General features: G+C 43.1%; 5 protein-coding genes and 3 pseudogenes across 7 annotated transcripts; 7 read left to right on the top strand and 1 right to left on the bottom strand.

Moving 5' to 3' along the window:
• Positions 1–13,096: 13,096 nt before the first annotated feature.
• LOC134132961 (uncharacterized) lies at positions 13,097–21,074 on the bottom strand. 3 transcript variants are annotated; one of them, XM_062566001.1, is made up of 3 exons: positions 17,717–19,595; positions 16,314–16,412; positions 13,097–13,492 (listed from the first exon to the last, which is right to left on the bottom strand). In XM_062566001.1, exons 1-2 carry the CDS (start codon positions 19,302–19,304, stop codon positions 16,354–16,356), a joined length of 1,647 nt encoding a protein of 548 aa, XP_062421985.1. In that variant the 5' UTR covers positions 19,305–19,595; the 3' UTR covers positions 13,097–13,492; positions 16,314–16,353. The 3 variants fall into 3 exon arrangements, 2 of the variants coding, with proteins under 2 accessions (XP_062421985.1, XP_062421984.1); XR_009957124.1 differs by lacking the exons at positions 13,097–13,492; positions 17,717–19,595 and adding an exon at positions 20,437–21,074 and having other exon boundaries at positions 15,278–16,412; XM_062566000.1 differs by lacking the exon at positions 13,097–13,492 and having other exon boundaries at positions 15,278–16,412.
• Positions 21,075–26,981: 5,907 nt separating this feature from the next.
• On the top strand, positions 26,982–36,359 carry LOC134132989 (cytochrome P450 2K1-like; annotated as a pseudogene).
• Positions 36,360–43,221: 6,862 nt separating this feature from the next.
• On the top strand, positions 43,222–48,566 carry LOC119219943 (cytochrome P450 2K1-like; annotated as a pseudogene).
• A 675-nt stretch (positions 48,567–49,241) lies between these two features.
• Positions 49,242–57,975, top strand: LOC134132964 (cytochrome P450 2K1-like; annotated as a pseudogene).
• A 1,778-nt stretch (positions 57,976–59,753) lies between these two features.
• On the top strand, positions 59,754–64,521 carry LOC134132965 (cytochrome P450 2K1-like). The gene is made up of 9 exons (XM_062566013.1): positions 59,754–60,103; positions 60,696–60,858; positions 61,282–61,437; positions 61,523–61,683; positions 61,854–62,033; positions 62,140–62,281; positions 63,419–63,603; positions 63,839–63,980; positions 64,058–64,521. The coding sequence occupies exons 1-9, from the start codon at positions 59,912–59,914 to the stop codon at positions 64,258–64,260; spliced, it is 1,524 nt and encodes a 507-aa protein (XP_062421997.1). The 5' UTR covers positions 59,754–59,911; the 3' UTR covers positions 64,261–64,521.
• Positions 64,522–74,663: 10,142 nt separating this feature from the next.
• LOC134132967 (cytochrome P450 2K1-like) lies at positions 74,664–83,977 on the top strand. Its single transcript, XM_062566015.1, has 9 exons — positions 74,664–74,979; positions 75,227–75,388; positions 75,526–75,675; positions 75,984–76,144; positions 76,774–76,953; positions 82,343–82,484; positions 82,740–82,924; positions 83,184–83,325; positions 83,412–83,977. The coding sequence occupies exons 1-9, from the start codon at positions 74,784–74,786 to the stop codon at positions 83,594–83,596; spliced, it is 1,503 nt and encodes a 500-aa protein (XP_062421999.1). The 5' UTR covers positions 74,664–74,783; the 3' UTR covers positions 83,597–83,977.
• A 1,227-nt stretch (positions 83,978–85,204) lies between these two features.
• Positions 85,205–89,153, top strand: LOC134132962 (cytochrome P450 2K1-like). Its single transcript, XM_062566004.1, has 9 exons — positions 85,205–85,488; positions 85,844–86,006; positions 86,711–86,866; positions 86,953–87,113; positions 87,277–87,456; positions 87,524–87,665; positions 88,367–88,551; positions 88,664–88,805; positions 88,882–89,153. The coding sequence occupies exons 1-9, from the start codon at positions 85,297–85,299 to the stop codon at positions 89,082–89,084; spliced, it is 1,524 nt and encodes a 507-aa protein (XP_062421988.1). The 5' UTR covers positions 85,205–85,296; the 3' UTR covers positions 89,085–89,153.
• A 12,007-nt stretch (positions 89,154–101,160) lies between these two features.
• On the top strand, positions 101,161–104,415 carry LOC119219934 (cytochrome P450 2K1-like). Its single transcript, XM_062566016.1, has 9 exons — positions 101,161–101,502; positions 102,095–102,248; positions 102,472–102,597; positions 102,674–102,834; positions 103,110–103,289; positions 103,398–103,539; positions 103,659–103,843; positions 103,913–104,054; positions 104,133–104,415. The coding sequence occupies exons 1-9, from the start codon at positions 101,206–101,208 to the stop codon at positions 104,348–104,350; spliced, it is 1,605 nt and encodes a 534-aa protein (XP_062422000.1). The 5' UTR covers positions 101,161–101,205; the 3' UTR covers positions 104,351–104,415.
• Positions 104,416–124,480: the final 20,065 nt, after the last annotated feature.

Here is a 124,480-nt window from a genome sequence, read left to right as displayed (position 1 = left end):
CCGCAGATATATCTGGAGACAATGAAATACATCGAAATGCATCGCAAGCAAATCCCTTCCAAAGTCCGCCTGCCTTCTGGCACTGACCTGTTTTAATCCCTCTGGTGCCCTTGAACGTTGGTTCAACCCAGTTCATCCTTCTGTAACAAACGCCTTCCCCGAACAATGAGTGTCTGGTACTCTCTCCTGCAGCCTTCGGCCTTGCCCTGAAAATGGGTTCAAACTGGCTCTCCCTTCGGTCGCAGGTGTTTTATCTCAGATAATATTTTATCTTCATTTTTCCTGTGCTCTCTTTTCCACCATTCACATTGTCTGCCTTATAAGGACCGATCCGGTCACGCCATCTGTCCTACAAGCGGACATCTATTCTACAAGCTAAAAAGTAAATACAAGAAGACACACACAGAGAACCCCACATCTCACAATTTCCCCCTTTTGATCTCTTACAGAGATCACCCTAACTAATGGAGTAAGTCTGCCGGGTCGACCTCCTCCTCTAAGTCCTCCATGCCCTTCAAGGCCAACAATGGCATCATGTTCCCCCCCTCAGGTTGAATCGCTGTGGAGATAAGGCGTAAACAGAGCGCTCTGGCACAGGGAATAAAACAACAACCGCACGTGACGAGTATGCCCACAAAGGTCGCTAGAGACAACAGGACAGTCATCATGAGAGATTTCCATTTTCCGAACGTCTTAGTCATCCACTCCTCCATGGAATTGTCTACTCCGGAGTGCTCATGCATTTTGGCCGACAGGGTCTTTAGTTCACTTAAAGCGCGGGCGACAGAACCATCTGGAGCCGTGTTATTCGGAATGAACGTGCAGCATACATCTCCGAACATGGCGCATACTCCCCCCTTTTCAGCCAATAACATGTCCAGGGCCATCCGGTTTTGTACGGCCATTAAGGACGTGGGGGCCAGCTGTTCAGAAAGACCCTCCACGGCATCCCTGGTGAGATTGGAGAGTCGTAGCACATTGTAATGAACATAGTTAATGCGGTCCACATTTTTGTTGGGCGTTACCGGAAAGTATGCAGACAAAAGCGGAATGTTTTCAAACCCCGCTGCGATTTGATTAGCCAGCTTGTATTCATTCGGAACTCCCCTGGGGACCCCCAAGGCATCAATGTAAGTGGGACTTTGATAGGTGGGGTCAAATAACCGTGTCGGATCAACAGCTGCGCGCTTCAGGACGTGCCGCCGTCGTCGTTTAGTGAGCGCAGTGTTTCCTTTTTCTGTGCTTTTGACCAATTTGTTTCTGATCATGGTTAGTGGTACGGCCAGTCGGATCATTGCACATCTCCCAATTGTTTTGGTTTGGATTCTGGACAAAAGCCTCTGTCCCCCGCAATAATAATATAACCCCGCCCGGGCCCATACCCCGATCAATGTCCCTCTGGTTGTGATGTTGCACCAGTCGGCCGGGACCTGTCCTACGTTGATTGTGGGGGAAGTATGAGTGAAGTTGAAACACTGATAACGACGCGGTTCGCCTCTGTACGGAGTGAACGGGCCAGGCTTTGTCTTGTTATGTATCGGTGGGAAGAGAGACGCCAGGGTGGTACACTTTGGAGGGGTTGCCTGCCGAGTTAGCCCCAGCATACAATTATAACCCCAGGCATCTTCCGGATGCAGAGGGGCCGGCTCCGTGGTAAGTTGTGGTCGACCCGAGGCGCATGCTATACAGTTACCCTGCCCATGTTCTACCGCGTTTTGGGACAGCCATCGAAGCCACAGATTGTCGTCTTTATAGCCGGTGGCCTGTTCGAGTATATTGTTAGGGATTTAAGTAGAAGTGCACACCTAGTGGTGGGAAGTAGATTACGTGTAACAATGTTAGTATAGAATAGTAGTTTGTGTGATGTCAGATAGTATATATTACATTTGTATGTTAAATGAAGTGAATGTATTATAGACAATAACAATTTAAAGTCATATAAATCATATAAATACTGTACACATTAACATCCTGTCATGATGTAATGTTAAAACCTGGGGACGGAAGCTAATTGCCGTCCTTTATGGATTTCTCCTACTTTCCCCAGAGAGGGTTTTTGTAGGAGTTTTTTCTCCTGTCAGGTAATAGTTAAGCAAGTGGATGCAAGACAGCCGAATGAGGCAATGTGTTGCACCAGATAAACTGTGATAAACCATTAAGTACTGTGATCTTATATGTTGTGTTGTAATTGAAGTGTACTAGTTACAAGATGAAGACAAACTATGTATATGATGTTATTTTCACTCTTTGAGGCATAAAGCCAGATGTTTACAAGAGAATGCATTGGAATGTGAGGGACAGAAGAGACAGAGAGGGTTTCAGGGTACTGCAGCAGATTCACACCTAGGTGTGAAAAGGCTGGACCAGGAGGAGATACATTGAAGGAGCCAATGACATTCGAATACACCCAGAAGACAACCCCCCCCCGGGAGCTTCAAATCATCGAACCGGGAGAAGAACAGGCAGATTTTTCCTGCAGCCGTCCTGAGGAGTCACTTTTGACTTGGCCGGGGAAATCTCTATTTCGCGAAATATATCACTATTCACAATTGTTTTTCACTTTGTAATTGTAGGCCTTACTCTTTGTTTAGTTATTAAATATTTTTTGATTCTTAAAACCCGAGTTAGTTGACTTTTGATTCACCGTACCCTGCCTGGACGAGAACAAAGGGAAGCTGGTCTCCCCTTCGGCCTTCAGAACCCAACAATTGGCGCCCAACGTGGGGCTCGAAAGGGGGGAATAGACGTTGCTGAGGAGTTCTGGCCGCGAGTACCATTGGGCCCAATGACAAGGTAAACAGAACCTTTTTCATGAAATCTGTGATAGGTAGATTTAGGAAAACTTAGAATGGTGCTGGCGGCGAGGCCTATAAGCTAAAGGTTAAAGCTAGTACTGTAACATTTATGAATGCAATGAGCTTTTTTATTGCATAACTATAGAGGCATACTCTTGCAAAGTGAATGTGAATGGGAGCCGGTTTTGTTTCTTTTAGAAAATCCAAATCGCCATTTGGTGCGTTCAGGTACAGACCTTGAGCGTTAGGAAATCCGGTTTTAAAACTGGTCTGCGAGATCGTAGAGACTCACGGTACAAATTAATAGTAATAGACCCGTATGAGATTGAGAGGGTGTTCCCGCGACGTGTGACGACACCCGCGTAGTTCCCAGGATATCTCACAATAATTACGGAGTCTGAAATTTAAATGGTTTAAGGCCATAAGTAAGTGGTTTAAGGCCATAAGTAAATGGTTTAAGGCCGCAAATAAGTGGTTTAAGGCCGTAAATGAATGGTTTAAGGCCAGATGATCAATATTTGTTTGCTGGGTTGAGTGGTTGGACAACGAGGTGCAAGTGGTTAATTGATGAATGAATGTTCCGGATTGTGAATTGATGTGTATATGTGGTTGCGTAACATTGTGTTTATAAATAGAATCTGATCAGGAGACGGGCCATCTCCGGCGTCGGTTCATTATATTGTTGGAAATTAAAGTGTTGGTGAAACGGTCTGATCTACAGAGGCCTGCGGGGTGCTGATAGCACGGCTGGGGATTAGCTTTGCAACAACGTGGGATAGCATTTAGCTTGTTCCATGTGCTCGGCGTTTTACGATCCATGTGCTTTGGTGTCGAGGAACTTCCTCTTTGGTGGTTCTTTGTTCGATCGTCAGCTATTGTGTTGACAGCGCTTTGTGTGGTTTGGAGTAGTAAGTGCACGTTGAGGGGAATACCCCTGAGTGTGCCATCTGGTGGGTGAAAGAGGGGAGTTCAATATTTTATCAATATCTTGCTGTGATCGAATGCTGACATTGATGTACACTTGACTTTGTTTACTGGGGTAGTGTAAAGATTAATAAGACAACTTGACTGATATCTGGATTGGTGTTGGAATTTATTTCAACATTGTGTGTTGTAGTGTGGCGTTGAAATTGGTTTATACTCTGGGTTGGAATTGATTTTAAATTGGATCTGAGGGTTCACTTAATTTTGATGGTGTAATTTGAGAAGCCGTGGTGAACGTGTTTGGTTTTGATTTGAATGTTGAACTGATTCCAGATTGACTGTCATTGCATTGTCTGTGGGTTGGGGGTTGCATCATTGTTCATGTTGCAGGGTTTGTTTTGTTTCAGCATTTGAGGCGATGACTCCACTCTACAACTGATTAACATCACCAGTAGTTTGACTGTATCATCATAACTTTGATTAATTTTGTGATTCAATTATTGATTTGGATTGAATAATTTTTAGACAGAAAATTTGTTTTCGGTTGACTTTGGTCTTTGGACTTTGAAACTCAATTTGAATTTTGATGTTGACATTTATGAATTTTTAATTTTCAATTTTTTGACTTTAATGTTTTTTCTCCAGTTTTCTCTCCACTCGTTCCTTTTACTCTGCGCAATCGTAATTATAGTCTTTGAATTGGATTGTTGATTTTGCATTTTCAGTACAGTATTGTTTGATGTTGGTTGTTGAACTTCATTTATTGATTTGATTAGATAGACATTTTTCGGATAGGAATAATTTTAATTTGATTTAGCTTGGCGGTCTAACAGGATAGCTTTTAAAATTGCATTGGGGTAGTTGATTTGATGTTGTTCATTTAGTTTCTTTACAGGTTTAGATGTTTATACTGTATTCATCAAGTTATGGTTATAGTTTGTTTTGACACTTCTTCAGAGAGTTAGACTTAATTCGTTTTGGATTTATTCACAGTTAGAATCAGAGTAACATCTTATACAGAAGGGACTGTTTGTGTTTAGAATACACCAGGTTGTATCATGGTTGTGTTTACGACTCAGGAGTTGCTGGGTAGGGCCAGAGAGCGGATGGAGGAACAGACAGAGGCCAAGGAAAGAGAGAAGGAGTGGAGTATGATGAAGAGTTATTTGAAAAGATGGCAAAAGAATGGGTGGTTTCCAACAGTGTCACCACCAGTGGGTGAAGACAGGCGCAAGGTGTGGAGGGAGACTGTAACAGCGAGAGATCAAGTCACTACGGCTTATGTAGGAGCCACCTGTTCAGATAGATTGAGTAAGAAGAGAGCCCTCAAAAAAGAGGAAAAGAGATGTGTCCGCACAAAGCGGCTGCTTGCCTACTGGAAGTCAGTCGACCCAGCCACTCCCCACTCTGATGATGAACTGGAAGAAGACGAAGCAGGTAGCAGTGAGCCTGGCCGGAAAGCACCAAGTGAAAGCCAGAGGGTCACAGAAGAGCTGCATATCACAACAGGACTCCTGTCTATCAAACTACATGTGCAGAGAACCCATCCACACAACGGCGAAGAAGGAGAGGGTGCTGTTGGAGGACGTCATCCCTACGGACATTCTATCCTGGTGAAGATGGCTCCAAACCGCCACGCAGACTACATTCTCCCTGTAAGAATTGAGCCGCCTGCAGCCTCTTTTGTCACACAGTGCCCACTACAAAGGAAAGCCAACGATCAGACAGAGTTTGTGCCCTGGAGTCATCGAGACATGAAATCACTGGAAGGGGGACTGCCGCCATTGGGTGGAGGAGCTAGCCTATGGATCCTGCTCTTTGAAAGGCACACAGAAGATGATGAGTTGGCTCTTGGAGACATACGAGCCTTAATAGCCCACAAGGAGGGTGCTGACAATCTAAGAGCCTTAGAAGCGAGAGCAGGAACGACCAACCAAGAAGATAAGACTCCATTCAATCAAATCAGAGGAGTCTTTTGGGCCACAATGCGAAACATCTGGCCTACAAAACTAAGGTTGACCATCCTGATGGGGCTGAGTATGAAACCAGACGAAGACATGTCGCAGTATCTGAGGAGAGCAGAAACAGAATGGCATGAGGCCACAGGTGAAGGACACAATAGTAATGAAGCTAGTTGTGTAGTTTGGCGATACACTGTGGAGCAAGGCTTGTCCCTGCCAATTCAAACAGCGCTGGGAGGAGTAGTGGGACTGAACAGTATGGATGACATCACATGGAGAGACTGTCTCACCCACTATCACCAGAGACAGCAGGCAGTGGAGACGAGCGAACAGGAAGAAATTAAGAGACTGACAAAACGGCTCCTAAAGGTTCAACTGGGAAAAGTAGATGCTGAAGCAAAGAGTAAACAGCGAGCCAAAAAACAACTGCCGGTGAGTGATGAACAGACCCAATTCCCCGTTCCTCCACAAGCCCAATATCCAGCTCCAGCAGTCAGAGACCGTTCAATGGGTCACCACCAACCACCACAGTACAGGGGGCAGGGCCGAGGCAGAGGGCGTGAATGCACCGGGAGGAGAGAATTCCACCAAGGAGGTTATGGGGAAGATGAGTGTTACATATGTGGACAGGTGGGACATTGGTCAAAAACATGTCCAGTGAAATATGAAGGAAACAGGTGGTCCAATGCCCCTCCCCAGTGGGCTCCCCATACAACGCCGTCCCAGCAGAACCAGAGGAGGGATCCACCTCACCCCCACCCCACTTATGCCAAACCCCCAAAGCAGACAAAGCCCAACAACTAACTGGTGACACACCGACCCCCGCTCCTTACCAACTGCCCAGATAAGGACCCTAGCCTCCACAGTTTACGACTCACATTCCAGGTAGAAGAGGGAGAATATAGACCACTGAGAGTGTCAGCTGAAAATAGATTTAAAACCCATAGGAAAGATTGATTTAAAACAAGGGAAGGGAAACAGTCATTGAAAACTAGGAGACAAGGTTATGAAAGATTTAAATAAGGAATGAAGGTAATGAGTAAGGAGGAGAATTTTTGTGTATAGTGTCGTGTTTTGGCATTAATGTTTGTTGTTCTAGTCTTTTCCTACACTCAGAGATGAGCTGTAAATTGTTGAGTGCTGCCATTGAGTGTATAGTGCACGATACACTTGATACAGTATCTTGATGATGGAAGCAAATGTCTGATCAAGGAACATTGATAGTAGCGGTACAGGAAATATGGGAACTTTGTTACAGACGGTCGACTTGTAATGGTTCAATGAAGAGTACACGCTACATTTGACTGTGCTAAACATGAGAGATCGGTGATCTATCAGTGTTGAATGAATGAGTGAATGAATGGAATCTAAACTTGGACACGAGCTAAGTTTGAGTTTGCAGGTAACAGACATGCCTCCCTGATCCTCTGCTTTGCTTTTGGGCGGCAGAGCAGTAAAAGTGGAGATTAACACTTAGGACAAAGTAGTGGGGGAGGTCCTGACCAGATGGGTCGGATGCAAATTGATTTCACTATCTCTGGGTACTTTCCAGGATCAAGGGAATCACTATCTTCCCTGTTGTTTTGTGACCCCGTTCTAAAAGTGTTGGAGAACCTTTTGTTATTTCACTGAGGGGGTTGAGACTTACCTTCTGATACATTGTTTAAGCTGTGGGTTTTAATGATACGATGATACATCTGCAGATGCTCATCCACTAGTGACTGTGGTTTATGGGAGACCTCAATGAGGCCATGGGATGGTTCATTTGGAAGAAGGTAAAGGATGTTGAATAGTTTAACAGCAATGAGAGAACTGATTGTATGATGGTGACATGTGAAGCAAGATTTGTGAATCCTAGCGTGAGCAGATCTATTACTTCAAGGTTAGAATGAAGAAAGATGGTTTGGTGGATGAAGTTGATTAAGACATGGAACGGTCATATTACACTTTTGGGATGGGACCTACAAGCGAAAACACAAAGAGAACATCGAATGGGGCATTTAAGACAACAGGGGTGTTAATTTTTCTGAGTTGACCATGGGGGTCAATAATCAGTTATATAGGATATTTGAATTTTTGATAAATGAATTGCTCCTCAATTTGGTCGGAAACAAGGCCGTTAGAAGAGGGCATTTTTACAAGCAATAGGTAAATACACCAGGGTCAGATAGATTTATGCAGAAGCATTGTTTGATTGACATGCATAACATTTTTATACAGCTGATGTTCTAATCCAAAGCAACTTGCAGGGAGTTTGAGCATGAGGGAACAGGACCAGTACAGCAAGAACAAAGAAGAGATTTTCCTTTTAAGAAAGCAAGATTTACAAGTGTCATCTAGGTGCTAATTACTCTAGTTGTGGTGGGTAGAGAAGTATTTTTAGCTGTATAGGCTTTATGTTGTCCTAATATTAGTAGAGAACTCTTTCCATGATTTAGGCGTTAGAGGGACTAGCTATAAGCAGGTATAGAATTAGAAGTAAATTAGGGACAAGTTTGAGAGGCTGCATTTCAGAAGAGATGCAGAGTCTGGAAGGTGATGGCGACATGGGGGAGGTAAGTAAGCAGGACTCCCTGCTGCAACAACAACTGATAAGAGGAGGAATCTGGTGGAGCCATAAAAATCCACAGGTTGTATTTCATCTCTGAGTCACACATGCAGGTTTGAGCATCACACACGGTTTGAAAGGAAGCAATCCTTTTCTATGATTTTGATTTACACATTTTTCCTCAAATATCAGTGCATGACAATTGATAACTCTGTTTTGCTTTTCAATCAGGAACAGGCGACTTCAATGCAAGGAAGTCCAGATCGGCTACGACACCCAGTAGAAACGGCGTTGAGGGGACTTTACGCCTGTGTGAGGCAGAAGGAGGCCTGGTGGTGTTTAGCATTACAAAGGCTGAAGGATGTAACACCTAGAGACTGAGTACAACTAGAGATTCTGCCAATTAGGAAATTATAGTATGCTTTTAGAGAGTAAACCAAAAACATCAGTTTTTAAATAACAGAGTTAGAATGTCTAATCCAACATAGATGTGTAGATTTCATTGATTCAAGGTGTTAAGAAGAAGATATAGTCTTACTTAATAGTTCTCGTAGAAATTACTTCCAAAATGATTAGAATGTTTGTAGCAAAACCCCTGAAGATCCAAAAGGAGTTTAGATACTCGTGTGGCGGTTTTGAGATAACAGCAGACGCTGGAAGCACCAAGCTGACTTTTCTTTCTGGAACGGATGTGTAGTAACATTGCTCTTCTCATTCACAGACGCAAGGACTGATGAGACACACAGATGATACAATTAACTGAGTATTAAGGAAATGATTGGGTAAAATGTTGAGTTCCAGTTATGGTTTAAATATGCACACACTAGATGGGAGAACTGATTTGCTTTAGCAACGGGAGTAGAGCACACGTACATCCACTCTCTCACACACATCTACACGCATGCACACACATAGCTGCACCACTTGTGCTTCTCTATTCAACAGCGGATTGAGGAATCTTGTTCTCAGAGCAGTCAGCTCATAGGAACTGTGGGTGTCCAAGGACCAAGGAGGGAGTGTGAAGCTAAATCACACGTCTAGGATGGCAGCTACGTGTCATTGGACCAACCTGCTGACAACAACAGATGTTCCAGCAGAGGAACATTAAAGAGAAGTATAGACACACTCACACACAACAAAGAAAATCACGAACACTGAGCTGATGTCACACACCATTTGCGGAGTAGAGGAGGGCCAGGAACTGCTGTTACACTTGAATACACTTATGATGGACATGATCAGGAGGCATAGAAACAAATGCTAAGGAGATTAACGCATAACAGAAATTGAGGGGTTTGAATGCATTCAGAGCAGCTATAGGGTCACAATGACCATCATTACCGAGGTTAAATTAAGCAACATTAGACACATCGACATGTGATCTACTGGGCATACGGTGAAAGAGAAGTTCACCATTTCGTAGAATTGTCCTTAAATTAGATAACTGCAGTATTGTCTCAAGTTAAAAGGATTTATCGTTACAGAGACAATTGTTTTAAGATGGCGAGAGGTTCTTGTATGTGCTGTTTCCATTTCACTCCAAACAGGGCTGAGATCATTCTTCAATGCAAATGACTCCACACAACAATAGGTGGAGAGAGTGTGTCCATTGGTGAAGAAGGGTAAAACTATAGAGGACAGGGTCACATCCCTTGACCCGGTGGTTATGTTCTCTTCCTTAATGTGTAATTTTTATTTTAAAGCACTGTGGGGCTGCCATTATAAAACGGATATTCGGTTTGATGATGTCATCCTTCCGGAAACAAACAGGGGGAGCATTTTTTTTGAAAGTCACATCCTGAGCTGCCCCTAGTGGGGGTAAATTATATTCCTTATAATACTTGTTCTTTAGTTTCAGATACTTTGTCTCTTGCAAATTAATGTGTGTTAAACCTTAAACAACTAAGTTACTTCACAGATTGAATTCACAAGGAGATCCAGAGGAACATCTTCAAGATTTTTTGTGATAAGAACTACACTGATTTCTCAGGGGAAGGACTCACGAGTCACCTAAAGAGGGTTAACAATAGACTCAGTTACTGGTAGTTAAGATCACATCACTGGGAATAAATACCACCAGAGAAAGCCTTGAGAAGCATGAATGAACTACATTAGTCTAAAAGTCACATTTGTAAGAGAAAGGATGCTATGAAAGTGCCAAGGAGGGTGCCACAGGAGATTGAATTCTAGAATCAGATCGCAGATGGATTTGTGAACAGTAATAAAATTGTTAATTGGATGAAACTGCATTTGATAACAACAGGTGCTACGAATGAAGACCTGAATGAGTCATTAGATGCATGAGACTCATTGCCTGGAATAATAAAGTGGCTTTAGACATGATGGTAGCTGGAAGCAGTAGCTTCTGCAAAATGTTTGGGTTTGTTTGTTGTGCGATCATCTCCAACAACACAGCTCCTGATGACTCGGTGACCAGAGCACCGGCTTGACTGACGGCACTACCAGCAGCTGACAGACAGCTAAGGCGACAACCCTCCTCTCACCAACGGGTTTGTCAGTATTTTTGCACAATGGAAAAGTGTGTTCTTGTCTACGTAAACCCTTCTTGTGTTACAGTTGTAATTTAGTCCACTGCGGAAGAAGCTACAACTCCTGCATTTTTGGACTCCAGCAGGGATTCGTCAACATGGGTCAACACTTAGGGAGATTAGAGTAGAGGGAAAGCGGTAGCGAATAAATGTTGAAGGACAAGCTTTGCTGATGGATATGACTGTGTGATAATTGTTGTCCCTGAGAGATGCTCACAGTGAACTGTGAGCAAGGAGGGAATTTGTTAGGGATTTAAGTAGAAGTGCACACCTAGTGGTGGGAAGTAGATTACGTGTAACAATGTTAGTATAGAATAGTAGTTTGTGTGATGTCAGATAGTATATATTACATTTGTATGTTAAATGAAGTGAATGTATTATAGACAATAACAATTTAAAGTCATATAAATCATATAAATACTGTACACATTAACATCCTGTCATGATGTAATGTTAAAACCTGGGGACGGAAGCTAATTGCCGTCCTTTATGGATTTCTCCTACTTTCCCCAGAGAGGGTTTTTGTAGGAGTTTTTTCTCCTGTCAGGTAATAGTTAAGCAAGTGGATGCAAGACAGCCGAATGAGGCAATGTGTTGCACCAGATAAACTGTGATAAACCATTAAGTACTGTGATCTTATATGTTGTGTTGTAATTGAAGTGTACTAGTTACAAGATGAAGACAAACTATGTATATGATGTTATTTTCACTCTTTGAGGCATAAAGCCAGATGTTTACAAGAGAATGCATTGGAATGTGAGGGACAGAAGAGACAGAGAGGGTTTCAGGGTACTGCAGCAGATTCACACCTAGGTGTGAAAAGGCTGGACCAGGAGGAGATACATTGAAGGAGCCAATGACATTCGAATACACCCAGAAGACAACCCCCCCCCGGGAGCTTCAAATCATCGAACCGGGAGAAGAACAGGCAGATTTTTCCTGCAGCCGTCCTGAGGAGTCACTTTTGACTTGGCCGGGGAAATCTCTATTTCGCGAAATATATCACTATTCACAATTGTTTTTCACTTTGTAATTGTAGGCCTTACTCTTTGTTTAGTTATTAAATATTTTTTGATTCTTAAAACCCGAGTTAGTTGACTTTTGATTCACCGTACCCTGCCTGGACGAGAACAAAGGGAAGCTGGTCTCCCCTTCGGCCTTCAGAACCCAACAATATCTAAGGGTTTTAGTTGAGAGTAGTCAATAGCCATAGCGAGTGCCCCCTGTCTGTCTGGAGGAGGTGTGGGTCTCCCTGGACGAGAGGCCGGAGGGTCAACAAAAACAAGCTGCAGTATCCCCTGGGCGTCCTCCCCTGTTCGTTCAAGCCCCAAAGTGAAGTAGAAATCCCCATATTTCGGATTTCTGCTGGGGGGTGCACTATAAAATCCTGCTAGTGTGAGACTAACCCGGTTGATCGAGATGGTGCTTTGGGGTTTTCTGGAAAAGGTAACGTTGGACCACCACGAAGGGTCGGAGTAGGGTCCGTATGGGGCCCAGTTAGCGCCAGTATATTTTGCTACGTGTCCCCATGATCCACACCTCTCACTTTCTTTGTGTAGGTACCGCGCCCGTGCACACACACTATGGAAATACGGATCTGCGCACAGGTACAAATTGCACTTTGTCCATGATGCGTGATTCCGATAACAATGTATCACGTCGCATAAATCAAACTCAAAGGTCGTCGTGCTTCCTCTAACGTACCGTAAGATCTTCGCCTTTCTATCGCATGGCCACCCCTTCTTGAAATCGCGGCGTGTGCGGGAGAGGATGGTGGGCGTTGCCATGGGGGTGACGTGTGAGCCTTCAAAAAACCAGAGTATACCCCACACTATGGCAATCGAGATTAGTACCATGAAGCCCATACATTTCCAGCCCCCCAACGCGTGGAGTCCTCCACCCCTGGAGCCGTTGCCCATCATGCCGGTCTGTTGTGATACTGATGGAGGAGGGCCTCCCCTGGACCTTTAAACCTCTTACCTTACACCACACCCTGTCTTTTCGTGTCTGACTTTGAGAAGGGACCCCCAAGTGTTGGTTCTGTCGCTTACTGTGGCTCGCTTCCTTTCCACTAGATTACACAAACAACTCACAGAAAGATATACCCAAAAACAACCCAAGCTATATAGTATCAACACTGTAATAACACTCAAACAAACAAGGTGGAACCTGTGACAGCTAAGTATATAAGAGCTAATGCAATTACAACCGTTACCCCCCCCATAGCAATTATGGAAATATTAAGCGTACTCAACATTCTCTATTTCAACTAAACTAACTGCGGAGAATTGAGAAAGATAGAACAGAGGAGAGGAGAGGATAGCATTGTGCATTTCTTTGTCGCTGGTCTTCTTCTTTCGTTGTAGACAGTCAACACAGAACACCATGCACTGGGTGTCTGTCGGTCACTGCCCGCCGAGAGCACGTCCGGGCACTATCCAGTGCCCAGTTCCGTCTCTTTCTGCTGCGTTGTCAGGATGTCCTGAAGAGTGCGACCCGGTTCGTCCGCGGGGGCGCACTGGCTCCAGTGGTACCAGGTGTCCCCTTTCCCTCTCAGCCTCACAGCGTGTGAGGTTCTCTCCTCCACCTGGTATGGTCCTGTCCACCGTGGCTCCGACCACTTCCTCTTAATGACCCTCAGGAGGACCCAGGCTGTTGTGTGGGGATCAGGGGTGTTCTGCCCTCCGGTTCTGTCTCGCACCTGGACCGCAAAATCTGAAACGAGAGCTCGTAGTTCGTTATATTGACTTGCATACTCACCTGTCGGTGTCTCCGGGTCAGGCTGGAGCTTCAAGCCTGCGCTTGGTCCGGGAAACTGTCTTCCAGTGGTCAGCTCGTATGGGGTGAAACCTGTACCCTGATTGACTGAGCTTCTGATGGCCATTAATGCAAGTGGGAGGGCTTGAACCCAGGTTAAATTTGTCTGTGCACAGATTTTAGCCAATTTTTGTTTTAAGTTTTGGTTCATGCGTTCTACTTTCCCTTGGGATTGGGGGTGATATACTGTACCAAAAGCATGTTTCAGACCCAACATTCTCTCCACTTCTTGTAGGTCATGATTTTTGAAGTGTGTGCCGTTGTCAGACCTGACTTTCTCAGGGAACCCATGTCTTGGTATGTAATGGTTTATCAAACATTTGATAACAGATTTACTGTCCTCTTTTTTTGTGGGCCACGCCTCTGGCCAGCCGGTCAAGGCGTCCACGCATACCAGGAGATACCTTTTACCTTCGCATCGGGTGATCATGTCAGTGTAGTCGATGACTATTTCCCGTCCCGGGACCAATGTCAACGGAAACACCCCCATCTCCGGCTTCACCGTCGGTTTTGGGTTAAACGTGATGCATATTTTACAGGTCTTAACATATTCACGTGTCATGTCTGCCAAAAACGGATGCCACCAGTGACAAAGATTCCTATTCATCTGTTTGTGTCCCACATGTGCCATCCCGTGTGCCTCCTGCAAACACCTGTTTCTGATTTCAGGTGGTAGCACTGGACGACCGTCCGGGGACCTCCAGAGGCCTCCAGCCTCCGTAGCCCCTCTTTGTTTCCACACCGTTTTCTCCTGTGGAGACGCCCCCTTTTGGGCTTCTGCAATTTGCTCCTCATTAAGTTGTGGCCCCAACTGTCCCTCTTCTTCTGCACTTACCATTTGGAGCCCCATTTGGTAACCTGCAGCCTGTTTTGCAGCTTGATCTGCTGCCTGGTTTCCCTTTGCCACCGTGCTGTTGGACTGCTCGTGTCCTTTACACTTTATAATGGCCACTGTGCTTGGTAGAGCCAAGGCTGCCGCCAAGTCTTTCATTTCTGGTTCGTGTTTAATCGGTTTTCCTCCAGCCGTCAGAAAACCTGCTCTTAACCACTGCCCCAGCTCCACGTGAGCTGCTCCTACCGCATAAGCCGAGTCAGTATAGATGTTTACTGCCTTCCCTTCTGCCAGCTGTAGCGCTCTTATCAGCGCGAGTACCTCCGCTCTCTGTGCTGACTGTTGACCCTGAATTCTTCCCGCTTCCAGAACCTCTGTTCCTGCCCCATTACTTCTGACTACCGCGTATCCGGACTGCAACCCATGTTGTGGATGTCTGAAGCAGCTGCCATCAGTGAACAATTGCCAATCAAAGTGTGTCAGTGGTGTGCTTTTTAAGTCGGTTCGTGCTTTTGCTTCCAGCTCCACCTTGTACTCACATTGGTGTGGTTTCCCCTCTCTCATGTGATCAGCCATGTTGATGCCTTCATGTGTGAAGGTGAGGTTTGGAGCTTCTAACAGCTTGCTCAGCCTTCTTTGTCTTAGTGACGTCATCGTGAAAGTTTGTGAGTTTACATAAGCTACTATGCTGTGTGTTGTTAGCACGTGTAGTGGGTGGCCCATGACTATGTGTGCTGTTTTCATTAATAGCTTTGCAACCCCTGCTGCGTGTTGTGTGCATTCATGGTGTCGTTTTTCCATGTTGTCCATCATGGCACTGATATACAGAAGCACCTTCCTTTTATCCTCCCCCTTTTTCTGAAACAAAACCCCATTTACTACCCCTGTTGTTTCAGAAACGTCCAGGTAAAACGGCGCGCTGTAATCTGGAACTGCAAGGTCTGCGGCCTGCGCCAGCTCTGTTTTTAGTGTAATAAATGCCTCCTCCGCCTCTTGGTCCCAATCGAGTTCAGCAGTGAGGTTCCTCATCCCCTTCTCGTTTACCTTTGCACGTAGAATCTGAGTGAGATTTGAATAACGCGGAATGAATTGTCTGCTGAACCCCGTGAGTCCTAGGAAGGAAAGCATTTCCTTTACATTCTGTGGACGCGAATGGTGGAGAATACTGGACCTGTGCGCGGCTGAGAGCCCTGAGCCGCTTCCTGACAGCACTCTCCCCAGAAACGAAACCTGCCGCCTGGCGACCTGCAACTTTGACTTACTGACCTTGAAACCGGTCGTGGCCAACCAGCGTAAGATGGTGTCTGTTGCTTCCACACAGGATTCAGCTGAAGTGGATGCGAGGAGGATATCGTCGACGTATTGGATCAGCGTCGTGCCCTCTGGGAGCGGACAACCTGTCAATGCTTGTTTTAACACTTGATTGAAAATACCAGGTGAAAGAGCAAATCCTTGCGGTAGCCGAGTATAACGTAGTTGCTTGTTCCCATATGTGAATGAGAATACATCCCGCAAGTTTTCCTGTAGGGGTATGCAAAAGAACGCGTTTGCCAAATCAATGCACGTGAACCATTGTTGTTGTGGTGTTAGACTAGTCAACGCAGTGTATGGGTTCGGGACGGGTACCGTTGTCGTTACCAGCATGTCGTTTATCTTTCTGAGATCATGTGCCATGCGATATTTACCAGTTGCTGCCTTTTCTACCGGAAGAATGGGCGTGTTCCAGGCGGACTGAGAGGGCTCCAGTACTCCTGACTTAATGAGTCCCTCTATAGTGTCCCTGATCCCCTCTGCCGCGGCTGGCTTGTGAGGGTATTGGGACTGCCAAATGGGGGGTCGCTTTTGAATTTCAAACGTTACTGGTTTACATGTGTTACAAAAACCTACGTCCGTCGGGCCTTCGGACCAGAGGTAGTCTGGAAGTTTCTCAAGAAGGATAGCTGTGTGGGGATGGTCGGTCTTCTCCCTTCCGTGGTCTCTGGACACCTGTTCGTGCGTTAAAATGACAGTGTTAGTCGCTTTCCCTGAAATTCTGTACATCTTAGCGGAAGGAGAAAAACAAACATCAGGCAGTTGAGTGCACACCCAGTCATCTAGCAGCACTGCTCGTTTAGTCATTGGACCCAAGTCTTTAGCCTGATGTTTGGGATGCAGAGCCAGCGATACATGTGGCACCGCCTCTTGGCTCATTAAATACCATTTCAATTGATCAGGAGAGAGGATAACAGCTGTGGCTACCCCTTCTGGGCCCACATAGAGGTTTTGGGACGTCACCTCCCACTCAGTGCTCTCTAAGTGCCCCATAAATTCATCCCAGTAGCAATCATCCCCTTGTCTATCATAGAACAATGTTACATGAGGCGGGTCAGGAGGAGAAACATACGGATCAAGAAGAGTTATCCAAGGCTTCCACTTTTGGTAAAGAGCCATCACCCCTGGGATGTCAGGACACTCAGGCTTTAGGAGGCCCCAGTAAATGTCTGCGCACTGTTGTTGTTGCAGTGGCTGCATCACCCACTGGCCATTAGTCTGTCCATTGTCATTGCAATGCAACACAGTTCCATCCAGCAATGTGACACTCAGTCCGTCCGGGCCGCACAAGATTGAAGCCCCTGTTTTGATGAGAAGATCCCTTCCCATAAGATTCACTGGAACTTGAGGTGAGACAACAAAAGAGTGAGTCAATGTCTGATTTCCCACTTTCACCGGTAGGGGGACTGTTATAGGCAGTTTCTGTGACACCCCGGAGAATCCCATAACGCTGACACTGTCTTTGGACATAGCAGACGAGCCCGCCGCTTGTATGGTGGAGTATGTGGCCCCAGTGTCAACGAGAAACGGAAGTTGTTGTTGCAGTACCGTGAGTGACAGCATGGGGTCTGCCCTGCCCCTGCTGTCGGAGTCTCCCATCGGGGTGTGTCACTGAGAGGCATCCGCCTCATAGCCCCAGTCCTCCAGTGCAGGGTATTGTCCCCTAGGTGGCGCAGCATGTGGATTGGGGGCCCAAGCCCCCCGAGACGGGACACCCCTGCCCCTCCCCTGTCTCTTCTTTTTGCTAGGACACTCCATGCGCCAGTGCCCCTCCATACCACAGTTGAAACAAGCGTCTCTCCCTTGGTAGCCGCCTCTTTCTCCTCCCCCACCGTATGATCCTCTCCGACCAGCGCCACCCCTGTAATTACTTCTGTAACCTCCCCGATAACCGCCCCCTCGGTTTGGGCCCCACCCCTGGGCTGTCCCATACGACGTCTCCTCCCATGGTGGGAGTGGATACAAATCTGGGGCGTTACCTTCAGCTGGGGCAGCCTGGACTGTCATCTGTCGCTCGTCTTTCCCTTTCTGCTTCTTGTCGCTCACTTCCTGTTTGACCTTAGTGAGCTGAAGCCTAAGAAGCTGAGCCTGTAATTCTTTTAGCTGCTTCTCTTCCCCTGTCGCTTCCTCAGTCGCGTCCTGTAAATGGTGCAGTAAATGTCTTTCCCACACAGCAGATTCACTTCCTGGCAAGTCTGGATTAGTGATCATTTTAGCTTTTACCCCCTCTGGTACTCCCTCCAGCACCGCCTGTCTGAACCATTCTCTCTGTATGCCCTCCGTTCCCGGATGATGGCTAGTGCTTTTTACCCAGGTTTCTTTACATTCGTCCAAATACGCGCGCGGGGTTTTCTTCGCGTCCCATGGTAATTTTGGTATTTTAGTCGACATTAGAAGTGGCCATTTCTCGCGCATTGCGTCCCCGATCTCCGTCGCGAAATACAAAAATCTGTCGTCATCGGCTTGTCGGGTCACCCCCGCTCTGTTTTCCACGTCCGCTAAATCATGTGCGGTCATGCATCTGGCTGCTACAGCCCTAAAGTCGCCGAGCGCCAGCGTGTGTCCGTTAGTAAGCGTATCGAGTTGTTTTAGCCACTTATCTCCCCCTTCAGATGGTGCAGGCATTTGCGCGACAAGAGCAGACACGTCTCCCAGCGACCACGGCTTGTATTTATTAACCCCTCGAGAAGACATGAATAACGGATACATTTTTCCCGGTTCCCCGTGAATCTCTGGGTCGCTGTTATCCCCGCATTCCCCGTTTTGCTCCTCCTGAGCCGAGGCAGAGCCTTTTTTTTCTCTCTCCCCCATGTCTGGTGATTCCCCGTATCTCAATTGTGTTTTCACCCGCTCATTCGCCCCGGCTAAATACTTTCTCTTATCCGCCTTATTTCTCCGCTGCACTTCTGAGCTGTCCCTTCTCCCCGGAGTGCGTGAGTCCGTCCATTCTTTAAACCCCTCCCGATTTTGACGCGCTTCGAAAGGCCGGCTTTCCCCCGTTACCTCGTTGCCCCGACAACCCCGCAGTGGTACACTTTCTTCAACTTCCAACTCTCCCCCCGTTATATTTAATACAGGATACAACCCAGCAGGTGCAGAAGCCGAATTCACACCGTTTATTTCAACATCGTATGCCGGTGGTCTTTCCTCATTACACCGTTCCTGGTTATTTCTCCCCACGGCTTTACTTTTTATCCAATACGAAAACAATGCGGACCTCATGTCCTCCACATCCTCCATCTCTTTACGAAGTTTTCCTTTTTTCAACACACTCGCCTTCTCGCGTTTCGACTCAAGCTCCTTCTTTTCTTCTCTACAATCTCTCTCCTTCTCCCACAAAATCTGCGCCAGTGACAGCCTGTCTGCCAAACTAACGCCTTTCTTTTCTAACAACTTTCTCACCGCGCGTTCCGTGCGCTCCACAGCCTCATGCTTCTTTTTCCCGGTGGTCTCTCCACCCACCGCCACCAACAACAGCCTCAGCTGGTCGTTTATTATTTTCCATCGATACCCCGGCGCTGGCCCCCAGCCGCCGTCAACAGTTTCCTGATCATATTCATCTTCCATTCCAACCACAGTTCCCAGTTATATCGCTTTAACCCGCTCGGACAGCTGGTCACCTCAGTGTGACACAGTAAATGTTCTCCGCAGCTCCAGCAAGCTTCCCCGTTTGTTCTGAGAACTTATGTTATACTTCCAGAATTCTTTTATTGTAACGAAGGTTTATTTTAACCCTTCGAAATCAATGCATTATAACGGAAGTTTATCTTAACCTTCCGAGAATCAATGTATTACAACGAAAGTTTATGTTAACCTCTCGGTCATCAATGTATTACACCGAAAGTTTATGTTAACCTCTCGGACCGTCTATGTTCTCAGTTTCCCCTCTTTTTTTTTTTTTTTTTTTTTTTTTTTTTTTTTTCACTCTCCTGCTTGCTTGCACCCACACACACACACACACACACACGAGCTGCTCAGAGACTGCAGCCCAGGATTTAAGGAGCTTTTACTCCTAGGGACTCCAACCCTGGGATTCGGGGGTCCTCAAATCCCCAGGACTCCAACCTAGCTACTTCAGCCCTCGTCAGGGTCTGATGGGGTTGCCAAACCAAAGACCAGTTTTCGGGGGTCCTCAAATCCCCAGGACACTCACCTAGCGACTTCAGCCCTCGTCAGGGTCTGATGGGGTTGCCAAACCAAAGACCAGTTTTCGGGGGTCCTCAAATCCCCAGGACACTCACCTAGCGACTTCAGCCCTCGTCAGGAACTGATGGGGTTGCCAAACCAAAGACTAGGATTCAAAATCCTTTTATTTGTGTCAGATCATTGATCCCTTGGTACTCGCCGGTACCCACCAAACCCAATAGGATCCCTGATCCTTTAATTTGTGTCGGATAGAAGATCCCTTGGTACTCGCCGGTACCTACTAAACCCAATAGTACTCGCCGGTACCTACTAAACCCAATAGGATCCCTGATCCTTTAATTTGTGTCGGATAGAAGATCCCTTGGTACTCGCCGGTACCTACTAAACCCAATAGTACTCGCCGGTACTATTGTTGTGCACTTTTACCGGTTTCCTTAATATTAACTTTAGTGAATTGCTCATGTATCAATTTGGTTCCTTCACCACCAATCCACAGCGTACTCCTTATTTTAGATTAATCAATATGCAGAATTAGTAACAGGTTTCTGCTTACCTTGTTTTGAGGCCGGCCTGGGAGTACGCAGTGTTCAGCAGATGAAAGCTCTTGGACCGAATTCCCCCCTGCAGGAAAACTCCTATCCCGGACGAGCCCCCAAAATTGTTAGGATATTCCTTATCCACCCGAGTTGGTTGATAGAAGAATCCACTGCAGGAAATTAGTTAAAAAGTTTAACATTTATTTAGAAGAGAAAAAGTTGTACATGAGCAATTCTCCGCAGATATATCTGGAGACAATGAAATACATCGAAATGCATCGCAAGCAAATCCCTTCCAAAGTCCGCCTGCCTTCTGGCACTGACCTGTTTTAATCCCTCTGGTGCCCTTGAACGTTGGTTCAACCCAGTTCATCCTTCTGTAACAAACGCCTTCCCCGAACAATGAGTGTCTGGTACTCTCTCCTGCAGCCTTCGGCCTTGCCCTGAAAATGGGTTCAAACTGGCTCTCCCTTCGGTCGCAGGTGTGTTATCTCAGATAATATTTTATCTTCATTTTTCCTGTGCTCTCTTTTCCACCATTCACATTGTCTGCCTTATAAGGACCGATCCGGTCACGCCATCTGTCCTACAAGCGGACATCTATTCTACAAGCTAAAAAGTAAATACAAGAAGACACACACAGAGAACCCCACATCTCACAAAGTGAATCCGCTAAAAACAGTCACCAAAAAGGTGCCCTGTTTTGCCTTGATTTCATTTTCATGGGAAATGTTAGGGAGGACTTAACATTTCCCATGAAAATTAAATCAGTCTTCGAGTTGCAACTTTTCCCTGTCATCTTTGTGAACATGCCTATCCTGCACAGGCTATAAAATTGAGACATCACAATACATTTGCGCAAAGTAATTACAGGAAGATCTAAAGTCTAATGTAAAGTGTGGGATTAGAGGGAGAATCCTATGGAAGTAAATCTGTGCTATCGGGGGTTGAAATAAAAAGTTGATTGAATTTCTAGCACTGAATATTTATGCATTGAAATTATGTACCTGAATGTTTTTCAACATTAAAAAAAAAAAAAAAAAATGTTGAAATATTCGAAATGGAGGCTACAATATTCAACCCCAAAAAATTCAACCTTGGCACACCAACATCCGGAGGTTACAATATTCAAACCAAAAAATTCAACCTTGGCACACCAACATCCGGGACACTAAGGAAGAGCAATCGATTCTAGATTCAAGATCAAGAGCGTGCGTCAAGTTAAAGGAGCGAGCACCCAAAACACCTTCGGCTTTCGGATTGTAAACATTTCCAATAATAACGGGGCTTTTACTCTTCTTCATGCCATCAGTGTGGCAACGTATGAAGAAATACATAAAAGAACATATAATGTTCACCTTGAACCAAAACGTTTGCTTGCCACTGACGATATACAACTCTATTACAACTATACAAGTCATTAAGAAACCTATAAGCTTGGTTGGCCGAGTGTGTAGCGCAGCTGCTTTGTGGCACAATGTTATTTTGCGCGACACGGTTCGAATCCCGGTTGTGGCGGACTTTTAATAAATGTTCTTTTATGTATTTCTTCATACGTGGCAGTGACGTGGTGCTCACTTATACAATCGTAATCGCTGCAATGGATATGGGATGCATTTTTGAACATTTTCAGCACAATATGTTTGCAAATGTGTGACGACTCAAGTGACGGACAAACACGCACCCTTAGCCAAACCAGTAGTTCAAAAACCAGTAGGCACGTAACACCGTCACTGAAAATGGGTTCTCGTTTCAGACTTTATGAGCAAAACTTTGAGATAAATTCTAAAGCCTCGCATTAAGACGTACATCCCTTTATGTAAGACTCTGCACTACTTGCAGGTCACTGTGTTGTGCCAGATCCTCAATAAAGTTTAACCATGGCCATGAAGACTCATTTAACGTCACGTGGACTTTGAATGCCGCTTAATAGCCAACTGAGATCGGCTTGTGCCGCTCAGAAAAAGGATCCTTCCACCGACCACTTCCGCACTCGGCGGTACTGCGGTTATTCCTGCAGGTCCTGTCGGGTTTATGTCTATTACGAAATCTTACAGACACAAACCACACTGATGGCATGAAGAAGAGTTAAAGCCCCGTTATTAACGGACATGGCTACAATCCGAAGCCGAAGGTGTTTTGGGTGCTCGCTCCTTTAGCTTGACGCATGCTCCTGATCTTGAATCTAGAATCGATTGCTCTTCCTTTGTGTCCCGGATGTTGGTGTGCCAAGGTTGAATTTTTTTGGGTTGAATATTGTAACCTCCGGATGTTGGTGTGCCATGGTTGAATTTTTTGGGGTTGAATATTGTAGCCTCTATTTCGAATATTTCAACATTTCTTTTTTTTAGGTTGAATTTTTTTGCGGTGTTTTAATGTTGAAAAACATTCAGGTACAAAATTTCAATGCATAAATATTCAGTGCTAGAAATTCAATCAACTTTTTATTTCAACCCCCGATGGCACAGATTTACTTCCATAGAATCCAGAGCAAAAGAAAAATGCCCTGCAGGGGTCCTTGACGGTCAGTAAACACGCACAATAACTCGTCACAGGTTAGATTCAATGTCTGGTGGGGTTTGGTGTGATTAAACTCCTGCGGCTGCCAGGTTGGCCCAACTCCCATTGATCCAACCACATGTTGAAGTCCCAACACATCTGTCCTACTACACACTTATGAATTTGTGTCAGAAAATACCGCTTTACCACTTCAAGTTGTCTTTACTTTTTCATAATTTTTTGGAATTGTGTTGATGGATGAGACATCACCTGGTAGACAGGACTTTTGAGAGTTCTGGTTATTTAGAGGTCAAATAGAGTGAACAGCATGTAGTGAGAAATTAACTTGTTCTCCTTTCTGGAAAGGAGCAAGACAATGAGGCCACGTCCCAAGCTTTGGAAGGTGCTGATGTTCTTGACGTTGCGAGAAAGGGTTCATTTGTCAGCTCTCTCAACCGTCAGGCTGAAACTACAGCAAGTCAAACATATTGTGGCGAGCTTGACCAGATGAATGAGACAGGATACTGGTATGACTTTTACCCAAATGGACCTTCTCCCCGTACCCCATACCTTCCCCCACCCCACTGTCTTTTAAATTCCATGCTGTAACCATTACTCACCCGGTTCAATTAAACATTGTTGTCCTCTACCGTCCACCAGGCTCCTTGGGCCACTTTCTGGAAGAACTGGACATCGTCCTGTCAAACTTCCCTGAAAATGGCCCTCAGCTCATCCTCCTAGGTGACTTCAACATCCCGACAGAGAAGTCATCTGACCTCATACTCCTACTTGCTTCATTTGCACTGACACTCAACCCCTCCCCTCCGACTCACAAAGCTGGCAATCACCTTGACTACATCTTCACTAGGAACTGCACTACAACTAACCTCACTGTAACGCCGCTGCATGTCTCTGATCACTACTTTGTCTCATACTCCCTTCCGCTCTCACCAACTAACGACCCCGCCCCATCAATCAACTCTATACCGGTCCGCCGTAACATTCGCTCACTCCCCCCCCCCCTCCCTGGCCTCCTCCGTTATATCAGCTCTCCCCGCAACCGACTCTTTTGCACTTTTGCATCCGAACGTTGCCGCAGAGACTCTCCTAACAACTCTGTCGTCCTCTCTCGACTCGCTGTGTCCGCTTAAGACTCGACGGGCTGGCAGATCCCCTTCAGCGCCGTGGCTGACTGAACCGGTGCGTGCTACGAGAGCCACTCTGCGAGCATCTGAAAGGAAATGGCGAAAATACAAACAACCTGATGACCTGCATGCGTTTCAGTCGCTTCTGTCATCTTTCTCTGCCTCCATCTCCGCTGCAAAAAGTGCTTTCTACCAATCCAGAATTGAGTCCTCATTTTCCAACCCCAAAAAACTATTTTCCATCTTCACTAACCTCCTCGAACCCCCCAGTCCTCCTCCCCCCTCCACCCTTCTCCCAGGAGACTTTGTCACCTACTGGCCCCAGAAAAATAGATGACATACGCTCCTCCTTCTCCAACCCACCTCCTTCCAGTTATATCGCACAGACCTCGCCCCAATCGCCCTCACTACCGTGTTTCACACCCCTGTCCCCTGACAAAGTCCTTACCTTGATAACTTCTGCCAGTCCCACCACCTGCCCCCTTGACCCCATCCCATCCCATATCCTACAGTCGATCGCCCCTGATCTTCTTCCCTTCCTCACATGTCTCATTAACAATGCTTTGTTATCTGGCTGTTTCCCCAACACCTTGAAGGAAGCAAGAGTTAACCCATTTCTGAAGAAACCCACCCTCAACCCTTCGGAAGTAAACAACTACAGACCCGTATCCCTCCTTCCCTTCCTGTCCAAAACAATTGAACGAGCCATCTTTAACCAACTCTCCTCCTACCTCCATAGTAACAACCTCCTAGACCCCCACCAGTCAGGCTTCAAGACGGGCCATTCCACAGAGACTGCTCTCCTCGCTGTCACGGAACAACTCCACGCTGCTAGAGGCGCCTCGCTCTCCTCCGTGCTCATCCTACTGGACCTTTCTGCAGCATTCGACACAGTAAACCACCAGATCCTTATCGCCGCCCTTCAGGAACTTGGTGTCACAGGATCCGCGCTGTCTCTTCTCTCATCCTACCTTGACGGTCGCACCTACCGGGTAACTTGGGGAGGATCAGTGTCGGAACCTTGTCCCCTTACAACTGGAGTTCCTCAGGGCTCCGTCCTGGGTCCCCTCCTCTTCTCAATTTACACCAACTCCCTTGGCTCCGTCATTTGCTCGCACGGTTTTTCCTATCACAGCTATGCCGACGACACCCAACTAATTCTCTCCTTCCCCGATTCGGACACTCAGGTGGCGGCACGGATCTCTGAATGTCTGACTGACATCTCCCAGTGGATGTCCGCTTATCACCTGAAGATCAAACCCGCCAAGACCGAACTACTTTTCTTCCCTGGAAAAACCTCGCCCACCCAGGACCTGACCGTTAACTTCGGCAACTCCGTGTTAACGCCCACTCGGAGTGCCAGGAACCTCGGTGTGACACTTGACTCACAACTCTACCTGACTGCCAACATCGCAGCGACGACCCGACCCTGTAGATACACGCTCTACAACATCAGGAGAATACGTCCCCTTCTCACTCAGAAGGCGGCACAGGTACTGATTCAGGCGCTTGTCATCTCCCGCCTTGACTATTGCAACTCTCTGCTGGTGGGTCTCCCAGGTACCGCCATACGACCACTGCAGCTCATCCAGAATGCAGCAGCTCGACTGGTCTTCAACCTTCCGAAATACTCCCACACCACACTGCTTCTCCGTTCACTTCATTGGTTACCAGTAGCTGCCCGCATCCAGTTCAAAACATTGGTACTGACGTACCATGCTGTGAATGGATCGGGTCCAGTCTACATCCAGGACATGGTGAAACCCTACATCCCACCTCGCACACTTCGATCTGCATCTGCAAAGCGGCTTGTTCCTCCCTCACTGAGAGAAAAGCACTCGACGAGATTGCGACTCTTTGCTGTCCTGGCTCCGAGATGGTGGAATGAGCTCTCCGATGACATCAGGACTGCAGAGAGCCTCTACATCTTCCGTCGAAAACTCAAGACACACCTCTTTAGACTCTACCTTGACTAAAACACTAGCAAACCGTAGCACTAACAAATCATAGCACTTAAATTGTACTTATAATGGCACTTTTCTAAAACATGTTTTGTAACTGCTTATTTGATGAAAAATGTACTTTCTTGTTACTTGTTTTCTGAGTTTGTATCTATGTGGAAATGCACTTATTGTACGTCGCTTTGGATAAAAGCGTCAGCAAAATGACATGTAATGTAATGTAATGTACTGCCCTTCCTGTGTTTCATACACCGCAAAACCCCAGGAAATAGACACTTTATTAAGGCGTTGAACAAAGAACTTCACCCACAGCCATACTAAGTTGGGTCATGCGGCCCACACTCCTACACATCAAACTAACAGTAACATTTGAGCAGAACATAACAGAACCTAGAAAAACACACATAAACTTAAACACTAGAACATTAACATAACAGATAGAGATTTAAATGCATCTAAAGATTGTCCCATCATGCAATGCACCAGCGCCGCCTAACTCAATCTGCTGCTCCGATCGCTACAATATGATACATTTGTTTGATAGCGAGTTCTGCTTCTGCAGTGTCTACATGCGCACAATACCTAGAGTTAAGCAGTACAATATCTGAAAAGAACGACATTGTGAATAGACAGAAGACTGTCTGCCTTATCTTCACTTTCACTTTACACCATAAGATTTACATCAGAGAGGTTTGTTATGTAAAACACTCCACGCCTGCACAGGAGTCACAAAAATAAAGAACACATTTTTCTCAAAGAAATAGAAAAAAAGTCTTGTATTTAAAAAGTATAGATATTTATATTTTTACCATGAAACGGTAAAATATAAAAGATGAATTAACTGTAACCACTTTGCAATGTCTGTTTTATGTATAATATTTCATAGTATTTTTCATTTCTGTGTTCAGCTACCTTTTCACAAAGCTCTTCAGGTAAAATGTTTCTTGGGAGGGCTGCATTCCAAAAGTTACAATATGATGATGTTGGAAGATCTTTTCCAATCCTACGTTTCAGTAGCGCTGATGGTGGCCTTCATGTGCATTCTTATCTCCTTTTTTTCCCGCTCCAAAGATTAGACGAGGGAGCCTCCTGGACCTAAACCTCTTCCCCTGCTTGGTAACTTGCTTCAGATGGATCTCAAGAGAATTTACTGCTCTCTTGTTGATGTGAGTAATGTGTTTGTGAGCAAGATGATACGTGATTTCAATGACAGGTTGCACACGTGTATTTCAAACAAATGGTATTGATTGATTGATTTGATTGAAGCATTTTATTTCTTGAACATGTAGACATTAACAAATAAGATTTTTAAAAATCAACATACATGTAGCCGGGTGAAATGGGGGCAGGAAGGTTTTCGCGCTGCTTAACGTTCGGACGTACTGCCACTTTAAGTGCAGGGAACAGAGTTAACGCGGGATTTGTAGAACGGGACCTGGCGGCTACTTACAACAACAGACTATTGCAAGCTAGCATCGGCACTGCTCTAGAAGTGTGTTTGTTCAGCGAGTCAGCGTAAGTGTTTGTCTAATAATAAACCTGACTTACCATGTAAATTGTGAGTAATTAACTGTTCACCGAGTGTTCCTGGGTTATGTGCTACTGTCTCGTTTAGAGCCTTAAGGGCTGTACCTAACAGGTGGTTTAGCAACACAAGATGGTTATCTCTTACCAGTTTCTCGAAGTGGTGTGCTGGTGGCTTCTGCTGTAGCCTGTGGTGATGCCACACACACGGAATCAGGAGTAGCAAGTTCTAGAACTGTGGGATGAATAGCAGGTTCTGGAACAGTGTCCTTGAACGCAGGCAGTTCTACTGAACCGGGGAACGACTCCGTTTTTTCTAGCGGTGGAGGCTCCAACTCAGCGTGACAGCCCAACATTTGATCAGCATGGCGTCTCCAGTGTTCTGATGATCCAACATCGACGGCGTATGACACAGGACCGGTTTCTGCGGATACTACGCCAGACATCCACTTCTCAGCTCATGAGGTGCACTTTCGGCCATTTAGAATGAGTGTCCACGACCACCATGAACATTTGGCCAGCAAAATCGACATGGATTCTCTGCCATGGAGCTCCAGGCCATGTCCAGGGATGGAGAGGTGATGGACCTGGAGCTTTCTGGGTAAGTTGACAGGATTGGCAGGTCTTTGACACTTGTTCAATTTGTTCGTTGATTCCTGCCCACCACATATAACTACGAGCGACGGGCTTCATTTTCACCACACCAGGGTGTCCGGTGGAAAAGTCCATAGGTTTTAGCACCTACTACACTAAGAAGAACAACAACCCTCTTGTCTTCCTCAATTTCGTTTGCCATAACAAAATGTTCAAACCTTTCCACGTAGGTAGCCCATTGTTCGCTGTTTCGTCGAATGGGTCGATTTGATCGATGAATCCCCATGACGCCATGTTAGCAATCGTCCTCTCTCGCTAGCCGGCGCGCTCAATAGCGTTTGCTAGCAACTCTTCCTTCAGGCAAAACTTCACTTTTCACTTTCCACTCAGTCAATACTGCGGCCGAAACAACGCAGGTAAATTAAAGAGCATCCTCGTCGCCAATTAATGTTATGTATTCGTGGTTTCCACTTTAGAGTACCTGGTTAATGCGAAGGATAAACGGACACGTCTTCATGGCTTGAACGGTAATAGTTTACTGAAGCATAAATTGAATGGGTGAGCTACATACAAGTCATTAGCACAGTGGCGCCTAGTGGTGCAGGTACAACATAGTCAAGACATCACACTTGGAGATCCTGCTCCACCATAAAAAGGCCGTGAAAGAGATTCATCTCCATTTAAAAAGGACAAATAAAGGACACCAAATTGGGCCAGCACGGACAGGGTTCAATTGGGTAATTAAGATCCGAGGACAGTTTTCTTAACAAGCAAATTAAAAGCCCAATAGATGACGGGTTTCTAAAAGAATCTCACTGGTCGCAACTTTGTCAAGGTCCTCCTGTGCCCTTCTACTCTGTGCTGCTCCACCTGCCGACGCTGCCATTTCGTGCCAGGCTACTTAAAAAGGTGCCGAGTGGCACACCTGTCGTCAATTTCTGGCACGCACCTGTCGAATCAGATGCCTTTAGACACACACACTTAATAAAACAAGGTAGATGACACCAACTAAAAACGCATCTGCAATACATTAATCACTGCACACGACAAACACATGCAAACTATACAACTAGACGTCAAAGCATGCAGATACAACTGAAAATGACAATCAAAAACGTGGTGTCTAATGGTTACATAAATATGGGTTATTCTTTGATTTAAAATCCATGACAATTCGTTCACTGAAGGTAAACGATGAATCAAATGCAGTGTCAAAACAATTGAGTTTGTGACAGTCAAAGAACATTAGTGCACTACACTTGCACTCAATGATGGTCAACAGAGTACTGCTTTTTACTCTCAAACAGTAACCTGTAGATTAAATTAAAGATTGAATTTGTTTGGCCCATGATGTAATCCTCATTTGAATGCTGTTACACCTCAGAAAAGAATGTTTGGCCAAATTGGGAAAAATGCCTTAATTTCTTTACCAAGTTAAAGAGTCGGAGAGTAACACAATAGCAGTGATGTAATTATCTACCATGGGCCAAACATTTTGATGGAGCTACAGCAACGTGTTGCAAAGGACTTGGTTTTTGGACGTTTGGTCAAAAATAATCACGTTTAAAGAATGCTTAACTGCTGCTTTGTTTTTAGTCACTGTGTCTTTTCTATTCATATCGTCATTTCCAGACCAGGTCCAGGCGGAGATGAGCCGGGTGGTTGGAGACAGTCAGGTGAGGGCAGAGGACAGGAAGAACCTGCCCTTTGCTGACGCTGCCATCCATGAGAAACAGAGATTTGCTAATATACTTCCTAGAGTTGAGCCGGATACTCGGCTGTAACGAGTATCGGGTACGGATAAAGCACTTTTGCAGAGTACAAGTATTATACGAGTAATACGAGTCAATATCTGTGCTCGGATTGAATAAAAGTCCTCATTGGGTAGCTGTCTGTGTTTGCGTTCTGTGATTGGCTTGTAGTCACAGCGCCCCTCCCCTACACACACACTGTTTATTGTGTTGCTGTGTCGCGCTCGGCTCACTCATACAAAGAACTCCTCTCTCCCTCCCTCAGTCATCAGGTTCGCGGGTCTTTCCCGATAAATTTAAAGGATTTCTTCGGCTTCAGGTTTATTTTTTTACTACTTTTTAAGAGTTCAGGTAAACGTGGGGCTTACGAATGCGACTCGCGTTGCGTCTCTGCCTGTCGGAGATTTTTTTTTCAGTCGGCTCTTTAAACCGCAGAAATGCGTCAGTACAGTACACTGTTTTTCAAGTTCATGTATGATTCGTCATATCACCTGTTAATCAAGCTCCCTGCGAAGGGTCAATTGTGTTGGGTTCTGAAGGCCGAAGGGGAGACCAGCTTCCCTTTGTTCTCGTCCAGGCAGGATACGGTGAATCAGCTCGGGTTTAAAAAATCAAAAAGTATTTAATAACTAAACAAAGAGTAAGGCCTACCATTACAAAGTGAAAAACAATGTGAATAGTGATATATTTCGCGAAATAGAGATTTCCCCGGCCAAGTCAAAAGTGACTCCTCAGGCTGCAGGAAAAATCTGCCTGTTCTTCTCCCGGTTCGATGATTTGAAGCTCCCGGGGGGGGGGGGGGGTGGTCTTCTGGGTGTATTTGAATGTCATTGGCTCCTTCAATGTATCTCCTCCTGGTCCAGCCTTTTCACATCAAGGTGTGAACTGCCAGGTGTGACTCTGGATCCCCCTCTCTGTCTCTCTCTCCCTGTCCAATGCATTCATTTAAACACATCTCGGCTTTATGCCTCAAAGAGTGAAAATAACATCATATACATAGTATGTCTTCATCTTATAACTAGTACACTTCAGTTACAACACAACATATAAGATCACAGTACTTAATGGTTTATCACAGTTTATCTGGTGCAACACATTGCCTCATTCGGCTGTCTTGCATCCAATTGCTAAATTAATACCTGACAGGAGAAAAAAACTCCTACCAAAAACCCTTTCTGGGGAAAGGTTGGAGAAATCCATAAAGAACGGCCTATAGATTACGTTCCCAGGTTTTAACATTACATCATGACAGGATGTTAATGTGTACAGTATATATATGATTTATATGACTTTAAATTGTTATTGACTATAATACATTCACTTCATTTAACATCCAATTGTAATATATACTATCTAACATCACACAAACTACAATTCTAAACTAAACATTGATACATGTAACATATACTTCTCACCTAACAATTGCATGCTTAAAAAAGAGCATAACGGTTTAAGCCCAGCCCATTTCAAGACAACCCGACAACTTACAGGGTAAATCCTTCATACTTCCGGGTTAGGCCCCGCCCACTTTCGGGTTAGGCCCCGCCCAATCCGAGTACAGATACGGATACAAATAATTCATATGGTTCAACAGATAATGCTGTACCCGCTCATCCCTATTAAAAGCCAGCGTCTTTCAGTGTGCACCAATTTCCCCGAGGTGGCTGTTTATATTCACCACCTCCACATCATACGAACCACGTTAGCTAGCTTAAGGGCCGGTTAGGTAGGACGCAGCATTTCCATGCCGAAGCACCTAAAATAAGCTAGCACCTCGTGCAGTTTAGCTTTCAGATATGGCTCTTACAGGGGGGGGGAACTGCGCACTGAGATGTGAACAATTGTAAACGTGATGAGGGCGATATATAAAGTCCCATTTGTTTCATTATGTTCTGTCGTTCTCTAGACTATACATAATGGACGATTAAAGCAGTCTTGCTTACTTGAACTTTATTGGTGTGCAGTCATCAATACTCTGCCGTACCGTTATCCCGTCCGCTCCGCGTGTGCGGTGTAACCTCTAAATCCGTCCCCCGTACAACAGTACTTCAACAAACGATCCTATTCAGCACGAAGCTCAGCACAAAGTTCTCACCATCCCACAGATGCTCTATATGGCACTTTGCGTTTTATTTGTCGAAATTGTAAATAAATGCACTAAAGTGTGTATTTGACACTTAAGTCATTAGCACACATCTGCAAAAATGTTTTTATATTTTATCTTGACCTGTTGCCAGGATCTTTCCCAGTCTTGTCTGTTCTGTGCAAATTATTTAAGAAAGATATTTAGAATTAAGACACAGCTTATGAAGATTTATGCATATTTTAAAACATATTCTTGCATTGTGAATACAGGTTTGAAAAGAGGCCTAGTCTTTAGGGTAAATTTGCATGCTTCACCTCCTTGTATATTTTCGTGATCAGTTGCTGATCAGTGGGTGAGAAATATGCTGCGCGCGGCGTCTTCTCCATTTGGCGTGTTTGAAATCTCCCGACATTGTTTGGTAATAAATTATTGACATTAGTGCCGCTGAACATATCGGACGTTTCCTAAAAAAATAAACAAAAACACGTGATATCAAAGCCTTGTCCAGCTGTGTTTTATTTATATTCTTTAAACATATACATATATATGCCTCCGGGTAAAACACAGGTGCTGGTCTTTGGCCTTGGATGTAGACCATGATCTTTTTGACTATCAGATGACCCAGAACACCATGTTTTCCTTATCTAAAAACACACTCTCTTCAATACTAAGGCAGAAGATTGTTACAGTCCCCTGGAGTGTATTGCAATGAATTTAAGTTGATCATTAACTACTAGCAAACTCAGGGGATGTATATGTGTCAAGTCAAAACAGAGCAAAGCTTCACCTTAACTCTCACACTTATAGAACACAAAGAGGATTATCTTTGTTGCAAGTGTGGCTTACTGGCTGTGATGGAAAACCTTTTTCTGCAGCCTACCAGTACAACTACTCTACTGGTAACTGCTGGGATCCTCCTTGTCTTGTATGTATTTTTTCACAACTTTGATCGGAAGAGAAAGGAGCTTCCAGGTCCGAGACCACTGCCCCTGTTTGGCAATTTCTTTCAGCTAAATCATAAGTCATTTCACAGTACACTTTATGAGGTAAGAAAGCAATACAAAATTGGCTATAAACTGAACATACACTGCTGTTGAAAGTGTGGAATCACCCGTGGATTTGATGATTTGATCCCAGTTTCAACTTATTAAATAAACGGCAGCATTGGGACTGAAAAGTTAAATCAGTACAACCCTGCCTAAACGCATGAAAGACCACTCAATGTATAGTGCTCCTCTCAGCTATCTCTCTCTTTTGGAAGGCATTTAGAAACTTTTGTATATGTATTGTTTTAGGAATGGGATATTTAATTCATATTTGATTAGAGTTGATCATTGTACTGTTGGATATGACATGTTTTGTCAATTTACTGCAGCTTGATATTATTACCATTATATAGGCAAAGGTTAAAAGTAAAAAATGGTCGACAGCAGGTTTGGGTTTTGCAGCAAACGAAAGAATCACACTGTATGTGATATTAGATCTTATTCCAGATGTATGAGTTTTCTTTTAAGGCAGTACTGGAATAAGTGCACTTAAAACTGATTTAATGTGTTTCTATCTGTGGAGACTAATGTTGTAGTGATTTAAATATGGCTTTTTAAAATTGTTATAATTACTGCTTCTTGTGTTTCATAGCTTTCGAAGAAATATGGATCAGTGTTCACGGTGTACCTTGGACCCCAGAAAGTGGTGGTTCTGGCTGGATACAAGACCGTGAAGGAGGCATTGGTTAACTATGCTGTGGAGTTTGGAGAGAGACTTATCAGTTCTGCCATCCATGACTTAAGTGGTGAACAAAGTAAGTATTACCCAGCTGATTTAAGTAATACTCACTCATACTATTAAATGGTTTAGGGGACACCCACATTTGATTCAATTACAATGTTAACATCTCACAGCTGAAAGTATACAGCTTTGATAGAATAGAATAGACCCTCTGTACCTCTGAATATTGTAACCTGAATTTATTATAGTTTAAATAATTTCTCACAATTATTAACATTTGCCTTTAGGAAATGGAATCATTTTTGCCAACGGGGAATCATGGAAAGAAATGAGGCTTTTTGCTCTGAGCAACCTGAGAGACTTTGGGATGGGCAAAAAAGCAGCAGAGGATAAAATCATTGAGGAGATTCAGTATCTGATCGACGGGTTTGAAAGACATGAAGGTAACTAGTCTCCTTTCTTATTTTGTTGCATCTTTGTAAGGATTTTCATTTTTTTTCATTCATTTTTTGCTTATAGGTCAACCATTCAGTACTGCCCAGTCAATAATCGATGCAGTCTCTAACATCATCTCCTCGATTGTCTATGGCAGCAGATTTGAATACAGTGATAAAGAGTTTAAACTCATGGTATCCCGAAACAATGACAACTTCAAACTTTCAGGTTCTCCTTCAGTACAGGTACCACTTTGTCTTCCATTAGATAAACTATAAGATGTACTTTTTTGTGGGTCATTTCCTGTGGCACATGGCACGTCCTTATAGCACTTTGTCATTAGGCTTTATTGATTGTCTTGATTGTTGTTGATCTGGGTCTGTAGACTCTTTGTTGAATGCACTTGTTGTAAGTTGCTTCTGACAAATGCATAAGATGTATGAATAGTATATGATCATTGTAATCATGATAGCTAAAAAATAACATGCTGAACCTGTTATTCACTTTTCATTTTCAACAGTTGTTCGATATGTTCCCGTGGATATTTCAATGGGCGAGAAACAGGATGCGTTTTAAGAGAAACGTTGCTGAAAACCGAAAACAGATAAAACGGCTGATCGGACGTCTACAAGAAACCTTGAATGTTGAGATGTGCAGAGGATTTGTGGACTCGTTCCTAGCACACAAACGGAAGCTTGAGGTATTCAAATCATATCACAAATTCGGCCAATAACTGAAGGACAACAAGTGTTTGGAGATCCCTTTTCAAGGAAATTCAAACTCTTTTTATATTCCCTTTTATATTAAGGAGTCAGGGATTACAGACTCCTACTATAACATGGAGAACCTGGTGTCGACAGCTGGCAACCTCTTTGCGGCTGGTTCTGATACGACATCAAATGTGCTGAGATGGGGACTGTTGCTCATGGCCAAATATCCTCAGATTCTGTCAGGGACGCGAGGTCGAGGGCAAGGAGGGAGGACTCAGTCGCGGAGTTGATGAAAAATAAAAGAACTTTAATAATCAAAACCTCAAACTGAAAATCACTCCAACGAACAAAAGGGGAGGAAGGAGGCAAAAACAAAACAGACGAAAACAGGGACCTGGACTTGAAAACACGGACTTACTTGACACATGAAGGGTTGACATGCAATGACGCCACCCAAGACAAGAGACTCACAGGACTTAAATACACAAGGGAGGTGCAGGTGATTGAACACAGGTGGAAACGATCAGGCACGGCAGACAATCACAGGGGAAGACAGGAAGTGAAGTTACCCAGGGACACAAGAGACATGAAAACTACAAAATAAGACATGAAGCAGACCCACACCGTGACAGATTCAAGGTAAGTTAAACTTAAGATGGCGGTTGATGTTTTGGATATGATTTTTTCATATTTTACTTGAAATTGTAATGTGAAGCAGACTCTTATTGAACAGATTATGATTTAAATCTTGAGTCCAGGCCAGGTGCAGCAGGAGCTGAGCAGGGTGGTTGGAAGCCGTCAGGTCCGAGTGGAGGACAGGAAGAACCTGCCGTACACTGATGCTGTTATTCATGAGACACAGAGACTGGCCAACACTTTCCCCCTCTCCCTGCCTCACAAAACCAGCCGAGATGTCAACTTCCAGGGCTTCTTAATCAAAGAGGTAAGTGGCCAAATAAAGTCCACAACTTGCGCCCAAATGATGCAGGTTTCTGATTTCTTCTATCTACAGGGGACTACCGTGTTTCCTCTTCTTACGTCTGTCCTCTGTGATGAGAGTGAATGGGAGAGCCCAAACTCTTTTAACCCTTCCCACTTCCTGGATACGGAGGGTACATTTATCAGGAGAGCTGCCTTCATGCCCTTCTCTGCAGGTAAGCAAGCTAGGCTAAGGATTTTTATCAATTTACCTTTTACGCTTTTCAGATTGTCTAAAGGCTGTTCCCTCGCAGGACGCAGCGCGTGTCCTGGAGAAGGTCTGGCCAAGATGGAGCTCTTCCTCTTCTTCACTTCCCTTGTACAGCGTTTCTGTTTCACTCCTCCACCTGGAGTGAAAGAGGATGATCTGGATCTAACTCCAGCAGTGGGCTTCAGCCTCTCACCTTCACCTCATGAGCTGTGTGCCATCAGTCGTGAAGGTTCAGTTCTAAATGAGCAGATAATTAATTAAATGAGATAAATTTACTACCCTTCCACATTTGGCTAATTTACAGCTGCACCAATAAAACTTCTAGAAAAGCTATGTTAATAGTTTTGATTTATTACCCATTAGAAGAGATTGGCCAGCACAAGGATTGTTATTGATTTATTATATATTGTATTGAGAATGACAGTGAATTTGTCAGGTAAATGGAAAGAAGGCTGGTGTTTGCTGCCAATCTGGTGAGGAACTAATAGTCCTGGGCCTAATGAGAAGGTTTGAAGGTTAGGCTTCAGTCATGGGATTCACTGTGAAGAGCCAAATTTCAGTGAGCAAGAAACTATGTCTAACAATGACAGAAATACGAGCATTTAACTCTAGCTCACATCTCAAAATACATGACATACACTATTCTATCACGGAATCAAAATGGGAGAGTTTGAAAAATACTCCAGGTAGGAGCTAGCGCAAATCGTGGCAGTGGCAACTCGCTGAGGCCCTTCCTGTTGCTGTCCACAGGTGACAATACAATACGCCCTTTAACAGTACTAGTGTTAGTTGTAATTGATTTAGTCATAAAACTCAGATAAGTGATACAATGGCTTCCCGTTTAAGTCCAGCTGAGCTAATACAAGCTAAAACCAGTTTGCACGTGTTTCCTTGGTAACAATAAACACATTTTAAATATAGATACGATGCATTATAACATTTGAAATAATAAGAACTGAAATCTTTTTGCTAGATATACATATTGTTCTACTACATACCAATGGACACATTTTCAATGTCATACACTGGATCATACACTTTGTACACACCATATACCGGTTGGATGGTGGTGCAACGTCTATAACATCTCCTTCCAAGGCCTGGGACATGGCCTCGTTGTCTTGGCTCCTTTCAAAAAATGAAAACACCTGCAATGGGGGCACGAAAGATGGTGCATTATATGTGAAGCTGGTAAACTTTTTAAAATGTTGTCTTTATGCTATTCATCAAATCAATCCCTCAATAACCTTATTACTTTTATGAATACGTTTGCCAGCGACATTACAAATAGTAAGTAAATATCTGCCTATCAGCTCAGGATTTAGGGCTGTCTCATAGTCAAAAGTGTTGAATGCACTCATGCTGACATTTTGAGGCCTTAAAGAGGCCTTTCCGAGTCAGCATCCAAAACCCACAAGGCATTGCAATGTGACAGTAAAAATGGGTTAACCAGTGAAAACAAAAGTGAAAAAAAGTAAACAAAGGACAGCACATATGTGTTGAGACTGTCATGATAGAATATATACATTTAAAACAAAGGATTGAAGATGGAGAAAAACACATGAAATCAGACAATATTCATTAATCTGTTCAAGAAATAAAATTTCTTGTCACCAACGCAAAAAAACATTTTAACCCATTCTAACTGAGTTCAAGCAGTTGGAGTTCTATTTTCTTATTAATAAATCTGTATATTGTTACGTCCCTAAAAAGTCTAGGGGTGGGGGACGCAAAAAATGTAAAATAATAAACTCGGGAGGTCTTGACCAACAAGTATTTAATGGACAAAACTCAACAAATAGCAACTGCAAACAATTTTCAGGGAGACGAGCTTGGCTTCTTTGGTCTCCTACTGGTCTGCAACTGGTCACTGACGAACCCACCACCTCTCCGCTCACTCTGGCCTCCACTGGCACAACCATCCCTAACTCTGGCTTGGCACCGCCATTTATCCTTTTCTGATCAGCTGATCAGCTGCAGCTGCAGGAGTGACATCACCCTCACACCTGAGGAGAATCTCTCTCACACACACACACACACACACACACACACACACACACACACACACACACACACACACACACACACACACACTTATACCCCAAACAGCAAAACAAAACACTCAACAACATGATGTATTTAGATGCGAGCTACAGGTATTAGCTATTGGAAAGGGCATCTCTTAATGTATTTACAGTGGGATAAAACATTTGATTTCTGCAATACTAATACAAGAAAGAAAATCCATGAAAAACTAATCTACGCAACCACGGACATTAATTCGTCAAAATAATAAACAGGAAACCGAAGCAGGAGCATATATGTGTTTATTTTTTTTATCTTCGGCACTGTTGTAAACAATAGGCAGGGATGTTGATGTGTTATCACTTATCTAGAGTGAGACCGCTCATAGTTTTACTTTTCTGCTGTATAAAAGGGTTTCCCTGTCAAATGGCAGTGATAAAAAAGGAAATTATTAAGATGTAGCACAAAATGTAGGGTTGCGTTTTGTTTTAGTATGAGAAACCTCAGAATGACTTACATTGAAGGCTACAAAAACAAGTAAAAAGTGGGGCATGATTCTTGTACAGTGTACCATTTGCCGGGCATTAAAGGTGTACTGAATACACAAAATAACACTCTGTGGAGGAATATTCACTCGCAAATAAGATTTTCTGCTCTTATTCTTTTATACCGTAAGAAATGTCCTTGTAAACTTGTATACTATACCCTTGTATATTTCTACTCCATACCTTGCTGCTTTTCAAACACTTCAATCAGATATTGGCATTCTTCTAAGACTTTATGCTCAGAGAGTTGTTTTCTCATTCCAAAGTCTTTGAGGTTGGTCAGGGCAAAACGTCGCATCTCTTTCCAGGATTCTCCATTAGCGAACACAAGTCCTTTCAAGCATAAAAGTGTAAGTTTATTTTAAACTGCGCTAGTCATTTGGATGTCATCACATACAACACTTGACACTGTCACTATATTATTTTGTTTAGTGCTAAAGAGTAAATGAGTATTCAAGGATAAATAATACCATGGCCTTGATTCAAATCATAAAAGATAGGTAAGATTTCTCTGTCTCCAAAGTCCTCTGCGTGGTTGACCAGAGCATCTTTGACTGCCTTGTATCCCGCCAGGACCACTACTCTGCTGGTTCCAAGGTAGACCGTGAACACGACCCCATGCTTCTTTGAAAGCTGTAAAAAAATAAAAAATAAAAATGCATAGTATGAGACTGTGTAAATGTGATACAGTTCCAATGGTTTGAGATAAATCCTGTTAAAATGGCTTAACTACGCCACCTGTCATGTCATGTGTAAATAACACTACCAAGCATTGCGAAAAAGCACTGATAAAGATGGAATAGTTAATCATTAACTATCATCTGGCTCCCCTAGTTAAGCCAACGTCGCACTATTAGATTCTTGTCACCTACCTTTTCACAAAGCTGTTCACCTGAAAGGTTTCTTGGGAGGGCTGCGTTCCAAAAGTTACAATTAGTGATGGCAAGATGAAGCTTTCCATCCAATTGTGTCACACATGGGCCAAAGCTTCATTTGGTCTAGTGCGCACTAAAGGAAATGACACCATGGCTTAGGTGTGTGACCCATTGAAGTGAATAAATGAATGATGTTTGTGATGCGTGATTCATGACTTATGAACGTATTAATATGGTGTCTGTCAAAAGGAAAAGTGGAAACAAATTGGAAAGAGGGTTGTGATGTGAAAAGCTGAAAAGAAAACATCCAGTGATCTAACCGTTCACCTTGCGGTTACTAAGTAACCTTCTACCCATTGAGCCATGGCCAAATTCCTAAATTTCTTGGCTTGTGACTCTACTCATTTTATTTGGTTTTAGAGTGTGCTTATGTTACTACATGTAACACGTGAAACATTTCATTCATTTTCATTTAGCAACTCTTCCACAGTGCTGGGTTTCATGCAGAGTACTTCATCTGCTTTAGAGAACACCTTTTCACAGGCCACAGAGGAAGCTTCATGGGTCTCCTTGTTCTCATGCAGGGCTCCACAATGCCTCAGCATCGATGAGGTGTTATTGTTGTTACCAAGCTCCCTTGAACACTACAAACACCATACCTTTTAAATGACCAGAAATAAGAAGAAAGACATTAAAACAAAGGATACGCTGCACAAATGATTCAAGCTTAGATGTGACACGTTTAAATGGTGTTTGCTTTATGTGAATATCTATTAAAGGGTAAACATATATATAATCAGTAGCAGCAACATTAAACTGTTTAAAAGTTTCACTTTTGAAAAGTTTTTTTTAGGTTGAAACGTGTCAACTCAAATAAATTCATTAAATGAGGACTACCGTTTGTGCATGTGCCACATTTAGCGTCGTTCTGTCTTTTTTGCTGACTGAAACTGGCTGAAACGTAATCATTATCTCTGCCTCGGGTGAAAATCCGTTATTTGGTAAGTAACTATGTTTTTTGTTGTAGTTTATAATGTAACTCTCTGTTAAATAATGCTCGCACACATGTTGCAAAACGTTCTTAATAAGTTAAACCAGGGACATTCTGCTCCATTTGACTGACGTCCAATTTGGCAGCATTCAAGCTGACGTTAGTTAGGTGAGTGTGGTTAGCATAATGAGTCCGTCCTCTTCAAAGCCACAGGGGAAGTCAATCCCTGCCCACATCGATCCCTGTCAGGTAACACGGCTTTGGAGCAAGGCCACAGTGCGTAGCTTTAACACTAGCTAACGTTAACTAACATTACAGACCAGAGAGCAGTTAAAGCCAACATTTGGGGTATTCCCGCATTTCACTTCTCAAATACATTTGTCTCCTCTTTTATAGTTTACTCAGTACCACCAAGCCTTTTGAGGCAATCTCATAATGATATTAAGTAAGTATGCTCAATGGTGGCACAATCTGATCTTTTTCACTGTCATTTATTTAGTGAGATGTGTGCTAATTCTCCTGTTCTCCTTTATATGATTATGCATGTGGAAGGAATGTGGTTTGGATTGGGATTCAAAGTTGTCAATAATGAAACACACAATGCACTGTACAATGTATTTGTTGTATTGGATGGTCAGTTCTGACTGAATGCCTGAACTACCTTATGTTTCATGTGTCTTAATAGGGGATCAAATAAAAACTGTTTCTAATAACATTTTTATGCTTTAGATGTACTTAATCAAAATGAGTTGAACTAATTCAATTTAATTGACATGCGCTTCATAAAAATCTTACTCGACACAAGTCTCGGCACGTGAAGTCACATCACTAGTTACACTATGGTGATGTTGGAAGATCTTTTCCAGTCCTACGTTTCAGTAGCGCTGATGTTGACTTTTACTAAAGAATTCTTGGCACATTTACAACACATCCCCATTATATTTCTACGAAAGAGTTTTAATCTCTTCCCTGTTAAGGAATTAAAGATCACGGATTCACACTATAACATCGAGAACTTGGTGTCGACTGCTGTCAGCCTCTTTGCGGCTGGTACTGATACGACAGGAACTACACTGAGATGGGTTCTGTTGCTCATGGCTAAATTTCCCCAAATTTAAGGTAAGTAATATGCTTGGACCTGAGATGCAGTCCCCAACTCTAAAGTTGAAATATTTCAACTTAAACTATAGTTTCTATAGTGTATATATGGGTTATTCCTCGATATATACAATTCATGACAATTTGTTCACTGAAAATAAACAATGAATCAAATGCTCTGACAAAACAATCTGCAGTTTGTGACAGTCAAAGAACTGCAGTGCACTACACTTGCACTCAATGATGGTCAACAGAGTATTCTACAAACTGTTAGCTTCACAGGGAGACCCTGCTAGGTTTAGCTAGTACTGCGAGCTACTATCACAGGAAAAGAGTGCTTCTATACTCTTGCTAGTTTCTTAAGATTGAAGCCCCACTTTTTACTCTCAAACAGTAACTTGAAACTTTAACTGCAGATTAAATTACAGATTGAATCCTCATTTGAATGCTGTTCCACCTCGGAAAAGAATGTTTGGCTAAATTGGAAAAATGCCTAATTTCTTTCCCAAAGTGAATTGTTCTACTGGTCTGAGAGTTACACAATAGCAGTGATGTGGTAATTATCTACCATGGGCCAAACATTTTCATGGAGCAATAGCAACGTGTTGCAAAGGACTTGGTTCTTGGATGTTTTGTCAAAAATAATCACGTGCTTAACTGCTGCTTTGTTTTTAGTCACTGTGTCATTTCTATCAATTTCATCATTTCCAGACATGGGTTTTGTGGGATGAGAGTGAGCGGGAGACCCCACGCACCTTTAATCCTGCCCATTTCTTGGACAAGGATGGGAAATTTGTCAAGAGAGACGCCTTCATGCCCTTCTCTGCAGGTTAGTGAACCAAGCCAACACTTCTTCCCAATACCAAAATACACCTTTCAGATTGTCTAAAGGCTGTTTCCTCACAGGACGCAGGGCGTGTCCTGGAGAAGGTCTGGCCAAGATGGAGCTCTTTCTCTTCTTCACTTCCCTCTTACAGCGTTTCTGTTTCACTCCTCCACCAGGAGTGAAAGAGGATGATCTGGATCTGACTCCAGCAGTGGGCTTCACCCGCACGCCTTCACCTCATGAGTTGTGTGCCTTGTGTCAGAAAATACCTCTTCACCACTTCAAGTTGTCTTTACTTTTTCATAATTTTTTGCATTGTGTTGATGGATGAGACGTCTCCTGGTAGACAGGACTTTTGAGAGTTCTTGTTATTTAGAGTTCAAATAGAGTGAACAGTGTGTAGTAAGAAATGAACTTGATGTTCTCCTTTCTCGAAAGGAGCTAAGACAATGAGGTGACGTCCCAGGCTTTGGAAGGGGCTGATGTTCTGGACGTCGCGAGAAAGGGTTCATTTGTCAGCTCTCTCAACCGTCAGACTGAAACTACAGCAAGTCAAACATATGATACATTAAAAATTAAAAAAGTTTAGATATTTATATTTTTTACCATGAAACAGTAAAATACAAAACATTAATTAATTGTAACCACTTTACAGTGTCAGTTTTTTGTATAATATTTCATAATATTATTCATTTCTGTGTGTGACATTCATTACAGAAGATTTCTCATGACTAACTGTTATATCAGAAATTTGATTGGCTGACCAGCTCATTCACTGTTAATGAAGAGCACATAGCTGTGGTTAAAGGGGCGGGGCCTTCTCTGCAGAAATTTCAGTTCATAAGACAAGAAGATCTGCCTGACACTGTTAGATATTTGTCAGCTACCTTTTCAAAAAGCTGTTCAGCTGAAAGGTTTCTTGGGAGGGCTGCCTTCTCAAAAGTTACAATATGATGATGTTGGAGGATCTTTTCCAGTCCTACGTTTCAGTAGCGCTGATGGTGGCCTTCATGTGCATTCTTATCTCCTTTTTTTTCCTCTCCAAAGACGAGACGAGGGAGCCTCCTGGACCTAAACCTCTTCCCCTGCTTGGTAACTTGCTTCAGATGGATCTCAAGAGAATGGACCGCTCTCTTGTTGATGTGAGTTACGTGTTTGTGAGCAAGATGATACGTGATTTCAATGACAGGTTGCACATGTGTATTTCAAACAAATAGTATTTGTATGCCTGTTTGCAATTTGTACAATAGTTTATTGCTTTAACACAACATAGGATCCAGATATTAGTGTATGTATGGAATTTAATTTCTTCTCAATTGTCATGTTTAAGGCAGGATTGGAATAAATGCAAGTGAAACTGACCTTATGAGGTGTTGCTGTCTTCTATGTCCATGTTGGTAATTCGGTGTTATGTTCTGGAAATTCAACATTTTTCTTTTTCTTTCACAGTTGTAAAGATTACTTATTCTTGTGTTTCATAGCTTTCCAAGAAATACGGTTTGGTGTTCACAGTGTACCTTGGACACCAGAAAGTGGTGATTCTAGCTGGATACAAGACCGTGAAGGAGGCACTGGTCAACCACGCAGAGGACTTTGGAGACAGAGAAATCTACCCTATCTTTTATGATTTGAATCAAGGCCATGGTATGATTTACTCTTGAATACTCATTTACTCTTTAGCACAGAACCAAATAACATAGTGACAGTGTCAAGTGTTGTATGTGATGACATCCAAATGACTAGCGCAGTTTAAAATAAACTTACACTTTTATGCTTGAAAGGAATTCTGTTTGCTAATGGAGAATCCTGGAAAGAGATGCGACGTTTTGCCCTGACCAACCTCAAAGACTTTGGAATGAGAAAACAACTCTCTGAGCATAAAGTCTTAGAAGAATGCCAATATCTGATTGATGTGTTTGAAAAGCAGCAAGGTACGGAGTAGAAATATACAAGGGTATAGTATACAAGTATACAAGGACATTTCTTACGGTATAAACCAATAAGAGCGAGTAAATATTCCTTCACAGTGTGTTATATTGTGTATTCACTACACCTTTAATGCCCGGCAAATGGTACACTGCAAGAATCATGCCCCACTTATTCGCTTTTTTTGCAGCCTTCAATGTAAGTCATACTGAGGTTTCTTATAAACGAACAAAACACATCTTTTGTGCTAAATCTTAATAATTTCCTTTTTTGTCACTGCCATTTGACAGGGAAACCCTTCTCTACAGAAAGACCGTTAAGTTATGCTACATCCAATATAATCTCTGCTATTGTGTACGGCAGCCGGTTTGAATACAACGACCCCCAATTTCTAAGTATGGTGAAGCGATCCAATGAAAGCATAAGGATTGTGGGCTCCACACAAATCCAGGTGAACTTCATATTTGTTTTTTGTTATTTTGCTGCAATATTAGGGGTTTTATTAGGTTAGCTGTGAAAGGATGCGCAGAATGTTAAACGACACCAGTATGTTATCGCAACAAGGCAAGAAAGTTTTATTTGTATAGCACATTTCAACAGCAGGGCGTTTCAAAATTCTTCATGTAAAAACATTAGAAACATACAAACTTCAGGGAGGGATTATAGGACAGAGAGGGGTGCGTGGAGTGAGTTCGGTTCCAACAATGAGCAATTCTTTCATGCAGTCAGTGAAGGGAGATGAGGAAGGAGGGGGGGGGGGGTGTAAGAGAAGGAGGGAAGGAGACCTGGATGGAGTTTACAGTGTGGGAGGAGAGGACGCCTCCTCTCTGAGTGGGGGAGGAAGTGGGTCATCGGAGGCAGGTGTGTTTAAATGCTAAATACACAGTTTATGGTTAAATATACTGTACGTGTTTGGGCAAATATAACAAATCTTGCTGTTACATTTTTTTTTATTAGTATATGAATTCTACTCAGGATGTTGTTTGGTGTACATTGTCTCCACTAATCTTTGTCGCCTTCACTGCTACATCACAGCTTTACAACATGTTTCCCAGGCTGCTCAGTTGGACAAAAGAACGGCAGCTTTTGGTAAATAACCGGACGGAGACTGTCAGAGATGTCAAAGAACTTATCATGCATCTAAAAGACACACTGAACCCTCAGTCGTGCAGAGGCCTTGTCGACTGTTTTCTGATCCGGATGCAAAAGGACGAGGTAAGACCATTTCCATTTTTTTCCACTTTCAACCATCCAAAAGACCTAATATCGTGCATAGGTAATGAAATGTGGATGTTCTTTCTCTTAGGAGGCTTGTGTCAAGGACACTCGATATAATGAGAACAACTTGATATTTACAGTGACCAACATGTTTTCAGCTGGCACTGATACCACAGCGACAACTCTGAGATAGAGTTTGCTGTTTATGGCTAAATATCCACATATTCAAGGTAAAGAGAGGGATGAGGATTGTTGGTGTACATTTTTTTTCCACTTGTAAAGCTTACTGGTCAAAGATACATTTCAAATGAAAAGTCCCATAGCAAAAACTTTAACGATTAACTTTCTTTTTGTTCCTTTTGTTTATAGAAATATTAATAGTTGTGAACATTTTATGCTGCCGACTTTAGCAGTTACATGGTAGTAGGCTACATCGTCAGAGACATTAGGTGACTGTGGGCTGGTCTAAATGCAGAAGCATCATTGAATTTGTTCACGTGTGAGTCCAGACCAGGTGCAGGAGGAGCTGAGCAGGGTGGTAGGAAGCCGTCAGCCTCGAGTAGAGGACAGGAAGAACCTCCCGTACACTGATGCTGTTATTCATGAGACACAGAGACTGGCCAACATTGTCCCCCTTTCCATTCCTCACAAAACCAGCCGAGACGTCACCTTCCAGGGCTTCTTCATTAAAAAAGTGAGTTGCTTACAGCCGGGTTTTTTTTGCTGGTAATATTTATAATGGTAACAATATGTATGTGCTTAAAGAACCTTAAACCCCCGGAGCTTACAAAGGGATTTGATGGCAATAATCACTTTGTAAGTAAGTTTGATAGCAAGCAAAAGCAGTATAACAACAGTCAAATAAATAAAACCATAAAAACAATAAATTAATATCAAATAACTAATCAAATGTTCTTCGTCTTTTTAAAGTCTAAAAAATCTAAATTATTACCATTATGAAACTGACATTTTTCTCTATACCTTTGACTACAGGGGACCACTGTGTTTCCTCTTCTTACTTCTGTCCTTCATGATGAGAGTGAATGGGAGACCCCGCACTCTTTTAACCCTTCCCACTTCCTGGATGAGGATGGGAAATTTTTTCGGAGGGATGCCTTTATGCCTTTTTCTGCAGGTACCACAACTTTGTCAGGATTTTGTATTTATTTTGTGTTTTTACACACTAAGATGCAGTCTTTGCTCATCCCTTTGTTCTTGCAGGTCGCAGGGTGTGTCTGGGTGAAAGTCTGGCTAAGATGGAGCTCTTTCTCTTCTTCAGAGACTGGTGGTGGGGTGCTGGTGGCCGGGTGGTGGTGTCCTCACCCTTTTGTTTACTGTGTCCTGGGAAGTGGGTCCCTCACTACTCAAACAAGTAAACTTACTCACGTGCCTTGCCCTTCCAGATTATTTCTCGGAGTGAAATTCCCCGGGTGGCGTTGTTATTTCTCTTAATTTGTGTTTTTACACACTAAGATGCAGTCTTTGCTCATCCCTTTGTTCTTACAGGTCGCAGGGTGTGTCTGGGTGAAAGTCTGGCTAAGATGGAGCTCTTCCTCTTCTTCAGCTCCCTCCTCCAGCGCTTCCGTTTCACTCCTCCACCTGGAGTGAAAGAGGAGGATCTGGATCTGACTCCAGCAGTAGGCTTCACCATCCCCCCATCACCTCATGAGCTGTGTGCCATCAGTCGCTAATGAGCACAAGAGCTGAAGTATGGCGTCACACTGGTGACCATGGTATGAACAGGGTTTTACACACAGGCAGCAGAAAAGTACATCTATGAGCGGTCTCACTCTAGATACGTGATAACACATCAACATCCCTGCGGATTGTTTAAAACAGCGCAGAAAATACCAAAAAATAATAAACACACATATACTCCTGCTCCGGGTTCCTTGTTTATGGTTGCGTAGATTAGTTTTTCAAGGATTTTCTTTCTTGTATTAGTATTGCAGAAATCAAATAATGTTTTAGCCCACTGTAAATACAGTAAGAGATGCGCTTTCCAATAGCCAACACCTGTAGCTTGCATCTAAATATATCATACACTTACCCACTTATACTATATGTTGCCTGATTAAAATGATGAGACAGGACACTAAGATAAATTTATTTTTCTTTAATGTGGGTTCTTTATTTTCCCCAACTGCACTCCTCGAGCACAGCCTTAATGGGTCAGATTAAGAAAATACTTTGAACAATGTCCACAAATAACAGAGTGCTTTTCTTTAAACAGCATACCATAGCATAAAAAACTAACATACAAACCAACAGTAGCGACTCTCTCCTCTTTAAACGGAGACAAAGAACATGTACATCGGTCTCGTACCAAACTACTGTCGTTCCTTCAAAAGCTAAGAAAACAATGAACTCACTTGGCGCCGGAGTGCAGGGCTCCATACACGTGCAAACCTCAATCCACGGCAGCTTGTATCTCCCCTCTAAACGAGACAGTAGCACATGACCCAGGAACACTCGGTGAACAGTTAATCACTCACAATTTACCTGGTAAGTCAGGTTTATTATTAGACAAACACTTACGCTGACCCGCTGAACAAGCACACTTCTAGAGCAGTGCCAATGCTAGCTTGCAATAGTCTGTTGTTGTAAGTAGCCGCCAGGTCCCGTTCTACAAATCCCGCGTGAACTCTGTTCCCTGCACTTTAAGTGGCAGTACGCCCGAACGTTAAGGAGCGCGAAAACCCTCCTGCCCCCACTTCACCCGGCTACATATAAAAGCAGTGATATTTGCACTAAACACTGTTCAAAACAATTAATAACTAACTATAACTAACTAAAGTGACTCAGTTCTGTAGAAATACCTTAAGACCATAAGATCTTAAACATCGTTTAACTGCAGGTCCCCATGGAGGTTGGCGTTGACTGGACAGTGTGGCCATCGTCAACCTGGTTTTCTGGTCCCTGATGTTCAGCCGCAACGCTGAAGGCCCAGTGTCCAATGTGTTGGATGCCTTTGTACAAACTGTATGCTTAATATCAGACATGCTCCAGTAAAGGCCTGTGTCAACAGTTGCATGATGCAGTGGGAAGTTAAATAAATGCTCTGATTAAGCATAGATTTGAAATCTGTGTTGAATTGCATCTTTATTTCCCAAACTCATTTCTGTTTTGCATGAATGAATACATCAACACAAAAGTATTTACAAAATAATGCAATATTTAATATAGAAATATTTTAATCAACAGGATTAACTGACCTTTTCAACATAATTTATAGACATTTTTTCAAATAATTTTAAGGTTAAAAATAAGGATGTACGGTGTGGGTCGGTTCGGCTCCGGACAAAAGGCACTTGACACCAGGGTGGTGATTTTCAATGTGTTTATTTTTGCTGATTCCGCTTAGTAAAACGCGCCGGCGTCCAGCTCGCTCGTTCGCCCTCCTCTCTCACTCGCCCCCGCCTCACTGTGTTGAAACAGGGAGGAGAGGACACACACACACGTCAATTATCGCCAGCTGATTGCAAAGCGTTCCCACCTGGCACGGTTCCCCGAGCCACTCCCCCTCTCTCCCCCCTGCAGCCGAAACCACGCCCACCACCACAAAGGATTTTAAGTATACTAATACCAGCGTATGGCACCTACCGGAGCCGAGAGAAATTAAAGGCACTCTCAACAGTACTGGAAAGACACATAAATAAAACTTCAATATGGCGCTTACCGAAATGCAAAAGCACGTAAATGACATCAAACACATGGTACTAGAAAAGAGAATGCTTTGGACTTATCCTGTTCTGTTATCTGTCTGTCAAATAAGGGGCGTCGCTTTTTTCCATTACATTCCTCTGTCATGGGGGGTTGTGCTGAAACCATACAGGTGACTCTAGGTCAGGTCTAGAGTATAAACATCTTGTTCTGCCCTCTTCGCTTTGTTAGATCTTCCTGCTCCTCACCTTTACGCACTTATAGGACAAAACACTCAAAAAGTATTCTCTTTGTTGCAAGTGTGGCTTACTGGCTGTGATGGAAAACCTTTTTCTGCAGCCTACCAGTACAACTACTCTACTGGTAACTGCTGGGATCCTACTTGTCTTGTATGTATTTTTTCCCAACTTTGATCAGAAGAGAAAGGAGCTTCCAGGACCGAGACCACTGCCCCTGTTTGGCAATTTCTTTCAGCTAAATCATAAGTCACTTCACAGTACACTTTATGAGGTAAGAAAGCAATACAAAATTGGCTATATACTGAACATACACTGCTGTTGAAAGTGTGGAATCACCCGTGGATTTGATGATTTGATCCCAGTTTCAACTTATTAAATAAACAGCCGCATTGGGACTGAAAAGTTAAATCAGTACAACCCTGCCTAAACGCATGAAAGACCACTCAATATATAGTGCTCCTCTCAGCTATCTCTCTCTTTTGGAAGGCATTTAGAAACTTTTGTATATGTATTATTTTAGGAATGGGATATTTAATTCATATTTGATTAGAGTTGATGATTGTACTGTTGGATATAACATGTTTTTGTCAATTTACTGCAGCTTGATATTATTACCATTATATAGGCAAAGGTTAAAAGTAAAAAATGGTCGACAGCAGGTTTGTGTTTTGCAGCAAATGAAAGAATCACACTGTATGTAATATTAGATAATATACTAGAAAAATTAGTATTTTTTTTTAAGGCAGTACTGGAATAAGTGCACTTGAAATTGATTTGTTGTTTTTCTATCTGTGGAGACTAATGTAGTGCTTTAAATATGGCTTTTTAAAATTGTTATAATTACTGCTTCTTGTCTTTCATAGCTTTCCAAGAAATATGGATCAGTGTTCACGGTGTACCTTGGACCCCAGAAAGTGGTGGTTCTGGCTGGATACAAGACCGTGAAGGAGGCACTGGTTAACCATGCTGTGGAGTTTGGAGAGAAACATATCAGTCCGGTTAACCATGACTTTAGTGGTGAACAAAGTAAATATTACCTAGCTGATTTAAGTAATACTCACTCATACTTTAAGATGGTTTAGGGCAGTGGTTCTCAACTTGTCTGGCTCCGGGACCCACCTTTACCCCTTAATGACAAGCCGCGACCCAATTAGATCGGTCAACGGGGGGGGGGGATTTATTTATTTATTTATTTTAATTTTCCCATGCAAAGGCCCGCGACCCACTACAAACTGGTCCGCGACCGACCCACTAGTGGGTCCCGACCCACCAGTTGAGAAACACTGGTTTAGGGGACACCCACATTTGATTCAATCACAATTTATCATCTCACAGCTGATAGTATACAGCTTTAATAGAATAGAATAGACCCTCTGTACCTCTGAATATTGTAACCTGAATTTATTATAGTTGAAATAATTTCTCATGATTATTACCATTTTTCTTTAGGAAATGGAATTATTTTTGGCAACGGAGAATCGTGGAAAGAAATGAGGCGTTTTGCACTTACCAACCTGAGAGACTTTGGGATGGGCAAAAAAGCAGCAGAGAATAAAATCATTGAGGAGATTCAGTATCTGATTGACGTGTTTGAAAGACATGAAGGTAACTGGTCTACTTTATAACATTATGTCTTTACAAGAATTTCATATTGGTATTTCTTTTTTCATCATTCTTTTTTTGTTTATAGGTCAACCCTTCAGTAATGCCAAGTCAATACATTATGCAGTCTCCAACATCATCTCTTCAATTGTCTTTGGCAGCAGATTTGAATACGGTGATGAAGAGTTTAATCTCATGGTATCCCGAGCAGGTGACAACGTTCGGCTTTTAGGTTCTTCTTCAATTCAGGTACCACTTTGTTTCTTTTCATTAAATAAACTCTAAGATGTACCTTTACTGGGTTATAATGAGAATTACAGACTAGGTGGTACACTGCCCGTTTTTTAACCTTGTACCTTCATGATGAATAGATAACAAATAAAATGCTGGACCTTTTATTCTTTTTTAAACTCCAACAGTTGTTCAATATGTTCCCGTGGATATTTCGGTGGGCAAGAAACAGGATGCGTTTCAAGAGGAACGTTGCGGAAAACCGAAAACAAATGAAACGGCTGATCGGACGTCTACAAGAAACCTTGAATGTTGAGATGTGCAGAGGATTTGTGGACTCGTTCCTAGCACACAAACAGAAGCTAGAGGTATTCAAATCAAGCGTGATATCTTGATAAAAGTTTTTTTCTTGGCACATTTACAACACATCCCCATTATATTCCTACAAAAAGTATTAATCTCTTCCCTGTTAAGGATTTGAAGATTACGGATTCACACTATAACATTGAGAACCTGGTGTCTACTGCTGGCAACCTCTTTACAGCTGGTACTGATACGACAGGAACTACACTGAGATGGGTTATGTTGCTCATGGCCAAATATCCCCAAATTCAAGGTAAGTAATATGCTTAGACCTGAGATGCAGTCCCCTACGGATTCACACTATAACATTGAGAACCTGGTGTCTACTGCTGGCAACCTCTTTACAGCTGGTACTGATACGACAGGAACTACACTGAGATGGGTTATGTTGCTCATGGCCAAATATCCCCAAATTCAAGGTAAGTAATATGCTTAGACCTGAGATGCAGTCCCCAACTGTAAAGTAGAAATATTTTAAATTAAACTATAGTGTGTATATATGGGTTATTCCTTTATTTACAATCCATGACAATTTGTTGACTGAAAGTAAACAATGAATAAAATGCTGTGACAAAACAATCTGGAGTTTGACGGTCAAAAGAACTACTCTACAAACAGTTAGCTTCACAGGGAGGCCCTGCTAGATTTAGCTAGTTAGCTAGCTACTATCATAGGAAAAGAGTTTTTCTATACTCTTGCTCCCTTTCAATTAACTCTAGATTAAAATATCAATTAAATGCATTCTGCCCATGATGTAATCTTCATTTAAATACTGTTCCACCTCAGAAAAGAATGTTTGAAGGAAATGCCTTAATTTATTCATCAAAGTGACTTGTTCTACTGGTCTGAGAGTTACACAATATCATTAATGTGGTAATTATCTACCATGGGCCAAACATTTTCATGGAGCAATAGCAACGTGTTGCAAAGGACTTGGTTCTTGGATGTTTTGTCAAAAATAATCACGTGCTTAACTGCTGCTTTGTTTTTAGTCACTGTGTCATTTCTATCAATTTCATCATTTCCAGACATGGGTTTTGTGGGATGAGAGTGAGCGGGAGACCCCACGCACCTTTAATCCTGCCCATTTCTTGGACAAGGATGGGAAATTTGTCAAGAGAGACGCCTTCATGCCCTTCTCTGCAGGTTAGTGAACCAAGCCAACACTTCTTCCCAATACCAAAATACACCTTTCAGATTGTCTAAAGGCTGTTTCCTCACAGGACGCAGGGCGTGTCCTGGAGAAGGTCTGGCCAAGATGGAGCTCTTTCTCTTCTTCACTTCCCTCTTACAGCGTTTCTGTTTCACTCCTCCACCAGGAGTGAAAGAGGATGATCTGGATCTGACTCCAGCAGTGGGCTTCACCCGCACGCCTTCACCTCATGAGTTGTGTGCCTTGTGTCAGAAAATACCTCTTCACCACTTCAAGTTGTCTTTACTTTTTCATAATTTTTTGCATTGTGTTGATGGATGAGACGTCTCCTGGTAGACAGGACTTTTGAGAGTTCTTGTTATTTAGAGTTCAAATAGAGTGAACAGTGTGTAGTAAGAAATGAACTTGATGTTCTCCTTTCTCGAAAGGAGCTAAGACAATGAGGTGACGTCCCAGGCTTTGGAAGGGGCTGATGTTCTGGACGTCGCGAGAAAGGGTTCATTTGTCAGCTCTCTCAACCGTCAGACTGAAACTACAGCAAGTCAAACATATGATACATTAAAAATTAAAAAAGTTTAGATATTTATATTTTTTACCATGAAACAGTAAAATACAAAACATTAATTAATTGTAACCACTTTACAGTGTCAGTTTTTTGTATAATATTTCATAATATTATTCATTTCTGTGTGTGACATTCATTACAGAAGATTTCTCATGACTAACTGTTATATCAGAAATTTGATTGGCTGACCAGCTCATTCACTGTTAATGAAGAGCACATAGCTGTGGTTAAAGGGGCGGGGCCTTCTCTGCAGAAATTTCAGTTCATAAGACAAGAAGATCTGCCTGACACTGTTAGATATTTGTCAGCTACCTTTTCAAAAAGCTGTTCAGCTGAAAGGTTTCTTGGGAGGGCTGCCTTCTCAAAAGTTACAATATGATGATGTTGGAGGATCTTTTCCAGTCCTACGTTTCAGTAGCGCTGATGGTGGCCTTCATGTGCATTCTTATCTCCTTTTTTTTCCTCTCCAAAGACGAGACGAGGGAGCCTCCTGGACCTAAACCTCTTCCCCTGCTTGGTAACTTGCTTCAGATGGATCTCAAGAGAATGGACCGCTCTCTTGTTGATGTGAGTTACGTGTTTGTGAGCAAGATGATACGTGATTTCAATGACAGGTTGCACATGTGTATTTCAAACAAATAGTATTTGTATGCCTGTTTGCAATTTGTACAATAGTTTATTGCTTTAACACAACATAGGATCCAGATATTAGTGTATGTATGGAATTTAATTTCTTCTCAATTGTCATGTTTAAGGCAGGATTGGAATAAATGCAAGTGAAACTGACCTTATGAGGTGTTGCTGTCTTCTATGTCCATGTTGGTAATTCGGTGTTATGTTCTGGAAATTCAACATTTTTCTTTTTCTTTCACAGTTGTAAAGATTACTTATTCTTGTGTTTCATAGCTTTCCAAGAAATACGGTTTGGTGTTCACAGTGTACCTTGGACACCAGAAAGTGGTGATTCTAGCTGGATACAAGACCGTGAAGGAGGCACTGGTCAACCACGCAGAGGACTTTGGAGACAGAGAAATCTACCCTATCTTTTATGATTTGAATCAAGGCCATGGTATGATTTACTCTTGAATACTCATTTACTCTTTAGCACAGAACCAAATAACATAGTGACAGTGTCAAGTGTTGTATGTGATGACATCCAAATGACTAGCGCAGTTTAAAATAAACTTACACTTTTATGCTTGAAAGGAATTCTGTTTGCTAATGGAGAATCCTGGAAAGAGATGCGACGTTTTGCCCTGACCAACCTCAAAGACTTTGGAATGAGAAAACAACTCTCTGAGCATAAAGTCTTAGAAGAATGCCAATATCTGATTGATGTGTTTGAAAAGCAGCAAGGTACGGAGTAGAAATATACAAGGGTATAGTATACAAGTATACAAGGACATTTCTTACGGTATAAACCAATAAGAGCGAGTAAATATTCCTTCACAGTGTGTTATATTGTGTATTCACTACACCTTTAATGCCCGGCAAATGGTACACTGCAAGAATCATGCCCCACTTATTCGCTTTTTTTGCAGCCTTCAATGTAAGTCATACTGAGGTTTCTTATAAACGAACAAAACACATCTTTTGTGCTAAATCTTAATAATTTCCTTTTTTGTCACTGCCATTTGACAGGGAAACCCTTCTCTACAGAAAGACCGTTAAGTTATGCTACATCCAATATAATCTCTGCTATTGTGTACGGCAGCCGGTTTGAATACAACGACCCCCAATTTCTAAGTATGGTGAAGCGATCCAATGAAAGCATAAGGATTGTGGGCTCCACACAAATCCAGGTGAACTTCATATTTGTTTTTTGTTATTTTGCTGCAATATTAGGGGTTTTATTAGGTTAGCTGTGAAAGGATGCGCAGAATGTTAAACGACACCAGTATGTTATCGCAACAAGGCAAGAAAGTTTTATTTGTATAGCACATTTCAACAGCAGGGCGTTTCAAAATTCTTCATGTAAAAACATTAGAAACATACAAACTTCAGGGAGGGATTATAGGACAGAGAGGGGTGCGTGGAGTGAGTTCGGTTCCAACAATGAGCAATTCTTTCATGCAGTCAGTGAAGGGAGATGAGGAAGGAGGGGGGGGGGGGTGTAAGAGAAGGAGGGAAGGAGACCTGGATGGAGTTTACAGTGTGGGAGGAGAGGACGCCTCCTCTCTGAGTGGGGGAGGAAGTGGGTCATCGGAGGCAGGTGTGTTTAAATGCTAAATACACAGTTTATGGTTAAATATACTGTACGTGTTTGGGCAAATATAACAAATCTTGCTGTTACATTTTTTTTTATTAGTATATGAATTCTACTCAGGATGTTGTTTGGTGTACATTGTCTCCACTAATCTTTGTCGCCTTCACTGCTACATCACAGCTTTACAACATGTTTCCCAGGCTGCTCAGTTGGACAAAAGAACGGCAGCTTTTGGTAAATAACCGGACGGAGACTGTCAGAGATGTCAAAGAACTTATCATGCATCTAAAAGACACACTGAACCCTCAGTCGTGCAGAGGCCTTGTCGACTGTTTTCTGATCCGGATGCAAAAGGACGAGGTAAGACCATTTCCATTTTTTTCCACTTTCAACCATCCAAAAGACCTAATATCGTGCATAGGTAATGAAATGTGGATGTTCTTTCTCTTAGGAGGCTTGTGTCAAGGACACTCGATATAATGAGAACAACTTGATATTTACAGTGACCAACATGTTTTCAGCTGGCACTGATACCACAGCGACAACTCTGAGATAGAGTTTGCTGTTTATGGCTAAATATCCACATATTCAAGGTAAAGAGAGGGATGAGGATTGTTGGTGTACATTTTTTTTCCACTTGTAAAGCTTACTGGTCAAAGATACATTTCAAATGAAAAGTCCCATAGCAAAAACTTTAACGATTAACTTTCTTTTTGTTCCTTTTGTTTATAGAAATATTAATAGTTGTGAACATTTTATGCTGCCGACTTTAGCAGTTACATGGTAGTAGGCTACATCGTCAGAGACATTAGGTGACTGTGGGCTGGTCTAAATGCAGAAGCATCATTGAATTTGTTCACGTGTGAGTCCAGACCAGGTGCAGGAGGAGCTGAGCAGGGTGGTAGGAAGCCGTCAGCCTCGAGTAGAGGACAGGAAGAACCTCCCGTACACTGATGCTGTTATTCATGAGACACAGAGACTGGCCAACATTGTCCCCCTTTCCATTCCTCACAAAACCAGCCGAGACGTCACCTTCCAGGGCTTCTTCATTAAAAAAGTGAGTTGCTTACAGCCGGGTTTTTTTTGCTGGTAATATTTATAATGGTAACAATATGTATGTGCTTAAAGAACCTTAAACCCCCGGAGCTTACAAAGGGATTTGATGGCAATAATCACTTTGTAAGTAAGTTTGATAGCAAGCAAAAGCAGTATAACAACAGTCAAATAAATAAAACCATAAAAACAATAAATTAATATCAAATAACTAATCAAATGTTCTTCGTCTTTTTAAAGTCTAAAAAATCTAAATTATTACCATTATGAAACTGACATTTTTCTCTATACCTTTGACTACAGGGGACCACTGTGTTTCCTCTTCTTACTTCTGTCCTTCATGATGAGAGTGAATGGGAGACCCCGCACTCTTTTAACCCTTCCCACTTCCTGGATGAGGATGGGAAATTTTTTCGGAGGGATGCCTTTATGCCTTTTTCTGCAGGTACCACAACTTTGTCAGGATTTTGTATTTATTTTGTGTTTTTACACACTAAGATGCAGTCTTTGCTCATCCCTTTGTTCTTGCAGGTCGCAGGGTGTGTCTGGGTGAAAGTCTGGCTAAGATGGAGCTCTTTCTCTTCTTCAGAGACTGGTGGTGGGGTGCTGGTGGCCGGGTGGTGGTGTCCTCACCCTTTTGTTTACTGTGTCCTGGGAAGTGGGTCCCTCACTACTCAAACAAGTAAACTTACTCACGTGCCTTGCCCTTCCAGATTATTTCTCGGAGTGAAATTCCCCGGGTGGCGTTGTTATTTCTCTTAATTTGTGTTTTTACACACTAAGATGCAGTCTTTGCTCATCCCTTTGTTCTTACAGGTCGCAGGGTGTGTCTGGGTGAAAGTCTGGCTAAGATGGAGCTCTTCCTCTTCTTCAGCTCCCTCCTCCAGCGCTTCCGTTTCACTCCTCCACCTGGAGTGAAAGAGGAGGATCTGGATCTGACTCCAGCAGTAGGCTTCACCATCCCCCCATCACCTCATGAGCTGTGTGCCATCAGTCGCTAATGAGCACAAGAGCTGAAGTATGGCGTCACACTGGTGACCATGGTATGAACAGGGTTTTACACACAGGCAGCAGAAAAGTACATCTATGAGCGGTCTCACTCTAGATACGTGATAACACATCAACATCCCTGCGGATTGTTTAAAACAGCGCAGAAAATACCAAAAAATAATAAACACACATATACTCCTGCTCCGGGTTCCTTGTTTATGGTTGCGTAGATTAGTTTTTCAAGGATTTTCTTTCTTGTATTAGTATTGCAGAAATCAAATAATGTTTTAGCCCACTGTAAATACAGTAAGAGATGCGCTTTCCAATAGCCAACACCTGTAGCTTGCATCTAAATATATCATACACTTACCCACTTATACTATATGTTGCCTGATTAAAATGATGAGACAGGACACTAAGATAAATTTATTTTTCTTTAATGTGGGTTCTTTATTTTCCCCAACTGCACTCCTCGAGCACAGCCTTAATGGGTCAGATTAAGAAAATACTTTGAACAATGTCCACAAATAACAGAGTGCTTTTCTTTAAACAGCATACCATAGCATAAAAAACTAACATACAAACCAACAGTAGCGACTCTCTCCTCTTTAAACGGAGACAAAGAACATGTACATCGGTCTCGTACCAAACTACTGTCGTTCCTTCAAAAGCTAAGAAAACAATGAACTCACTTGGCGCCGGAGTGCAGGGCTCCATACACGTGCAAACCTCAATCCACGGCAGCTTGTATCTCCCCTCTAAACGAGACAGTAGCACATGACCCAGGAACACTCGGTGAACAGTTAATCACTCACAATTTACCTGGTAAGTCAGGTTTATTATTAGACAAACACTTACGCTGACCCGCTGAACAAGCACACTTCTAGAGCAGTGCCAATGCTAGCTTGCAATAGTCTGTTGTTGTAAGTAGCCGCCAGGTCCCGTTCTACAAATCCCGCGTGAACTCTGTTCCCTGCACTTTAAGTGGCAGTACGCCCGAACGTTAAGGAGCGCGAAAACCCTCCTGCCCCCACTTCACCCGGCTACATATAAAAGCAGTGATATTTGCACTAAACACTGTTCAAAACAATTAATAACTAACTATAACTAACTAAAGTGACTCAGTTCTGTAGAAATACCTTAAGACCATAAGATCTTAAACATCGTTTAACTGCAGGTCCCCATGGAGGTTGGCGTTGACTGGACAGTGTGGCCATCGTCAACCTGGTTTTCTGGTCCCTGATGTTCAGCCGCAACGCTGAAGGCCCAGTGTCCAATGTGTTGGATGCCTTTGTACAAACTGTATGCTTAATATCAGACATGCTCCAGTAAAGGCCTGTGTCAACAGTTGCATGATGCAGTGGGAAGTTAAATAAATGCTCTGATTAAGCATAGATTTGAAATCTGTGTTGAATTGCATCTTTATTTCCCAAACTCATTTCTGTTTTGCATGAATGAATACATCAACACAAAAGTATTTACAAAATAATGCAATATTTAATATAGAAATATTTTAATCAACAGGATTAACTGACCTTTTCAACATAATTTATAGACATTTTTTCAAATAGTTTTAAGGTTAAAAATAAGGATGTACGGTGTGGGTCGGTTCGGCTCCGGACAAAAGGCACTTGACACCAGGGTGGTGATTTTCAATGTGTTTATTTTTGCTGATTCCGCTTAGTAAAACGCGCCGGCGTCCAGCTCGCTCGTTCGCCCTCCTCTCTCACTCGCCCCCGCCTCACTGTGTTGAAACAGGGAGGAGAGGACACACACACACGTCAATTATCGCCAGCTGATTGCAAAGCGTTCCCACCTGGCACGGTTCCCCGAGCCACTCCCCCTCTCTCCCCCCTGCAGCCGAAACCACGCCCACCACCACAAAGGATTTTAAGTATACTAATACCAGCGTATGGCACCTACCGGAGCCGAGAGAAATTAAAGGCACTCTCAACAGTACTGGAAAGACACATAAATAAAACTTCAATATGGCGCTTACCGAAATGCAAAAGCACGTAAATGACATCAAACACATGGTACTAGAAAAGAGAATGCTTTGGACTTATCCTGTTCTGTTATCTGTCTGTCAAATAAGGGGCGTCGCTTTTTTCCATTACATTCCTCTGTCATGGGGGGTTGTGCTGAAACCATACAGGTGACTCTAGGTCAGGTCTAGAGTATAAACATCTTGTTCTGCCCTCTTCGCTTTGTTAGATCTTCCTGCTCCTCACCTTTACGCACTTATAGGACAAAACACTCAAAAAGTATTCTCTTTGTTGCAAGTGTGGCTTACTGGCTGTGATGGAAAACCTTTTTCTGCAGCCTACCAGTACAACTACTCTACTGGTAACTGCTGGGATCCTACTTGTCTTGTATGTATTTTTTCCCAACTTTGATCAGAAGAGAAAGGAGCTTCCAGGACCGAGACCACTGCCCCTGTTTGGCAATTTCTTTCAGCTAAATCATAAGTCACTTCACAGTACACTTTATGAGGTAAGAAAGCAATACAAAATTGGCTATATACTGAACATACACTGCTGTTGAAAGTGTGGAATCACCCGTGGATTTGATGATTTGATCCCAGTTTCAACTTATTAAATAAACAGCCGCATTGGGACTGAAAAGTTAAATCAGTACAACCCTGCCTAAACGCATGAAAGACCACTCAATATATAGTGCTCCTCTCAGCTATCTCTCTCTTTTGGAAGGCATTTAGAAACTTTTGTATATGTATTATTTTAGGAATGGGATATTTAATTCATATTTGATTAGAGTTGATGATTGTACTGTTGGATATAACATGTTTTTGTCAATTTACTGCAGCTTGATATTATTACCATTATATAGGCAAAGGTTAAAAGTAAAAAATGGTCGACAGCAGGTTTGTGTTTTGCAGCAAATGAAAGAATCACACTGTATGTAATATTAGATAATATACTAGAAAAATTAGTATTTTTTTTTAAGGCAGTACTGGAATAAGTGCACTTGAAATTGATTTGTTGTTTTTCTATCTGTGGAGACTAATGTAGTGCTTTAAATATGGCTTTTTAAAATTGTTATAATTACTGCTTCTTGTCTTTCATAGCTTTCCAAGAAATATGGATCAGTGTTCACGGTGTACCTTGGACCCCAGAAAGTGGTGGTTCTGGCTGGATACAAGACCGTGAAGGAGGCACTGGTTAACCATGCTGTGGAGTTTGGAGAGAAACATATCAGTCCGGTTAACCATGACTTTAGTGGTGAACAAAGTAAATATTACCTAGCTGATTTAAGTAATACTCACTCATACTTTAAGATGGTTTAGGGCAGTGGTTCTCAACTTGTCTGGCTCCGGGACCCACCTTTACCCCTTAATGACAAGCCGCGACCCAATTAGATCGGTCAACGGGGGGGGGGGATTTATTTATTTATTTATTTTAATTTTCCCATGCAAAGGCCCGCGACCCACTACAAACTGGTCCGCGACCGACCCACTAGTGGGTCCCGACCCACCAGTTGAGAAACACTGGTTTAGGGGACACCCACATTTGATTCAATCACAATTTATCATCTCACAGCTGATAGTATACAGCTTTAATAGAATAGAATAGACCCTCTGTACCTCTGAATATTGTAACCTGAATTTATTATAGTTGAAATAATTTCTCATGATTATTACCATTTTTCTTTAGGAAATGGAATTATTTTTGGCAACGGAGAATCGTGGAAAGAAATGAGGCGTTTTGCACTTACCAACCTGAGAGACTTTGGGATGGGCAAAAAAGCAGCAGAGAATAAAATCATTGAGGAGATTCAGTATCTGATTGACGTGTTTGAAAGACATGAAGGTAACTGGTCTACTTTATAACATTATGTCTTTACAAGAATTTCATATTGGTATTTCTTTTTTCATCATTCTTTTTTTGTTTATAGGTCAACCCTTCAGTAATGCCAAGTCAATACATTATGCAGTCTCCAACATCATCTCTTCAATTGTCTTTGGCAGCAGATTTGAATACGGTGATGAAGAGTTTAATCTCATGGTATCCCGAGCAGGTGACAACGTTCGGCTTTTAGGTTCTTCTTCAATTCAGGTACCACTTTGTTTCTTTTCATTAAATAAACTCTAAGATGTACCTTTACTGGGTTATAATGAGAATTACAGACTAGGTGGTACACTGCCCGTTTTTTAACCTTGTACCTTCATGATGAATAGATAACAAATAAAATGCTGGACCTTTTATTCTTTTTTAAACTCCAACAGTTGTTCAATATGTTCCCGTGGATATTTCGGTGGGCAAGAAACAGGATGCGTTTCAAGAGGAACGTTGCGGAAAACCGAAAACAAATGAAACGGCTGATCGGACGTCTACAAGAAACCTTGAATGTTGAGATGTGCAGAGGATTTGTGGACTCGTTCCTAGCACACAAACAGAAGCTAGAGGTATTCAAATCAAGCGTGATATCTTGATAAAAGTTTTTTTCTTGGCACATTTACAACACATCCCCATTATATTCCTACAAAAAGTATTAATCTCTTCCCTGTTAAGGATTTGAAGATTACGGATTCACACTATAACATTGAGAACCTGGTGTCTACTGCTGGCAACCTCTTTACAGCTGGTACTGATACGACAGGAACTACACTGAGATGGGTTATGTTGCTCATGGCCAAATATCCCCAAATTCAAGGTAAGTAATATGCTTAGACCTGAGATGCAGTCCCCTACGGATTCACACTATAACATTGAGAACCTGGTGTCTACTGCTGGCAACCTCTTTACAGCTGGTACTGATACGACAGGAACTACACTGAGATGGGTTATGTTGCTCATGGCCAAATATCCCCAAATTCAAGGTAAGTAATATGCTTAGACCTGAGATGCAGTCCCCAACTGTAAAGTAGAAATATTTTAAATTAAACTATAGTGTGTATATATGGGTTATTCCTTTATTTACAATCCATGACAATTTGTTGACTGAAAGTAAACAATGAATAAAATGCTGTGACAAAACAATCTGGAGTTTGACGGTCAAAAGAACTACTCTACAAACAGTTAGCTTCACAGGGAGGCCCTGCTAGATTTAGCTAGTTAGCTAGCTACTATCATAGGAAAAGAGTTTTTCTATACTCTTGCTCCCTTTCAATTAACTCTAGATTAAAATATCAATTAAATGCATTCTGCCCATGATGTAATCTTCATTTAAATACTGTTCCACCTCAGAAAAGAATGTTTGAAGGAAATGCCTTAATTTATTCATCAAAGTGACTTGTTCTACTGGTCTGAGAGTTACACAATATCATTAATGTGGTAATTTTCTTTCATGGGCAAATTATTTGGAGGTAGCAATAGCAACGTGTTGCAAAGGACTTGGTTCTTGGTAGTTGGTCAAAAATAATCACTTTACTATTTCTACAGAACTGATACTGCTAGCTACCGTAATAGGAAAAGAGTGCTTCTATACTCTTGCTAGTATTTTAGGATTGCAATTCTTCTATTTACTCCCAAACAGTAACTTGAAACTACAATTAACTGTAGATTAAATTACAGATTGATTGTGCATGTACGTAATGTAATCCTTATTTGAATGCTGTTACACCTCAGAAAAGAATGTTTGGTCAAAATGGAAAAATGTACCATGGGCCAAACATTTTGATGGCGCAATAGCAACGTGTTGTGAGCTGTATTCAATCAAAGGACTTAGTTCTTGGGAGTTTAGTCAAAAGTAATCACTTTAGTCTTTCTAGAGAATTGGTGATTAAAGCATGCTTAACTCCTGCTTTGTTTTTAGTCACTGTGTCTTTTCTATTCATTTCATCATTTCCAGACGAGGTCCAGGCAGAGCTGAGCAGGGTGGTTGGAGACCGTCAGGTGAGGGCAGAGGACAGGAAAAACCTGCCCTTTGCTGACGCTGTCATCCATGAGACACAGAGATTTGCTAATATACTTCCCATTGCTTCGGCTCACCGAACCAGCACAGATGTGACATTTCAGGGCTATTTCATAAGAAAGGTAAACAGTCTCCTTCTTTTTGTTGTTTTACGGCGGTTGGCATCCATCTTATTGGTGCATTACCGCCACCTTCTGCTCCTGAATGTGGATCAGACAATAACCCTCTTTACCCCAAAACAAAAGTTAAACCGTTGTTAAGGTAATGCTGAATTGTGCATCTGGAAAGCTGTTTAAAGATACTAGTTCATACTGCATTTTAAAACATTGTAATTATGATCAATGTGTCTTTCTCAAGGGGACCCCCGTGTTCCCTCTATTGACAACAGTTTTGTGGGATGAGAGTGAGCGGGAGACCCCACGCACCTTTAATCCTGCCCATTTCTTGGACAAGGACGGGAAATTTGTCAAGAGAGACGCCTTCATGCCCTTCTCTGCAGGTTAGTGAACCAAGCCAACGCTTCTTCCCAATACCAAAATACACCTTTCAGATTGTCTAAAGGCTGTTCCCTCACAGGACGCAGGGCGTGTCCTGGAGAAGGTCTGGCCAAGATGGAGCTCTTCCTCTTCTTCACTTCCCTCGTACAGCGCTTCCGTTTCACTCCTCCACCTGGAGTGAAAGAGGAGGATCTGGATCTGACTCCATCAGTGGGCTTCGTCTTCTCACCTTCACGTCATAAGCTGTGTGCCGTCAGTCGTGAGGGAATTCAAAATGAGTAGATGAATTCATAAGTAAATGGGATAACAATTATTTAAATAAAGCTGCACAATTTCAATAATTAGTTTCAGTAAAACTGTCTCCAATTTTAGCGTGAGGGATAGATCAGAAAACTCTGAAGCATGAATTGACTTTTCTCTCTCGGAAATCATCAATGTTTAAAAAATTGATTACCTTAGACAATTGAGATTGACTGCTTTGGTGTCTATTCAGTCCTGATACTGCAAAACAACTAAGTCGTTCTAGTATAACTCACTCCCATTTTAGTTTCTTTTAAAGGGAATTCATCAGCTAATCAGAAAACAATCCCACTATTAAAATGCAGAGTAACTGAAAATTAAATGAAATGAAATAAAACTTTGACATGTGTCCACTCGAAATATGTTGTAAAATGATGTTTGGATGGGCAAATTCTGTTTTTTTTTCCAGGCAGTCTCGTTGTTAAATTCAATGTCAATGACTGCGAATTTTTCATTGATAATAAAATTAACTGTTTTTCAACTATTCAGTTATTGACTTGAGAAATGGCTGCCAAAACATGATTCTTGACTCTAAGTCAAAGGAACTTCAGTCTTCAAGGTCCTTTTGTCCTGAATGAGAAGATGACAGCTTCTTATCCCCGTAGTGACGAAACCTTTAAACAAATGGAACAGGTGACGATACGTTTTAATGATTTATTGCAGTCCTTCATATACTTTTTCGAAATATTTGACTACAAAACTGGGATATGATCACAAGAAACTTGCACAACGTAATCCCAGAAAGCTGCTTTTTGAAGAAATGGAATTGTGGTGGTGGCCATGGTTTCAGCTCGGCTGCAGGGGGGAGAAAGGGGGAGTGGCTCGGGGAAAAGTGCCAGGTGGGAACAATTGACTGGTGATGATTGATATGTGTGTGTCCTCCCTATTTAAAACGCAGTGAGGCGGGCAAGTGAGGGAGGGAGTACGAGCGAGCTGGACGCCGGCGGGATTTATAGAGCAGAACCTGTTAAATAAAAACACATTTGGTGACACCCTGGTGTCAAGTTCCTCTGTCCGGAGCCCGACCAACCCACACCGTACAGGAATTATCCATTAACTAATTCAAAACTCCAATAAAAACCCAAACTAACCTTCAAAATGTTGACCCTTTGTCAGTGGCCCAAAGCTTCAAACGATGAACGCCACTACTTATTAACTAACTAGTTCCTTTTGTTACTAGTTCTCACTTTACTCGCAAACACTGTGATAAAAATCCTGTGTTTGTTTGATCCATCCTCATTAACTATCTGACTTTTTCAACCATGCAGTTGCTCTGACGTGTTGGGTTTTACATTGATGTGAGCAGAAAGCCTGGTGATCAACCGTCACTATTTGAGGAGTTTGGGGTTTGTACTTGTCAACGGTGGTGAGTGTGTTAAATTTGGTTGACAAAACTTTAGACTGGGCGGTGCTAACAGTTATAGATTAATCAAACTGTTGATCATTTCCCAGAGCATTGTACTGTCATCAAGAACTTACTTTGATGTATTGAAGAATGCTGTTGATAGTCACCTAATGAATTAATGCACTTTGAATACACGCTGACCTTCCACATCCTTCCATAGCCTGCATCTAAAATTAAATCGATGTTCATTTAATGCAGTATTTTCTTTAACTGTTAGAAAAATTCTAACTCAACACCCTGCATAAGAAAAGTGCGCCTTCTGCTGGAGCACATTTTTTTCTTCATTTATCAGAATTTATGAATAGAAAATTACTCAGTCATCAATTCCCCCCCCCAAATGTGTTTTGATATTGTAGGATATTATTTGAGTTTTGTATTAGTTAATGGATAATTAACTAATTCAACATCTGTTTGAAACAATGGGAGTTGGGCAAACCTGGCAGCCTGCTGCAGTTTAATCACACCAAATCCAACCAGGCGTTGAATGACAGACGCCATTTTTTCAGCTTCTCCCCCTAAACAAACACACACCTTACATTGTTACCGTGTTATAGACTTTTAATTGTAGAGCAGTTGTGGCTAGTTTAGGCAGTAGTGGCTTGTTCAGTATTGTTGGAATTAAATAAATTATGTTTTACTTCAAAAAGCAGCCTTCTGGGATTCCGTTGTGCAAGTGTATTGTGATCAAATCCCAGTTTTGGAGTCAAATATTTCGAAAAAGCATATTAAATACTGAAATAAATCGTCTTCTTCTTCAATAGGATCGTTTATTGAAGTACTGTTGTACCGGGGACGGATTTAGAGGTTACACCCCACACGCGGAGCGGCCGGGATAACGTTACTAAAGCGGAGTGTTGATGACTGCACATCAATAAAGTTCAAGTAAACAAGACTGCTTTAATCGTTCATTATGTATAGTCTAGAGAGAGACAGAACGTAATGAAACACATTTGCTGTTTAAAGGTTTCCTCACTACAGGGATAAGAAGCTCTCGTGTTCATTCAAAAGTTACCAGTAGAGTAGTTGTACTGGTGGGCTGCAGAAAAGAGTTTTTCCATTACAGCCAGTAAGCCACACTTGCAACAAAGAGAATCCTTTTTGTGTTCTATAAGTGTGAGAGTTAAGGTGAAGCGTTGCTCTGTTTTGACTTGACACATTGACTAACTGTTAAATTCATTGCAATACACTCCAGGGGATTGTTGGCAAAACTGAAACAATCTTCTACCTTAGTATGGCAGAGAGTGTGCGCTTACATAAGGGAAACATGGTCTTCTGGTTCATCTGATTGTCAAAAAGATCATGGTCTACATCCAAGGTCAAAGCCCAGCACCTGGGTTTTGCCCAGAGGCATATATAATCAAAATTTTCAGTGGATTAATCAGGATTAATCACTATTTTACACCTTAATCCTAACCATTTTTTCTTTCTGAAATGCATACTAAAGATAAATAACAGGGCACCGATACATAATTATCATTGTTATTATCATCATCATTATTGTTTTTTACATAAATACATGTTATTGATATTTTACTTGGTTTAATTCATTCCAGAAAATAATCAAATCAATGTTATTTGATAAGTTACAGACTGATTTCCCTGCATGGCTCTAGAAGGGTCTCGAGCCTCTGCAGTTTATCCCACACTGCTGCTGTCGGCAAAACGAGTTTGTGCTCCTGATGGTCCAGGGCTGCGATGACCAGACATGTCAACCCTCCCGATATTTCCGGGAGACTCCCGAATTTCAAAGCCCATCCCGAAAATCTCCCGGACCGACCTTTCTCCCGATTTTTTCCCGATTTCCACCGGACAATATTAAAGTTACACCTTGAAGTCGAGCGGAAATTACGAAAATTGCTAGCAGCTTGACAGCCCTAATATACAGTATATATATATATATATATATATATGTAAAATAACTGACAAGGTCATATTGTACTTAAGCAATAAGGTACTTGAGGTGAGGCCGTTTTTTCATTTAAATAGTTATAATTAAATTAAACTAAACTAGTGAACTCGTATAATGTGTAGAATAGTACAGCTGCCGTTAAATTATGTGTCTGCCTGCCTGTCTCTCTCTACTCCTTCGTTCTCTTCATTAAGCATGACAAACGTCACTACACAGCTGGACAAGGCTTTGAAATCACAGATTTTCGAGTTTTTTGTTTTGGCACGGTTTGGGGTCTTGTTTTATTTTGTAGTTTCATGTCTCTTGTGTTCCTGGGTAACTTCACTTCCTGCCTTGTCCTGTCTTCCCCTATGATTGCCTGCCATGCCTTATTGTTTCCACCTGTGTCCAAACACCTGCACCTCCCTTGTGTATTTAAGCCCTGTGAGTCTCTTGTCGCGTCATTGTCTAGTGTCGTCTGCAGGTCTCGTCTCGGTTTGTCATTGTCATGCCACGTATTTTTTTTGCCAATTCAGGCTGAGGAGAAGGTGATCCAGGAGCACATATCTCGGATAAGTGCACGTCCACGGCTTTCTTAAGTAGACCACGATATCAATCACAGATTTACTGATGCAGAAATGGAGAATACGCCGCGCGCGGCATATTTCTCACCCGCTGAGCAGCAACTTATAATGGAAATGTATGAGGAAGTGAAGCATATCATACGCAAAAAAGGGAATACGACAGCTGTAACTAAACAAAGAGAAAAAGCAGACAATCGCGGACTGACTGAATGCGTAAGGATTTAAAAATATCTCCTTACTGTGAAAGTTGTGTTTTATTGCTTTAATTCCTGCTCTTCCCCACTTTTCCTTGAATTCTATACAGGTGCCTCCCGGATTGTTCATTACCCCACATAAACTGCCATTTTGCATTTGTTTTAGCTTTGATTATACTACAGCTTTGCTATATTTCATATTCACTTCTATATCAGGCAGCTCTGCTGCTTTCTTCGCACACCTATCTGCCAGTTCATTACCTCCTACAGCTATATGGGCTGGTACCCATATAAATGTAGTACTAATCCCAGAGTTAACCAGATTGTTAACCAGCTGCAGCATGTGATATACTATATCCTGTCTAGACTCAGAATGCAGAAGTTTGAGGCTTGTCAAAGCTGAGCTGGAGTCTGATGCAATGACCGCTTGCTTAAGTCTGTTGCTTTCTACCCACAGCAAGGCCATCCATATTGCTAACATTTCTGTGTATACAGCTAGATCATCATTAATTCTTCTAGCAAACTCAATGTTTAATTGAGGGATAACAAATGCGATTCCCATTTTCGTATCAGTCTTCTTTGATGCATCCGTATATAGGTTGCTTCTTTATATTTCCTTTTCCTCCAGTTAGCCTAAGTCAACTGGAACCTCTGCCAAAAGCCCAGGAGAAACCTCCCGACAGACCACTGAAGGGCTTATTTCCAGTGCACCAATTCTCATTATGATTACCTTCTGCCTTATTGTCCATCTCTCTTGACATTGCCATAATACTGACTGACTCAGATGTTTGTCTCCATGGCCCCTCAAATTCACCCAGTACACCAGAGCTAGCTGATCTCTTCTGTCATTCTTCCTGGATAAGGACCCTGAACTTAACTTGAAGCTAAACTTGTGATTGGCTGACGTATCCTACTGTCGCGCTTCCTCAATCACAGGTGTACTCCGCGGGCCCCTGCCATCCTTCTTCCTGGTCGCTCTTCGTATCTCCCTCGTCCCGCCCCCTCCGCTCTCTCCGTTCGCCTGCACGCCAACTTCCTGGTCAATGATTGGCTGGACCCATGGCCAAGTTCCGGGGTGCTATTGGGTGTGGAATTTGAGATTGACATCCCAAAGTAATCTCAGGGGCTGTATATAAATAAATATGTCCACACTCTGGGTGTACCCCTACATATAATTACTGCTTCTTGTGTTTCATAGCTTTCCAAGAAATCTGGATTGGTGTTCACAGTTTACCTTGGACCCCAGAAAGTGGTGATTCTGGCCGGATACAAGACTGTGAAGCAGGCACTGGTCAACCATGCTGTGGAGTTTGGCTGCTGGGTGTCTATTCGAACGTGATAAGGGAGAACACAGTGGTTGCAGTAAAACTGTCTCCAATTCTAGCGTGAGGGATATTAGCTTTTCAGGAAACTATCCCGGAAGCCGTACACCAAGTAATCCAAAAAATAAATAAAATGAAAACAAACAATTAAAACTTGACATTTAACCTTCTGATGTCTTTTTGAAAAACACTATTTTTGGAGTCATGTTTTCTTCAAATTGAGTTAGTCTTGTTGCATATACTGTCAATATTGTTTTTGTAATTAAATTTGCTGTCATTTACTGCTGTCAGCTCTATGCAGTGTTAAAAACACTGCTAGATGAAATTATTCAGCGATAATGTAAAGTTGCTGTTCACATTGTCCGAGGGTTAACTATACCCTCAATCTGTTACATTGTTGAAGATAAAATACAGCCTCGTGTACCTTATGGCTTTTTTATTGATTATGAATATTAATAAGGTTCAACACCCCCCTTCTGTGAAAATTGTTTCTGGTTCATTGATAATTGTTTCACTAGTCATTTTACTTTGAGATAATAAAGTGAATCCGCTAAATACAATCACCAAAAAGGTGCACTGTTGAAGTCAATCCCTCCCAAACATTTTCCATGAAAATTAAGTCAGTCTTCAAGGTCAAAGTTGCAAACTTTCCTTGTTCTCTTTGTAAACACGCCTTTTCTGCACTCGTTATAATTATCAGAAGATGTTAAAGAGAACTGATACTGCTAAAGAGAAGGCTATAAAATTGAGACAATACATTTGCACAAAGTAGTTACAGAAAGCTCTAAAGTCTAATGTGTGGGATTAGAGGGAGAATCAAGAGCAAAAATAAAAATGGCCTTTGTGATAGTGTACATGATAACGATACACTAAACTGGCAGCGAGGCTCAATGTATTTCATAGATTATTGAGGCACACAATACAGGCTTCATTCACACACTACGTGGCTTTACACAGCAGGGGTTCTCGGCGGTCAGTAAACAACCACATGTTGAAGTCCCAACACATCTGCCGTACTACACCCTTATGAATTTGTGTCAGAAAATACTGCTACCACTTCAAGTTGTCTGTCCTATTTTATATTTTTTTGTATTGTGTTGATGGATGAGACGTCACCTGGGGCCTGTTTCAGAAAGGAGGTTAAGTGAAAACTCTGAGTATGTTAACCCTGAAATGAGGGAAACTCTGAGTTTTCTGTTTCAGAATGGGAGGTATGTTAAGCCTGAGAAAGCAGAGTAAGTCAAGCCTGTTTCAGAAAGAGAGGTAACTTATACTCAGAGTCAGTTACCATGGCAACTTACTCTGTGAACCTAACCTGGTCGGGAGCAGGTTTTCTTCGGGAAACCCAGAGTTTATTTCGTCTCCTCCCCTTTTTTAAAGAGGAAGTGGTATTTAATCACCTCATTCATTCTTTCGGTATTCATTCATTGCGCACATTTCAGTCACGCAGAGCGCATCAAATCAAGTGAATGAAATGGCATGTCCTTTTATGGACGATCCTGTGGATGAAGAGGCTGCATTAATCCGTAGGGAGTTGCATTTACGTCGGGAGAGGATTTTGAGACCCAGAGTGGATTTTTTGTCATATCCATATTCATTTTTATTTGAGCGGTACCGTTTTTCTTTACAGTCATTAAGATACATCCATAATCTCATCCATCCTTACATCAGAAACATCAGCCATCGCGGCCGTGCTCTAACATCCGAGCAGATGCTTTGCGTTGCATTACGTTTCTTTGCAAATGGTAGTTTTCTGTATAACATTGGGGATGCAGAACATATCAGTAAGGCTACTGTTTGCAGAGTTGTATGGAAAGTGTGCCTCGCTCTTAAGCGCTTTCTCCAAATTTTTGTGCTGTTTCCTGGGCACAAACCCGTGAAAGCCATCAAAGAGGAGTTTCACAGGATTGCAGGTCAGTGATGTATAAATCGGTTTAAATGAGGCTAACCTGATAAATGACGTTCAGTTAAGAGCATATTGCTGCGACCCCTGGAAGTAAACTAATAATAGAATTCCTTTTAGGATTTCCGAATGTGGTTGGATGCATTGATGGCACACATATTCCCATCATTGCACCTTCCGAAAATGAAGCGGACTATGTCAACAGGAGGTCCATCCACAGTAATAATGTGCAAGATTGCACCTACATGAAAATTAAAATTAGGTTGAATAACACACTCTTCTTCCAGTTTCACTTCTGATATTATAACAGTTGGGCAAGTCACTTATATTACTAACTACAACTGGCTTCTTCAACAGTGTAATTAGATTAATGTAATAATGACTATCTCTAGAAAGTATTGGTCTACTTATTACTAATTACTTTCTAAATCCCATATCAACTTCAACCACTTGAACAATACAAGGAGAGACAAGAAACTGCACTTTTAATGCTTTCAAATAAACATTATACAATTGCATGAATTATTCTTGAAAAAATATATCTTTTAAAATTTGATGTTAAATCCACTATTGTTTTATACAGAATTGCTTTATAGTTTATGCAGCATTTAATGCAATTACATCAGATTTTACTTTAAATTACGGAATTAAATTACAGTTTTTAGATTACATAGAAATTAATTACACACAACACTGTATAACAGTAATTCAAATGTAAACTTACGCATTGACTCGAGCAGCTATTTTCTCCCAAGCTAACTCTCTGTCCTTCGCCGCTGCAGCCGTGTTGCTTTTTTTTAAAATATATGTTCGTACTCTCCATATGCTTGCATAAGCACATCCAGTTCTGCTGGTGAAAAATATGAAGACCTCTTTTTGTCTGGCGCTGTTGCCATGGTGACTCGTAATATCTGCGCTCCATTGATAATGGCTTTTTATAGTTGTGGTGCACGCGCTTAACTCAGAGTAGGTCAACTCAGAGTTGATTGAACTAACTCATTTCAGCTGTTCTGTAACCGAAAACTCAGAGTTTCCCATCTCAGGGTAAGTCAACTCAGAGTTCAAGTTTTAACTCAGAGTTGGTTGAACCTCCTTATTGAAACAGGCCCCTGGTAGACAGGACTTTTGAGAGTTCTTGTTATTTAGAGTTCAAATAGAGTGAACAGTGTGTAGTAAGAAATGTAACTTGATGTTTTCTTTTTTCGAATGTACATAAGACAACGAGGCCACGTCCCAGGCTTTGGAAGGTGCTGATGTTCTGGACGTTACGAGAAAGGGTTCATTTGTCAACTCTCTCAACCGTCAGGCTGAAACTACAGCAAGTCAAACATATGATACATTTGTTTGATAGCGAGTTCTGCTTCTGCAGCCTCTCCATGCGCACAATACCCAGAGTTAAGCAGTACAACATCTGAAACGAACGACATTGTGAATAGACATAAAACTCAGGAATGTGCGTTCCTTGATATCTTCACTTTCACTTTACACCATAATATTTAAATCAGAGAGGTTTGTTTGTTATGTAAAATACTCCACGCCTGCACAGGCATCGAGGCAACTCAACTTGCGGATAACAGTCATACTTAAAGTGTATTATACTGTTATGACCCAGAGTGTCATATTAAAGTTGCAGTTCAGCTCCCTGCCTGAGGGGGTTGCTGTTATATTTTGCCTTGCTCTGTGCCTTTTTTTTTCTTGTAGTTGATTGGTCGTTGGTGTATAACAGGGATCTTGTGGACGCCAGCCGGGGCTCTTTTGCCTGTCTCTCCAGCTTCCAACTGGGCCAAGCTGGACCTTGTGCATGTTTGGGTGGTGGGGTTAGCGAGGAGATCGGTAGGGCTGAGAAGCCCATTTTGTTTGTTCATGTTTTCTCCTGTTTTCGGGTAGGGAGATAGGTAAAGACACTTGTACTTTGGTTTGTTTCATTGTGTGTTATAGGGAACGTATGGGACCTGCACAGATTGTCTTGTTTGTTGTTTTGGGCCACGCTCACCCTGAAGAGAGTTTAAGACCTCGTCCTTGTAATAGATAACCTTTGTGAACGAGAACGCTGCAGCATTGGTCTTAATTTGGGAGGTGGGGAGACTCTCGTGTATGCGGCGCTCCGGCTACCCTAGGCCGGGCGTAACGTTTACTTTGATATATTGTTGAAATACTAAAAGTAACGGAAACTTCACTTCTCCCAAACAATCGCAGCACCCTCAACCTCCGTAGCACCATTACCTTAACAGCCGTGGAACCACTCAAGCTACCTCCCTCGACCAAGTTGAAGGCTCCCTTAGCAGCCGTGGCACCTCTCCATTAAACTATATACCTCACTAGCCAAGGCTCCCTTAGGTCTTGGAAATGCTCCTATTACTTAAGGCACCGGTCCAGGTAGCTCTCTCGACCGAGTGACCGGTACCTAAACTCGTGGAACCGCTTGAGCTACCTCCCTCGACCAGCCGAGGCTAGAGCTCCCTTAGCAGCTGTGGCACATCTCCCTTAAACTCCTGTTAGGTTATAGCAATGCTCCTTTAACTCGAGACACCGGTCCATATAGCTCCTTCGACTGAGGGACCTGTACCTGAAATTGTGGCACCGCTCGAGGTACCTCTCTTGACCGAGTAAACACATGAGGCCGTTGCCACGACTCGCCGCAGCACCGCAACCTGCAACAGGAAGGGCCTCAGCGAGTTGTCACTGCCACAATTTGCGCTAGACAAAATATTTTGAATTAACATCACTGACTGTATTTTTGAATGTTGTCCCCTTTAAAGTGAAAAAGTGTTATGGATGAACAAATATTTGAGTTTTTTTCTCTCAAACATTTTTCTCCAAAAATTAGAAAATAAATCTTGGATTTGAAAAGTATAGAAATTCATACTTTTGTCATGAAGCCGTAAAATACAAAACATGAATTAAATGTAACCACTTTGCAATATCTGTGTTGTGTATAATATTTCATGGTATTCATTTCTGTTATTTATTTCAGAAGATTACTCATAACTAATCGTTATATCAGAAATGTGATTGGCTGACCAGCTCATTCACAGTTAATGAAGAGCTTCACACAGCTGTGATTAAAGGGGCGGGGCCTTCTCTGCAGATACTTGAGTTAATAAGACAGGAAGATCTGCCTGCCACTGTTAGATATTTGTCAGCTACCTTTTCACAAAGGTGTTCAGCTGAAAGGTTTCTTGGGAGGGCTGTGGTCCAAAAGATACAATATGATGATGTTGGAAGATCTTTTCCAGTCCTACGTTTCAGTAGCGCTGATGGTGGCCTTCATATGCATTCTTATCTCCTTTTTTTCCCGCTCCAAAGACGAGACGACGGAGCCTCCTGGACCTAAACCTCTTCCCCTGCTTGGTAACTTGCTTCAGATGGATCTCAAGAGAATTGACTGCTCTCTTGTTGATGTGAGTAACGCGTTTGTGAGCAAGATGATACGTGATTTCATTGACCGGTTGCACATGTGTATTTCAAACAAATAGTATTTGTTTGCCTGTTTGCAATTTGTAATAAAGGTTATTGCTTTAACACAACATGGGATCCCATTCCAGATATTAGTGTATGTATGAAATTTATGTTGGGAATTCAGTGTTCTGTTCTGGAAATTTAACATTTATCTTTCAAAGTTGTAAAGATGACTTTTTCTTGTGTTTCATAGCTTTCAAAAAATACGGATCGGTGTTCCCAGTGTACCTTGGACACCAGAAAGTTGTGATTCTGACGGGATACAAGACTGTGAAGGAAGCACTGGTCAACCATGCTGTGGAGTTTGGAGAGAGAGAAATCTCTCCTATCTTATTTGATTTCACTCAAGGCCATGGTATGATTTACCTTTGAATACTCATTTACTCTTTAGCACTAAACAAAATAATATAGTCACAGTGTCAAGTGTTGTATGTGATGACATCCAAATGACTAGTGCAGTTTAAAATAAACATACACTTTTATGCTTGAAAGGAATTCTGTTTGCTAATGGAGAATCCTGGAAAGAGATGCGACGTTTTGCCCTGACCAACCTCAAAGACTTTGGAATGAGAAAACAACTCTCTGAGCATAAAGTCTTAGAAGAATGCCAATATCTGATTGAAGTGTTTGAAAAGCAGCAAGGTATGGAGTAGAAATATACAAGGGTATAGTATACAAGTTTACAAGGACATTTCTTACGGTATAAACGAATAAGAGCAGAAAATCTTAATTGCGAGTGAATATTCCTCCACAGAGTGTTATTTTGTGTATTCAGTACACCTTTAATGCCTGGCAAATGGTACACTGTGCAAGAATCATGCCCCACTTATTCGTTTTTTTGTAGCTTTCAATGTAAGTCATACTGAGGTTTCTTATAATTGATTAAAACACAACTTTAACTTTAGTGCTACATCTTAATAATGTCCTTTTTTGTCACTGCCATTTCACAGGGAAACCCTTCTCTACAGAAAATCCGTTAAGTTATGCTACATCCAATATAATCTCTGCTATTGTGTACGGCAGCCGGTTTGAATACAACGACCCCCAATTTCTAAGTATGGTGAAGCGATCCAAGGAAAGGATAAGCGTTGTGGGCTCCACACAAATCCAGGTGAACTTCATATTTGTTTTTTTTTAATTGCTCCAGTATTAGGGGATTTGCACACTATGGCAGCCGTCAAAGGTTGCGCAGAATGTTAAACAGCACCAATATGTTACAGCAACAAGGTAAGAGTTTTATTTGTATGGCACATTAAACAACAGGGCATTTCAAAGTGCTTCACGTAAAAACATTGGAAACAAACAAACAAACTTCGAGGAGGGATTATAAAACAGAGAGGGGCGCGTGGAGTGAGTTCAGTTCCAACAATGAGCAATTCTTTCATGCAGTCAGTGAAGGGAGATGAAGAAGGGGAGGGGGGTGTAAGGGAAGGAGGGAAAGAGACCTGGATGGAGTTTACATTCTGGGAGGAAAGGACGCCTTCTCTCTGAGTGGGGGAGGAAGTGCGTCATTGGAGGCAAGTAGAGTCCTGTACACCTCTTAAGATGAATTTAAACTGATCAAAAGTGTGTTCAAATGCTAAATACACAGTTTATGGTTACATATACTGTACGTATTTGGGAACGTATAACAAATCTTGCTATTGAATTTGTTTTTATTAGTATATGAATTCTACTCAGGATGTTGATTGGTGTACATTGTCTCCACTAATCTTTGTCGCCTTCACTGCTACATCACAGCTTTACAACATGTTTCCCAGGCTGTTCAGTTGGACAAAAGAACGGCAGCTTTTTTTAAATAACCGGACGGAGACTGTCAGAGATGTCAAAGAACTAATCACGCATCTAAAAGACACACTGAACTCTCAGTCGTGCAGAGGCCTTGTCGACTGCTTTCTGATCCGGATGCAAAAGGACGAGGTAAGACAATTTCCTTTTTTTCAGCTTTCAACCATCCAAAAGACCTAATATCGTTGTGGCGTCACGAGAGGCTGGGTCCTGGAGGGACGCTACATCCCCAGAAGATGGCTGTGTCCTGGGACAGCTATGGCCCCATCTGCTGGTGGACCCGGGAACCCCACCCCTCCAGTCACGCACACCTGAGACGGATCAACACATGATGAATTGAAGGGTTTTTAAGAGTCAGAGAGAGGGAGTAAGGGGGGGGAAGAAAGCTGAAAGAGAGGAGCAGCAGACTGGGCGCCGAAGACGGGACCAGACGACGAGCACCAAACAGAACAGTAAGAGAGAAGAAGGGTGTTTCCCTGCCGGGGGGGAGACCGGTGTTTTAGTTTACCTCAAGGAGAGGGTCTACTTAAGTCTACCACGGAGAACGTTCGTTTCTGTTAGAACCCCCCGAACAAAAATAAAACATTATTTTCTGTTAACCGGTGTCCGAGCACTCCTTGAACTGTCCCGCAGAGAGCGGTGTGGCCTCCCGTGACGTCACATATGGTGGAGGATGCGGGCATAGTTCAAGCAATAATAGTGCATGTCAGATGAGGACACCGAGAGTTTGATTTCCCACTTCTCCCAATTGACTGTAGGCCCCCCCCCTCACAGAATGGAGGACATCTTGAATGCCCTTATTGCTGGACAGCAGGCCCAGATGCAAGCGAATGTGGCTCTTGTGGAGGAACAAAAGAAAGCCAACCTTCTAAAGGCCGAGGAATTGCAGCTGCAGAAAGAGATGGCCGCCCAGAATATCCGCACCATAAAGGCGAGCGACTTTATGTCCAAGATGGGGGCCACGGATGACGTTGAGGCATTCCTGCATGCATTTGAGGCCACGGCCACTAGGGAAGCCTGGCCCCGGGGACAGTGGGTTGGTCTTTTAGCCCCCTTCCTAACAGGAGAGGCCCTAAGCGCTGTTCGGGACCTGGGCCCCGACCAGGTGGCAGACTATGACGCCCTGAAGACTGAGATTCTCAGCAGAACTGGGCTCACCAAGTTTGGGAGGGCCCAGCGCTTCCACAACTGGGCCTTCCAACCAGACCAGCCTCCTCGTGCGCAGATGCATGAGCTGGTCCGGATCACGCGGAAGTGGTTAGAACCAGAGAAGAATACAGCGCCGGCGGTGGTGGAGGCCCTTGTCGTGGATCGTTACCTACGGGCCCTACCTTATGAGGCGAAACCGGTCCTCAGCCACCAGGCCTTGACCACGGCCGATCTAACCGTGGAAGCGGTTGAAAAATACCAGGCCACCACAGAGATGCTTCGGGCTGCAAGGAAAGAACCCAGGACTGCATCCCTGGCCCGCCCGGGAGGAGCCCGGCCACAGTTCTTCAACCCAGCCTCTTCAGGAGCTGCCCCGACGCCAAGGGGAGCCAGAAGTCAGCCGGGTCCAGCGAAAGTGCACCGAGAAAGAGAAACTCGAGAGTGTTACCGGTGTGGGGAGGTGGGGCACCTCTCCTGGCAGTGTGGGACTCCGGCGGACGAGCCTATGCCCACTGCGGAGTCATCCCGCTCACCACCCGCCCACCGTTCTGCCTCCCTAGTGGGGCTCATAGAGGGCACCCCAGATCGACCGCTGACCTGCCCAGTGACGGTAAATCACCATGATGTGGAGGCCCTGCTAGATTCAGGTAGCCGGGTCACCCTGGTACGTCAGGACCTGGTGGACCCAGCGTGCCTGATCCCAGGAAAGGTCCTCCCCGTCGCCTGTGTCCATGGAGACACCAGAGATTATCCCACCACCGAACTTCGACTGACCACTACCCGGGGAACCATATGCACAGAGGCGGGGGTGGTTGACTCCCTACCTGTCCCTGTCCTAATTGGACGAGACTTCCCTGCCTTCTACCCGCTTTGGAGGGAGACCCAGGAGAGGCCAATCCGAGCCCCTCGGAAGCGGGGAGGTAAGATCCATGCGAATACGCAGATGCCACCTGTCAAGTCACGCGTTCCGGCCTATGCTCTTGCAGGTGCCCATACAGACACCGAGGGGGGTCGGGATACAGGCGACGAGAACAGGGCCCAAAACAGCGCTCCGATCTCCAGTGAGGAAGACGCCCGGGTCCCCACGGAACCTCCCCCTCTCACAGGCCAGTATGGTACAGCCCAATTACAAGATCCCACTCTTACCAATGCCTTAGGAAGGGTGCAAGTAGTAGAGGGAGTGGTAATGGGGGATAGGACTAGCCCTAGTTACCCCCATTTCGCAATAAACCGGGGGTTAGTTTATCAGGTAGTTAAGAAAAATGATGAAGTGCATGAGCAGCTCCTTGTACCCCAGCCCTATCGTGCCACCGTACTAAATCTAGCACACACGCACCCTCTCGGGGCTCACCTAGGGGTAGAGAAGACTAAGGACAGAATCCTGCAACGGTTCTTTTGGCCAGGCGTACACAAAGAGGTAGAGAATTACTGTCGGAGTTGCCCGGAGTGTCAGCAGGTGGCGCCAAAACACACATATAGAAACCCGCTCATCCCCTTACCCATCATCGAAACTCCGTTTGAGAGGATTGACCTGGACATAGTTGGGCCACTACCAAAAAGCGCCAGAGGGCACCAGTATATTCTGGTCATCCTAGACTATGCCTCCCGCTATCCAGAGGCCATCCCGCTGAGGAAGGCTACATCCAGGCACATCGCGAAGGAGCTATTCCTCCTCTCAACTAGTCTGGGGATCCCAAAAGAGATAGTGACGGACCAAGGCACACCATTTATGTCCAGGGTAATGAAAGAATTTTGCGCTTTACTGAAGATTAAGCAGCTGAGAACCTCAGTCTACCATCCCCAGACTGATGGATTGGTCGAACGTTTTAACAAAACACTTAAATCCATGCTGCGAAAAGCGGTGGGGGAAGATGGGCGCAACTGGGATCATCTGCTACCATACCTACTGTTTGCGGTGAGAGAGGTTCCGCAGGCATCTACTGGGTTTTCACCCTTTGAGCTCTTGCTTTCCTACAGACCCAGAGGACTGCTGGACATTGCCAAGGAGGCCTGGGAGGAGCAGCCCTGCCAACAGCGAACACTAATTGAGCATGTCGGGGCCATGAAGGAGAGAATGAAAGCCATCTATCCCATGATGCGGGAGCATATGAAGACCGCTCAACGGCAACAGCAGGCCACCTACAACAGGTCTGCTCAACCCAGAGAGTTCAAGCCCGGGGACAGAGTGCTGGTCCTAGTACCTACTGTCGAGTGTAAATTCCTGGCAACCTGGCAAGGACCATATGAGGTCATTGAGCGGGTGGGAGAGGTAAATTATAAGGTGAGGCAACCGGATAAGAGAAAACCTGAACAGATTTACCATGTCAACCTCTTAAAGAAGTGGCACGCCAGGGAGGCGCTATTCAACGATCTACCCACCACGGAACCCAAGGACCCGGCGCGGAAAGAGGTGCAGCTGGGTCCAAACCTGTCCCCCCATCAGCGGCAGATGGCACTGGAACTGGTGGATCGTAACCGAAAGGTGTTCTCCGCGCGCCCCGGGCACACGGAAGTAACACAACATGAGATCCGCACCGTGCCGGGAAAAAAGGTAAACCAACGCCCGTACCGTGTGCCGGAGGCTCGTAAGGTGGCCATCCAGGAGGAGGTAAGGAAGATGCTGGAGCTCGGGGTAATCGAAGAGTCCCAAAGTGCCTGGGCAAGCCCCATTGTACTGGTTCCCAAACCAGACGGGTCGATACGGTTTTGCAATGACTTTCGGAAGTTGAACGAAGTGTCTGAATTTGACGCCTACCCAATGCCGCGGGTTGATGATTTGATAGACTCTTTAGGGCATGCCCGGTTTTTAACCACTCTTGATCTCACAAAAGGCTACTGGCAGGTGCCCTTGACACCGGCGTCCAAGGAGAAGACGGCCTTCGCCACACCGGAGGGGCTCTACCAGTATACCCGGCTCCCATTTGGTCTCCACGGAGCGCCCGCCACATTCCAACGGATAATGGATCGAGTCCTGGCTCCCCACAAGAGGTACGCAGCGGCATACTTGGATGACGTGGTCATCCACAGTCCGGATTGGGCCAGCCACCTACCCCGAGTGCAAGCGGTGGTTGATTCACTAAGGGATGCAGGCCTCACAGCGAACCCCCAGAAGTGCAGGCTGGCCTTCAGTGAGACAAACTACCTGGGGTACACCATTGGGAGGGGGTTGGTTAAGCCTCAGGAAGCAAAGTTGCGGGCTATACAAAACTGGCCCCAGCCCATCACCAAGAAACAGGTGAGATCGTTTTTAGGCCTAGCTGGCTACTATCGACGTTTTATCACGGGTTTTGCTACCATCGCTGCACCGTTAACAGAGCTGACAACCAAACGACACTCACGAATGGTGTGGTGGAACCCGGCGGCGGAGGCGGCCTTCGTCAACCTGAAGCAAGCGCTGTGTTCCGGTCCAGTCCTGGTGGCGCCTGACTTCAAGAAAGAATTCATTGTCCAGGCAGATGCCTCCGAGGTGGGGCTGGGAGCAGTACTCGCACAGACACATGATGGGGAGGAACATCCCATCCTCTACATAAGCAGAAAACTGCTTCCAAGAGAAAAGAACTACTCCATGGTGGAGAAGGAATGCCTTGCGGTTACCTGGGCCCTGGAATCCCTGCGATTCTACCTCCTGGGCAGACGCTTTAAGGTGGTGTCGGATCATGCCCCTCTGCAGTGGATGGCCAGGAACAGGGAAACCAACAGTCGAGTTACCCGGTGGTTTTTAAGCCTACAGGCATTTAACTTTTCTGTCGTCCACAGAGCAGGCAAAAGCCACAGCAATGCGGATGCCCTCTCCAGACGGGACGCCTTCTACACCGCCTTTGCCCCGACGAGGACGTCGGTCTCGAGGGGAGGGATGTGTGGCGTCACGAGAGGCTGGGTCCTGGAGGGACGCTACATCCCCAGAAGATGGCTGTGTCCTGGGACAGCTATGGCCCCATCTGCTGGTTGACCCGGGAACCCCACCCCTCCAGTCACGCACACCTGAGACGGATCAACACATGATGAATTGAAGGGTTTTTAAGAGTCAGAGAGAGGGAGTAAGGGGGGGGAAGAAAGCTGAAAGAGAGGAGCAGCAGACTGGGCGCCGAAGACAGGACCAGACGACGAGCACCAAACAGAACAGTAAGAGAGAAGAAGGGTGTTTCCCTGCCGGGGGGGAGACCGGTGTTTTAGTTTACCTCAAGGAGAGGGTCTACTTAAGTCTACCACGGAGAACGTTCGTTTCTGTTAGAACCCCCCGAACAAAAATAAAACATTATTTTCTGTTAACCGGTGTCCGAGCACTCCTTGAACTGTCCCGCAGAGAGCGGTGTGGCCTCCCGTGACGTCACATCGTACATAGGTAATGAAATGTGGATGTTCTTTCTCTTAGGAGGCTTGTGTCAAGGACAGTCAATACAATGAGAACAACTTGATATTTACAGTGACCAACCTGTTTTCAGCTGGCACTGATACCACAGCGACAACTCTGAGATGGAGTTTGCTGTTTATGGCTAAATATCCACATATTCAAGGTAAAGAGAGGGATGCGAATTGTTGGTGTGCATTTTTTTCCACTTGTAAAGCTTACTGTTCAAAGACAGAGTTCAAATGAAAAGTCCCATAGCAGAAACGTTTTGTCCCTTTTGTTTATAGAAATAGTTGTGAACATTTTATGCTACTGACTTTAGCAGTTACATGGTAGTAGGCTACATCGTCAGAGACATTAGGTGACTGTGGGCTGGTCTAAATGCAGAAGCATCATTGAATTTGTTCACGTGTGAGTCCAGACCAGGTGCAGGAGGAGCTGAGCAGGGTGGTAGGAAGCCGTCAGCCTCGAGTGGAGGACAGGAAGAACCTGCCGTACACTGATGCTGTTATTCATGAGACACAGAGACTGGCCAACATTGTCCCCCTTTCCATTCCTCACAAAACCAGCCGAGACGTCACCTTCCAGGGCTTCTTCATCAAAAAAGTGAGTTGCTCACACCAGTTTTATTTTGCTGGTAATAATATGTATATGCTTTAAAGAACCTTAAACCCCCGGAGCTTACAAAGGGATTTGATGGCAATCACTTTAAGTAAGTTTGATAGCAAACAAAAGCAGTATAACAGTCAAATAAAACAATAAATTAATATCAAATAACTAAATGTTTATTGTCTTCTTAAAGTCTAAAAAATCTAAATTATTACCATTTTGCAACTTACACCTCTCTCTATACCTTTGCCTACAGGGGACCACTGTGTTTCCTCTTCTTACTTCTGTCCTTCATGATGAGAGTGAATGGGAGACCCCGCACTCTTTTAACCCTTCCCACTTCCTGGATGAGGATGGGAAATTTTTTCGGAGGGATGCCTTTATGCCTTTTTCTGCAGGTACCACAACTTTGTCAGGACTTTGTATTTCTTTTGTGTTTTTACACACTAAGAGGCAGTCTTTGCTCATCCTTTTGTTCTTACAGGTCGCAGGGTGTGTCTGGGTGAAAGTCTGGCTAAGATGGAGCTCCTACTCTTCTTCAGCTCCCTCCTCCAGCGCTTTCGTTTCACTCCTCCACCTGGAGTGAAAGAGGAGGATCTGGATCTGACTCCAGCTGTGGGCTTCACCATCCCCCCATCACCTCATGAGCTGTGTGCCGTCAGTCGCTAATGAACACGAGAGCTGGAGTATGGCGTCACACTGGTGACCATGGTATGAACAGGGTTTAACTCACAGGCAGCAGAAAAGTACATCTATGAGCGGTCTCACTCTAGATACGTGATAACACATCAAGATCCCTGCGGATTGTTTACACCAGTGCCGAAAATACAAAAAATAAACACATATATGCTCCTGCTTCGGTTTCCTGTTCATTATTTTGACGAATTAATGTTCGTGGTTGCGTAGATTAGTTTTTCAAGGATTTTCTTTTTTGTATTAGTATTGCAGAAATCATATAATGTATTGGCCTACTGTAAATACATTAAGAGATGCCCTTTCCAATAGCCAATACCTGTAGCTTGCATCTAAATATATCATGAACTTAGTCATTATTTTGGTGATTACTTGATTTATTTTTTTCTTTGGTTTTTCAGAAATACCAAATAAAATGTAATGATCTTACTATTTCCTTCTATGTTTTTGGATGAAAAAAGAAATCAAGAACCACAACTGCTTGAACTCGATTAGTTAGAATGGGTTAAAATGTTGTACATTTTTTGTCAAAATTGCCTTAGTGACAAGATTATTCATTGAATAAATAAATATTGTCTGTTTTTCTCCATCTTCAATCCTTTATATACATTTATAACATTCTATCATGACAGTCTGACCACACGTGTGCTGTCCTTTATTTACCCACAGAGTTTTCACTGGTTAAAACGTTTTAACTGTCAAATTTCAATCTCTTGTGGGGAATTCCCTTGGGCTGAGTCACCATTGGACGTTGCGAAAAAGGGTTGAGGGTTCAGCCTGACTTGGCTCTCTCAAATGTCAGCCTAAAACTAAATTATTTTGAATAATATGTTCAAAAAATGAAGAAACACCAGACAGACGGAAGACATCTTGGAATGAACAGTTAAAATTATTTTATTTAAAAGTATTTAATAAAGGAAAAGGGGTTGTGCTAAAAATAACATCTTTGCTGAGGAGTGTTGGCCTCTACACCCAAAAGGCCAAAGGACAGCGAACTGGAGAACAATGGCTGCCTTCAAATATTTCTAAAGATCAGTAAAGGTCTGACCGTTAGTGGCCACGCCCCCTGGGAGTCGGGCCACCCCCCTCTCATCACTTTATTGAATCCATATCGTGGTTGTATTTTGGTGTGCACTAAATGCATTTTATTTATACTTTATTTATGAACCTGGTGGTCAATTTATTTTTTATATCCTACAATGACATCACTACCTGTTTTCTTTTAATTTTGTACCCTTTAAAGTAAAATAAGTATTATGTATGAACAAATATTAGATTTTTGGTGTCTCGAACATTTTTCTCAAAAAATCAGAAAAAAAGTCTTGAATTTAAAAAGTATAGAAATGTATACTTTTACCATGAAACAGTAAAATACAACCACTTTGCAGTGTCTGTTTTATGTATAATATTTCATAGAATTTTTCATTTGTGTGTTATTTATTTCAGAAGATTACTCATGACTAACTGTCAGAAATGTGATTGGCTGACCAGCTCATTCACAGTTAATGAAGAGCTTCACACAGCTGTGGTTAAAGGGGCGGGGCCTTCTCTGCAGAAACTTGAGTTCATAAGACAAGAAGATCTGCCTGCCACTATTAGATTTTTGTCAGCTACCTTTTCACAAAGCTGTTCAGCTGAAAGGTTTCTTGGGAGGGCTGTGTTCCAAAAGTTACAATATGATGATGTTGGAAGATCTTTTCCAGTCCTACGTTTCAGTAGCGCTGATGGTGGGTCTCATATGCATTCTTATTTCCTTTTTATCCCGCTCCAAAGACGAGACGAGGGAGCCTCCTGGACCTAAACCTCTTCCCCTGCTTGGTAACTTGCTTCAGATGGATCTCAAGAGAATTGACTGCTCTCTTGTTGATGTGAGTAATGTGTTTGTGAGCAAGATGATACGTGGTTTCAATGACCGGTTGCACACCTGTATTTCAAACAATTGGTATTTGTATGCCTTTTTGCAATTTGTAATATAGGTTATTGCTTTAATGCAACATGGGATCCCATTCCACATATTAGTGTGTGTGTATGTATGAAATTTAATTTCTTCTCCACTGTCATGTTTAAGGCAGAATTGGAATATGTGCTTCTGGAACTAACATTAAGAGGTGTTTCTGTCTTTTTTTTCCATGTTGGGAGTTCAGAGTTATGTTCTGGCAATTTAAATATTCTATATTTTATATTTTATTGTAAGTTGTAATGATTACTGCTTGTGTTTCATAGCTTTCCAAGAAATACGGATCGGTGTTCACAGTGTACCTTGGATCCCAGAAAGTGGTGATTCTAGCTGGAAACAAGACCGTGAAGGAGGCACTGGTTAACTATGCTGTGGAGTTTGGAGAGAGATATATCAGTCCGTCTAGCCATGACTTCAGCGGTGAACAAAGTAAGTAGTACCCAGCTGATTTAAGCAATACTTACTCCTACTATTAGATGGTTTAGGCAACGTCCAAATTTGAATTAATGACAATGTTAACATAACACAGCTCAAAGTTGACCACTGTAATAGAATTTCATTTAATTTCATCCAATAGTTGTAGGGATGTCTTTGTCTGAACAAAATCCATAGCAAGAACAGACCTGAAGAAAGGTTGTGGATCTGGGTGGCAAAGCAACAGGGGAACCAATGTCCAGATAAATAGTAGACTAGTAGATAGACCTAGATGTTGGCTCGTAGTATTGAAACAGGCCTCTGCACGCTCTGACTACTAAAATGTGGTACACAACGTTTGGTGGCTTCAACTATGTTGAGCTGATAATTAGTAAATACCTGCCTATTTATAATGTCGCTGGTAACCGTATTATGAAAGCAAAAGGGTACTTGAAGCAGTACTTGATCTTCATTATTATTATTATTACACATCAAGGGTGTTATGCCCAACGCAGAGTGGATTAAGAACAGCCCCTTGTTACCTCATTGCTTAAATATGCTGTCATGTATGACCGTTGACGTTCTTCTGATATTTATGTGCAAAGTGAATTCCCCCAAAGAAAAATAAACGTCATCATTGAACTTTTTGCTGAAATATTCCTTAAAATATCCAACACGAGAACATATGTTTTTGACAAAAGAACTTTATTTCACTTCAGGGAATGGAATCTTGTTTGGCAACGGGGAATCATGGAAAGAAATGAGGCGTTTTGCCGTGAGCAACCTGAGAGACTTTGGGATGGGCAAAAAAGCAGCAGAGGATAAAATCATTGAGGAGATTCAGTATCTGATCGATGTGTTTGAAAGACATGAAGGTAACTAGTCTCCTTTATAGCATTATGTCTTCACAAGAATTTCATATTGGTATCCTTTTTTTACTTCATTCATTTTTTCTTCATAGGTCAACCCTTCAGTAATGCCAAGTCAATAAATTATGCAGTCTCCAATATCATCTCTTCAATCGTCTTTGGCAGCAGATTTGAATACAGTGATGAAGAGTTTAAACTCATGGTAACCCGAGCAAATGAAAACCTTCAGCTTGCAGGTTCTTCTTCAATGCAGGTACCATTTTGTTTCTTTTCATTAAAAAACTATGATGTACCTTTTTGTGGGTTATAATGAGAATTACAGACTAGGTGGCATACTGAGTTTTTTAACTGTACCTTCATAATAAATAGATAACAAATAAAATGCTGAACCTTTTATTCTCTTTAAATTCCAACAGTTGTTCAATATGTTCCCGTGGATATTTCGGTGGGCGAGAAACAGGATGCGTCTCAAGAGGAACGTTGCTGAAAACCGAAATCAAATGAAACGGCTGATCGGACGTCTACAAGAAACCTTGAATGTTGAGATGTGCAGAGGATATGTGGACTCGTTCCTAGCACACAAACAGAAGCTAGAGGTATTCTTGATAAAAGTATTATATTATATTTTTTTTACGAAAAAGTTGAAATCTCTTCCCTGTTAAGGATTTGAAGATTACGGATTCACACTATAACCTTGATAACCTGGTGTCGACTGCTGTCAGCCTCTTTGCGGCTGGTACTGATACGACAGGAACTACACTGAGATGGGTTCTGTTGCTCATGGCCAAATATCCCCAAATTCAAGGTAAGTAATATGCTTGGACCTGAGATGCAGTCCCCAACTGTAAAGTTGAAATATTTAAACTTAAACTACAGTGTCTATAGTGTATGGGTTGTTCCTTCATTTACAATCCAGGACAATTTGTTCACTGAAAGTAAACAGTGAATCAAATGCAGTGACAAAACAATCTGCAGTTTGTGACAGTCAAAGAACTGCAGTGCACTACACTTGCACTCAATGATGGTCAACAGAGTATTCTACAAACTCTTAGCTTCACAGGGAGACCCTGCTAGTACTGCTAGCTACTATCATAGAAAAAGAGCGCTTCTATACTCTTGCTAGTTTCTTAAGATTGCAGCCCCACTTTTTACTCGCAAACAGTAACTTGAAAATTTAACTGTAGCTTAAATTACAGATTGATTTCCTTCTGCCCATGATGTAATCCTCATTTGAATGCTGTTCCACCTCGGAAAAGAATGTTTGGCCAAAATAGAAAAATGCCTTAATTTCTTTACCAAAGTGAATTGTTCTACTGGTCTGAGTTACACAATAGCAGTGATATGGTAATTATCTACCATAGGCCAAACATTTTGATGGAGCAATAGCAACGTGTTGCAAAGGACTTGGTTCTTGGACTTTTGGTAAAAATAATCACGTTTTAAAGAATGCTTAACTGCTGCTTTGTTTTTAGTCCCTGTCTTTTCTAATCATTTAATCATTTCCAGACCAGGTCCAGGCAGAGCTGAGCAGGGTGGTTGGAGACCGTCAGGTGAGGGCAGAGGACAGGAAGATCCTGCCCTTTGCTGACGCTGTCATCCATGAGACACAGAGATTTGCTAATATATTTCCCATCGCTTTGCGTCACCAAACCAGCACAGATGTGACATTTCAGGGCTATTTTATAAGAAAGGTAAACCGTCTTTATGATAATGATGAATTATGCATCTGGAAAGCTGTTTAAATATAAAAGTTTATACTGCATTTTAAAACATTGTAATCATGATCAATGTGGCTTTCTCAAGGGGACCCCCGTGTTTCCTCTATTGACATCGGTTTTGTGGGATGAGAGTGAGTGGGAGAGCCCACGCACCTTTAATCCTGCCCATTTCTTGGACAAGGACAGGAAATTTGTCAAGAGAGACGCTTTCATGCCCTTCTCTGCAGGTTAGTGAACCAAGCCAACACTTCTTTCCAATACCAAAATATACTTTCAGATTGTCTAAAGGCTGTTCCCTCACAGGACGCAGGGCGTGTCCTGGAGAAGGTCTGGCCAAGATGGAGCTCTTCCTCTTCTTCACTTCCCTCGTACAGCGCTTCCGTTTCACTCCTCCACCTGGAGTGAAAGAGGAGGATCTGGATCTGACTCCAGCTGTGGCCGTCACCCGCATGCCTTCACCTCATGAGCTGTGTGCCATCAGTCGTGAGGGAATTCAAAATGAGTAGATTATTTAATATGTAAATGAGAACAATTATTTAAAAGCTGTTAGAAAAGCCATTTTCTTCTTTGATTCATTAGCGAAACATCAATGTGTTTAAAAGAAGTCACCACAGGATTGACAACGTTTTTGATTCATGATATAATTTGTGATATTATTGACAAGTCAATGTATGTATTGACTGTTCTCTGCAAGAAGACTGGATTCTGATTGGCTGCTGAGTGTCTATTCAGCCGTGATAAGGGAAAACAAAGTGGTTGCAGTAAAACTGTCTCCAATTCTAGCGTGAGGGATATTAGCTTTTCAGGAAACTACCCTGGAAGCAGTACACAAAGTAATCCATAAAATAAACTAACAATTTAAAACTTGACCTTGATCCGTCTGATTCACTATGAATATTAAGGTTCAACACCTCCTCTGTGAAAATGGTTTCTGGTTCATTTATAATTGTATCACTAGTCATTTTACTTTGAGATAATAAAGTGAATCCGCTAAAAACAGTCACCAAAAAGGTGCCCTGTTTTGCCTTGATTTCATTTTCATGGGAAATGTTAGGGAGGACTTAACATTTCCCATGAAAATTAAATCAGTCTTCGAGTTGCAACTTTTCCCTGTCATCTTTGTGAACATGCCTATCCTGCACAGGCTATAAAATTGAGACATCACAATACATTTGTGCAAAGTAATTACAGGAAGATCTAAAGTCTAATGTAAAGTGTGGGATTAGAGGGAGAATCCTATGGAAGTAAATCCGTGCTATCGGGGGTTGAAATAAAAAGTTGATTGAATTTCTAGCACTGAATATTTATGCATTGAAATTATGTACCTGAATGTTTTTCAACATTAAAAAATAAAATAAAAAATGTTGAAATATTCGAAATGGAGGCTACAATATTCAACCCCAAAAAATTCAACCTTGGCACACCAACATCCGGAGGTTACAATATTCAAACCAAAAAATTAAACCTTGGCACACCAACATCCGGGACATTAAGGAAGAGCAATCGATTCTAGATTCAAGATCAAGAGCGTGCGTCAAGTTAAAGGAGCGAGCACCCAAAACACCTTCGGCTTTCGGATTGTAAACATTTCCAATAATAACGGGGCTTTTACTCTTCTTCATGCCATCAGTGTGGCAACGTATGAAGAAATACATAAAAGAACATATAATGTTCACCTTGAACCAAAACGTTTGCTTGCCACTGACGATATACAACTCTATTACAACTATACAAGTCATTAAGAAACCTATAAGCTTGGTTGGCCGAGTGTGTAGCGCAGCTGCTTTGTGGCACAATGTTATTTTGCGCGACACGGTTCGAATCCCGGTTGTGGCGGACTTTTAATAAATGTTCTTTTATGTATTTCTTCATACGTGGCAGTGACGTGGTGCTCACTTATACAATCTTAATCGCTGCAATGGATATGGGATGCATTTTTGAACATTTTCAGCACAATATGTTTGCAAATGTGTGACGACTCAATTGACGGACAAACACGCACCCTTAGCCAAACCAGTAGTTCAAAAACCCGTAGGCACGTAACACCGTCACTGAAAATGGGTTCTCGTTTCAGACTTTATGAGCAAAACTTTGAGATAAATTCTAAAGCCTCGCATTAAGACGTACATCCCTTTATGTAAGACTCTGCACTACTTGCAGGTCACTGTGTTGTGCCAGATCCTCAATAAAGTTTAACCATGGCCATGAAGACTCATTAAACGTCACGTGGACTTTGAATGCCGCTTAATAGCCAACTGAGATCGGCTTGTGCCGCTCAGAAAAAGGATCCTTCCACCGACCACTTCCGCACTCGGCGCTACTGCGGTTATTCCTGCATGTCCTGTCGGGTTTATGTCTATTACGAAATCTTACAGACACAAACCACACTGATGGCATGAAGAAGAGTTAAAGCCCCGTTATTAACGGACATGGCTACAATCCGAAGCCGAAGGTGTTTTGGGTGCTCGCTCCTTTAGCTTGACGCATGCTCCTGATCTTGAATCTAGAATCGATTGCTCTTCCTTTGTGTCCCGGATGTTGGTGTGCCAAGGTTGAATTTTTTTGGGTTGAATATTGTAACCTCCGGATGTTGGTGTGCCAAGGTTGAATTTTTTGGGGTTGAATATTGTAGCCTCTATTTCGAATATTTCAACATTTCTTTTTTTTAGGTTGAATTTTTTTGCGGTGTTTTAATGTTGAAAAACATTCAGGTACATAATTTCAATGCATAAATATTCAGTGCTAGAAATTCAATCAACTTTTTATTTCAACCCCCGATGGCACAGATTTACTTCCATAGAATCCAGAGCAAAAGAAAAATGCCCTGCAGGGGTCCTTGACGGTCAGTAAACACGCACAATAACTCGTCACAGGTTAGATTCAATGTCTGGTGGGGTTTGGTGTGATTAAACTCCTGCGGCTGCCAGGTTGGCCCAACTCCCATTGATCCAACCACATGTTGAAGTCCCAACACATCTGTCCTACTACACACTTATGAATTTGTGTCAGAAAATACCGCTTTACCACTTCAAGTTGTCTTTACTTTTTCATAATTTTTTGGAATTGTGTTGATGGATGAGACATCACCTGGTAGACAGGACTTTTGAGAGTTCTGGTTATTTAGAGGTCAAATAGAGTGAACAGCATGTAGTGAGAAATTAACTTGTTCTCCTTTCTGGAAAGGAGCAAGACAATGAGGCCACGTCCCAAGCTTTGGAAGGTGCTGATGTTCTTGACGTTGCGAGAAAGGGTTCATTTGTCAGCTCTCTCAACCGTCAGGCTGAAACTACAGCAAGTCAAACATATTGTGGCGAGCTTGACCAGATGAATGAGACAGGAGACTGGTATGACTTTTACCCAAATGGACCTTCTCCCCGTACCCCATACCTTCCCCCACCCCACTGTCTTTTAAATTCCATGCTGTAACCATTACTCACCCGGTTCAATTAAACATTGTTGTCCTCTACCGTCCACCAGGCTCCTTGGGCCACTTTCTGGAAGAACTGGACATCGTCCTGTCAAACTTCCCTGAAAATGGCCCTCAGCTCATCCTCCTAGGTGACTTCAACATCCCGACAGAGAAGTCATCTGACCTCATACTCCTACTTGCTTCATTTGCACTGACACTCAACCCCTCCCCTCCGACTCACAAAGCTGGCAATCACCTTGACTACATCTTCACTAGGAACTGCACTACAACTAACCTCACTGTAACGCCGCTGCATGTCTCTGATCACTACTTTGTCTCATACTCCCTTCCGCTCTCACCAACTAACGACCCCGCCCCATCAATCAACTCTATACCGGTCCGCCGTAACATTCGCTCACTCCCCCCCCCCCTCCCTGGCCTCCTCCGTTATATCAGCTCTCCCCGCAACCGACTCTTTTGCAATTTTGCATCCGAACGTTGCCGCAGAGACTCTCCTAACAACTCTGTCGTCCTCTCTCGACTCGCTGTGTCCGCTTAAGACTCGACGGGCTGGCAGATCCCCTTCAGCGCCGTGGCTGACTGAACCGGTGCGTGCTACGAGAGCCACTCTGCGAGCATCTGAAAGGAAATGGCGAAAATACAAACAACCTGATGACCTGCATGCGTTTCAGTCGCTTCTGTCATCTTTCTCTGCCTCCATCTCCGCTGCAAAAAGTGCTTTCTACCAATCCAGAATTGAGTCCTCATTTTCCAACCCCAAAAAACTATTTTCCATCTTCACTAACCTCCTCGAACCCCCCAGTCCTCCTCCCCCCTCCACCCTTCTCCCAGGAGACTTTGTCACCTACTGGCCCCAGAAAAATAGATGACATACGCTCCTCCTTCTCCAACCCACCTCCTTCCAGTTATATCGCACAGACCTCGCCCCAATCGCCCTCACTACCGTGTTTCACACCCCTGTCCCCTGACAAAGTCCTTACCTTGATAACTTCTGCCAGTCCCACCACCTGCCCCCTTGACCCCATCCCATCCCATATCCTACAGTCGATCGCCCCTGATCTTCTTCCCTTCCTCACATGTCTCATTAACAATGCTTTGTTATCTGGCTGTTTCCCCAACACCTTGAAGGAAGCAAGAGTTAACCCATTTCTGAAGAAACCCACCCTCAACCCTTCGGAAGTAAACAACTACAGACCCGTATCCTTCCTTCCCTTCCTGTCCAAAACAATTGAACGAGCCATCTTCAACCAACTCTCCTCCTACCTCCATAGTAACAACCTCCTAGACCCCCACCAGTCAGGCTTCAAGACGGGCCATTCCACAGAGACTGCTCTCCTCGCTGTCACGGAACAACTCCACGCTGCTAGAGGCGCCTCGCTCTCCTCCGTGCTCATCCTACTGGACCTTTCTGCAGCATTCGACACAGTAAACCACCAGATCCTTATCGCCGCCCTTCAGGAACTTGGTGTCACAGGATCCGCGCTGTCTCTTCTCTCATCCTACCTTGACGGTCGCACCTACCGGGTAACTTGGGGAGGATCAGTGTCGGAACCTTGTCCCCTTACAACTGGAGTTCCTCAGGGCTCCGTCCTGGGTCCCCTCCTCTTCTCAATTTACACCAACTCCCTTGGCTCCGTCATTTGCTCGCACGGTTTTTCCTATCACAGCTATGCCGACGACACCCAACTAATTCTCTCCTTCCCCGATTCGGACACTCAGGTGGCGGCACGGATCTCTGAATGTCTGACTGACATCTCCCAGTGGATGTCCGCTTATCACCTGAAGATCAAACCCGCCAAGACCGAACTACTTTTCTTCCCTGGAAAAACCTCGCCCACCCAGGACCTGACCGTTAACTTCGGCAACTCCGTGTTAACGCCCACTCGGAGTGCCAGGAACCTCGGTGTGACACTTGACTCACAACTCTACCTGACTGCCAACATCGCAGCGACGACCCGACCCTGTAGATACACGCTCTACAACATCAGGAGAATACGTCCCCTTCTCACTCAGAAGGCGGCACAGGTACTGATTCAGGCGCTTGTCATCTCCCGCCTTGACTATTGCAACTCTCTGCTGGTGGGTCTCCCAGGTACCGCCATACGACCACTGCAGCTCATCCAGAATGCAGCAGCTCGACTGGTCTTCAACCTTCCGAGATACTCCCACACCACACTGCTTCTCCGTTCACTTCATTGGTTACCAGTAGCTGCCCGCATCCAGTTCAAAACATTGGTACTGACGTACCATGCTGTGAATGGATCGGGTCCAGTCTACATCCAGGACATGGTGAAACCCTACATCCCACCTCGCACACTTCGATCTGCATCTGCAAAGCGGCTTGTTCCTCCCTCACTGAGAGAAAAGCACTCGACGAGATTGCGACTCTTTGCTGTCCTGGCTCCGAGATGGTGGAATGAGCTCTCCGATGACATCAGGACTGCAGAGAGCCTCTACATCTTCCGTCGAAAACTCAAGACACACCTCTTTAGACTCTACCTTGACTAAAACACTAGCAAACCGTAGCACTAACAAATCATAGCACTTAAATTGTACTTATAATGGCACTTTTCTAAAACATGTTTTGTAACTGCTTATTTGATGAAAAATGTACTTTCTTGTTACTTGTTTTCTGAGTTTGTATCTATGTGGAAATGCACTTATTGTACGTCGCTTTGGATAAAAGCGTCAGCAAAATGACATGTAATGTAATGTAATGTACTTCCCTTCCTGTGTTTCATACACCGCAAAACCCCAGGAAATAGACACTTTATTAAGGCGTTGAACAAAGAACTTCACCCACAGCCATACTAAGTTGGGTCATGCGGCCCACACTCCTACACATCAAACTAACAGTAACATTTGAGCAGAACATAACAGAACCTAGAAAAACACACATAAACTTAAACACTAGAACATTAACATAACAGATAGAGATTTAAATGCATCTAAAGATTGTCCCATCATGCAATGCACCAGCGCCGCCTAACTCAATCTGCTGCTCCGATCGCTACAATATGATACATTTGTTTGATAGCGAGTTCTGCTTCTGCAGTGTCTACATGCGCACAATACCTAGAGTTAAGCAGTACAATATCTGAAAAGAACGACATTGTGAATAGACAGAAGACTGTCTGCCTTATCTTCACTTTCACTTTACACCATAAGATTTACATCAGAGAGGTTTGTTATGTAAAACACTCCACGCCTGCACAGGAGTCACAAAAATAAAGAACACATTTTTCTCAAAGAAATAGAAAAAAAGTCTTGTATTTAAAAAGTATAGATATTTATATTTTTACCATGAAACGGTAAAATATAAAAGATGAATTAACTGTAACCACTTTGCAATGTCTGTTTTATGTATAATATTTCATAGTATTTTTCATTTCTGTGTTCAGCTACCTTTTCACAAAGCTCTTCAGGTGAAATGTTTCTTGGGAGGGCTGCATTCCAAAAGTTACAATATGATGATGTTGGAAGATCTTTTCCAATCCTACGTTTCAGTAGCGCTGATGGTGGCCTTCATGTGCATTCTTATCTCCTTTTTTTCCCGCTCCAAAGATTAGACGAGGGAGCCTCCTGGACCTAAACCTCTTCCCCTGCTTGGTAACTTGCTTCAGATGGATCTCAAGAGAATTTACTGCTCTCTTGTTGATGTGAGTAATGTGTTTGTGAGCAAGATGATACGTGATTTCAATGACAGGTTGCACACGTGTATTTCAAACAAATGGTATTGATTGATTGATTTGATTGAAGCATTTTATTTCTTGAACATGTAGACATTAACAAATAAGATTTTTAAAAATCAACATACATGTAGCCGGGTGAAATGGGGGCAGGAAGGTTTTCGCGCTGCTTAACGTTCGGACGTACTGCCACTTTAAGTGCAGGGAACAGAGTTAACGCGGGATTTGTAGAACGGGACCTGGCGGCTACTTACAACAACAGACTATTGCAAGCTAGCATCGGCACTGCTCTAGAAGTGTGTTTGTTCAGCGAGTCAGCGTAAGTGTTTGTCTAATAATAAACCTGACTTACCATGTAAATTGTGAGTAATTAACTGTTCACCGAGTGTTCCTGGGTTATGTGCTACTGTCTCGTTTAGAGCCTTAAGGGCTGTACCTAACAGGTGGTTTAGCAACACAAGATGGTTATCTCTTACCAGTTTCTCGAAGTGGTGTGCTGGTGGCTTCTGCTGTAGCCTGTGGTGATGCCACACACACGGAATCAGGAGTAGCAAGTTCTAGAACTGTGGGATGAATAGCAGGTTCTGGAACAGTGTCCTTGAACGCAGGCAGTTCTACTGAACCGGGGAACGACTCCGTTTTTTCTAGCGGTGGAGGCTCCAACTCAGCGTGACAGCCCAACATTTGATCAGCATGGCGTCTCCAGTGTTCTGATGATCCAACATCGACGGCGTATGACACAGGACCGGTTTCTGCGGATACTACGCCAGACATCCACTTCTCAGCTCATGAGGTGCACTTTCGGCCATTTAGAATGAGTGTCCACGACCACCATGAACATTTGGCCAGCAAAATCGACATGGATTCTCTGCCATGGAGCTCCAGGCCATGTCCAGGGATGGAGAGGTGATGGACCTGGAGCTTTCTGGGTAAGTTGACAGGATTGGCAGGTCTTTGACACTTGTTCAATTTGTGCGTTGATTCCTGCCCACCACATATAACTACGAGCGACGGGCTTCATTTTCACCACACCAGGGTGTCCGGTGGAAAAGTCCATAGGTTTTAGCACCTACTACACTAAGAAGAACAACAACCCTCTTGTCTTCCTCAATTTCGTTTGCCATAACAAAATGTTCAAACCTTTCCACGTAGGTAGCCCATTGTTCGCTGTTTCGTCGAATGGGTCGATTTGATCGATGAATCCCCATGACGCCATGTTAGCAATCGTCCTCTCTCGCTAGCCGGCGCGCTCAATAGCGTTTGCTAGCAACTCTTCCTTCAGGCAAAACTTCACTTTTCACTTTCCACTCAGTCAATACTGCGGCCGAAACAACGCAGGTAAATTAAAGAGCATCCTCGTCGCCAATTAATGTTATGTATTCGTGGTTTCCACTTTAGAGTACCTGGTTAATGCGAAGGATAAACGGACACGTCTTCATGGCTTGAACGGTAATAGTTTACTGAAGCATAAATTGAATGGGTGAGCTACATACAAGTCATTAGCACAGTGGCGCCTAGTGGTGCAGGTACAACATAGTCAAGACATCACACTTGGAGATCCTGCTCCACCATAAAAAGGCCGTGAAAGAGATTCATCTCCATTTAAAAAGGACAAATAAAGGACACCAAATTGGGCCAGCACGGACAGGGTTCAATTGGGTAATTAAGATCCGAGGACAGTTTTCTTAACAAGCAAATTAAAAGCCCAATAGATGACGGGTTTCTAAAAGAATCTCACTGGTCGCAACTTTGTCAAGGTCCTCCTGTGCCCTTCTACTCTGTGCTGCTCCACCTGCCGACGCTGCCATTTCGTGCCAGGCTACTTAAAAAGGTGCCGAGTGGCACACCTGTCGTCAATTTCTGGCACGCACCTGTCGAATCAGATGCCTTTAGACACACACACTTAATAAAACAAGGTAGATGACACCAACTAAAAACGCATCTGCAATACATTAATCACTGCACACGACAAACACATGCAAACTATACAACTAGACGTCAAAGCATGCAGATACAACTGAAAATGACAATCAAAAACGTGGTGTCTAATGGTTACATAAATATGGGTTATTCTTTGATTTAAAATCCATGACAATTCGTTCACTGAAGGTAAACGATGAATCAAATGCAGTGTCAAAACAATTGAGTTTGTGACAGTCAAAGAACATTAGTGCACTACACTTGCACTCAATGATGGTCAACAGAGTACTGCTTTTTACTCTCAAACAGTAACCTGTAGATTAAATTAAAGATTGAATTTGTTTGGCCCATGATGTAATCCTCATTTGAATGCTGTTACACCTCAGAAAAGAATGTTTGGCCAAATTGGGAAAAATGCCTTAATTTCTTTACCAAGTTAAAGAGTCGGAGAGTAACACAATAGCAGTGATGTAATTATCTACCATGGGCCAAACATTTTGATGGAGCTACAGCAACGTGTTGCAAAGGACTTGGTTTTTGGACGTTTGGTCAAAAATAATCACGTTTAAAGAATGCTTAACTGCTGCTTTGTTTTTAGTCACTGTGTCTTTTCTATTCATATCGTCATTTCCAGACCAGGTCCAGGCGGAGATGAGCCGGGTGGTTGGAGACAGTCAGGTGAGGGCAGAGGACAGGAAGAACCTGCCCTTTGCTGACGCTGCCATCCATGAGAAACAGAGATTTGCTAATATACTTCCTAGAGTTGAGCCGGATACTCGGCTGTAACGAGTATCGGGTACGGATAAAGCACTTTTGCAGAGTACAAGTATTATACGAGTAATACGAGTCAATATCTGTGCTCGGATTGAATAAAAGTCCTCATTGGGTAGCTGTCTGTGTTTGCGTTCTGTGATTGGCTTGTAGTCACAGCGCCCCTCCCCTACACACACACTGTTTATTGTGTTGCTGTGTCGCGCTCGGCTCACTCATACAAAGAACTCCTCTCTCCCTCCCTCAGTCATCAGGTTCGCGGGTCTTTCCCGATAAATTTAAAGGATTTCTTCGGCTTCAGGTTTATTTTTTTACTACTTTTTAAGAGTTCAGGTAAACGTGGGGCTTACGAATGCGACTCGCGTTGCGTCTCTGCCTGTCGGAGATTTTTTTTTCAGTCGGCTCTTTAAACCGCAGAAATGCGTCAGTACAGTACACTGTTTTTCAAGTTCATGTATGATTCGTCATATCACCTGTTAATCAAGCTCCCTGCGAAGGGTCAATTGTGTTGGGTTCTGAAGGCCGAAGGGGAGACCAGCTTCCCTTTGTTCTCGTCCAGGCAGGATACGGTGAATCAGCTCGGGTTTTAAAAATCAAAAAGTATTTAATAACTAAACAAAGAGTAAGGCCTACCATTACAAAGTGAAAAACAATGTGAATAGTGATATATTTCGCGAAATAGAGATTTCCCCGGCCAAGTCAAAAGTGACTCCTCAGGCTGCAGGAAAAATCTGCCTGTTCTTCTTCCGGTTCGATGATTTGAAGCTCCCGGGGGGGGGGGGGGGGTGGTCTTCTGGGTGTATTTGAATGTCATTGGCTCCTTCAATGTATCTCCTCCTGGTCCAGCCTTTTCACATCAAGGTGTGAACTGCCAGGTGTGACTCTGGATCCCCCTCTCTGTCTCTCTCTCCCTGTCCAATGCATTCATTTAAACACATCTCGGCTTTATGCCTCAAAGAGTGAAAATAACATCATATACATAGTATGTCTTCATCTTATAACTAGTACACTTCAGTTACAACACAACATATAAGATCACAGTACTTAATGGTTTATCACAGTTTATCTGGTGCAACACATTGCCTCATTCGGCTGTCTTGCATCCAATTGCTAAATTAATACCTGACAGGAGAAAAAAACTCCTACCAAAAACCCTTTCTGGGGAAAGGTAGGAGAAATCCATAAAGAACTGCCTATAGATTACGTTCCCAGGTTTTAACATTACATCATGACAGGATGTTAATGTGTACAGTATTTATATGATTTATATGACTTTAAATTGTTATTGACTATAATACATTCACTTCATTTAACATCCAATTGTAATATCTACTATCTAACATCACACAAACTACAATTCTAAACTAAACATTGATACATGTAACATATACTTCTCACCTAACAATTGCATGCTTAAAAAAGAGCATAACGGTTTAAGCCCAGCCCATTTCAAGACAACCCGACAACTTACAGGGTAAATCCTTCATACTTCCGGGTTAGGCCCCGCCCACTTTCGGGTTAGGCCCCGCCCAATCCGAGTACAGATACGGATACAAATAATTCATATGGTTCAACAGATAATGCTGTACCCGCTCATCCCTATTAAAAGCCAGCGTCTTTCAGTGTGCACCAATTTCCCCGAGGTGGCTGTTTATATTCACCACCTCCACATCATACGAACCACGTTAGCTAGCTTAAGGGCCGGTTAGGTAGGACGCAGCATTTCCATGCCGAAGCACCTAAAATAAGCTAGCACCTCGTGCAGTTTAGCTTTCAGATATGGCTCTTACAGGGGGGGGGAACTGCGCACTGAGATGTGAACAATTGTAAACGTGATGAGGGCGATATATAAAGTCCCATTTGTTTCATTATGTTCTGTCGTTCTCTAGACTATACATAATGGACGATTAAAGCAGTCTTGCTTACTTGAACTTTATTGGTGTGCAGTCATCAATACTCTGCCGTACCGTTATCCCGTCCGCTCCGCGTGTGCGGTGTAACCTCTAAATCCGTCCCCCGTACAACAGTACTTCAACAAACGATCCTATTCAGCACGAAGCTCAGCACAAAGTTCTCACCATCCCACAGATGCTCTATATGGCACTTTGCGTTTTATTTGTCGAAATTGTAAATAAATGCACTAAAGTGTGTATTTGACACTTAAGTCATTAGCACACATCTGCAAAAATGTTTTTATATTTTATCTTGACCTGTTGCCAGGATCTTTCCCAGTCTTGTCTGTTCTGTGCAAATTATTTAAGAAAGATATTTAGAATTAAGACACAGCTTATGAAGATTTATGCATATTTTAAAACATATTCTTGCATTGTGAATACAGGTTTGAAAAGAGGCCTAGTCTTTAGGGTAAATTTGCATGCTTCACCTCCTTGTATATTTTCGTGATCAGTTGCTGATCAGTGGGTGAGAAATATGCTGCGCGCGGCGTCTTCTCCATTTGGCGTGTTTGAAATCTCCCGACATTGTTTGGTAATAAATTATTGACATTAGTGCCGCTGAACATATCGGACGTTTCCTAAAAAATAAACAAAAACACGTGATATCAAAGCCTTGTCCAGCTGTGTTTTATTTATATTCTTTAAACATATACATATATATGCCTCCGGGTAAAACACAGGTGCTGGTCTTTGGCCTTGGATGTAGACCATGATCTTTTTGACTATCAGATGACCCAGAACACCATGTTTTCCTTATCTAAAAACACACTCTCTTCAATACTAAGGCAGAAGATTGTTACAGTCCCCTGGAGTGTATTGCAATGAATTTAAGTTGATCATTAACTACTAGCAAACTCAGGGGATGTATATGTGTCAAGTCAAAACAGAGCAAAGCTTCACCTTAACTCTCACACTTATAGAACACAAAGAGGATTATCTTTGTTGCAAGTGTGGCTTACTGGCTGTGATGGAAAACCTTTTTCTGCAGCCTACCAGTACAACTACTCTACTGGTAACTGCTGGGATCCTCCTTGTCTTGTATGTATTTTTTCACAACTTTGATCGGAAGAGAAAGGAGCTTCCAGGTCCGAGACCACTGCCCCTGTTTGGCAATTTCTTTCAGCTAAATCATAAGTCATTTCACAGTACACTTTATGAGGTAAGAAAGCAATACAAAATTGGCTATAAACTGAACATACACTGCTGTTGAAAGTGTGGAATCACCCGTGGATTTGATGATTTGATCCCAGTTTCAACTTATTAAATAAACGGCAGCATTGGGACTGAAAAGTTAAATCAGTACAACCCTGCCTAAACGCATGAAAGACCACTCAATGTATAGTGCTCCTCTCAGCTATCTCTCTCTTTTGGAAGGCATTTAGAAACTTTTGTATATGTATTGTTTTAGGAATGGGATATTTAATTCATATTTGATTAGAGTTGATCATTGTACTGTTGGATATGACATGTTTTGTCAATTTACTGCAGCTTGATATTATTACCATTATATAGGCAAAGGTTAAAAGTAAAAAATGGTCGACAGCAGGTTTGGGTTTTGCAGCAAACGAAAGAATCACACTGTATGTGATATTAGATCTTATTCCAGATGTATGAGTTTTCTTTTAAGGCAGTACTGGAATAAGTGCACTTAAAACTGATTTAATGTGTTTCTATCTGTGGAGACTAATGTTGTAGTGATTTAAATATGGCTTTTTAAAATTGTTATAATTACTGCTTCTTGTGTTTCATAGCTTTCGAAGAAATATGGATCAGTGTTCACGGTGTACCTTGGACCCCAGAAAGTGGTGGTTCTGGCTGGATACAAGACCGTGAAGGAGGCATTGGTTAACTATGCTGTGGAGTTTGGAGAGAGACTTATCAGTTCTGCCATCCATGACTTAAGTGGTGAACAAAGTAAGTATTACCCAGCTGATTTAAGTAATACTCACTCATACTATTAAATGGTTTAGGGGACACCCACATTTGATTCAATTACAATGTTAACATCTCACAGCTGAAAGTATACAGCTTTGATAGAATAGAATAGACCCTCTGTACCTCTGAATATTGTAACCTGAATTTATTATAGTTTAAATAATTTCTCACAATTATTAACATTTGTCTTTAGGAAATGGAATCATTTTTGCCAACGGGGAATCATGGAAAGAAATGAGGCTTTTTGCTCTGAGCAACCTGAGAGACTTTGGGATGGGCAAAAAAGCAGCAGAGGTCGACGGGTTTGAAAGACATGAAGGTAACTAGTCTCCTTTCTTATTTTGTTGCATCTTTGTAAGGATTTTCATTTTTTTTCATTCATTTTTTGCTTATAGGTCAACCATTCAGTACTGCCCAGTCAATAATCGATGCAGTCTCTAACATCATCTCCTCGATTGTCCATGGCAGCAGATTTGAATACAGTGATGAAGAGTTTAAACTCATGGTATCCCGAAACAATGACAACTTCAAACTTTCAGGTTCTCCTTCAGTACAGGTACCACTTTGTCTTCCATTAGATAAACTATAAGATGTACTTTTTTGTGGGTCATTTCCTGTGGCACATGGCACGTCCTTATAGCACTTTGTCATTAGGCTTTATTGATTGTCTTGATTGTTGTTGATCTGGGTCTGTAGACTCTTTGTTGAATGCACTTGTTGTAAGTTGCTTCTGACAAATGCATAAGATGTATGAATAGTATATGATCATTGTAATCATGATAGCTAAAAAATAACATGCTGAACCTGTTATTCACTTTTCATTTTCAACAGTTGTTCGATATGTTCCCGTGGATATTTCAATGGGCGAGAAACAGGATGCGTTTTAAGAGAAACGTTGCTGAAAACCGAAAACAGATAAAACGGCTGATCGGACGTCTACAAGAAACCTTGAATGTTGAGATGTGCAGAGGATTTGTGGACTCGTTCCTAGCACACAAACGGAAGCTTGAGGTATTCAAATCATATCACAAATTCGGCCAATAACTGAAGGACAACAAGTGTTTGGAGATCCCTTTTCAAGGAAATTCAAACTCTTTTTATATTCCCTTTTATATTAAGGAGTCAGGGATTACAGACTCCTACTATAACATGGAGAACCTGGTGTCGACAGCTGGCAACCTCTTTGCGGCTGGTTCTGATACGACATCAAATGTGCTGAGATGGGGACTGTTGCTCATGGCCAAATATCCTCAGATTCAAGGTAAGTTAAACTTAGGATGGCGGTTGATGTTTTGGATATGATTTTTTCATATTTTACTTGAAATTGTAATTTGAGGCAGACTCTTATTGAACAGATTATGATTTAAATCTTGAGTCCAGACCAGGTGCAGGAGGAGCTGAGCAGGGTGGTTGGAAGCCGTCAGGTCCGAGTGGAGGACAGGAAGAACCTGCCGTACACTGATGCTGTTATTCATGAGACACAGAGAGTGGCCAACACTTTCCCCCTCTCCCTGCCTCACAAAACCAGCAGAGATGTCAACTTCCAGGGCTTCTTAATCAAAGAGGTAAGTGGCCAAATAAAGTCCACAACTTGCGCCCAAATGATGCAGGTTTCTGATTTCTTCTATCTACAGGGGACTACCGTGTTTCCTCTTCTTACGTCTGTCCTCTGTGATGAGAGTGAATGGGAGAGCCCAAACTCTTTTAACCCTTCCCACTTCCTGGATACGGAGGGTAAATTTATCAGGAGAGCTGCCTTCATCCCCTTCTCTGCAGGTAAGCAAGCTAGGCTAAGGATTTTTATCAATTTACCTTTTACGCTTTTCAGATTGTCTAAAGGCTGTTCCCTCGCAGGACGCAGGGCGTGTCCTGGAGAAGGTCTGGCCAAGATGGAGCTCTTCCTCTTCTTCACTTCCCTCGTACAGCGCTTCCGTTTCACTCCTCCACCTGGAGTGAAAGAGGAGGATCTGGATCTAACTCCAGCAGTGGGCTTCAGCCTCTCACCTTCACCTCATGAGCTGTGTGCCATCAGTCGTGAAGGTTCAGTTCTGAATGAGCAGATAATTAATTAAATGAGATAAATTCACTACCCTTCCACATTTGGCTAATTTACAGCTGCACCAATACAACTTCTAGAAAAGCTATGTTAATAGTTTTGATTTATTACCCATTAGAAGAGATTGGCCAGCACAAGGATTGTTATTGATTTATTATATATTGTATTGAGAATGACAGTGAATTTGTCAGGTAAATGGAAAGAAGGCTGGTGTTTGCTGCCAATCTGGTGAGGAACTAATAGTCCTGGGCCTAATGAGAAGGTTTGAAGGTTAGGCTTCAGTCATGGGATTTACTGTGAAGAGCCCAATTTCAGTGAGCAAGAAACTATGTCTAACAATGACAGAAATACGAGCATTTAACTCTAGCTCACATCTCAAAATACATGACATACACTATTCATCACGGAATCAAAATGGTAGAGTTTGAAAAATACTCCAGGTAGGAGCTAGCGCAAATCGTGGCAGTGGCAACTCGCTGAGGCCCTTCCTGTTGCTGTCCACAGGTGACAATACAATACGCCCTTTAACAGTACTAGTGTTAGTTGTAATTGATTTAGTCATAAAACTCAGATAAGTGATACAATGGCTTCCCGTTCAAGTCCAGCTGAGCTAATACGAGCTAAAACCAGTTTGCACGTGTTTCCTTGGTAACAATAAACACATTTTAAATATAGATACGATGCATTATAACATTTGAAATAATAAGAACTGAAATCTTTTTGCTAGATATACATATTGTTCTACTACATACCAATGGACACATTTTCAATGTCATACACTGGATCATACACTTTGTACACGCCATATACCGGTTGGATGGTGGTGCAACGTCTATAACATCTCCTTCCAAGGCCTGGGACATGGCCTCGTTGTCTTGGCTCCTTTCAAAAAATGAAAACACCTGCAATGGGGGCACGAAAGATGGTGCATTATATGTGAATCTGGTAAACTTTTTAAAATGTTGTCTTTATGCTATTCATCAAATCAATCCCTCAATAACCTTATTACTTTTATGAATACATTTGCCAGCGACATTACAAATAGTAAGTAAATATCTGCCTATCAGCTCAGGATTTAGGGCTGTCTCATAGTCAAAAGTGTTGAATGCACTCATGCTGACATTTTGAGGCCTTAAAGAGGCCTTTCCGAGTCAGCATCCAAAACCCACAAGGCATTGCAATGTGACAGTAAAAATGGGTTAACCAGTGAAACAAAAGTGAAAAAAAAGTAAAGGACAGCACATATGTGTTGAGACTGTCATGATAGAATATATACATTTAAAACATAAAGGATTGAAGATGGAGAAAAACACATGAAATCAGACAATATTCATTCATCTGTTCAAGAAATAAAATTTCTTGTCACCAACGCAAAAAAACATTTTAACCCATTCTAACTGAGTTCAAGCAGTTGGAGGTCTATTTTCTTATTAATAAATCTGTATATTGTTACGTCCCTAAAAAGTCTAGGGGTGGGGGACGCAAAAAATGTAAAATAATAAACTCGGGAGGTCTTGACCAACAAGTATTTAATGGACAAAACTCAACAAATAGCAACTGCAAACAATTTTCAGGGAGACGAGCTTGGCTTCTTTGGTCTCCTACTGGTCTGCAACAGGTCACTGACGAACCCACCACCTCTCCGCTCACTCTGGCCTCCACTGGCACAACCATCCCTAACTCTGGCTTGGCACCGCCATTTATCCTTTTCTGATCAGCTGATCAGCTGCAGCTGCAGGAGTGACATCACCCTCACACCTGAGGAGAATCTCTCTCACACACACACACACACGCACACACACACACACACACACACACACACACACACACACTTATACCCCAAACAGCAAAACAAAACACTCAACAACATGATGTATTTAGATGCGAGCTACAGGTATTAGCTATTGGAAAGGGCATCTCTTAATGTATTTACAGTGGGATAAAACATTTGATTTCTGCAATACTAATACAAGAAAGAAAATCCTTTAAAAACTAATCTACGCAACCACGGACATTAATTCGTCAAAATAATAAACAGGAAACCGAAGCAGGAGCATATATGTGTTTATTATTTTTTTTATCTTCGGCACTGTTGTAAACAATCCGCAGGGATGTTGATGTGTTATCACTTATCTAGAATGAGACCGCTCATAGTTTTACTTTTCTGCTGTATAAAAGGGTTTCCCTGTCAAATAGCAGTGACAAATAAGGAAATTATTAAGATGTAGCACAAAAGGTAGGGTTGCGTTTTGTTCTAGTATGAGAAACCTCAGAATGACTTACATTGAAGGCTACAAAAACAAGTAAAAAGTGGGGCATGATTCTTCTACAGTGTACCATTTGCCGGGCATTAAAGGTGTACTGAATACACAAAATAACACTCTGTGGAGGAATATTCACTCGCAAATAAGATTTTCTGCTCTTATTCTTTTATACCGTAAGAAATGTCCTTGTAAACTTGTATACTATACCCTTGTATATTTCTACTCCATACCTTGCTGCTTTTCAAACACTTCAATCAGATATTGGCATTCTTCTAAGACTTTATGCTCAGAGAGTTGTTTTCTCATTCCAAAGTCTTTGAGGTTGGTCAGGGCAAAACGTCGCATCTCTTTCCAGGATTCTCCATTAGCAAACAGAATTCCTTTCAAGCATAAAAGTGTAAGTTTATTTTAAACTGCGCTAGTCATTTGGATGTCATCACATACAACACTTGACACTGTCACTATATTATTTTGTTTAGTGCTAAAGAGTAAATGAGTATTCAGGGATAAATAATACCATGGCCTTGATTCAAATCATAAAAGATAGGTGAGATTTCTCTGTCTCCAAAGTCCTCTGCGTGGTTGACCAGAGCATCTTTGACTGCCTTGTATCCCGCCAGGACCACTACTCTGCTGGTTCCAAGGTAGACCGTGAACACGACCCCATGCTTCTTTGAAAGCTGTAAAAAAATAAAAAATAAAAATGCATAGTATGAGACTGTGTAAATGTGATACAGTTCCAATGGTTTGAGATAAATCCTGTTAAAATGGCTTAACTACGCCACCTGTCATGTCATGTGTAAATAACACTACCAAGCATTGCGAAAAAGCACTGATAAAGATGGAATAGTTAATCATTAACTATCATCTGGCTCCCCTAGTTAAGCCAACGTCGCACTATTAGATTCTTGTCACCTACCTTTTCACAAAGCTGTTCACCTGAAAGGTTTCTTGGGAGGGCTGCGTTCCAAAAGTTACAATTAGTGATGGCAAGATGAAGCTTTCAATCCAATTGTGTCACACATGGGCCAAAGCTTCATTTGCTCTAGTGCGCACTAAAGGAAATGACACCATGGCTTAGGTGTGTGACCCATTGAAGTGAATAAATGAATGATGTTTGTGATGCGTGATTCATGACTTATGAACGTATTAATATGGTGTCTGTCAAAAGGAAAAGTGGAAACAAATTGGAAAGAGGGTTGTGATGTGAAAAGCTGAAAAGAAAACATCCAGTGATCTAACCGTTCACCTTGCGGTTACTAAGTAACCCTCTACCCATTGAGCCATGGCCAAATTCCTAAATTTCTTGGCTTGTGACTCTACTCATTTTATTTGGTTTTAGAGTGTGCTTATGTTACTACATGTAACACGTGAAACATTTCATTCATTTTTATTTAGCAACTCTTCCACAGTGCTGGGTTTCATGCAGAGTACTTCATCTGCTTTAGAGAACACCTTTTCACAGGCCACAGAGGAAGCTTCATGGGTCTCCTTGTTCTCATGCAGGGCTCCACAATGCCTCAGCATCGATGAGGTGTTATTGTTGTTACCAAGCTCCCTTGAACACAACAAACACCATACCTTTTAAATGACCAGAAATAAGAAGAAAGACATTAAAACAAGGGATACTGCACAAATGATTCAAGCTTAGATGTGACACGTTTAAATGGTGTTTGCTTTATGTGAATATCTATTAAAGGGTAAACATATATATAATCAGTAGCAGCAATATTAAATTGTTTAAAATTTTCACTTTTGAAAAGTTTTTTTTAGGTTAAAACGTGTCAACTCAAATAAATTCATTAAATGAGGACTACCGTTTGTGCATGTGCCACATTTAGCGTCGTTCTGTCTTTTTTGCTGACTGAAACTGGCTGAAACGTAATCATTATCTCTGCCTCGGGTGAAAATCCGTTATCTGGTAAGTAACTATGTTTTTTGTTGTAGTTTATAATGTAACTCTCTGTTAAATAATGCTCGCACACATGTTGCGAAACATTCTTAATAAGTTAAACCAGGGACATTCTGCTCCATTTGACTGACGTCCAATTTGGCAGCATTCAAGACGTTAGTTAGGTGAGTGTGGTTAGCATAATGAGTCCGTCCTCCTTAAAGCCAAAGGGGAAGTCAATCCCTGCCCACATCGATCCCTGTCAGGTAACACGGCTTTGGAGCAAGGCCACAGTGCGTAGCTTTAACACTAGCTAACGTTAACTAACATTACAGACCAGAGAGCAGTTAAAGCCAACATTTGGGGTATTCCCGCATTTCACTTCTCAAATACATTTGTCTCCTCTTTTATAGTTTACTCAGTACCACCAAGCCTTTTGAGGCAATCTCATAATGATATTAAGTAAGTATGCTCAATGGTGGCACAATCTGATCTTTTTCACTGTCATTTATTTAGTGAGATGTGTGCTAATTCTCCTGTTTTCCTTTATATGATTATGCATGTGGAAGGAATGTGGTTTGGATTGGGATTCAAAGTTGTCAATAATGAAACACACAATGCACTGTACAATGTATTTGTTGTATTGGATGGTCAGTTCTGACTGAATGCCTGAACTACCTTATGTTTCATGTGTCTTAATAGGGGATCAAATAAAAACTATTTCTAATTACATTTTTATGCTTTAGATGTATTTAATCAAAATGAGTTGATTTAATTGACACGCGATTCATAAAAATCTTACTCGACACAGGCCTCGGCACTAACGTGTAGTCACATCACTAGTTACACTATGGTGATGTTGGAAGATCTTTTCCAGTCCTACGTTTCAGTAGCGCTGATGTTGACCTTTACTAAGAAATTCTTGGCACATTTACAACACATCCCCATTATATTTCTACGAAAAAGTTTTAATCTCCTCCCTGTTAAGGAATTAAAGATCACGGATTCACACTATAACATTGAGAACCTGGTATCGACTGCTGTCAGCCTCTTTGCGGCTGGTACTGATACGACAGGAACTACACTGAGATGGGTTCTGTTGCTCATGGCCAAAGATCCCCAAATTCAAGGTAAGTAATATGCTTGGACTCGAGATGCAGTCCCCAAATGTAAAGTTGAAATATTTCAACTTTAACTATAGTTTCTATAGTGTATATATGGGTTATTCCTCGATATACAATTCATGACAATTTGTTCACTGAAAATTAACAATGAATCAAATGCAGTGACAAAACAATCTGCAGTTTGTGACAGTCAAAGAACTGCAGTGCACTACACTTGCACTCAATGATGGTCAACAGAGTATTCTACAAACTGTTAGCTTCACAGGGAGACCCTGCTAGGTTTAGCTAGTACTGCGAGCTACTATCACAGGAAAAGAGTGCTTCTATACTCTTGCTAGTTTCTTAAGATTGCAGCCCCAGTGTTTACTCTGAAACAGTAACTTGAAACTTTAACTGCAGATTAAATTACTGATTGAATCCTCATTTGAATGCTGTTCCACCTAGGAAAAGAATGTTTGGCTAAATTGGAAAAATGCCTTAATTTCTTTACCAAATAAAATTGTTCTACTGGAGTTACACAATAGCAGTGATGTGGTAATTATCTACCATGGGCCAAACATTTTCATGGAGCAATAGCAACGTGTTGCAAAGGACTTGGTTCTTGGATGTTTTGTCAAAAATAATCACGTGCTTAACTGCTGGTTTGTTTTTAGTCACTGTGTCATTTCTATTAATTTCATCATTTCCAGACCAGGTCCAGGCGGAGCTGAGCAGGGTGGTTGGAGACCGTCAGGTGAGGGCAGAGGACAGGAAGAACCTGCCCTTTGCTGACACTGTCATCCATGAGACACAGAGATTTGCTAATATACTTCCCATCGCTTCGGCTCACCGAACCAGCACAGATGTGACTTTTCAGAGCTATTTTATAAGAAAGTTAAACTGTCTGCAGGTTAATGAACCAAGCCAACACTTCTTTCCAATACCAGTTTACACCTTTCAGATTGTCTAAAGGCTGTTTCCTCACAGGTTGCAGGGCGTGTCCTGGAGAAGGTCTGGCCAAGATGGAGCTCTTTCTCTTCTTCACTTCCCTCGTACAGCGTTTCTGTTTCACTCCTCCACCTGGAGTGAAAGAGGATGATCTGGATCTGACTCCAGCTATGAGCTTCACCCGCACGCCTCACCTCATGAGTTGTGTGCCTTGTGTCAGAAAATACCTCTTTACCACTTCAAGTTGTCTTTACTTTTTCATAATTTTTTGCATTGTGTTGATGGATGAGACGTCTCCTGGTAGACAGGACTTTTGAGAGTTCTTGTTATTTAGAGTTCAAATAGAGTGAACAGTGTGTAGTAAGAAATGAACTTGATGTTCTCCTTTCTCGAAAAGAGCTAAGACAATGCGGTGACGTCCCAGGCTTTGGAAGGGGCTGATGTTCTGGACGTCGCGAGAAAGGGTTCATTTGTCAGCTCTCTCAACCGTCAGGCTGAAATTACAGCAAGTCAAACTAATGATACATTTGTTTGTTAGCGAGTTCTGCTTGTGCAGCGTCTAAATGCGCACAATATCTAGAGTTAAGCAGTACAACATCTGAAAAGAACGACATTGTGAATAGACAGAAGACTGTCTGCCTTATCTTCACTTTCACTTTACACCATAAGATTTACATCAGAGAGGTTTGTTATGTAAATACTACACACCTGCACAGGAGGCACAAACATAAAGAAGAGCACATTTTTCTCAAAGAAATAGAAAAAAGTCTTCGATCAAAAAAGTTTAGATATTTATATTTTTTACCATGAAACAGTAAAATACAAAACTTTGGGTTACTTAACGTAACCTTGGTTCTTTGATAACAGAGTGAGGTGTTTCACTATGGGAAACGTCTCGGCGTGACCAACTAAGGAAGCTCCAATGACACCCCGTCTGTCAGTGACAGACAGGTCGAACTGTGCGGGGGCCCCGCCCCCTCATGTTACCACAGTCGACCGCCCCTCGCAAATCATTCTAGAACGATTTCTTTCTGTGTTAATGCAAGGAGGGATGTGTGGTGAAACACCTCACTCTGTTATCAAAGAACCAAGGTTACGTTAAGTAACCCAAAGTTCTTTTTCTAACTTTGTTCGGTGTTTCACTATGGGAGATATAGACCGCTCCCGTATTGCATGCCGTTCCCGAAGCCACAATTTGTTTAGTCCGGTAATGACCATCACAGGGACTCTGGCGCGTTGGCCTCTAGCACAGCGTGTGCTAAGGACGGCCCTGAGACATCTAGCCTGTAAAACCTTACAAAAGTGTGAGGTGTAGACCAGCTTGCTGCTGCACAAATCTCCTGCACTGGGATCCTTTGAACAGGGCCCATGAGGTGGCCATACTCCTTGTGGAATGAGCCCTCAAACCCTGGGGGGGCTGCAAACCCCTGGAACTATAGGCTAGAGATATGGCCTCCACAATCCAGTGGGACAGCCTCTGGCGTGACAATGGCTTTCCTTTGTGAGAATTGGCCCAGGACACGAACAGCTGATCTGCTTTTCTGAAAACTGCTGATCTACTAACATACAAATGTAGTGCTCGCACCGGACACAACGTGTTAAGTCTTTGTTCCTCTGAGGAGGAAAAAGGAGGAGGGTGAAAAGCTGAAAGCTCCACCGTGGGACACTTGTACGTTGCCTCCACCACCTTAGGCACAAACGCCGGGTTGGGCCGCATACACACCCTAGTGAGCCCTGGAGCAAACTGTAAGCAGGAAGGGCGAACGGATAAAGCCTGTAAGTCACTCACACGCTTTGCTGTGGTTAAAGCCAAGAGCAAGGCTGTCTTAAGTGAAATAAATCTCATCTCCACTGCCTCCATCGGCTCAAACGGGTGTTGAGAGAGGGCCTCCAACACCACCAATAGATCCCACAGAGGAACCAGGGGCCTGGCGACGGGGAGCTTGCGGCGAGCACCTTTCATGAAACGACATACTAAAAGGTGTTGCCCCACCGTCCTTTCACCAAAGCCCAAATGACAGGCTGAGATAGCCGCCAAATATACTTTAATAGTAGAAAAAGCTTTGCCCTTGTCTACTAAATCCTGCAGAAAACATAGCAGGTTGACCACCGAACACTGGAAAGAAATGATGTGCCTAAGACGGCACCATTCCTCAAAAACCCGCCATTTACCACTGTAAAGGGAGCGTGTGGAGGCGGCTCTTGCACTCTGAATGGTGTCAATGACCCGTTCAGGCAGGCCTGTTGCGTTCAGGTTCCACCTCTCACCGGCCAAGCCCAGAGCGCTATTCGGTCTGGGTGAGGGTGGTAGATCTCCCCGCCAGCCTGGGACAGAAGGTCCCTGCGTATGGGCAGAGGCCACGGCTTGAGGGACGCTACTCTCACCTCCGTCAGCTTGACGCGATAGGAGACGGAGTTTATGTTGAGACCCAAGTAATCTGTACACTGCGCCGGTTCGACTCGACTCTTTGTCCAGTTTATATTGAACCCCAGATCCGTGAGATGATTTATCACCGTAGCGGAATCTTTGACCGCCTGCTCCCGTGACTGGGAGCATATCAGATAATCGTCTATGTACGCGAAAATCCTGATGCCGCTGCTCCGTAACGGAGCCAAAGCGGCTTCCACACACCTGCTGAACACCCGCGGGGCTAATGAGAGCCCGAATGGGATGGCTTGGTACTCGTAGGCTTTGCCCTGATAAGCAAACCTGAGAAACCTCCGGTGTGCTGGATAAATGGCGATATGAAAATAAGCGTCCGAAAGATCGATCGTTACAAACCAATCCCCCGGACGGATTGAACGACAGAGCCCCTTGTGTGTTAACATCCTGAACGTGTACTTGCGTAAGTGCCTGTTTAACACACGGAGATCTAAAATGGGACGGAGGGAAGTACTCCCCTTTTTTGGGATCAGGAAGTAGCGGGAGTAAAAACCCCGCTGCGCTTCCTCGCTCGGGACAGCTCTGATCGCCTGTTTGTTCAACAGCGATGTTATCTCGCCCTCTAGGACTCGAGCTGAATCGTCCTTGGCTACTGAAACTAACACCCCGTTGAATCTGGGTGGCTTCATAGCGAATTGTAGTCTGTACCCCTGAGAAATAGTGGATAAGACCCACGGATGTACTGCGCATGCGCGCCACCGTTCTGCCCGTCGAGTGAGTGGGCTGGACGCACCGTACGGTGACGTCACTTCCCTCACCTGGAGGACGCGGCCTCCCCTCGGTGGAGCGTGAGCTCCCCCTGGAGGGATTATGGGGCCATGACATTGATTTGTTTTTATAATGTTTTTCGCCCTCGGCCTTCGGCCTGGCTGCGAAAACACAAACTTTATTTCTTTGTTTGAGGTGGGTAGAAGTGCTTGGTGACACTGTGTTACCTGCTGCCCCCAATATTCCCTCCCTTGAACGTGAGGGGGGAGAAACATCAAAAGATCCTCCGGAGAACAGTAACCCACCAGGGAACTTGGAACACAAACTCGGGGGGTTTGTCTCACCTCGACCTCCCTTCTTTTCTTTGAAGGTGGAGGGGAGGGAAAAGCAAAGCCGGTTAGGACGTGCGCTTCTTCTTCCCTTCCCCGGGGTGGGAGGGGCGGTTCTTTGCTGCTGTGGCTGCAAAGGAGTGTTTGCCCCATGGTTTGGGGTTTTCCACTCGAGGCTGCTGGACCGTCTGCTGACTCGCTGCCTGTCTGTGCGGTCTGGCGCCTCCCCGTGCCCCTCTCACAGCTGCGGTTGCGGCTGCAAACCCACCCCTGGGCACCTGCGGGGTGCGAGGGACGTGCTTTCGGGGCAAACAGAGGTCAAAGGCTTCGCCCTCTTGTTTTCTGAGGGTGCTGGCCTCCCGCATCTTTTCAAGTGCAGGGCCAAACAAACCCTTAGCTGGGTCATAAGCAGCATCCATTACCTCTGCCTTCTGGACATCGCTGAGGCCGGACAGGTTCAGCCATAGGGCCCTCTCACCTGAGACTGCAAGTCCCATTACACGGCCGCAGCCCTGCACCGCACCTCGTGAAGAGCGGAGGATGAGATCGTTCACAACGCAAATCTCATCCCACAGGGCCGGGTTTGGTGCCCCAGAGTCTAGTTGTCTGCCCATCTCCTCTAAGATTTCTCCCTGATACGCCGACAGCAAAGTCACAGCGTTTAGCGAACACACTGACTGTGCCGCATAGCGGTACATTCTCTGTAAAACAGAGGCGGTGAGGCGCTCTGTTTTATTAGGCAGGGTGACGTTAGAGGAAGCTGAGAGAGAGCGGCGGTTTGGGTGGAGGTGGTAAGCCACTGAAGGTTCTACCTCTGGTGGGCCCGCTAGGCCCAGCTCTCCCATCCGATCAACTTCTAGTTTTGAGTAGCCCTTGGTGGGGAGCTTACTCTTGAACGGGCTGGACCAGTACCTGCCCATCTCCTTCATGCAGATGGGGACGGCTGGCAGAAGTTGTTTAGACGGCGGTAGGGTAGGCGGCCGCCTTTTACCGTCGTATAGGTCTCTTTCCCCCCCTGTAGCATCCTGGGCTGCTGGCCATTGTATGCCCAATTTAGACGCGGCCCGTTCGCAGACCTCATACAGATTGTTGTCCACAGGGGGGACAACATCAGATGCACTGGGGGGTCTGGGTGGTCCGACAGGAAAGGTGGAGTCATCCTCCTCCTCTTCCATGTCGTCCACGTCCAGGAGGTCAGAGTTGGCATCGCCCTCTGCGTCCTCATCACCCGGCTCCAGTTCGAGCAGTTCCTCGAAAAGTGGAGGCATTTCCGGGGACTCAGCATCCATCATGTCCGCCCAGCTCGAAGAAGCTCGCGGCAGGCGGGTGCTGGTTGAGGCTTTTGGGGTAGTTCCAGACAGGCAAGGGTCTTGCTTTGAGGATGCCGCCACTCTTAGCCTTCTCTCCCGAACCTTCTCCGGCATTGGCGCACAGTGCAGACACGACTGCGGGTCCGCCAAAGCCACCTGGGCGTGTTTAGCGCCCATGCAAGCTATGCACATCGGATGAGGGTCCCTGCCCGAGACGGATGCCCCGCACGACGCAGGGCACGGGCGGGATGCAGCCTCTTTGGCCTTCGGCTCCGACCCTTTGGCGGGGGTAGTGGCCGACATAGCAACTGAGAAGGGAGAGGAATACACAGCAATTAGTCGAGCCTAGCGTTAGCTTAGCTTGACGGTAAATTGCTTCGGTAACCGGGGGTTTATCCCGTTAACCGCGCACCGTAACAGTTTGCTCGCCGTGACACGTTAGCAAAACAACGGTTACTCGGCTCGGCTAGCAAACTAATGCTACCCGAGACCTGGCAGGCTCGCCGTAACGCATTAGCCCGAGAAAGTTGATATACACAGTGTTGGAGCCATTCTGAATACTGCAATGGGATGGCGCTGTTTTTGCCACCAGCCTATTTAACACCAGGGCTAATTAGTGCAGGTGTGGCGCACAGCGAGGCAGATAACTTTTGACCGTGAGGCACGGCGGATTGTGAACCGAATTGTTTGTTTTTCTTTTCGTTATATAAATAAATGGATTGACATATCCGACGTTAAGTTAAGAAGTTTGAAAGTGAGTTATTTTTAGTTTAAGACACAAACAGCACGCCGGAAACCACGAGTACAAAACAACTTAAATGTGCGCCAACAATTAGTCAAAAGTTTGGCTCAGTATGAGAAAAAGACCGATCAAGTTTAGACGGCACGATCCTTGTGCTGTTTGAGCACCTTGTCTTCGACGGCGATCCGCTGAATGGAAACGCTGGCGCGTGCTTTGGATATAGCGTTAGTCGTATACTACGGGCGCAACGCGTCTCACATTGGACAGTGGAGCAAATCACGCAGCCACGGGCGGAGATCGGCGACCGGTAGCGGGGATCGGCGGCGGAGGTCGTTGACGGACAGCGGTGATTGGTAGCGGATGTCGGTGAAAGTACGCTGGAGCCTCACAGTGGATAGTGAGGCAGTCCGAACTCTGTCACGACGGAGGTTGGTGACCGTTCTCACATTGGTCAGTGAGGATTGGACACTACGTCACCAAGTGAAGAAAAGTTGGTTGGACCTGGAACGAGCCGCGAGGTATGAGCAGTTAAACACACACGAGTAGGAAGGAATGAAGCAGAGCTGCCTGCAGTTATTAAAGTGTAAACGGCAAGACTGACGAGAACACAATGGATGGACATTTGGTTTATCGACATTGACATTTTCCAACAAGGACTTGAAATAAGAGACATTTGGGTTTGCAAGAAATGAAAATGTTAATGGTTTGTTTTTTATTCTGATGCTCGTTTTTCATGATATTGTGAAATATTGCTGTTTTCTGGGTGGTTGACTGGAAAACAAGGTAAAATGGATGAAGATCATCAAGGTACTGAGGTAACAAATGTGTCAGCTGACTTACAAAAGGTTAATGAGGATGAAGCCTCCGTGAAAAAAAGGTCTGTAAAATTGACACAAAAAGTACTGCTTTCCAAACTAGTTGGCTTAGAGACACTAAGAAAATCCAAGTTAAGTAAAGCTGCCAATATAAAACAAACTGTTCAAGGGTTAATGTGTCAGTCTGGTTATGAAGCTGAAATAAAAGGTAGCTTCAGCAAATATCAAGCTTTGATTAAAGACGCAAAAGTTGCACATAACCAACTGCTTGAGTTGCTACCCGTAGATGAAAAGGAAAGGCATGAAACCTGGTTCAAAGCAAAGCTGTTAAGTGTGAACGAATTTTGCCATTGCGTAGAAAATCGTTTTAAGAGTGCAAATAATGGTACTACTGAAACCGTTGCCCTTGAGGATGATATAGAGCCAACGGATAGTGTATCAAATGTTGGTACATCATCATGCACTAAAAGCCGTACCAGTGAAAGATCAAGTCGATCAAGCAAAGCTGCATTGGAAGTTGCGCAAGCAAAAGCCAGGAAAGCTGCACTCATAGCACGTGCAGCAGCGTTAAAAAAGAAACATGAATTGGAACGGGAGGTGGAATCAATAAGGAAAAAACTGGAACAGGTGGAAATGGATGCTGAGATTGAAGCCTCAGATGCAGAATTGGCAGTACTGCAAACATTTTCAGATCAGGATGGTATGGAGTCGTACTTTGAGAAGCAAAAATCAAAAGAAAGCCCTAACATTTCTGAGGCGAAGTTTGAAAAATCTACAAGATTGATGAGTAATAAAGGTTTATCTACTGCTAATGTTGCACATGCAGTTGATGACAATTCTACACAACAGATTCTGCAAAGGCAAAATGAAATATCCGAGCTGCTCTTACAACAACACAAAGCAAGCCAACTGCCGCCTAGACAACTACCTGTTTTCGAAGGTGACCCATTGAAGTTCAAAATGTTCATGCAAGCTTTCAAGCATTGTGTGGAGGAGAAAGCTGCATCTAAAGGGGATTGCATGTACTTTTTGGAAAGGTACACCAGGGGGCGTCCTCACGACCTTGTGCAAAGCTGTTTACATATGAGTGCGGAGAGAGGTTTTGAAACAGCTAAAGCTCTCCTACGGGAACACTTCGGCAATGAAACAAAGATTACAGCAGCATATATGGAAAAGGTTCTCAACTGGCCTGTGGTGAAGCCTGAAGGTGTTTTGTTTCTACAGGACTATGCATTATTTCTACGTGGATGCTATAATGCAATGTCAGATTTGGAGGACATGAAAGAGCTGGACTTGCCGGCTAACCTCAAAATTATTGTTTCAAAACTTCCTTTTAAATTAAGGGAAAAATTTAGAAGTTCTGCTTGCGGTATTCGGGAGCGACAACTCCGCAAACCTAACTTTAAAGACGTTGTACACTTTGTGGAATATGAAGTAAAAATCTTGTGTGATCCTATTTTTGGTGATATTCAAACTACTGAAAGAGAGAGGCAGGTTAAAAGGGATGTGTATACAGCCAAGTCTAGGTCGAAGCAAGGTAACTTTGCTACAAACGTCTGTGCTGTTAGCAACGTGCAACGCAGGGACACACAGGAAGGTAAACACAGGGAGAGCAACATCGGCATCAATTGTTTATTCTGTTTGCAAGATCACAGTCTGGATGAATGTCAACGACTTGCAAAAAATAAACATCGTGAAAAGATCAACTTCTTAAAGGAAAAAGGAGTATGTTTTGGGTGTCTCAACATTGGGCATTTGAGCAAAAATTGCGATAAGCGGAAAACCTGTGCAAAATGCAAACAGAGCCATCCAACAGCTTTACACATTCACGTCAAACAAGTGGACAAATCGATGAACAGCAGTGGCATCTATCCCAAGGAACCTAAACCAGCTGTAAACCATACGCTTGTGTCAGCTCAGACATTTGGGAGCCAGACCGGGGCCGGTGGTAGTGGAATGCTCTCCATCCTGCCAGTTCAGGTAAAAGCACAAAAGGGCAACAAGGTCATTCAGACTTATGCTTTTCTGGACAATGGCTCGACATCCACATTCTGCTCTGAAGCTCTTATGCGTAGACTTAATCTTACTGGAACAAAGTCCAAAATAGGTTTGTTAACTATGAGCCCAAAGACATCAGTGTCAACATACATTGTGAATGGACTTGAAGTAGCTAGCCTTAATGGAACAAGGTACTACAGTCTTCCAAATGTTTACACACAGAAAAAGATGCCAGTTGACACAGCAAACATCATGAAACCAGAGGACATATCACAGTGGCCTTACCTTGATCACATTGAAATCCCTGAAATTGATGGTACCGTGGAGTTATTAATAGGTACTAATGCTTCAAAGTTGCTAGAACCATGGGAAATTGTGAATAGCCAAGGTGAGGGTCCTTTTGCTGTTAAAACCCTATTAGGGTGGGTGATCAATGGCTTAGGAAAGGATTCTAAAGACAATAGGAACGGCATTGGCTATCCTTCTGTTTCTGTAAACAGATTATCTGTAGAATCACTTCAGCCGTTATTGGAGAAGCAGTACCAAAGTGACTTCAATGAGAAAATCGCCGACGACAATGAAGAAATGTCAAGGCAAGAGGCAAGATTCATTAAAATAATGGATCAATCTGTAAAGTTAAAGGACGGACATTACAGTTTAAAGCTGCCATTTAAAGCCCAAGAGGTAACTCTGCCAAACAACCGTTGTATTGCTCAACAGCGCCTCATTGGACTAAGAAGGAAAATGGAAAGAAATGAGAAATTCCACCAAGAATACACAAGCTTTCTTGAAAATGTCATCAGCAGTGGCTATGCAGAAATGGTACCACAGGATGAGTTGCGTTGTGGAGAAGATAACCTGTTCTATATACCTCATCATGGCGTATATCACCCAAGGAAGGGCAAGTTGCGAGTTGTCTTCGACTGTGGAGCTAAGTTTAAAGGAACTTCTTTGAACGAACAACTTCTGCAGGGTCCGAACCTTACAAGTTCCTTAATAGGAGTGTTTCTACGATTCAGACAAGAACCAGTTGCTTTTATGTCTGATGTGAAGTCTATGTTCTATCAAGTTAGAGTGGCCGATGAAGACAAAGACTTTCTAAGGTTCCTGTGGTGGCCTAATGGAGATCTGCACAAGCAAGTTGAAGAATATAGAATGACTGTACATCTCTTTGGAGCAGTGTCGTCGCCTAGTTGTGCATGTTATGCTCTAAGGAAGACAGCAGACGACAGTCGGAATGGATTTTCGGATGAAGTGATTGACACGGTATATAAAAATTTCTATGTGGACGATTGTCTGAAAAGCTCACCGTCTGCGCAGAAAGCAGTACAGATTGTCCAGGACCTGACTGAACTTTGCCAGAAAGGAGGGTTTCATCTTACACAGTGGATAAGTAGCAGTCGCAAAGTCCTTGAAACAATTCCTGAGAAAGAACATTCTCAAAGTGTGAGTGAACTAAATTTGGACATAGACGAACTTCCGGTGGAAAGAGCACTGGGGCTACATTGGTGTCTGGAAAATGACAAGTTTAACTTCCATGTGAACTGCAAGGAACGGATGCAAACACGGCGAGGGATCTTATCAGTCACTAGTGCAGTGTACGATCCCTTAGGGTACGTTGCGCCAGTCCTTCTTCCAGCCAAGCACATATTACAAGAGTTGTGCAAAAGGAACTATGGCTGGGATGAAGAAGTTCCACAAATCTTAAAACAGCAGTGGATAAAGTGGTTAACTGACCTGAAAGAGATCTCAGAGTTCCGAGTGAGTAGGTGCTTGAAACCACATGACTTTGGAACACCAGTCCACGCCCAGTTGCATCACTTTGCCGATGCCAGCGAAAGGGGATATGGTACGGTAACTTACCTAAGGTTGCAGAACAAAGCAGGTCATGTTCATATTTCCTTTCTTCTTGGAAAGTCCAGAGTAACACCTCTTAAACCCGTAACCATTCCTCGTTTGGAACTCACTGCTGCCGTTTTGGCTGTTCGAGTGGACAGGATGGTAAAATCAGAGTTACAGCTTTCTTTGTCAGAATCCTGTTTCTGGACTGATAGTACTACAGTCTTAAAGTACATCAGCAATGAAAACAAAAGGTTTCGAACATTTGTGGCCAACAGAGTAGCCATCATTAGGGAATCTTCAGAGCCAGCGCAGTGGCGCTATGTTCACACAAAACAAAATCCTGCAGATGACGCATCTAGAGGACTGACAGTCCATAAGCTTTTGAACAGCAAAACATGGCTATCGGGTCCGGAATTCCTGTGGAGAGCAAGAGAAACATGGTTACAGTACGAAGTGGAGTCCACATTGGAGGAGGAGGATCCAGAGGTCAAAGTGGAAATCTCCACAAACGCAATAACCATTCAAGAGGATAATGCAACCAGCCAACTCATCACCTATTTCTCTGACTGGAAAAGGTTGAAAGTCGCAGTTGCATGGTTGCTGTTGGTCAAAGGGACTCTATTGGAGTTGAGTCAAAGAAGGAAGCAACTGGTGAAAGATGGAATGGCTAATCTTGATGTTGACAGAAAAATGTTGGAAGCCAGAAAGTCATTGAAACGAGAAGGTGTATCAACGGAGGATCTATTAGCAGCAGAAAATGCTATCCTTCAGTTCTGTCAGAGGGAAAGATTTGACACTGAGATTTGTGCACTAAAGACAGGAAAACCTGTTAAAGGGTGTAGCCCTATCTACAAGCTGAATCCTGTCTTAGAGGAAGGACTGGTAAGAGTTGGTGGAAGATTGTCCAGGACTGCAATGCCCGAAGAGAGCAAACATCCAGTCATCCTGTGTAAAGATCAGCACATCTCCATGTTAATTCTTAAACATATTCATGAACAGACAAGACACGGTGGGAGAAATTACATCCTTTCCAAATTGAGAGAAAGGTTCTGGGTAACTCATGCCAATGCAGCGGCAAGGAAAATCTTGTCAAGTTGTCCTTTTTGCAGACGTCACCAAGGAAAATTGTGTGACCAAAAAATGTCGGATCTCCCCAACGAGAGGATTACTCCAGACTTGCCTCCATTTACTAATGTGGGAGTGGACTATTTTGGGCCTATTGAAGTAAAGCAAGGACGTTCTTATGTGAAACGTTATGGGGTTATCTTTACATGCATGGCCAGCAGGGCAATTCATTTAGAAGTGGCACACTCGTTAGACACAGACTCCTGCATCAGTGCTATTCGTCGATTCATATGCCGGAGAGGACCCGTGGCACACTTTCGCTCAGACAATGGCACAAATTTCACCGGTGCAGAAAAGGAACTAAAAAGAGCAATTGCAGAATTAAACCACAGATCAATTGAGAAGGCTTTAATTCATGACAATATCAAGTGGACGTTCAACCCACCTGCAGCTTCCCATCATGGCGGTGCTTGGGAAAGCATGATCAGACTGGTCAGGAAGGTCTTGGTATCTGTTTTACATCTACAGACTCTAACTGATGAAACGTTAGTCACAGTCTTATGCGAAGCCGAAGCAATCTTGAATGACCGACCAATTACGAGAGTTTCAGAGGATCCTAATGATTTAGAGCCACTAACACCTAATCATCTTCTTACTTTGAAAAGAAAACCAGTTTTGCCTCCAGGTCTGTTTGATCAAAAGGACCAGTACGTAAGACGAAGATGGAAACAGGCTCAATATCTTTCAGATTTGTTCTGGAAAAGGTGGACGAAAGAGTATCTTGCAACGCTACAGGAAAGACAAAAGTGGAACAAAACACAACGTAATCTTTTGGAAGGAGATATTGTTTTGATTGCAGATGCTACAGCACCACGAAATTCTTGGATGATTGGAAGGATTATTAAAGCCTTTCCAGACAAATCAGGCATAGTTAGATCTGTGCAAATCAAAACCAAAACAAATGTAATTGAAAGGCCAGTGACAAAATTAGGACTATTGGTAGAGCAGTCAATGTAAAAGTAAAACAAACGCACCAAAAGAGGGTCAATTTGTTTGTTTGTTTATTATTTTTGTTTGCAAACATTAGTTTCGTTGTATGAATGTCTCCATACATGAATTGTTTATAATTGTCATGTCTTGAAGTGTCATGAACAATTAGGGGCCGGTTGTGTTGGAGCCATTCTGAATACTGCAATGGGATGGCGCTGTTTTTGCCACCAGCCTATTTAACACCAGGGCTAATTAGTGCAGGTGTGGCGCACAGCGAGGCAGATAACTTTTGACCGTGGGGCACGGCGAATTGTGAACCGAATTGTTTGTTTTTCTTTTCGTTATATAAATAAATGGATTGACATATCCGACGTTAAGTTAAGAAGTTTGAAAGTGAGTTATTTTTAGTTTAAGACACAAACAGCACGCCGGAAACCACGAGTACAAAACAACTTAAATGTGCGCCAACACACAGTCCCCGAAAGCACCGGTAACTAAATACCGAGCTGTCAGGAGAACAGTTCGCCTTGACGCGGACACTGTCCGTGTAGTAACCAAATACACTTCGATGAAGTAACTTACCCAGCAAATCCGGACTACAAACCAGGAACTGCGTTCGGCGACGTGTCCTAAAAAGGGTCGTCTGTGAACCGTTAAGCAGCAATCCAAGCTAGCCAAGATAAGCTGAGGGAGCTATAGTTCTTCACGGGAAGAAAACGAGAATGATTTGCGAGGGGCGGTTGACTGTGGTAACATGAGGGGTCGGGGCCCCCGCACAGTTCGACCTGTCTGTCACTGACAGACGTGGTGTCATTGGAGCTTCCTTAGTTGGTCACGCCGAGACGATTCCCATAGTGAAACACCGAACGAAGTTAGAAAAAGAACATGAATTAATTGTAACCACTTTGCACTGTCAGTTTTTTGTATAATATTTCATAATGTCAGCCCGGTGAGGCGGGGGACTTGAAATCTAATAAAAAATAAGATCAATTTATAAAAAGGGTACCAGCAACGCCACCTAGTTGCGGAGTCTAGGTCTCCATAAAAACCGGTTCTTTGTTCACCCAAGGACGAACAGCATGGATCACAAGACTTAAAAACGTGGTTAAAAGCAGGATTTTATTATAACTAAAAGCCCATAAATAACTATGATTATAAAAAGTCCAGCTGGAACAAAATGCTAAAAACAAGGTTTAAAATTCAACCAGCCACTGCTGCTGCTCCGTCCGGCCCTTTCTCAGAGTTTCCGGTAACCCAGTGAGGTGCCCAATCCGTCTCGTTCTTGTATGCACCCTGCCTGCTCGTCCGTTGTCTTGCCGTCCTCCACTGCTTTACTCCACTGTGGCTTCTCCTTCCTGTGGCTTCTCCTTCCTGTGGCTTCTCCTTCCTGTGGCTTCTCTACCCTCTCATGCCGTGCTTGGTGCCCTTTATACCAGCTGGGGTGATTGGAGAGGGGAGGTATTTTCTCCTAGTGAAATATGGTTGGCCAGGGCTCTGTAGTTGATTAGTCCCTCCAGGTGCATGTAGTTGGCTAAACATTGGTTTTATAAGTAAAAATGTAATAAAACAAACCATGCTAAAATGTGATAAAACAAACCATGCTAAAATGTTATAAAAACAAACCATGCTAAAATGTGATAAAACAAACCATGCTAAAATGTTATAAAAACAAACCATGCTAAAATGTGATAAAACAAA

Source organism: Pungitius pungitius, chromosome 12 (genome assembly GCF_949316345.1).
Source record: "Pungitius pungitius chromosome 12, fPunPun2.1, whole genome shotgun sequence".
Classification (NCBI taxonomy): Eukaryota; Metazoa; Chordata; class Actinopteri; order Perciformes; family Gasterosteidae; genus Pungitius; species Pungitius pungitius.
Note: the sequence above shows the minus strand (reverse complement) of the source record. Positions and strands in the feature narration are given on the sequence as shown.

What these genes read in the sequence shown, in the direction of transcription:
- LOC134132967 (XM_062566015.1), top strand. Translation starts at nt 74,784, where the DNA reads ATGATGATGTTGGAAGATCTTTTCCAGTCCTACGTTTCAGTAGCGCTG. An exon ending in CTGCTCTCTTGTTGATGTGA is followed by an intron (nt 74,980 to 75,226) that starts GTAACGCGTTTG and finishes TGTGTTTCATAG; the next exon opens with CTTTCAAAAAATACGGATCG. An exon ending in AGTGTTTGAAAAGCAGCAAG is followed by an intron (nt 75,676 to 75,983) that starts GTATGGAGTAGA and finishes GCCATTTCACAG; the next exon opens with GGAAACCCTTCTCTACAGAA.
- LOC134132962 (XM_062566004.1), top strand. Translation starts at nt 85,297, where the DNA reads ATGATGATGTTGGAAGATCTTTTCCAGTCCTACGTTTCAGTAGCGCTG. An exon ending in TGTGTTTGAAAGACATGAAG is followed by an intron (nt 86,867 to 86,952) that starts GTAACTAGTCTC and finishes TTTTCTTCATAG; the next exon opens with GTCAACCCTTCAGTAATGCC. An exon ending in CAAATATCCCCAAATTCAAG is followed by an intron (nt 87,666 to 88,366) that starts GTAAGTAATATG and finishes AATCATTTCCAG; the next exon opens with ACCAGGTCCAGGCAGAGCTG.
- LOC134132965 (XM_062566013.1), top strand. Translation starts at nt 59,912, where the DNA reads ATGGAAAACCTTTTTCTGCAGCCTACCAGTACAACTACTCTACTGGTA. An exon ending in CAAATATCCCCAAATTCAAG is followed by an intron (nt 62,282 to 63,418) that starts GTAAGTAATATG and finishes CATCATTTCCAG; the next exon opens with ACGAGGTCCAGGCAGAGCTG. An exon ending in AGGGCTATTTCATAAGAAAG is followed by an intron (nt 63,604 to 63,838) that starts GTAAACAGTCTC and finishes GTCTTTCTCAAG; the next exon opens with GGGACCCCCGTGTTCCCTCT.
- LOC119219934 (XM_062566016.1), top strand. Translation starts at nt 101,206, where the DNA reads ATGTATATGTGTCAAGTCAAAACAGAGCAAAGCTTCACCTTAACTCTC. An exon ending in AGGGCTTCTTAATCAAAGAG is followed by an intron (nt 103,844 to 103,912) that starts GTAAGTGGCCAA and finishes TTCTATCTACAG; the next exon opens with GGGACTACCGTGTTTCCTCT. An exon ending in CTTCATCCCCTTCTCTGCAG is followed by an intron (nt 104,055 to 104,132) that starts GTAAGCAAGCTA and finishes GTTCCCTCGCAG; the next exon opens with GACGCAGGGCGTGTCCTGGA.
- LOC134132961 (XM_062566001.1), bottom strand. Translation starts at nt 19,304, where the DNA reads ATGGAAGATGAATATGATCAGGAAACTGTTGACGGCGGCTGGGGGCCA. An exon ending in CCAGGCTGCCCCAGCTGAAG is followed by an intron (nt 16,413 to 17,716) that starts GTAACGCCCCAG and finishes ACGCACGAACAG; the next exon opens with GTGTCCAGAGACCACGGAAG.